A 130,284-nucleotide genomic window follows, 5' to 3' on the forward strand; every position below is an offset into this window, starting at 1 on the left:
ACCGTGTGGTGGCTTGCGGAATATGTATGTAAATATACCGGGTGATCAAAAAGTCAGTATAAATTTGAAAACTGAATAAATCACGGAATAATGTAGATAGAGAGGTACAAATTGACACACATGCCTGGAATGACATGGGGTTTTATTAGAACCAAAAAATACAAAAGTTCAAAAAATGTCCGACAGATGGCGCTTCATCTGATCAGAATAGCAATAATTAACATAACAATGTAAGACAAAGCAAAGATGATGTTCTTTACAGGAAATGCTCAATATGTCCACCATCATTCCTCAACAATAGCTGTAGTCGAGGAATAATGTTGTGAACAGCACTGTAAAGCATGTCCGGGGTTATGGTGAGGCATTGGCGTCGGATGTTGTCTATTAGCATACCTAGAGGTGTCGGTCAATCACGATACACTTGCGACTTCAGGTGACGCCAAAGCCAATAATCGCACGGACTGAGGTTTGGGGACGTGGGAGGCCAAGCATGACGAAAGTGGCGGCTGGGCACACGACCATCACCAAATGACGCGCTCAAGAGAGCTTTCACGCGCCTAGCCATCCTGCATTTTGGTTCTAATAAAACCCCATGTCATTCCAAGCAAGTGTGCAGTTTTTACCTCTCTATCTACATTATTCCGTGGTTTATTAGGTTTCAAATTTATACTGACTTTTTGATCACCCGGTAGATTTAGATACCACTGCTCACATGTAACACATGACCTCAAATAAAATATAGTAACTGAAATTAATACTTGTACATGGTGTGGCAAAAAGAAATCCACGATTTTGAGACCTCACAGTTTAGGGAGGGAACTATGTTGTGTGGTGGGAGTAATGTCATTCGGCTGCTGTGTATGTGTTATTGACAGTATCAGCCATGGCTTGGTCCCGTGAGAGCCGTGCGTACGTAGTCGAGGGGTTTACTAAAACTGACGAATCGCCGATAGCGACATAGCGATCTTTCCTTGTACACTTTGCGCTTCGTCGACGTGCCCCTGCTCTGACTAAGAAAACCATTTACAAATGGACTCAGAACTTTAGAGAAACAAGTTCTGCTTTACAAAAGAAATCTCCTGATTACCCTCATACTGTAACAGGTTCGCAATTGGCATTCAATTCAGCAGTCTTAGTAGTGCTAAGTATGAAAGCATGCAACGGCCCAACGCTTATAAAACTGAAGTGTTCGGAGAAATCTTCACAAATATCTAAAGATGTATCGTTTTAAGGCTGTGATGATTCAAGAATTGAGTGGCAGAGCCTGTGCAACCTGTATAAGACAGTCTTCGAAACGTGCACTGCGCGGATGTCACTCTCTTTATGGAGGAAGCCAGGTTTCATCTTTTGGGTGCAGTAAATAAATAAAATTTCAGGTACTGGTCTGCAAACAACACCCGAGAACTTCGCCAATGCTCGCTTCACTGCCCAAAAGTAACACTTTGGTATGCAGTTTTTGAGTTTGGCGTGTAGGGTCGCTACTTTTTTGAAGAATACTTGTGGCAGTTCGAGTCAGGAACGGCCCTGTATCATGTGCTGACGTGCTACGGCACTCTGTTAATATTCCGCTAAAATTACGCCATTTCTCTTCGAGTCCGAGCTTGTATGCAAATAAGATGGACGAAAACGTGTTTCTTATGGCTTTCTCCTCAATAAATAGAAACCAGGCTCGCGTGCTGAAATGATTATCAGCCGCCGCGCAGGATTAGCCGAGCGGTCTAGGGTGCTGCAGTCATGGACTGTGCGGCTGGTCCCGGCGGAGGTTCGAGTCCTCCCTCGGGCATGGGTGTGTGTGTTTGTCCTTAGGATAATTTAGGTTAAGTCGTGTGTAAGCTTAGGGGCTGGTGACCTTAGCAGTTAAGTCGCATAAGATTTCACACACATTTGAACATTTGATCATCAGCCGCTTTACGTTGAACTGAAAGAAGGAATGCAGCTGTCTGTTTTCGGCTGCGTGTGTTCTGATGTGACGTCATCCCTTCCGGTACTGTGAATGCTATGTTGCCCACAGTACCAGGTCAGTATTTTTCATCGGAAGTGCGTCTGATGTATTGTGCTAGCGTAGAGTATGACGCATTTTTGAGAAGCGGTTGATGTATCAGCGTCGTGGCCGAAATGTCTGGTGCACTGCCTGGCAATTCATTGGCTCAGATTTGATTTTCATTTTTTTATTCCTTAAAATATTAAACGCTTAACTACAAAAGTTAAATACATTTAAGCAGTTAAATTTATATATATAAAGTTAATATATTCAATTTAGGCACAATTTCTATCCTTATGAGTCAAAAGGTGGTGGTAAAAAAAGTGAGTATATGAAGAAATTCAGTATGACCTGTTAATGAGGCCTTTTTCCAGCAGATTTATGGAGGAGATAGTGAGACTTAGAGAGTTAGGTAGATCTACCTCAAACGTAAATCTAGCAACAGGAGGCGTGGGAGGAGGCTCATCGATTTGGTTCAAGCTATGTGAGTAGAAGCAGGCAGACGCCCCTTTCAAGTTACTAGAATGTTTCGCCTGGGTGGACCGTAGGAAAAAGTAAAGCGTATGAGGGGATTTTGAGCAGTGATTCATGTGTCGGCTTGGTAGCCGAAAACTGGATTCCTCGTGGAGAGGGGATGGGCTGTGTCACGTTCCCGACCCTAATCTCACCTGCAAGTCACACATGAAAAAAATCAGTAGTACAGCAGAATACAAGAATATGACGGCAAATATCTGGAAAAAAAAGTGGTCAAGCGAACCAACTGGCAATAAACTGGCTTGGGTTTGATTCCCACTGCTGCTACAACTTTTTTTTCCATTTTATTTTATTCCTCTAAATGTTAAATGATTAAGTGTAAAATTTAAATATATTAAAAGAGTTTGATTTGTATATGTATAATTAATATATTCCATTTAGTTACGACTACTACCTTTGTAAGTCAAAAGGCTGTAGGCCACCGCATTCTGGCACACTGGTAAAATCTTTCGCAACCTGCCACTGGTGACAGTAAAAAGCGACCGTTACTGTCAGATACTGCAAAACTTTCTCCGACCAAAAGTGGACGATATTCTAACGAACTTGGAGCAGAAAACGTTTGGTGTCAGCAAAATGGAGCAACGTCCCACACATCCCATCGTTCTCTTGAAATCCTGAGAGACACGTTTCCTGGGCACGTCGTTTCCTTATGAGGTGATATTGGCTAGTCTCCACACTCACCAGACTTGAGATCCTGCCACTTTCTCCTGTGGGGTACTAAAATCCAGGGTGTCTCAGTTTGTTTATTTCAACAAAAAGCATTTGTTGATATCTCATAAGGTTTTGTTCTTATTCATTCCGAAAATAGGGGAGTTCTTTTTGCCGCCCTTGTACAATATCGACCACTGTTTAAAATTTGCTTATAACCACAGAGTTATATGCATTCTCACTCAACGCTACATCACACATTTCCAGGAATGTATTAAAAATATTTGGACTGACATGATCACTGAATATATGCCTCGGATTATACTCATCTTGTTTGAAAAGAATAATTACGAAGGTGTGCTCAAAAGTGATGCTTCCGAAATTTTTATGTGAAAACTCTTAAATCTTTAAATTCTTCATTTGTGTGATCATGTTGTCCATAGGTGCTTTACAGTTCTTGAGGGTATTTTTGTTCTGTCGATGTAACTACAAAAATGCTTGTTTTTTCACCAGACGCGATTCGCTTTATTCAGGTAAAGCATCATCAGTGGTCTGTAATTACGTTATTTACATTTTGATTTGCTTTAAGATCGAAAAACAGTTCGTTAATAATGTGTTGGTTTCTACTTACGGAGATTTTCGCCTGCTTTGTCGCTTACATCGGGAAATGGCTTCTGCTGGCACATCGTTTCTGTTTTTCTTCTTTAGACTTTGGTAGTTGTGGTCTAATTGTTGGTTGTTCTGTAGCACTATGCATTACTTATGTTTTTCCCACCACAAACTTTCGCACACCACTCTTTACTGTTTGTTTTAACACTTCTCAGTAGGCGTTGTGGTTTGTGTTTTGTAGTGTTGCTAACCTAACTTTGCCACTAGTTTGTTCTTGACCTACATTTTTTTCTTCTTTTTGATTATTGTATGTGTGTAATTATACTCAATTATGCTGCTGTGTCTTTATCTAATGTGTAAGAGTAGGGAAGCAATACTGATGGAGTACTTTTTTTTAGGTGGGGAGGGAGAAACTATGATGAGTGGACATAAGTTTATAGTAGTGTGATGGAGTGTGAGTTGGAGGAGAAGGTGAGGAACAAGAAGTGAAATTTAATTTGGAGGGGGAGGGAGCTAGGGTGGGAGAGTGGGAGGGGGTGAAGGATGGAAAAAATTCTTTTCTTTCTCATGTAATTTTATGTCTCAATTATTTTATATAGAGTCTTGTTTCCAATATTTAATTCGTCATTGGGTAACTATTTATTTTGTGTTAATGCTTTGTGAGTGTGGAAATTTTCTTGGAAGGGGAGGAAGTGTCTGCCTTTACTGATTTTTATGATATTCATATATTTTTTCAATATTGCTTGGCCTATGGTGCTTTGTTTTAGATGATCTGCAAATGTTGAATGGCTTCTACAGTATTCAGATGCTCTCATATGTTCTTTATATCTTGTGTCGAATGTCCTGTCAGCTATTCCAATGTATATCTTTTCACTCTCTCTGCAACTGAGCTGATAGATAACAGAATATGGTATCTGGTTTTGATTTCAGTTTTGGGATGTGCTTTTGTATTGAATTGTTTGTTTTGTAAGCAGTGTTTATGCCTTGTTTTTTGAATATGTTACCAATTTTATGTGTGAAATTGTTGTGGTAAGTCATTGAATGTAATTTTTTATAGTAGTGCAGATTGTATGTACTGCTGTGGTTTGGTTACTTTTTTAATTATTTCGTTTCTTCCTAACCCATCTAAAAAAATACTTCATCACTGTTCCTTCCCTACTCTTACCCATTACATAAATACACAGCAACATAATTGAATAGAATTACACACATACAATAATCCAAAAGACAAAAAAAATTGTAGATCAAACTAGTGGCACAATTAGCTTGACAACACTACAAAACACAAACCACAACACATACTTAGAAGGATAAAAACAAACAGTAAACAATGGTGGGCAAAACGTAAGAACTGCATAGTGCTGCAGATCAACCAAAAATTAGACCATAACTACCAGTGGCTAAAGAAGAAAAGCAGAAACGATGTGCTCCCGATGCAAGTGAAAAATCATGCGAGAATCTCCGGAAGTAAAAACCAACATATTGTTAACGAACTGTTCTTCGATCTTAAAGCAAACCAAATGGAAAATAACGTGTTTACAGACCACTTATGATTCTTTACCTCAATAGAACGAAACGCGTCTGGTGACACGCACTTTTGTAGTTGCAACGACAGAACAAAAATACCTCAAGAATCTTAAATACACTACTGGAAATGGAAAAAAGAACACATTGACACCGGTGTGTCAGACCCACCATACTTGCTCCGGACACTGCGAGAGGGCTGTACAAACAATGATCACACGCACGGCACAGCGGACACACTAGGAACCGCGGTGTTGGCCGTCGAATGGCGCTAGCTGCGCAGCATTTGTGCACCGCCGCCGTCAGTGTCAGCCAGTTTGCCGTGGCATACGGAGCTCCATCGCAGTCTTTAACACTGGTAGCATGCCGCGACAGCGTGGACGTGAACCGTATGTGCAGTTGACGGACTTTGAGCGAGGGCGTACAGTGGGCATGCGGGAGGCCGGATGGACGTACCGCCGAATTGCTCAACACGTGGGGCGTGAGGTCTCCACAGTACATCGATGTTGTCGCCAGTGGTCGGCGGAAGGTGCACGTGCCCGTCGACCTGGGACCGGACGGCAGCGACGCACGGATGCAGGCCAAGACCGTAGGATCCTACGCAGTGCCGTAGGGGACCGCACCGCCACTTCCCAGCAAATTAGGGACACTGTTGCTCCTGGGGTATCGGCGAGGACCATTCGCAACCGTCTCCATGAAGCTGGGCTACGGTCCCACACACCGTTAGGCCGTCTTCCGCTCACGCCCCAACATCGTGCAGCCCGCCTCCAGTGGTGTCGCGACAGGCGTGAATGGAGGGACGAATGGAGACGTGTCGTCTTCAGCGATGAGAGTCGCTTCTGCCTTGGTGCCAATGATGGTCGTATGCGTGTTTGGCGCCGTGCAGGTGAGCGCCACAATCAGGACTGCATACGACCGAGGCACACAGGGCCAACACCCGGCATCATGGTGTGGGGAGCGATCTCCTACACTGGCCGTACACCACTGGTGATCGTCGAGGGGACACTGAATAGTGCACGGTACATCCAAACCGTCATCGAACCCATCGTTCTACCATTCCTAGACCGGCAAGGGAACTTGCTGTTCCAACAGGACAATGCACGTCCGCATGTATCCCGTGCCACCCAACGTGCTCTAGAAGGTGTAAGTCAACTACCCTGGCCAGCAAGATCTCCGGATCTGTCCCCCATTGAGCATGTTTGGGACTGGATGAAGCGTCATCTCACGCGGTCTGCACGTCCAGCACGAACGCTGGTCCAACTGAGGCGCCAGGTGGAAATGGCATGGCAAGCCGTTCCACAGGACTACATCCAGCATCTCTACGATCGTCTCCATGGGAGAATAGCAGCCTGCATTGCTGCTTATGGTGGATATACACAGTACTAGTGCCGACATTGTGCATGCTCTGTTGCCTGTGTCTATGTGCCTGTGGTTCTGTCAGTGTGATCATGTGATGTATCTGACCCCAGGAATGTGTCAATAAAGTTTCCCCTTCCTGGGACAATGAATTCACGGTGTTCTTATTTCAATTTCCAGGAGTGTATTTTAAGTAAAACAAATTAACATTCTACATCTTTATTCTTCTTTATTCTTCCCGTTTAGTTATTTGCAGCCCTCTGCCTCTAGAGGGCTCCAAATTGTAATATGTAACCTGACAGTATGTAATGTAACTATTTCGAAGCGTTAGAAACAGTGTGATGTAAGCGAGTTTTGTATCCGAATAGTCTATCCACAAATGGAGCATCCTCTCCTTAAGTAAGACAATGCCTGGCCACACACGAGTGCTGCGACATGTGCCACAATCCATGCCTTGGGTTCACTGCCACCGACCACCCTCGATACACTCACGGCTTGGTTCCATCCGATTTTCATCTGTTTCCGAAACTGAAATAACACCTTCGAGAACTTCAATGTGATGATGATAAGGCGATGGAAGCTGAGGTGAGGCTGTGGCTCCGTCAGGGATGTCAGACATCATACAGTGACTGTGTCAACAAACTGGCCTCTCACTAATTTGTTCGTCGCCAGGGTGACTATGTTAAGAAATAAATATGTAGCCATGATGAATAAAGATGTACAATGTTAATAACCTTTGTTTTATTTAAATATCTTTCATTGTTTTCACATAAGAACATCGGAGAAACTAATTTTCAGCACGTCTTCGTACATTAGGATTGTCTCTAATTGTTTCATAATTTTCCTATACGTTTAGCATATATAAAAGTTATCTGTTCCATAGTGACGATTCGTAGGTAAGTATTTCTTCGTATTATCATGCTTATCACAAGCAATACCGTCGAAAATAAAAACATAAAGTGGTAGTGCTACGTCAGACAATATTAAATCCACTTAAAGTGAAAATATGAAATTCTGATATCATTCAAGTTTTCAAACTCTTGTGCTGTAAATTTACGCTTTTATTGCTGAAGCGATTTGGAACATACACACATATTCACATATTCTTAAATCTGAGCTCATTTTTATGAAAGAGAAGATACATTCTTTTTCCAGAGTTGGAAGGGCACAATTAATGTATCTAATTGTTTTTGGAAATAGATCACTATGTTTGCGTTCTATGACTGCAACCCACTTTCATCATTAATAGAACTGAGAGCTGAAGTGCATGCTTCTTGAATCGCATCTTGAAACACAATAAGGATGCTACTGCCATCCGGCATCTACACTCCTGGAAATTGAAATAAGAACACCGTGAATTCATTGTCCCAGGAAGGGGAAACTTTATTGACACATTCCTGGGGTCAGATACATCACATGATCATACTGACAGAACCACAGGCACATAGACACAGGCAACAGAGCATGCACAATGTCGGCACTAGTACAGTGTATATCCACCTTTCGCAGCAATGCAGGCTGCTATTCTCCCAAGGAGACGATCGTAGAGATGCTGGATGTAGTCCTGTGGAACGGCTTGCCATGCCATTTCCACCTGGCGCCTCAGTTGGACCAGCGTTCGTGCTGGACGTGCAGACCGCGTGAGACGACGCTTCATCCAGTCCCAAACATGCTCAATGGGGGACAGATCCGGAGATCTTGCTGGCCAGGGTAGTTGGCTTACACCTTCTAGAGCACGTTGGGTGGCACGGGATACATGCGGACGTGCATTGTCCTGTTGGAACAGCAAGTTCCCTTGCCGGTCTAGGAATAGTGGAACGATGGGTTCGATGACGGTTTGGATGTACCATGCACTATTCAGTGTCCCCTCGACGATCACCAGTGGTGTATGGCCAGTGTAGGAGATCGCTCCCCACACCATGATGCCGGGTGTTGGCCCTGTGTGCCTCGGTCGTATGCAGTCCTGATTGTGGCGCTCACCTGCACGGCGCCAAACACGCATACGACCATCATTGGCACCAAGGCAGAAGCGACTCTCATCGCTGAAGACGACACGTCTCCATTCGTCCCTCCAATCACGCCTGTCGCGACACCACTGGAGGCGGGCTGCACGATGTTGGGGCGTGAGCGGAAGACGGCCTAACGGTGTGCGGGACCGTAGCCCAGCTTCATGGAGACGGTTGCGAATGGTCCTCGCCGATACCCCAGGAGCAACAGTGTCCCTAATTTGTTGGGAAGTGGCGGTGCGGTCCCCTACGGCACTGCGTAGGATCCTACGGTCTTGGCGTGCATCCGTGCGTCGCTGCGGTCCGGTCCCAGGTCGACGGGCACGTGCACTTTCCGCCGACCACTGGCGGCAACATCGATGTACTGTGGAGACCTCACGCCCCACGTGTTGAGCAATTCGGCGGTACGTCCACCCGGCCTCCCGCATGCCCACTATACGCCCTCGCTCAAAGTCCGTCAGCTGCACATACGGTTCACGTCCACGCTGTCACGGCATGCTACCAGTGTTAAAGACTGCGATGGAGCTCCGTATGCCACGGCAAACTGGCTGACACTGACGGCGGCGGTGCACAAATGCTGCGCAGCTAGCGCCATTCGACGCCCAACACCGCGGTTCCTGGTGTGTCCGCTGTGCCGTGCGTGTGATCATTGCTTGTACAGCCCTCTCGCAGTGTCCGGAGCAAGTATGGTGGGTCTGACACACCGGTGTCAATGTGTTCTTTTTTACATTTCCAGGAGTGTATATATAGAAGAGCCTTGTAGAAAGAATCTTCTGCCTTGCGGCAACTATCTGCTTAAGAGAACTGCATAGAGTATACCATGTCATCCATGAGATGCAAACTGAGCAATGAAGAAGGAGAAGGAAGCTTGATCTCTCCTTAATAGTTTTATTAAGAACATAAACACAGAACTCCACATATCTGAATACTCATACTGTGGGTCGCAAACAAAGCAGATGGCACGCCTTGTAACTGTACAGATATCGATCCTACAAGTGACAGATAAAATCTAGATCTCGATCCTACACTTGACAGATAAAATCTACTCTTACGCTCCTTCGCTACAGCATAGCAGCATTGCCGATGGGGATGCTCCGTAGTTCTATGAGGGACATATTGTCCCCTGGAGATAGTTTGGCACGAAGGGGGAGAGAGTCGCACCAAAGCAGTCACGCGATTAGCACGCGTATGTGTTGAGAGAAGCGATCGTGGTCAAAATAATAATTTTAAAGCTCGGGATTAATTTCGTATCAAGGAAGTTATACAATGAAAAGGCTTTCGTACGGTAAGAAAACGCCGAAGGTAAATTCATATAATCAGTGTATAGATGAGTGACTGTAATTGTAGTGTGAATATGAACAGAAGACATAGGAGCATGACACTTGAATTTAAAGTGAAATAAACTGACTGTGTCATGCAAAAGTGTTCACATATTGTAACCCCTTCGATATTATTAGAATATTCCGGAAGGGAACGAATAATAGAAATATGTGGGAGAATAGACAGGCCATGTGCCGTAGGCAAACGGTCAGAACTACAGATTTTGGCACATGTTACTTGGAAGTTAGTTCTGCCTCCAACAATGACTAATTATGAATGTTCGATGCCTAATTTTCCAATCAATCAGACTATATCAAGTAAAAATCAAGTATAAATCAACAAATATTACGGGGTGGCAGCTTACAGGCTGAACAGAGGGAATGGTAGAATCTGTTCACAAGATGTGGCATGCAAGAAACATGACATTACTTATACAGCGTATCCAGACAACTTGTCAGACGTTGAGCAGACTGGATTCTGGCAGAAAGGGCATGGTGAAGACTGAAAGCAAAAGATGCTTTGCTCAGTAGGAAATTAGCTGCCTCAGCAGTTCCCGGTGCAATGAAAGTTGATGTGAATATGGATATGAAAAAGAAGAATGCCCAGAACGTTAGCTATGTACAGAATAATTAAAACAGTCTGAAGTACTATAAAGTGTCTGATTCCAGGCAGTAATCTCACAACAGCTGTGAAAATAGCTCGTGAAATTCATTCGCAAGTTGCTCCAAAAGCAAATTTGCACTCCAGAAAGTATATAATACCGATTCTCAAAACAGGTGGAATAGTTTCTCTCATTCCATTATTCGCTGCGTTATCATCTCTGGAAGATTAGCTGGTGGAGCGGCAGGCATTGCTAAAGCAGCTGATGAGGCAAAGGTGGCTTGCAAACAATTGGCAGAGATTCAAGGACATAATCAAACAATGGAAGAAATAGCACTTCGTGAAGGGAAGCCCTTGTATTTAGGACCACATAAGACAAATGAAGAAGGTCTGAACCTGAATAAAATTTTTCCCCTTTAAGTCCTCCAACGAGAGCGCTTCATAATATTGACTTAGAATATCACGCTAAGAAACTGGGCGTGTTTATGAGTGGGTCTTTATCCAAAACACCTAGAAGATACGAGAGCAAGATTGTTAGCTTCCACACTCGATGTGTACCAGGTTCACATTTAGTGTGTTACAAGAACAAGGCTAATTTGTATACATACTACTTTGATAGCCTCTGCAATTTACCATCTCCTCCCGAAATAGTGAGGTATTTCAGAACGTATACAACTAATATAACTACAATATGCTTCAATCATCTAAAAGCAAGACGTGTGGTCATATTCGTATTAAATTATCAAATGCCTTAGCATATCCTGACATTATCACCATGTGTGTCCTCGATCATGGTCTAATGTTTAACCTACTTGTTAAAAGCTCAGTTATAACTGCTGTCCTACACTAAATTTATCTCATCATGCGCACGAAATTGCTTTACTCAACTTACACTGTGCGATCAAAAGCATCCAGACTACCCGAAAAACATATGTTTTTGCATATTAGGTGCATTGTGCTGCCCCCTACTGCCGGGTACTCCATATCAGCGACCTCAGTAGTCATTAAACATCGTGAGAAAGCAGAATGAGGAGCTCCGTGGAAGTCTCAGACTTCGAACGTGTTCAGGTGATTGGGTTTCACTTGTGTCATACGTCTGTACGCGAAATTTCCACACTCCTAAACATCCCTAGGTCCACTGTTTCCAGTGTGATAGTGAAGTGAAAACATGAAGGGACATGTACAGCCGGCCAGACTGGCTGTGCGGTTCTAGGCGCTACAGTCTGGAGCTTAGCGACCGCTCCGGTTGCAGGTTCGAATCCTGCCTCGGGCATGGATGTGTGTGCTGTCCTTAGGTTAGTTAGGTTTAATTAGTTCTAAGTTCTAGGCGACTGATGACCTCAGAAGTTAAGTCGCATAGTGCTCAGAACCATTTGAACCATTTTTTTTGGACATGTACAGCAAGAAAAGCGTATAGGCCGACCTCGTCTGTTGACTGGCAGAAACCGCCGCCGACAGTTGAAGAGGGTCGTAACGTGTGATAGGCAGACATCTATCCAGACCATCACACAGGAATTCCACACTGCATCAGGATCCACTGCAAGTACTATGACAGTTAGGCGGGAGCTGAGAAAACTTGGATTTCATGGTCGAGCGGCTGCTCAGAAGCCACACATCACGCCGGTAAATGCCAAATGACTTTCGCTTTATGTAAGGAGCATAAACATTGGACGATTGAACAGTGGGAAAACGTTGTGTGGAGTGACGAATAACGGTACACAATGTGGCGATCCGATTGCAGAGTGTGGGTATGGTTAATGCCAGGTGAACATCATCTACCAGCGTGTGTAGTGCCAACAGTAAAATTCGGAGGCGGTAATGTTATGGTGTGGTGGTGTTTTTCATGGAGGGGGCTTGCACCCCTTGTTGTTTTGCGTGGCACTATCGCAGCGCAGGCCTACATTGATGATGTTTTAAGTACCTTCTTGCTTCCCACTGTTGAAGAGCAATTTGGGGATGGCGGTTCCATCTTTCAACACCATCGAACACCTATTCATAATGCACGGCCTGTGGCGTAGTGGTTACACGACAATAACATCCCTGTGATGGACTGGCCTGCACAACGCCTGACCTGAATCCTAAAGAACACCTCTGGGATGTTTTGGAACGCCGACTTCGTGTCAGGCCTCACCGACCGACATCGATACCTCTCCTCAGAGCAGCACTCCACGAAGAATGGGCTGCCATTCCCCAAGACACCTTCCAGCTCCTGATTGAACGTATGCCTGCGAGGGTGGAAGCTATCATCAAGACTAAGGGTGGGCCAACACCATGTTGAATTCCAGCATTACCGATGGAGGGCGCCACGAACTTGTAAGTCATTTTCAGCCAGGTGTCCGGATACTTTTGATCACATAGTGTATTTATGTGCAATTCTATACTGAATATTACGCAGAGGAACAATAACTTTTGCTTTTATAATCAGACAGGAGACGTGAAAATTCTGGTCAGTTATTTTAAAACGTGGAGCTTATGAACTCGGCGACATATAGCCCTGTTGAGAGAGATAGAGTCATACAACATCAAACTGTGAACTTCGCAACTAGGGTATATAAATGGTCTGAGTCTGCTGTTGATAATATCTTCGCAGACAAATCTAGGGAAAAAAGAGTTACCACAAAACCAATAGTAAATGGGCTATCTGATCATGACATGCACCATCTTATGTTAAATGTTTACTTTGCCAGGATAGAAAATCTATTAAATCAGAGTACAGGAGGATAAAAATCAGCCGAAACAGAGAATTTTAGGAGATTGTTGAAAGACATGAAGTGGATAAATGTTTACAATATTTCTGACTCAATTGCAAAACACAAAGCATACATTAATAAAGTTACTTTCTCATTTGAAAATTGCTTTCCCCTAATGATACCTCAAATCAAACAGAAGTCTAAAGAAAGAAATTTGGAATACACAAGGAATAAAGGTATCATGTGGAACAAAAAGGAAACTATATCTATTCTCTAGGAACGGATCTGATGTTAACATTGTAATGCATTACAAAGAATGCTGTATAATATTGAAGCAACTGATCCAGAAATCTAAGCAGCTTTATTATGAAAAAAGATAATTACATCAGGCAACAAAATTAAAGCTGTACAGGTTGTAGTGAAGACAGTGACAGCTGGAGCCAGAAAGGAAGAGGAACAGATAGCTCTTTAAATATGTGAGACATTGGTAACAAGTGCATGTAGTGTTGCAAACCTCTTAAACAAGCACTTTATTTCTGTTACTGATAGCTTGGGGTTATCAGGCTCAGCAAACAGTGCAATCGAATATCTGAGACCAGTGTCTACAAATAACTTCAGTAAAATGAAAACGACACTCACTTCTCCCAAAGAAACAGCATCCATCATAAACTCCTTAAAATCAAAGTATTCTAATGATTGTGATGACGTATCAGTGAAATTAATCAAGTGAGTTGAGTTCCATCTTAAGTTATTTCTCTAATCAATCTCTTATCAGCATAACGTTTCCAGACTGGGTAAAATGTGCTGAAGATAAGCCTCTTTACAAGAAGAGGAGGGGGTAAAGGGATACCATGAAATTATCGACCAGTTTCACTTTTGCCAGTTTTTTCAAAAATATTTGAGGGGGTTGTGTTCAAGCATCTTCTTAAGCATCTGACTGCAAATAATATATTGTCCAAGTCACAGTTTGGTTCCTTAAGGGTTCCGATATAGAGAAGGCTATTTACACATGCAGTGAGAATGTACTTTATTCATTAGGTAACAAATTAGAGGCCACTAGCATTTTCTGTGCACTATCAAAAACCTTTGACTGTGTGAAGCACAGCTTTCTCTTAAGTAAATTAGAATATTATGGTGTCACTGGCAGTGCTGAATAATGATTCAAGTCTTACCTAACTAACAGGGAACAACGAGTGTTGTTGCAAAATATCTGTGCAGTCGGCAGTCAGTCTTCATCTGATTGGGAATTAATTGTAAAGTTCCATCTCAGATATGTTACTTTTCCTTGTGTACATTAATGACCTCTTGTCTGTTACATTGCCAGATGCAAAGTTTATATTGTTTGCAGACGATACAAACATTGCAATAAATAGGTGCAGAGCTAACCTTCTCCGTTCTGAGCTTGCCTGCTACTACTTTTAAAAACTTTAAAACATGTACAACAGCATTATTCTACTCCACAGCAATAGTTTACCTAGAAAGTTTTACTTATAGTATCGTGGTACTGAATCCTACAGCTCAGATCTAATTCACACTTATGAACCACATATTACATTATGAAGTAAAACTAGTGTAAGACTCTTTTGGCCCTGAAGGCACTGCGGCAAGCTCTTACATTATCAGCTTAAAACAATTTTCTGACTGTATTTTTCTTTAGAAAGATAGACCCTATTTCTTTTTGCTACACTGTCGCATGAGATTATGGCATAGAACAGTATTGATTGAAAGTACGCTAGGAATGTCTTTTGCAGGCCATCATAATGAGAGAGATTTCTATGTGCAAAGCAAGCAGGATTGAGAATTTAGGTTAAGTTATACACAAGCTGGAGCCACCTCAATTGGATGAAATAATTTCTGTCAATACCATCTAAAACAGGAACTGGGTAAAGCTCTGTACTAATATTTGCAGTAATCTCTCTCAGGTGTTGCTTATGCGTTTTTTATCTTATAGATAAGTGAAAAGAGCTGCAAAAGGTAAGTAATAGTCACTGTTACCTACAAGATAAACCTTATACTGTGTTTTACATGATCTATCTTCATGGAATCGCTTAAAAAGCAGAGGAAGTCACAATACCAAAATCTTGACATTATTTTTTTCTTTTAACCATGTGGTCACATCTACTGCTGCCATCGATGGTGACCATCAGTCTCGATATAAAGAAATGAAGACGTGCGATTCTTTGGAAATATTTGTCTTTGTTGTCCTGTCCACTATCGTTCTGGTGTCTCATATGATGGTGTAAAGCGTACTCTAATTGTATTGCTTGCATAAGAGTTAATAAAGTGCTAAACTGTATAATAAATGGCTTTAGGACCTGGATATCATTCGTACTCACCGCCACACAAATTCCTACATTGGTGATCTGCTAGAATAGTTTGTTCTGTGCAAACTATGTGAACATGCCACACGCCTTATCGCCGAGACAATGGATATCGAAGTGTATCAAAAGCTACTAGGGATTTTCGCCAGTTTGAACGAGCTGTCCTAAGGACTGCACAGTTGGCCGAGCTGTATGCAACCACTTTAGTCCGAAAGTGCGAGTGTAAGTGACCATCAGCCACTTCCAGTGTGTATTCTCGCTTGGGCTGATGCCATGTTGCCACATGGCAACCCAACGCAGCCGTCCATTTACCTGATGGACTTTTCTTAGATGAATGAACATCAAAAAATTACACCTACTTGGGCTACAGAACCTGCGCTTGATACCAGCATACAAGCGCTGCTGCAGTGCGTTATTCCTCCCATCGTGACGTGTGCTACTGCGCCAGACATTCAGGTTAAAAAAATCCGTTTTTAGCCGGAGGCTCAGTTCGACAGGCCGAGCCACACCACAAGGTCTTTGGGGTAGCTAACACGTCACAACCAGTCAGTGGCATTCCGCAACCCATTCGTTAAGTTTAGTACCTCTTGGACACTTTCCCACCAGCTACCCTGTACAACAGATTCCTCCAAAGCTACCACAGTTCCCATCAGACCAACCACATATTTAGTTTGAGATCGTCGTATAACTGCTCATTTGAAGCAGCCAAGTCTGTTACATCCAACAGGCTGTATACTCTGAATAATTGAATAGTAAAACACCTTCACCGTTTTGGCATCTGTGGGTAATGTAGTGAATCAAACTGCCTCATGAAATTCAAACATTTTTTTATATTCAGCAAATGACTCCTACGGAAGTTACGTTACAGCTCCCAGACACTGTTCTCGTGTTACAAGATGGCTGCACTCAATACCCAGCATCCACCAACAGTACTTACACTCAGCAGCCATCTTGTGCGTTGACATTTCTGACGACTAGTGAGGACACCCGATATCTTCTCATGCATGCCAACATGCTATACAAGGGACAGTGTCAGCTACTTTGTCCTTCCATGCAAAGGTGCCACCTGAACAGCACGGGACATGCCTGAAAATGCCTGACTCTACAAGTAACAGTCATCGCCCTGTGGTGGCAGAGATGCACCATGCCCGTATGACAACAGACTGTTGGGCACCGCCCACCTCTTGAAGTACAGACATTGGTCAACAAATTGCGCACAACAGTTGGTTCCACACACACATTGGCAGTGCTGTGCACAAGTGCATTCCTCCTCATGAATACCCAAAAGTCGCCCAAGCACTTATTACCCCTTTTAGGTTCTTTTAATTTTACACGTACTGTCCGTGCTGAAAAATGTGTCACAAATGCAGCAGAAATTCAAAAGCTCCACACTGCGCAATTTCCTATTTTGCTTTTCAAGCCTGGACAAAGTACTCATTTTTTCTTCTTCACTACACAAGCATGAAGATCACTTTAAACTGATTTACAACACCCTGGAACGGTTAGGCATAACAATGAACACGGAAAAACGCCAATGCCACTACAACAGGAAGCGACATTTCTAGGTCACTCCGTTTCGACAGAGCAGATCAAACCGACGGAGGAAAGGAGTGAATTGATTCAGCTAAAATCCAGGCACTCAACTTACAAAGAACTTGTGGTTCTGATCAATTTATATTGGCTTCAGATTTCACAGGCAGCAAGTATACAAGCACCTCTCACCAGTGCCATTTCCGGTATGAACGCTAAGGGAAACCAAACTGTCCCACGGTTGGAGGCTGTGTTATTTTCGAGTCTATCAAACAGACACTGCTGAAAGCAGTGACGTTGGCTTACTCCTCGCCCTCAGCCCAGCAGCATATCACTGCTGACGCTAGTGATACCACCACTGCCGCATTTTTACAACACACAGTGAATGGTATCCACCAGCCACTACAATATACCTCCTGCAGGTTAAAAGGATATCAATGATTGTGGTCAGCATATGACCACGAATTACTAGTGCTTTATGAGCCAGTGAAATACTACAGGGAAAACATCGAGGGCCAGCCGGAGTGGCCGAGCGGTTCTAGGCGCTTCAGTCTGGAACCGCGAGACCGCTACAGTCGCAGGTTCGTATCCTGCCTTGGGCATAGATGTGTGTGATGTCCTTAGGTTAGTTAGGTTTAAGTAGTTCTAAGTTCTAGGGGACTGATGACCACAGCAGTTAAGTTCCATAGTGCTCAGAGGCATTTGAACCATTTTTGAAAACATCGAGGGCCAACCCCCCACACTTTCCACAAGTCATTGTCCATTGCTTCATGCCATCTCCAACGATAGTAGGGACATTTCCTCCTGCTACTTCGAACATCTCAATTTTTTTGCTCAATTTTCAATAGACATCCGACACATTGGTGGACTATAGCGTATGTCCTACTTTAATGACCTCAGCATGCTCATTGATTTCAGTGATTTAGCTGCAGCACAGGAACAAGAAGAAAGGTTATAGTTCCTCCTACAGGACCCCCAATACGAGCTTGCAGCTCCAACACATGTAGATACCTGGCTCTATAGTACATTTAAGATGTTACTGTCACAGGGTAGACCATGTCATTCAGGACAACGATCTTTGACAGCTTACACAATCACCAAATGTATTCACAGCTGCAAATACAGACAACCATCAACTGTATAAAGGAATGATGACAATGGAAATTTGTGCTGGTCTGGGACACGAATGTGGATTTCCCACTTCGCGTGAATGATCACCTTAGCCACTTTCACTATCCGTGCACGACTCATGGCCAGACCCAAACTTACATATGTTGTCATTCAAGCATCACAACTTACATTCATACACACATTACGTAATTCCCGTGCAGGGGAGAACTTTTTAATTGAATGCGCTGTCTGGTATAGGCGGATAAATATGACATTAAATGAAACAACAAGTTCACTGTTACCAGTCAAACGGTGACTGGTAACAGTGAACTTGTTGTTTCATTTAATGTCAGTAACAGTCACAGTAATGCCTAACCTAAAAATGTTCGCATTTAAGGGATAAATATGATATTGCAGTGCAAATGTTGTTAAGAAAAACAATACAATGTTCCTTCAGACATGCATGCACAATATTGTGCTTACATTATCTGTGTTATCCAGCAGTTTGCCCTACCATGAGAAATGATGGAACTCTTTGTCTGGCCAGGAATTAAGGCAGACTGCAGGAAATGGTCACACACCTGCATTCCATGGCAGTGCAGCAAAATTGGACGCCATACATTTCCATCACAAGGCACATTTATATAGTACCAAAATGGCGTTTCCAGCATGTTCACATGGATTTAATCAGACATTTGCCAGAATCCTGCAGCTATAAACAAATCCTATTGGCTGTCGACCGTACAGCAAGTTGTAAAGAGCCTTGTCCACTGCAAGATATTATGGCTGAATCAATGCCACAGTCATTCATAGACTTGTGGATCTCTCGATTTGGATGCCTGTTGTCCATTTCGACTAACCAAGGACAACAATTTGAGTCACTCCTCTTTGCAAATCTTCCATGTAAGTGCGTACCAACTGCAGAACAGTGAGTTAGTGGAAACATGGCATCACACTCTCAAGGTCACTTCGATGTTCCATGATGCACAATGGACCAAAGCCTTGATGTGGATGTTACTGGGTGTCCACACTGCACACAAGAATGACCTTAAGTCCTCCCTTGCAGAGGTTTTAAGGTTTTGCCTGGTGAATACCTCACACTGCTGGCAGACCTCCTCTTACATTCACTGCCAGTACCCACATTAGACTTATCATCCTCGATGCACCAACCTAAATGGCTCATCACTACTTATCACACTGCCCCCTCCCCCATGCACATAATGTAAGGCCTTTTTTCGTGGACATGGCATTATGTTACTGCATTCACATCAAACTGTGTAGTGACACAGTTATTGCAGCATAAAAACAGTCATACGATTGATCAAAAACGTTCTCCAACACAGGGAACAGGCATTTTCAACACTAGTGAAACGCAAACTATCGACAGTATTGCTCCAGTTGCTCAAATCCGCTTGGCTGCTGGACGACAACATCTGATTCCAACACCACCGCTGAGGAGTTTCACGCCGATACCGCTGCTTCACCAGCAATGTTCGACATGTGCCAGGCAGCCCCAGGCAACACCACCACCAACCACTCTCGCTCCCACTCCCACAGACCTCCCCAACGCCCGCATTTCCACAAAACTACATGTCAGAAAGAGATAAGAGATACTTCCTACTCACTCAGCAGTGCTCCGCACTGGGAGAAGGTAGAGGACGGTGTGGCAGCATCAACTGCTGACATCAACAGCGACCGCCGGTATCAACACAAAAACCAATGAACAAGGGTGCCTCTTTGGAAGTTATTGTCTTTGTTGTCCTGTCCGTATTGCTCTACACTCTCATCTGATGGTTTAAATTGTACTCTGATTGCATTGGTTGTACACGATTTAATAAAGTGGGGAAGTGTACAATTCATGGCTTTAGTTCTTGGATATCATTCGCACTCACTGCCACACAAATTCCTACAAATGTTCCTCTGGTTCCCATAGGGTCAACCACTCATAACCTCTCTATTAAAGAATTATAAGCAGCTGCCTTCTTATCTCGATTGCTGTAGACCTCGTTCTTAATTTTCCACAGACATATGTGCCACCTACACATTCCAGTAAATTCACCAATGGAATTTTCTACTGACGAGTATCTGCCATTTTAAAATTCACTGTGAAAACGCAGACAAGAAATTCTATAGTGAACAAACAGCTTAATCAAACACGCTTCGCGCGCCAGGTTTGCGGCGATTTTGTTCACACGCTATGATTTGTCTGCACAGACGTGGTAGCTATCCACAGTTTTCAGCAATGTTGCTCAAATCTCCAACTCCAGCTTCCATGTTTGCGCACCGCGTGTGCAAATTCCCTGTTCACATACAACCATCTGTATACTCACACGAAATATGGGCAGGTATTTGCGCAGACAGGTCGTTGCGTGTGCACGTGCTTTCCAAATAAAACCTCGAACACACCAAATCAACAAAGGTTTCATCTTGTTTCATACATCTCTTTGTAGTTTCACATCTTTGGCGAATATTCTCGTAGCAAAGATGAGTGTGTTGTAGCCGAAGAGCTTTCTGTTTGTAAATAATGGGTGGAAAAGAAGAAGCTGCAAAACAGGAGCGAGCTCCGGGTGATGGCATAAAATCATTAAGAACATCTGCCATTTTTCGTGTGACGAACTTCGAATTATATACCAAACCTGTAAGATACACGTAATAACCGTGCCCCCTTATGTAACTTCGCTGTGTCAAATATAAAAATAGCAACTTGAAAAATAGGATTATTGCATCTTGACACCATAATATCTATAAAAAGTGGTGTGTTAAAATTAAAAATTCGTTCTTATCTTTCAAAGTCAAAACCAGCCACGAAATAATTTCTACATAAACATTTACTACCCATAGTTCTGGCGTTTGCAGTTACTTTATTTGCCATAAGTAGATATGTGCTGGAACATGTATGAAATGAAACTTTTTGTTACAGAACAAAGTCGTAATGGGCATAGGATTAATGTGTATGGGAATATGCGTCGGATACATCGCTTACATGAGATCAAAATACGAAGGCATGGGTTATTACACCGCCGTTGATAAAGAAGGTTCAGAAGTTTTCCTGAAGAAAAAGTCTAAATGGGATATTTGATGAACAGAAGAAAAGTAGCGACACCTAAGGTTGTGGTTCCAGCCAGTGTATGTAGTAACCACGTTTAATCAGATCTCTTCTGTACTCAGTTGTTTTGTGGAGACGATTCTATTTGTGAAATGGTTTAGGGCCTATACGGCTTCTCCATTGCCGTGATTTTATGTCATTTTCGTTATTTTTCAATATTATGATATTGTTTAGAGAGAGTTATGTTGTCCTTTCAAGAGCCTCAGATGGCCGACGTTGGGATCTTTGATAAAGCGGTGGTAGAAACAGAATGCTTATTTAGATTTGTTTAATCAGAATTCTCTTTATGAAAGTCATTTAGATTTCTCCATCTGAGATAGACGAATTTGCCACTTTTTTTTAATTTTAGAAACAGATTTGTTGTTCTAGCATATTTACTGCTGGTACACAGAAACCATAGCAAATTTTGATAGATGTAAAGGTAATACTTTAGTAAAATGTCAACAGTGACAGAGTCACTCTGAGAAGTGAAAAGGGCTGTGATAATCACAAGTTTTTGTTTGTAACGTATTCTCATGAATTTCTTTGCATCAATAAAGCTGTTTTCTGTAAATTCTGTGTAGCTATTTTTTTTAATTGAGTGTCACTGCCTTCAGTTCTAGCACAGTTTCCTGTCATCATCATAGGTTCATTTTATAAATGGGTTCATTTTAGCACAACCATGCTAGTACTGTGTTAACAGTATTTAAAGATGCAACAACCCATATAGCTCATCAGTAAGAAAACTTTCAGGAATGTGGAACAGTCAAAAGAGAAATATTGGTCATGAACCTAATCTGCACACTGATTGTAGTGGTGAGATGACTTTTGTCCAGTGCTGTAACTGGATATCTAATATTGTGAATATAGAATGCTGCAGAAAAGTATACTATTTTTGTATAATTTGTGATCTGTATTTTTTACCTGTCTGTCTCCATTTTCTGTGTGATAACTAATGGAATATATCAACATGCAGCAGTTGCCGTGTGCAAAGAAATATCCACGGCAAGGGTGGATACTGCATGTAGTACAAAACACTACTGCACTGTGTGAGGAAATTGGGATTTACTCCTTCTGCATATTTGTCACCCTGTGCCAACCGAAATTTAGATACGATTTGCAGTAACTGTGTTATTCTGATTACAATGCAAAGTTTCATTGGACGTGTATTCGTGATTGCAAATAAGGACAACCATCAGCTGTAGAATGGAGTGATGACAATGAAAATTTGTGCCAGACTGGGACTCGAACCCGGATTTCCCTCTTATCGTAAGGGGCCGCCTTACCATTTGGCTATCTGTGCACGACTCCCGGCCAGACCCAGCACATGTTGATGACATACGGAAGTTTGGATCTGGCCATGAGTCGTGCACAGATAGCCAAATAGTAAGGCAACCTCTCATGATAAGCGGCAAATCTGGGTTGGAGTCCCAGTCTGGCACAAATTTTCACTGTCGTTATTCAATTCTACAGCTGATGGTTGTCCTTATTCACGATTGTGAATACACAAAATGGGAATCTTGATAGCACAGAAGATAAATACACAGTCAAATGACAGGTTATTCTTAAAAAATATGTGTAAGTTGGGTGGGCAGCGGAATTACCACTATGGGAGGAGTGGAGAGAGTATTCCTCATTTCTGGGCAGAATGAGAGATAGTTGAAACCCTGACATGTGATTCAGTTGCTCCAGTCCTATTTAGTATTGGGTAATGATAGGAGTGGTCCTTTGTGGCCAGACTGGGAATAGCCTATGGGTGTGGTAGATGGCCAGTGTGACAAGGCTCGGAACATATCATTTTGCTAATGTTCAAAGGACTCTGTGTGTTACCTACTGCTCCTCCATGTAGTTATTCCCGAATGAAATTTCTCATAGGTTTTTCTTTTTTCAAATTTTTGGTTGTATAAGTGGAAGAGCATTTGGAGCTACCTGACAGAGATTGTCCTTGGCATAGTATTCAGAGCACAGCCAGTAGTAGTGAAAGTCCTCCACAGTTTGCACTTCTGTTGTCACAGCTCTTAGTGCTGACTGGAAATCCACCCCCCCCCCCCCCTCCCTCCCCTGCTTTTTAGATTATGTTTGAGTCTTCCAACTTCATAGCGTAGACAGTTAAGAACATACTAAATACTCCACTTCCCTTGGTGGACAGAAGAGAGATTTTTTTATGTGTTTGAGTTCCACGGGGACTGCTGCATTTCCACCCTTGCTGTGAATCCAGTAATGGTGTTCCCACGTGTCACCCCCCCCCCCCCCCCCCCCGCCACCACCATCCCCTCACCCCCGCCCCCAAGGTTTTCTTGGACCACAATCTGTGGATGATTATTGCACAGTAAGTCATATATGTCTGTTTCAAACCATTAGCTCAGTTTATGAAGTCAATACCAGAAATGAGAAAAATTGTCACAATAACTTTGTCACTCATTTTCACACAAAAAAGGTGGCCATTGTTCATGCACAATTTTTGATGCCTTACCAGAAACCATAAAGGGTTGAACCTACAGGATTTATTGGCAGCCAACTCCTACTTCACTTATTAATTCCTTAGCAGAGCCAATTTGTGTACATATTATTACCTGTATCTCATTATGTAAATGCTATGCAACACCTGACTCTAGCACAACTTCAGTGAATTAATGTGAACTACTTGTAGGCTGTTTCCTTTTTTGATGATATGTAGCTATAATAACTTCTTTTTCGTTTCATGGGGAGGGCATATAGCCTGTTTTGTCGTAAGTGAAGCCATCTGTTCCTTGTTCATAGTACATTTCCCTTTCGTATTGGTTTATAGTTAATTAGGTATTTGACTAATCTCTCTATCCCATTCTGTTGATATATTGTTTCCATTTTATGCATCTTTGCTGTGTTTGTTTCCCTTTTTTGGTATAATATATGTTAAGTTCTTCTCTTATGAGACTGTTTTGTGTTTCATCTTGGAAGGTACACAATTTAACTTCCCTTAAAAATTTCATTTCATCCAACTGTATTCTTCTGTGGTACTGCTCAAATACATCTTTATTCCACATACAGTACATATATTAATTACAAGATGTGTGCTATTCATCACACTAGTTACATTATTAGTGAAAAAGAAGCAATGAGTAATCAGTGGAAAAAGTAACTTCGAGGAATACATTATAGAAGAATACACACACAGAATATTTATGTACTTTGCATCACTGTCTCTGTGCATTCACAAATGTAGGACGACTCACTACAGTGTCAATCATATTTCGTGCTGAATCTAACATGGCACCAGATCAAGTTGTCACAGCACTCTTGAATCCAGTGAAATCTGGTTGAGGGGTGGGTAAGCTTCGTTGTCTTCCCCACAGTAATTTCGGCAAGGTAACACACAGAAGGGTCTTCCATTGTGGCATCTTCACTTTTTGTAACTGGTGGTGCTGGCTCTTCAGTGGCATCTTGTGCATTAAGAAATCCAGGCTTGATCCGGTCAGGGGCAGCTGTAGTCGGTGCACCATGAGGTCAACTCTGAATGTGTTGCTGCTTCTAATTAATATTGCATATGATTCCTCAGATGGTGGTTGAAGTGGTTTGCAAACAGAGTCATTGCACAAAAATACGTGTATACAGCTGTCTAAATCTGTGAAAATGAACAGACGTCACCCAGTTTGCTCTCTGGGGACGATGACCTGAAACTGGCGTACATGCACTCTCCGTTTAACAGCGAGCTCTGTCAATGCTGTGTTGTCATCTGTCCCATCATGCATGAATGCTGCCAGCAATTGTGACTCTTGACTGCTCTTGAGTTTGGTTGCCTAGGTCATAAGACCACCCTTGAAAGATGTTCGCAGCCCAAGAAGCAGAGTAAGCAGTGCCTCAGGCCACTGTCTCTGCCATGGCATTTGTCATTGGGAACACTTATCGCCACTTGGTGGATCGGTCCTCCATTGTGAGGCTGTAACTGTAGCCTTTGGAAATGGTGGGAGGACCTATAATGTTAATGTGGATATGTTCAAATCGTTGGTTAGGGGTACAAATGCACCCAATAGTGTCTTAACATGTCACGAGATTTGATTCCTTTGACATATGATGCAGCTCTTGACAAATGATTTACAATCCATATGCAGTTTGGGCCATATGAAACTTTGCTTGATTAACTTAGTGATGCCTCGAAACTCCCGGACGTACTAGGCTGTTTTGTGGTACAAACAGTCATGGTCATGTTCTGGAAATGTCACAATACAGTCTAGCTTCATTTCAGGTGTCAGTAGCTGACATAGTTTCAGACCTGATTGTTGCACGAGCGACATGTGTAATTCCTCGGCATGCTGTTGTGCCTGCACAAGATCATCAAGATTGATGGCTGTAGCTACAATTTTGATCTGTGCTGTTGTATGCCCTGATGCGTTCAAGGTTTCAGCACAGGACAGTGCATCTGCGAGCTAATTGAGGTTGCCTTGTACATAAACAAAACAAGTTGAAAATTGACCAATGTTGTCTAATTGCCTCAACCGTCTTGGAGATGGCTTGCTCACTTTCACTTTAAAAGCTTAAGTAAAAGGCTTGTCATGTGTATAAATACTAAAGTGTCAACCTTCTGTAATGTTTGAATTTTTCAATTAGAGCATATAATTCACGATTGTATGTTGCCCACCATTGTTGGGAGGGTGACAGCTAGTGGTTGTAAAATGCAAGTGGTTGCCAACAATGGTCTACTTATCATTGCAGTACTCCTCCAATATTGGTAAAAGAGTCATCAACCATACCGGTGGAGCTTGCACTGTAGGATGTGCCAATCATGTAACGTCTGCTGTTGCCATTTTTATGGCCTGGAAAGCAGAGTCTCTTTCACTCGTCCACTGTAATGTGTCATTTGGTTTTGGTGCTCCCTTAAAAAGTTCATTTAATGAAGCTGTGATCAGAGCATGTTTGGAAATGCAGCTTTGGTAGCGGTTTGCAATGGCGAGAAACCAACGAAGCTCTCTAATTGTGACTGGATGACGGTATGCGATTATGGCTGTACTTTATCTCGAGGAGGACATATGCCATTTTCGTCTGTAGTGTATCCCAGGAAATGAACATCTGTTGCCCCAAAAATATTTTGAAGGGCTTATTACTGGACCTGCGTGAGCAAACAGTCAAACAACAGAGTTAAATGCTGTAAACATTCCTCTTCAGATGTCGACATCACGAGAACATCAACTGTTTGATGTAGCAGAAATTGAAGTCTCAAATTGTCTCAACCATGAAACACTGTGACATTTACTCTGCTCAAATACAGATTTATTCCAAATATGTATTAATTACAATGTGCATGCTACTCATAGTGCTAGGTATGTTAGTGAATAAGCAGCAAGGAATAAGTAGAGAAAACATAATGTCAAAGAATACATTGCTGTGTCTGCTCATTCGCACAAGTAATGCGAGTCACTTCACTGCTTTTGTCTTTTTTTAATTAGGCCTAATGTCCAAGATTTGCTTTCATGTATTAGGAGGAGCCTTTACTTCATAAAATTTTAACTTTGTATCCTTTCAGTCTTACCACCTGTTGTTCTTTGTATTGTGCCATATATCATTTGAAATTTATTTAGTTTCTTAGTGACATCATTTTTATATATAACCTTGGAATTATTTTGTACACTTCTGTATGTATACCTTTAAATATTTGTGGTAAGACTGTAAGTCTAGGATACAAACCATTTATTTTATCTAAAGTTGTGCCTGAATACTGCTTACGTTGGTTGTTTAATTGTATAAAACAGCCACAGCATTGCACAAGTCAGGTATTGCAATGTTTAGATATTGAATTTGTTTCCATGGCTTTAGTAAATTTCTTTAGGCAGATTTAAGATGGTGCCTTTGAATAAAGCATGATGACTTTTCTCTCGCACCCTCCGCAATGAGAACTACTTCTGAAGCTCCTATGATGTGATTATCAGTCAGATAATAAGTCCTAATCTTTTTCCTCCTTTCAGTTACTGCATCTGTAGGTGGTAATGTCTCCTGCGGTCTTTAGACTTAAACCACGACTACCACTGGCCCACAGACTGTTCATCCATGTTTATTGTGAAATATCTTCTAATTTATGTAAATTGTAATTGACATAATACAAAAATCTAAAATGTTCAGCTTTTTTAGTTATTTTGAGGTTAACTGCAGTGCTTTTGTCGTATTTCGTGGGTCTCACAGAAATGAGTATCTGAGATCTGGGTAGATGACTTTTTAATTGATTAATTATTTCTGTCTAACCATAGTCATTTGGTCTAACACAAGCACCTATATGTAATTCCGGCATTACTGTTTATTGCTCAGCATATTGACACCAGTCACAGCCCATTTTAATAACTGCCATAATAAGCCAATGGGTCTATGAGATCTGGGAAGTTAAGGATGTACATTTTATGCAGGTTTAATGTTATTGTATTGGAGTGTTAATGTCAATTACATAATAACCGTTTCTGTCAGTATGAACTTCAGTGGACTAGAAGTTGCCCAACAATTGACTCAAAAGCTCATGTGGATTGCCACATGTAATAAGATGCTAATCACTTAAAAAGTTAAAAAAAGGACAAAAACCATTACAGGTCCATGAAATCATGAGAGTCCAGAGTTTGAATATATGTTGCCAATAACTAAAATGAATATTGGAATCTTACCTTTTTATTTTAAACACACTGCGTTGGTCTTCTACTACTCTCCATATACTACTTGTGAAACATGCCATTGATTCAGTAAAACCTTTATAAGGTAGACAGTCAACAGCATTTCAGTGGTCAATGTCAACATGTGCCCCTGGATCAGCTGACCAGGTGCAATTCTGAGATAGTGTGTAATGGGTTTGAACGCACCTCAAAGGATGCAATTGTGTTATTACAACTCTTTATGTCCGATCTGTTGTGTTCATTATTGCTGCAGTGTTCACTGATGACTTGTTAATTGATTAATTATTCTTGTCTAACCACAGTCATTTGGTCTAACACAAGCACCCATATATAATTCCAGCATTTACTGTTTCTCGCGCAGCATATCGACACCAGTCACAGCTCATTTTAATAACTACCACAATAAGCCAATCTAGAAATTTCATAATTTCTGAGAGTAATGCTCCAGATGTTATTGCACTTGTTAACTAAGCTTGACATTACATGCCTTGTGACATGTCATTGTATGCCATCTTTCTTCTGAGTCATTGATATATTTTGTTGCATGTGTAAAAGTGTCCAATCAACACATATGGGCCATTTTGCTACCTGACCTGGAGCATTGCCTTAGTGAGCTGTTTAAGAAATATCCTGGAGCGAATGGTTAACCGTCGTGTGGTCTGGTTGTTAAAGACCGGGCAACTACTTACCCGCTCCCAGAGTGCACTCCAGAGATTTCAGTCCCCTATTGACAATTTGACCCTCCTAGAGACAGTTATTCAGCAGGATTTCCTGCATAAACATCACTGTATCGTCATACTCTTCGATATCAGTAAGGTATACAACACTAGTTGCAGACATAATATTCTCATGCAATTCCATCAATGGGGCTTTCGTGGCTACCTCCCCACGATCATATAGTCTTTCCGGTCTAAGCAATTTGGTAGGTCTCAAGTTTGTGACATGCTGTTGGATCATTTGGAGCAGCAGAATGATGTTCCTCAGGACAATGTTTTATGTTTTATCTTCTTTGTCATAGCCGTAAACAGTATCACGAACATGGTACAGAGCCCTGTACAGTGTTCCTTACTTGTGAACGATTTTGTTGTTTCCTGTTTCTTCTCCAGTGTTGTAACAGAGTCAGTCAGCAGTATCTTACAGTTCAAAGGTTAGAAGATTGGCTGCAAAGATGGGTTTTCAGTTCTCTGCAGATAAGTGTGTGTGTGTGTGTGTGTGTGTGTGTGTGTGTGTGTGTGTGTGTTTGTTTGTTATAATCATTCTTCTCGTATTTTTGATTTACTGCCTTGCATATGAGGGACATCATTCTACATTTTAAAGACTCAGTGAGGTTTCTGGGCTTCATTTTTTACTCTAAACTACCATGCTTACAACACTTGAGAGACCTGAGAGCAAGAACCCAGAAGGCACTGAATGTTGTAAACTGCCATAGTCACAGGTCTTGAGGAGCAGACAGGGCATGTCTGTTCTAGTTTTATAGGACTTTCATGCATTCACAGTTAGACTGCAGATTCACAGTGTACGAGTCGGCAAGGCCTTTTGTTTCCAAACATTTTAGGGAGATGTACTTAATGTGTTAACAGGGTGACCGTCTCACCCATGTTTCTGGTAAGTGGTCTGCCAATCATATTTCCATGTACTTTTCTTTCACATCTACTGTGGTTTTACTTTTATTTTAATCCCAGGAATAGCACCTTCCACTTTCTTATCACCATAAGAAAGTGTTGAAGGGATATTTCAAAGTCAATGTTCAGAAAAACAAAACAAATATGTGTGTGTAACAGTTTACACCAATTTACAGACTCTTGAAGTGTCCAGCATATATGACAATGTTATTATACAAAACAATTAAATCTTTTATACAGATTTGTGCAGTTTGTAGGAGGGTAGCGAGTTGCATATCTAGGTTTCTGTCTGCTTCTATAGTTTACTTCTTCAGTTAGTTTTGCTTAGGGTGCGTGTATGCTGTGTACAGAAACAAGAGAAGTTGCTCATAGTTTGCAAACAGCTGAATGTGTATTTGGCTATGGTCAGCTGCCTTCAGGCTGCTACCTCTGAATGTAGCGAGAGTTTGGGGCCTCACATGGGACACTTCAGGCATTGCTCCTTTCATCCACACGCTCTGCTGCTGAGGCATCTTCTAGTGTTCACAGCCTGATGGATCTACCCTTACAACTGGCTGATTGGTGGAGGGCTAATGTGGAGACTGATCATCTGGCCTTGCCTATTCACACTGTGAGTGAGCAGGTGCCCATTCCTTCAGCAGGGTCCAAGCAGGCACTCAGGGGCATGTGTTTGTTAGTTATTGGGTGTTACAACATTAGGCATGTTATAGAGTGACTTAGTGAGATAGCATTCCAGGCCAGAAAGCAAGTCTATATGCACTCAGTATGTCTGCCAGGGGGCCTCATCTGAGATGTGGAGGTGGTTTGCCTGCAGATATCAAGTGAGCAGAATGCAGTCGTGTGCAAGGTGTGGCACATGTTGATGCAAACAACACCTGCTGCATGGGTTCTGAGGCTGTCCTCAATTCTTACAGATGGCTAGCAGAAGTGCTCAATGCAGATGACCTAATGCGCATGGTGCAAGCGGAGCTGACAGTTTGTAGCATTGTTCCCAGAGTTTATTGAGGTCCTTCAGTTTGGAGCTGAGTGGAGGATCTCAACCAAAGGCTTCATAGAGTCTGTGATGGTCTTGGATGCAGATTTGTGGACATGCATTATTGGGTGGGGAGGTGCAGGCCTCCCCTTGACAGATCATGGGTGTGCTACACAAAGGAGGGAGCTACATGGGTAGTGGAGTACTTCTAGACTTGGTGGTAGTTCGAGGTACTCTGATGAACACTCGCCAGGTGATATCCAGGTAGCAAATCCAGACCACTTTTAGAGTACAGACACTTTAATTGTCAAAATTTTATCAGTAAATTGTTGAAATATTTGTAATGAGAGTTCCCAAATTTATTGCCCTGTAGGAAAGTTCTTCATGCTCAAAGTACTTTTGGGCTGAGAGCGGGCTGAAATCCGAAGCAGGAAGCTCTGACATATTTAGCAAATCATGGACTGTATATTGGAAAGACGAATTAGATGTCATAGGAGGAGAGTGTTCATTGCAGTTTACAAAAATATTCTCTCTGTTGAGGTCGAATTTGATTGTGAAATTATCTGGTCATGTATAACAAGTCTAGGTGAAATCAAGTTAATTATACAACACGATCATGCAATACTAGTTGGAGGTTACTTCAACCTTCCAAGGATAGACTGGAACATCTATGGATTCATTGTAGAAGGCACAGTCAGTCAGTCTAGCGAATTACTTTTGAATCCATCGTCCAAAAACCGTCTTGAGCAGATACTTCAACAGCTCACATGCAATACAAATATTTTAGACCTTGTAGCTACCAACAAGCCTGATCTTATCAACAGAATCAGTATAGATACATGGATAAGTGACCATGATGCCATCATAGTGACTATGCTTTATAAAGTTCATAAATTGATAAAGAAGCCTAGAAGAGTATTTCTGCTAGAAAGAATAGAAACCAGTTGTTAGCAGTCCACTTAAACAATTAATTGGCATCATTTAGTTCCTGTATGATGGATATAGAGGAATTACGGGTAAAGTTGAAAACAGATTGTAAATCGTGCTCTGGAGAAGTATGTGCTTAGTAAGTGGATTAACGATGGAAAAGACCCACCATTGTCTAACAAGGAAACTTTGAAAATGCTTAGAAAGCAAAGGCTGTTGTACTCTTGGTACAAAATAGAACACACAAATAATGACAGGCAAAGTTTGGCAGAGATTTGTGCCTCTTCAAAAAGATCTATGCATAATGCATACAACTACCACTGTCAAATCATAGAAAAAGATCTACATGAAAAAATTCTGGTCCCATGTAAAATCGCTAATCATGTCTAAGGCTTCTATCCAGTCACTCACTGACCAGTCTGGTGTAGCAGTAGAAGATAGCAAAACGAACAATGAAGTTTTAAATTTCACGTTTAAGAAATCATTCCTGCAAGAGAACCTCACAAACATACCATAGTTTGACAATTACCCTGACTCCCATATGGACGATGTGGTAATAGGCATCCCTTACATAGAGAAACAACTGAAAGATTTGAAAATAAATAAGTCATCAGTCCAGATGGTATTCCAGTCCAATTTTACAAGGCATGCTCTATGACACTGGCCACTTACTTAGCTTGAATTTATCACGAATCTCTCACCAAGAGCGAAGTCCCAAGTGACTGGAAGAAAAGGCAGGTGACTCCTATATATAAGAAGGGTAAAAGAGTGGATCCACAGATTTACAGACCAATATCCTTAACGTAGAAGTGTTGAACATACTCTCAGTTCGAAAATAACAAATTTTCTTGAGACGGAAAGGCTTCTGTCCACAAATCAGCACGGTTTTAGAAGGATTGTGTGTGCAAAACTCAGCTTGCCCTTTTCTCACACAACATACTGCAAACTTTGGATCAAGTGCAACAGGTAGACTCCACATTTCTAAATTTCCCAAAAGCATTGACACAGTGCCTGGCTTGCACCTCCAATAGGTATGGGAAGGGGAGGCTGACAAAGCTCATAGGTGACAGTTTAATGGGTGGTGGTGGTGCTGGTATCACCGAAGGAAAAATTCCTGTAGTAGTTGGTGTTAGAGCTGTACCTTTTTTAGATTGCAGTCAACTGATAGGTATACCTACTTAAAGGAAGTCCCTCTAACAAGGGGCTTACCTTCAGAGGATGTAATGTTTCCAAGTAGAGAAGGAATTAGCGTATTTCATCAAAATATAAGAGGTATTAGAGATAGATGTTGACTCTGAAATTATTGGTATGGCAGAACACCACTTAAATAATTTACAATTCAGAGGCTTCCTTTACCAGGATACAGATTAGCTGGCTGTATTTCAAGGAGTTCATTGTCGGGTGGGGGAGTAGCTATGTATGTAAAAAACAGTGTTCCATTTGAGTCCATAGACATATCATGGCACTGCACTGAACAGATATTTGAATGTTGTGCAGGGGCAGTTGAATTTAGCGAAACTAAACTTCTAATTGTTGTTGTTTATAGGTGCCCTAACTCTGACTTCAGAGCATTTCTGTTCAAGCTAGAGAGGGTTCTTAATTCACTTTGTAGGAAGTACCAGAAATTAGTTACATGTGGTGACTTCAATATAAATTTTGTATATGATGGTGCATGAGAAAGGATGTTGATAGATCTCATAAATTCATACGATCTGATTCAACTAGGTGCAGGGGAACAGTAGCACAGCCATAGACAATATTTTTATTCATTCTTCATTACTAGATGGTCATTCTGTTAGTAAAAAGGTGAATGGCCTTTCAGACCATGATGCACAAATTTTAACACTAAAACGCTTTAGTACTCAAACAAATGTCACATTTAATTACAAACTATGCATGAAAGTTAATCCAACAGCTATACAGAGTTTTTTTAAACCTTGTCAAGGAACAAGAGTGGCAGGATGTTTATAGTGCTGATATATAGATTATAAATATAATGCTTTCCTTAACACATTTCTCATGCTCTTTGCGAGTTGCTTTCCATTATAACGTTGGAAACGTGGTACTAGCAGTAATAGACAACTTGGGTGGTTGACTAGTGGGATAAGGATATCATGTAGAACAAAGCGGGAATTATATCAAAATGTTAGAAGTAGTCACAGTCAAGCTGCAGTAGCCCATTACAGACAGTATTGTAAGGTGCTTAAAAGTGTTTTCAGGAAGCCAACGAGTATGTGGTATGCAAATAGAATAGCTAATTCACAGGATAAAATTAAAACCATCTGGTCAGTTGTGTAGGAAGTGTTTGGTCAGCAGCACAAGGTCGATGATATAAAGTCAGTTCGCAGTAAAATATTCCCGTTACTGATTTATCAGATATATGTACAGTATTTAACAATCATTTTATGAGCATTGCTGGTGAATTAAATAAGAATTTAGTTTCTACTGGGAATCATATAACTTTCTTGGCAAATGCCTTTCCAACATTGATCTCTACCCCCTGCGGGTCCGGGAGTTGGCATAGGCCCGCAGTATTCCTGCCTGTTATAAGAGGCGACTAAAAGGAGTCTCACACATTTTGGCCTTTATGTGATGGTCCCATCTTGTGTTTGACCCCCATATTTCAAAATTATTTCAAAGAGCGAGCCAATTAGGGAAGGGCGCCTTACTTGATGCATTGTGTCCATCGGCATTGAGATCTTTAGCCCCTTTCTCGTCGTCACATTGCATTTCTGCCCATTCTCCATCTCTTGGGTGAGGATAAGCCATGCACTATGCAGTTTCGCTTTCTGTGCCGACGGCCATGGCCTTCTTTGCACCTGATATCCAGCAGGGTATCAGTCCGTTGTGGTGGGGCTGCCATGTACCCTGTTGGTTGTAGCCCCCTGACAACACAGGGATTGTTCTGCTGATGTCTGTGCCATTAACTCCCCACATACGCCAAGTAGTAGACGCCTATCTCCCTGGGGCATCAGGACTCCCAGCAATGGCCCTTGCTGCGGCTGGGTGGCGCCCGTGGGGAGGGCCCTTGGTCGGAGTGGGTGGCATCAGGGTGGATGACACGCAATGAAGCGTGGCACTTCTTCTCTTGCTGGTGGCCAACCACCAGTGGTCTCTAAGCATTCGGCTGCTCACTTTAATGCAAACACGTATGACCCTGAATCGTTCCCCTCCCTGGCCACACCATGAGATGAATGAAAGGCTAAGGGTGGCAGTGAAGCTTATTTTTGCCCTGGTATTTAGTATGTACGAGAGCTGATGGGCAGTCTTTCATGATGATGAAGCCTCAGTTCTTTGTAGAGCATTTAGAGGACAAGTTTGGGGAGTTGGAGGGCTTGTCGAAATTGCACTCTGGGGCAGTTTTGATTAAAAACAGCATCCTTTGACCAGTCACAGGTATTACTCGCTTGTGACAAGTTGGGGGATGTTTATGTTACCATCACACGCCATAAGAGTTTAAATATGGTCCAGGGTATCATATTCCACAGGGACCTTCTTTTGCAGTCCGATGCAGAGCTGCGCGCCATTTTAGAGTGTCGAGGAGTTCATTTCATCCGCCATGTCCATCAGCGTCCGAGGGACAGTCAGGTTGCCACCGGTGCCTTCATCTTGGCCTTCGAGGGTGATACACTGCCTGAGAGGGTCAAGGTGATGGTCTACCACTGCAATGTCAAGCCCTGTATCCCTCCCCCAATGTGGCGCTTCAAGTGCTGAAAGTTTGTCCATATGTCTTCCCGCTGTACTTCCAGCCTCACATGTCGAGATTGCAGATGCCCATCACATCCCAATACTCTGTGTACCCTGCCTCCCATCTGCATCAACTGCGGAGAGCATCATTCACCTTGCTCACCAGACTGCAAGATTTTCCAGAAAGAGAGGAAAATCATGGAATATAAGACCCTGGACCGACTGACCTATACTGGGGGTAAGCAGAAGTTTGAACGCCTCCATCTTGTTTGTATGACCACCTCTTATGCTGCCGCTACTACTGTTATAGCCCCATGAGCTCCACCTCCAACAGTCACCTCTCAGAGACGGAAGACTACACCTGCCCCCTTGATAGTGGGGGGTGCTTCCCTCCCTGTTGCTCCTGCACCACCTACTTCAGGAGCAACACTCCCCCAACCATCGGGGGAGTCCATCCCCCCTTCTAAGCGCGAGAAATGTACCCCCTCTTGGGTTCCTCTCGCTCAGAAGGGGTCCCTTGGGTCCCTTCCTTCCCAGGTTTCTCCTCGTGGGAAGGCTGATGTCCGCCAATGGCTGAAGTGTCCAGAAGAAGCTGGTCATAGGGCTTCACAATCCTCCTCAATCCCGGAGACTGAATCCGTGAAGCCCTCCCAGCCAGAGAAACCAAAGGAACAGCGAGACAAGTCAAAAAAGAAAACCCGTAAGACCAAGGAACTTGTGGTGGCAACCCCACCATCACCGCTACCTACCAGTTCTGCGTCTGAGGATGAGGTGGAGATTCTGGTGTCCGCTCAGGACCTAGCTCTCACCGGACCCTCAGGCACCATGGAAGTCAATCTCACATGTACTGTCAGTGGCAGCAGGTGACCCTGAGGTGTAACCTGCCTCCTTGAGTGCTTCATGTCTTTCCAGCCTAATACTGACGTCATCCTCCACTGGAATTGTGGCGGTTTTTTCCACCACCTTGCTGAGCTCCGACAGCTACTCAGCCTCCACCCTTTCTTCTGCATTGCTCTCCAGGAAACTTGGTTTCCAGCGAAGCAAACCCCTGCTCTCCATGGCTATCAGGGTTATTATAAGAATCGGGCAGCTTATGTGAGGGTATCTGGTGGAGTCTATGTCTATGTCCTTAACTCTCTTTACAAGTAGTATGTACCTCTTCAAACACCTTTACAGGCTGTCACTGTAAGGGTGTGGATGCCTCAGGCTGTTACTGTCTGCAGTCTCTATCTTCCACCGGATGGTGATGTCCCACATCATGTCTTGGCTGCACTGATCGCCCAGCTGCCGCCATCTTGTCTGTTACTGGGCGACTTCAACGCCCATAACTCTCTGTGGGGTGAATTGGTGGCAACAGGCCGAGGCACTGTCATTGAGCAAGTGTTGGCACAGCTCGACCTCTCTCTTTTAAATAATGGTGCCCCCACACATTTCACACTGCCACAGCATCACTCTCCTGGGCGCCCCTCCAGATGGGCTATGAATAAGGCTGACTGGGACTTGTTCACCTCAATTGCCACTATTGAGCCTCTTCCCAATGATGCCATTGATGTGGTGGTTCACTCTATCACCACCGGCATTGTTTCTGCCACAGAATCTGTAATTCCCTGTTCTTCCGGGTCCACTCGGCAGAGGTGATTAGAGATCGCAGGTGGGCCCTCCAACGACATAATTGCCACCCCTCCCTGGAGAACCTTATTGCCTTCAAACGGCTCCGAGTGCAGGCTCGCCGCCTCATCAAACAAAAGAAGCAGGAGTGTTGGGAACGCTATGTCTCCACCATTTGAACCTCCCCCTCTCAGGTTTGGACCAAGCTCCGCTGACTTTATGGCTACCAGAACCCAGAAGGTGTACCTGGCATTTCCAAAAATGGAGCTGTATCACCCGATCCTGATGTAATTGCAGAACATCTTGCCGAGCATTATGCTCGCATCTCTGCATCGGCGAATTACCACCCCACCTTTCGTCTCCTCAAATAGAGGGTGGAGCAACACCACCTCTCTTTTGCTCCACGCCATCCTGAGCCTTACAACGCCCCTTTTAGTGAGTGGGAGTTCCTTAGTGCCCTTGCCGACTATCCTGACACATCCCCTGGCCCTGACCACATCCATTCACAAGTGCTGAAACATCTGTCGCTGGATTCCCAACGCCGCCTCCTGGCTGTCTTCAACCACATTGGAACTATGGCAAATTCCCATCACAGTGATGGGAAAGTGTCATCATTCTGGTGCTAAAGCCTGGGAAGAACCCACTAGATGATGACAGTTATCGCCCCGTCAGCCTTACCAATGTCCTGTACAAGCTTCTTGAACATATGGTGAGGCAGCAGTTGTGTTGGCTCCTTGAGTCTCGGGACCTTCTGGCTCCGTCCCAGGGCGGTTTCCACCAAGGACGCTCCACCATCGACAACTTGGTGTACCTGGAGTCTGCCATTCAGTCAGCCTTTTCCCGGCAACACCACCTCATCACCATCTTTTTCGATCTCACGAAGGCCTACGATACCACTTGGCGGCACCACATTCTCGCTACTCCACGTGAGTGGGGTCTTCGGAGCCCACTCCCAATTTTTATACAGAACTTTTTATCAAACCACACTTTCAGAGTTTTTGTCAATGATTCCCATAGTGCACCTCATGCACAAGAGAAAGGGGTCCCGCAGGGCTCTGTCCTGAGTGTCCCGCTCTCTGTAATTGCCGTCAATGGTCTTGTACTAGCTGTAGGATCGTTGGTCTCTCCCCTCCTATACGCTGACAATTTTTGTATTTAGTTCTGCTCCTCTTCTACTGTTGCAGCTGAACACCATTTGCAGGGAGCTATTTGGAAGGCGCAGTCATGGGCCTTCAATGATGGCTTTCAGTTTTCGGCCGCCAAAACTTGTGTGATGCACTTCTGTTGTCGTCATACCATCTCCCCCATCCAGAACTTTACCTTGATGACCAACTACTAGATGTAGTGCAGACTTACCGTTTCCTAAAACTGGTGTTCGATGCCCGCTTAAGTTGGCTTCCCTATATTTGTCAGCTTAAGCACAAGTGCTGGTGGCACCTTAATCTTATTCGATGCCTGAGCCACACCGACTGGGGTGCTGATTGTCGTACACTACTGCGGCTGTACCAAGCCGTTGTACAGTCCTGTGTTGATTAGGGAAGTGTGGTGTACGGTTCAGCCACCGCTTCTGCACAGAGACTACTAGACCCTGTACACCACTGTGAAGTTTGCCTCGCTACGAGAGCCTTTCGATATAGCCCCGTGAACAGCCTACTTATAGAAGCTGGTGGTCCTCCATTGTGGCTCCGGCAGTAAATATTACTCGCAAATTATACCGCCCACATACATAGTTCACCTCGCCACCCAAATTACCATCTTCTTTTCCCCAACACGGGGGTCCATATCCCGCAACGGCGGCCCAGAACTTCTTCATGACCTTCACACTTCCCCCTTACCACCTTTCCTGCAGGCTCACTTCCATACATCTCCATGTTCCATACCTCAGCCACAGCTTCGACTATACCTATTGCTTGGCCCCAAAGGCTCAGTCCTACCTGAGGTCCTCTGTCAGCATTTTCTCTCTCTGTTCCTGGTGAGTTTGAGGGCTCAGAAATAATCTACACAGACAGATCACTGGTCAACGGTCTTGTAGGCTTCGCTTATGCTCACGTTGGCCATATGGAACGACACTCCCTGCTGGATGGCTGCAGCTTATTCACTGCAGAGCTGGTTGCCAACTATCGTGCTCTTGAACATCTCCGCTCCTTCTCTGATGAGTCCTTCGTTATTTGTAGTGGCTTCTTAAGCAGCCTACAAGCTCTCGACCAGTGCTTCCATAGGCATCCTTTGGTACTGTATACCAGGAGTCTCTTTATGCCCTCTGCACTAATGGCCGCTCAGTGACCTTTATTTGGACCCCAGCCCATGTCGGGATACCGGGCAATGAATATGTTGACCGCCTTGGCCAAACAGGCCACCAGTAAACCATCTCTGGAGATTGGCGTCCCGGAGACCGATTTGCGAGCAGTCTTCCACCGCAAAGTTTCCGCGATTTGGGACACTGAATGGCACACCCTGAGCACACCAAATAAACTCTGTGCTATCGAGGAGATGACGAATGTGTGGCAGTCATCCATGCGAGCCACTTGCAGGGAATCAGTTGTTCTTTGCCGGCTCTGCATTGGCCATACGTGGCTACCTTCTCCATCGCGAGGACCCACCTTGGGGCCGCTGTGGCTCCCTTCTGACTGTCGTCCACATCTTGCTGGACTACCCAATTTTAGCCACTCTGCAGCAGACCTTTAACCTTCCCAGCACTCTACCTTCAGTGTTGGGCAATGATGCCTCAACAGCAGATTTAGTTTTATGTTTTATTCATGAGGGGGGGGGGGGGGTTATCATACCACCTAAGGGTAGGCATTTGGCCTTCTTTTTGGGACCTCCACCCTCCCTCCCTTTTAACTCTGTCAACCTTTGTTTGCATTCGTTCCTCTTTGTGTTCGTCTCTTCCCTACGTGTGTGTTCATCTCGCCTTGCCTTTTTGTGCTGGACATTTCAATGTGTTGCAGTGGGGCTGGCTCATCCACTTTTATTCTTGTGATCAGTCAGCCCAGACCATCCGCACTATGGTTTTAATGCCTTTTTCTACTTTTCCTTATGGCGTATCATCTCCCTGTTTTTTGTTCATGCCATTCGTTTTCTTTTTAGGTGTGGTTCCACATTCCTTTTCCCCCCTTTTATTTCCCAACTGTACTTTGGGAGATGTTTTACCCTGAGCCTTGTTTGCATCCGGAACAAGGGCCCGATGACTCTGTAGTTTGGTCCTTTTATCCCTCAAGCCAACCAACCAACCATTGATATCTGAAATACTCCTCTGTGATACAGACAAGAAGGAGAGTGAATTAATAATTAAATCACTGAAGACTAAGGACTCTTGAGGTTATGATGGAGTGCCTAGCAGAATATTAAAATACTGTGCTGCACATGTTAGCCCTGTATTTAGCCATATTTTTAATTTTTCCTTTAGAAATGGTAAGTTTCCTGAGTGGTTAAAGTACTCAGTAGTAAAGCCACTTTATAAAAAGGGATAATTTAGATAATTTTAGACCTATTTCTATGCCATCAGTGTTTGCTAAAGTTATTAAAAAGGTTGTGTATGTAAGGATAATTGCTCATTTTATACCACACAATTTGCTATCACATTTACAGTTCAGCTTTAGAAGTCATTTAACAACTGAAAATGCTATATTCTCTTTTCTCTGTGATTTACTGGATGGTTTAAACAAAAAGTTTCGAATGCTAGGCATATTTTTTTTGATTTAACTAAGGTATTTGATAGTGTTGATCACAAAATATTGCTCCAGAAGTTGGACAATTACAAAATATGGGAAGTAGCTCACAATTGGTTTGCCTCTTACTTTAGTAGTAGACAGCAAAAGGTCATTATTCGCAATGTTGAGAATGGCTGTGATGTGGGGTCAGAGTGGGGTACAGTCAAGTGGGGGTGCCCCACGGATCACTGTTGGGGCCACTCATGTTCCTTATTTATATAAATGATATGCCCTCTAGTACTACAGGATATTTCTGTTTGCTGATGACACTAGTATGGTAGTAAAGTATGTTGTGTGCAACATTGGCCTGGTTTCAAATAGTGCAGTTCATGACCTAAGTTCATGGCTTGTAGAAAATAAACTAATGTTAAATCACAGTAAGACTCAGTTTTTACAATTTCTAACAAACAATTCTACAAAACCTGATGTTTTAATTTCACAGGATGGCCATATGATTAGTGAAACTGAACAGTTCAAATTTCTAGGTGTTCAGATAGATAGTAAACTGTCATGGAAAGCCCACGTTCAGGATCTTGTTCAAAGACTTAATGCTGCCATGTTTACTACTTGAATGGTATCTGAAGTGAGTGATCGCTTGACATGAAAATTAGTCTACTTTGCTTATTTTAATTCACTTATGTCACATGGTATTATATTTTGAGGTAACTCTTCCCATTCTAAAAGGATACTTTTGGCTCAGAAATGGGTGGTTTGGGCAATAAGCGGTGTAAGTTCACGAACCTCATGTCGACCCCTATTCAAGAGTCTGATTATTTTGACATTGGCCTCTCAGTATGTATATATATTCCTCACTGTCATTTCTTGTTAACAATATTAGCTTATTCCCAAGAATAAGCAGCTTTCACTCACTTAATACTCGGCAGAAATCAAACCTGCATTTGGATCGGACTTCCTTAACTCTTGTGCAGAAAGGTGTGCAGTATACTGCTGCATCCATTTTCAATAAGCTATCACTCAAATTCAAAAATCTTAGTTGTAATCCATGCACTTCCAAATCGAAACTGAAGACTTTCCTCATGGGTCATTTTTTCTATTCTGTCAAGGAGGTTCTTGAAAAATTAAGCTGTTTCTTGTTTTATTGTTGATTGCATTTACTTAAACTTATGGACTGACTTTTTTGGGTTCATAAACATTTATTTTTATCTATTGTTACTTTTATGTTGTAATTTCATGTACTCACATGTTCCATGGCCATGGAGATTTGGTCCTATGGAACTTGACGTGTAAATAAATAATTAAAAAAGTGCCCCCTGCAGGCTGTGAACAAAGGTTCAGACATATGGAATAGATTCCCAGATATGTTAATAGCTCAAAAACTTGACATCTAAATCGACATCTATACTCTGCAAACCACTGTGATATGCATGGCAGTGGGTAAATCCCATTGTACAAGTTATTAAGATTTTTTCCCATTCCATTCATGTATGGAGCATGGGAAGAACAATTGTTTGAATGCCTCTCTGTGTACAGTAAGTATTCTAATCTCATCCCTATGTGAGTGATACGTAGGGGGTTGAAGTATACTCCAAAGTCATCATTTAAAGCCGGTTCTTGAAACTTTGTTTCTCGGACTAGTTTATGGGGTCTGTTCAAAAAATTGTAGAACACTTGTAATTTTGCGCTGAAGGTGTGTTGGAGCAAAATGCAGTTGGCATCCTTGCACACACCTATGTTTAATGTGCAACAGGTGGAAGTTTCGTTGTTGTATGTCTGTTAGTTATTGTTCAGTGCTGTTTTGAGTACAACATTGTATCACACAGTTCGCAAATTTCAAGATGTCAGAGTTAGAGGAGCAACACATCTGCATTAAATTTTGCATGAAACTCAAGAAAACCTTTACAGAGATACACCAAATGATGCAGGAAGCCTACAGTGATCAGTGCTTAAGGTGTACTCAGTGTTATGAATGGTTCACATGGTTGAAAATTGACCAGACGGAAGTTACAGAAGACCCTCTCTCAGGACACCCTTCAACGTCTACCGATGACACTCATGTCAGGACCGTCAACAAAATTGTGCATGCCGATCAAAGATAAACTGTCAAAGAGACTGCAGAAGATGTAGCACTTCAATTGGACCATGTTGTGAAATCCTGAGACAGCATCTTGAAATGTGTCATCTTGCCACCAAGTTTGTCCATGGCTCATGAGTCAAAACCTGAAAAACCTCACCTCACAATCTGTGAAGAGCTTTTGGATTGCACAGATGAGAACGAGATGTTCCTTAAAAGAATCAAAACTGGTGATGAGACATGGGTCAATATTTATGATGTAAGACCAAGGTTCAATCTTCATAATGGGTCAGGAAAGGTTCTACAAGGCCAAAAAAAGCTCATCAGGTCAGGTCAAATGTCGAAGTCATACTGGTTGACTTTGAAGGATTAGTTAATCATGAACTCATGCCACAGGGACAAACTGTTAATCGATGGTACTATTGGGATGTGTTGCGATGCCTGCAAGAAAATGTGAGAGGGAAATGGCCTGAAATGTGGCTCTTGCATCACGAAAATGCTACTGGTGTGTAACAGTTGCACAAAAAACAAAATCACTGTGCTGCCTCATCCTCTGTACTCTCCACACCTGGCACCTGTGGATTTTTTCTATTTCCAAAATAAAAACCCAGTTGAAAGGATGAAGATTTGCAATGACAGATGAGATAAAAGAAAATTTGCAGATGGCACTTTGCACATTCCAGCAAGAGGTGTGTGGGAGCAGTGTATCAATTGTGGAGGAAAGCATTTCAAAGGAGACCATGCACAATAAGTAAAAGCTAAGTCTAGAACAATTTTGTGGACAAAGATCCAGAATTTTTTGAACAGACCTCGAACATCTATCTTCGAGAGTCTTCCAGTTCACTTCCTTCAGGATTTCTGTGACACTCTGCCAAAAATCAAACAAACCTATGACCATCAGTGCTGCACTTCTCTGTATACATTCAACACCTGTTTAGTCCTATTTGGTATGAGTCCCCTACACTTGAGCAATATTGTACAGCCGGTCATGTGAGTGATTTGTAAGCAATCTCCTTTGTAGACTGTTTGCTCTTCCCTAGTATTCTACCAATAAACCAAAGTCTAGCACCTGCTTTATCCACAAATGTGCCTCTGTGATCATTCCATTTCATATTCTTACGAAGTATTACACCCAGCTATTTGTATGAGTTGGCCGATTCCAACAGTGACTCACTGATATTATAGTCATAGGATAGAACATTTTTTCATTTTGTGAAGTGCACAATTTTACATTTCTAAACATTTGGAGCAAGTTGCCAATTTCTTCACCATGTTGAAATCTTACCAAGATCTGACTGAATATTTGTGTGGCTTCTTTCAGATGGTACTTCATTATAGATCACTGCATCATCTGCAAAAAGGCTGATTGTACTATTAACATTGTCTGCAAGGTAATTAATATACAACATGAATAGCACGGGTCCCAACACACTTCCCTGGGGCACACCTGAAGTAACTTCTACATCTGATGATCCGTCCAAGATAACATGCTGTGTCCCCCCTACTAAAAAGACCTCAGTCCACTCACAAATGCCACTTGATACCTCACGTGATCGTACTTTTGACAATAAGCATAGGTGTGGTGCCGAGTCAAATGCTTTTTGGAAATTAAGAAATACAGCATCTACCTGAGTGCCTTGATCCAAAGCTTTCAGTACGTCATGTGAGAAAAGTACAAGTTTCACATGTTCAATGTTTTCAAAATCCATGCTGGTTGGCACTGAGGAGGTCATTCTGTTCAAGATGCCTCATAATGTTTGAGCTCAGAATATGTTCTAAGAGAAACCTGTTGTATTCGGTTAAGGATGATCTTGGCGTGAGGAAATGTGTTGTGTACAAGATTCCTTGTCAGTGTGGAGCAGCATATATATGTCGCACTGTGCAAGAATGCTGCAATGAACATCAGCAGCATACATATCTTCGTCAACTGGAAAAGTCGGCAATTGCAGAACACTGTCTGAATACAGCACATAGCATGATTTATGAAAGGCACTTGTTTCAGTTGTCTTTTGTACTTTGGTAATCATTGTTGCCCAGGATGTCTTATCATGCCCACCACTAACAAAACTGTATTTTTCCTAATTAATTGTTGGATGATTAGAGCCTTCACTGTTTATTACAGTGTGACTGAATTTACAAGCGAACTGAGGTTTTCTCTCAAGTTTTTAGTTACATCAGAAGATGAGTCTGGTGGGTCCAATTATCATTTTATGTCCACCGCTGGTACTGAATCTTGCCCAAACAGTCTTACATGCAGCTTCAATTTCCATCTGGGTTAATTTTAGTTTCTTGTTTACTGCGAAAGATACACTACTTCCATTTCCCATTTGCCTATCCTTTCGATATAAACTTAAATTTTCCCCCAAAAGTTTCTCTGCTATCAATTTCAGGTTTCAACCAGCACCTTAACTAACAGAATCCAGTATATTGCCATTGATGGCAAGTGTTAATCAGGGACAACATTATTGTCAGGAGTGCCTCAGTGAAGTGTGAAGTCACTGCTGCCATTTTTTAAGTACATAAATGACCTGGCGGAGGCAGCACTCTGCAGCTGTTTGCTGTTGATGCTGTAGTGTTTGGGAAGACATCATTGGGGAGTGACTGTAGTTGGATACAAGATGACTTGAACAATATTTCTAGTTGGTGTGGTGAATGACAACTAGGTCTAAATGCAGAAAATTGTAAGTCAATGCAGATGAGTAGGAAAAACAAACTCATAATGTTTGGATACAACATGAGTAATGTCCTGCTTGACACACCGATGTTGTTGACGTATCTGTGCATAATGCTACAAAACATTATGAAATGGAGCTATCATGTAATGATTGTTGTAGAGAAGGTGATTGGTTGACATCATTTTATTAAGAGAATTTTAGGAAAGTGTGGTTAATCTGTAAAGGAGACTGCATTTAGGACACCAGTGTGACCTGTTCTTGAGTTCTGCAGAACCATTTGGGATATGTACCATGTCAGATTAAAGGAAGACACCGAAGCAATTCAGAGGCTGGCTGCTAGATCTGTTAGTGATAGGTTTGAACAACATGCAACTATTGTGGAGATTCTTCAGGAATTTAAATGGGAATCCCAGGAGGGAAGGTGAAGTTCTTTTTGAGGAAGATTAATGAGAAAATTTAGAGAACTTTCATTTGAAGCAAACTGCAGAATGATTTTACTGCTACCAACATATACTTCGCATGAGGACCTCAAAGACAATGTAAGGGAAAGTAGGTCTCATATGGGCGTATATACACAGTCTTTTTTTTCCTCGCTCTATTTGCGAGTGGAACTAGAATGAAAATAACTAGCAGTGGTACAGGGTACCCTCCGCCACTCACCTTATGGTGGGTTGCGGAGTATGTATGTAGATGTAGATGTAAAAGACACAAATATATAAGAAAAAAGCAAGCAAACTGTCTAAATGTAGCTGTTGTCTCAAGTGATCTGCAACATCCTTTGTGATTGTGATACCCATCTCTTTCATTCTCTCCCTCCCCCCCCCCTCTCTCTCTCTCCCCCTCCCCCCTCCCCTACCCCTTCCCCTGCCCCTCTCCCCCCCCCCCCTCTCTCTCTCTCTCTCTCTCTCTCTCTCTCTCTCTCTCTCTCTCTCTCTCTCTCTCTCTGCCCCCCCCCCCCCCCAACACACAGAGGAAGACAGCAGCAGAGGTAGTATTTGGAGGTTGATGAACATCACTTGACAATTCATGTAATTAAAAATAATGGTACTTTATGTACTGTAAGTATTCCAATATACTATGAATATTACTGAATACATCCAGCATACTTAATAACTTTTTTGTGCTTCTTGTGTCATTTCTATACTTTGTGTAATGGTATGCAATGTTAAATGTGAGTGTAAATAAAACTGTAATAGGTCATTAAGTTAGTGTGTCCTTGTTGATGAAAATCACTTGACAATTCATGTAATTAAAAATAATGGTACTTTATGTACTGTAAGTATTCCAATATACTGTGAATATTACTGAATACATCCAGCATACTTAATAACTTTTTTGTGCTTCTTGTGTCATTTCTATACTTTGTGTAATGGTATGCAATGTTAAATGTGAGTGTGAATAAAACTGTAATAGGTCATTAAGTTAGTGTGTCCTTGTTGAGTGTTTTGGGGATTATTTTTTTCTTTTCCAAGAGAAATGTGTTTCTCGGTTTTAGCCAATTCCTATGTTTTATGTATGAGTTTCCTATACATAAGAGTCTATATTCAAACTAAGGAATTGGCTTCAGAGATCCTCAAAAACTGTATTTCTAAAGTTAATATTGATCTCTTCAGTATTGCTTGCTCGATTCTCATGTGTGTTTTTTTACTTCAGTTATGAATAGATTTTCCCCTCAAAAGTATTTTCTTGCTGTTTCCATGTCTGCATACATCGCCACTTGCAAGTCCATTACTAATTAGTACTAAAGATTGATACCAGCATACATAGTTCAATTTTCATTTTCAGCTCCTAAAATTTCTTTTTGATATGAGTTTAAAAAAGTTGCCCAAGTATAAAACTTTTTGGAATAGTGTATGCATCATACACAGTTTGTGATTTTATTCTAAATAGTGGTTACTGATTTTATAATACTAACTGATTCAGCTGTTTTACCAAAATTGTGAAATTACTCTTAACAAAAATATGTGACACAGTTAGTCAATCAAAGGCCTTTGGCAGATCAGTGAATACACTACAAAGTTTTCCTTGTTCTTTCAGTACTTTGATTATGTGTGTTGTAAAACCTGATATTGCTTTTTTGTGACTCTATCCACTTTGAGGCTGTGCTATGCACTGTTCAGTATATTATATGCCAGTATGGTTCTGCAAATGGTGATGTATGAGATGCCCATAGAAAGGCTAGAATAAGAAGTATTGTATAGATCAGTGGGAGAGGTTTTGTACCTTGTCTACCAGGAGGCAAAATCAACAGGGAAAGGAGTGGGGAACTAGAGTGTGTGCTACGGGTGTGTATCACATAAAATTGCAGAGTTTGTATTTATGATTGAAATTTTATTCAAATTTCACTTTATTTTCATATCTTCATGGTGAAGTATGGTATTAAAGCCATTCATGTAATTTATAGCTCTTGAGAGCTGTTAATGAGCCACATTTCTGATAGCATCATTGAATGCTTTTGCCACATAATTTACGTTTTTGGTGTTTAAACCACACATATTTGCTCTTCCACTGCTGTAAAGATAAATGTGCCATGTATCCCTCAAATACTCAACTTGCTGGGCTGCAACAAAACAACAGTAGTTATTTTATGTGTACAAGCAAAATATGTACTATACATAATTTAAGGATGAAAGGAAATAACTCACCAGATAGGACACTGAGTCACTGATTGGCACATAACTGAGACTGAGAATACTACTAGCTTCTAGGTGAACCCTTCTTCAGGGATATAGAGTACACACATGCCTGTATAGCTACAGGGTCATGGCTGACTATATTGTGTCTGCACTGCAGCTTGACAGGGATGAGTAGTCATGTCATATGAAGTGGATAGGGGCAAAATGTTGGCATGGGAGGGAGGGAGGGAGGGTAGGGTAGGGTAGGGTAGGGTAGGGTAGGGTAGGGTAGGGTAGGGAAACTGTGGCTGACAGCCGCAGGGTATTGGAATGTGACACTTATGAGCTCATTCTCACTGCAGGCAATGGGAGTTTCACACCACATAGTGAGGTGGTGGAGTGAACTGAGAAGGGGGAGAGAGAGCAGGAGATGAGGTAGACTTTGGAGAAGAGAGTGAGAGTGCAGGAAACCAGAGCCTGGGGCAGTGATGGAGGTAGGAGTGGAGTGTGGGCTGGGTACGAGTGCACGAGCGTGCGCCCACACACACACACACACACACACACACACACACACACACGCACACACATGGCTATGTTCTCAGTCTCATTATAGTGCCTATCCCATCAGCAATTCATTGAGTTATTATAAAGTATACAATCTGACATTCTAATGGCTGATTAATGTACACTAATGAATCAGATAGAGGAATACTTCAGGAGAGAAATGAAGATATTTTTATATTCATTTTTCACTGAGTTACATCACATTGGTTGGGAGGTAGTTACATTATCCATTGATAATTTCCTCTCTAACATAATATGAAATGTGCAATTACAATAAAAATATGATGGCATATGATACAGTTAGATCTTGCATTTGCTGAGAGATATGCAGGTGAATATTGTCATGAAGCAAAGACACCCCTTTACTGACCTTGCCAAGCTTTTTGTTTGCAGTTGCTTGACAGAGTTGAGTTAATATGTCACAAAAGTATCAGATTTAAGTGTGTTATCCTGGAGTGAAAAATCCACAAGCAATGCTCCTTGCCTATCTCAAGCACAGTGCATGTGATTAATTGGGCTGGAGTTGTGTGCTTGGACTTCACTTCCTTTGGTGATGTTAAATGCTTCCAAAGCATTGATTGTAATTTTCACTCTGGTCTAGTAGAAGGCGTCCATTTTTCATCTTCAGTGACAGTTTGTCTAAAAAATTCATTACCTTAATTACTTACTGCAGCACTCAAACGACTTCAAAGTACTCATTGCTTGACTGGTTGTGTGCACGTAGTCAGCAGTTTAAGTGAACATTAGGATGGGGATTCTTTAATGCTGTAACCACTTTTTTACCATTCCACCACTCAGTGTTCTCACCACAGACTTCACTAATTTGCCAATGAATTTTGCATGTTTTATACTATTTTCCACATAGAAAGTGAATCACTGCACATATTTCACACACTGGGATTTTAAGTTAACTGAAGCATTGTAAATAAGCATGAACATACACAAACACTCATTCTTCTATTATATTGTCTGCAGGTAACCAATAGATACGTATACTCAACAGATGTATCCAGATTGCTGACAATAGTTATGCATTGGACATAAAAGACATGCCTCATAACACTTCTGTTAACACAAATATTTTTCATCTTCCCTCTCAACACTGTTTTTTTGTATGATACCTGAGAAATTACATTGTGCAACAGAATTAAAGGATCACTTCTTTTAACACTGTAATTCCCACCCTCTGCAACACCTAAGTTTTAAATTAGGCTTGAAAGTGCATACAACTTTCCTCTCTAATGGTACAAATATGTGGCACCCTGCAGTCACCCTTGGGCTCAGCTGTGCTTAAAATAGCAAGGTGTTGACATATGTGAAAAAAAGAGCCACAGCTCAGAAGTTCATGTGATGTGTACAGTGGGTTAACGATGTCACATTGGCACCAAAATTCACCACAATTGTACCCAATGCCATTGTTGACATGTCGTGTGACAGCCCCTCTTACCCACATTTCACCCCTTCTTTTGATGCCTGTGTCATGAGATGTTAGAACCACGACACACAGTGTTGAAATCACGTGGTTTACTTATGAGTTGAGAAAAACATTCCAAACACCGCTCAGAATCAGCATGAAAAGACCTCAGGGAGTGCTGTAAAGGGCATCAATGGAACTAACCCTTTCCCTGAGGTGTTGATTCCCATACATTTCATGATTGAAAATGACAGCAGTGCAATGAACAACAGGAATACATTCTTAACAAACTTTGACATTGCTGAATCATCATGTTTCCACCTTTCTCTTAGGATATTGTGAAGCTGCATCCCCATTAAACCTGATTTGACCCCTTTGGAGGACGGTTCAATCACATTTTTACTCTTGTGTACAAGTTGGAACAACTGTTCAAAACCATTCTACAAAATCTGAACATGATCTGTATCAGGAAAGAGTACTAAATGCATTTTTATCCCTCCTATTTCGAGTCCCCCTGTGGTGTTTTATGCAAGGGGGGGGGGGGGGGATGAAATGTTGACACACACATGAATAAAATGACCAACCTCCCAGTTTGGCAAAAACCCTCAATGACACTTGCCCACCTTTTTTGAGAATTGAGAAACATACGATCCTGTTGTACTAAAACAACCTGTAAAGTAATCTGTGGTACCTGCATGTAGGCAACTCACTGACACCACTGTAAATCAAGTTACCTGCCTGCATGCGCCTCAGACTACTTTATGTGCTGTTTCTGTACACATTCATTTTTAAAATTGTCAGTAAAAGTCAATGGGTGCCACTGAAGGTTTTGCCATACTGGGGCCTCTCTTTTGTTGACAATTACAAGGTTCCATAAACATGATCCTTTAATTCTGTTGCACAGTGTATTTAGTGCAAGGTGTTTCTTTCTTGAATAGTATATGTAATTGTCATGGTAGGGAGGCAGTATGCTTGAGTACTTATTGCTACAAGTCAGGCCAATATGTGGGATATCAGTTCCTGTGTGAACATGTTCCCTTCTGCTGTTAAATAATCTTGCTTAAAATTAGCATTTGTACATGAAATATTTTTGCTACTTTTCTGTTATTCCTTTATTAACTCATAATGGTCCACAAGTGTGAATGACTGGTAAACTCTTTGAGTGTGTCACATTTATTGTCTAGCATTTCCAAATGAATGTGAATAACTTAAACAGCTAAACAGAGAGAAAGTTGTAGGAAGATTATTACGATAGTATGCATCATGAAACTAGTTGCTCACATCCGAAGCAATCACAGTCGTCTCCAACAGCCAAAGACAGTAGCATTGTGCGAATGTGTGAGAGTTCTACTTCTGAGGAAGGAGTTTGTCCAAAAGCTTTTATATTTCTAGCAATGTTCTGCAAACTTTCTGTGTCTTAACATAAGTAATGAGCACAAAAAGAAGACTACTTAAGGCTCATGTTGGTCCTCATGTGTCCGTAAACGAGATATGACTCATTGGAATAGTTCCCCTTGTCTACATTTAGCTATTCACTCTGCAAGCCACTGTACGGTGCATGGTAAATGGTGGTCCTTACCAGCACTAGCAATTTTTTGTGCTATTCTATTTTCAAATTGAGTGAGAGAAAAACTGACTGCCTGTACACATCTTATGTGACCTGATCTCTCTCACCATACTCTAAAGATACCTATGTGAGATATGTGGTGATTGCAGTGGTAGTGTCACATAGTTTTCCTCAAATATTAGCCCTCTAAATTTCCTCAGTCTAGTTTTGAGAGTGCAATGTCCATCTTCCACCCAAAGTTCCCCAAGAATCTCTTTAACTTTAGTGTATGCACTGTACTAATCTGCTCCACCTCTAGCTGCACATCTCTGAATGTGTTCAGCTTCTGCTAGTATACTTTCTTGGTAAGGATTCCAAATGGTGGAACAGTATTACAGAATTTCCTAGGATGTTCTGGTAAATCTTTCACCGGGATATAACAGTGAAAACTATTGTAGGCTTTGCATGTAGCACTTATTATAGGTGCATGTAATTAAGCTACTTCTGTCAATTTCCCCGCATTCTCTTTTGTAGCATACTCTGCTTTCACAATTTTCTCCAAGTTGTATCACTAAACAAAGTTGGGTGTTTGGCATCTTTCATTACCATACATGGTATATATTTCTTTAGATTGCAGTTGGTGGTGTCTTTCAACTAAAGCACAGTTGTACTCTGTTGGATTTGAAATAAATGTTCTCTGTTCACCTTTATGTAGGTTGTTTTGGCTGTCTTTCTTTTTGACTAAACACAAATACCATATCAGCTTTCTTGATGACTTGGCTCTTGGAAAAAATCGAGTTTGTTTCCAGCCAAGAGCCTAAAACATTTCTTTTGTGTTTTGTCAGAAAATGCATTCACAATTTCTTAACAATGCAGTGTGTCCTTACCATTGATAACATATCAGTCTCAATTGCTGTGTGCCAAAAGCCCATGACCATAAGCATGGCCATGGGGATGATTTCAGTTGGTGGGAAACAAGGATTATATTTTCACAGTTAGGCCATTGTGAAAATCAATCATCAAGATGACCATTGTGGCAATATACTGTTACAAAGTGTGTCATTTATTCCCATCATTCCTTTCAGTTTTATTTCCTTTAATCTTTAAGAACAGATTAAAACAGAGTTATGTACCTGCGTATAGTTGCATAAGTCAATTGTATGCATTGGCATGGTTGAGTGGTGTAACTGAGATTATCATTTTAGCAATTTTCTGTTATCCATTTTAACCTCTCTCATCTGAATGATTGCTCTAATCCAACAGCCATGTGTGTATTGTCAAATTCTTGTCATCATCCTTTAATGTAATTTTTATTGCTTTCTCATGCATTGAGAGGCATGCTTTTGAAATGCATGAAAGTTTTTCTGATGAGGAAATAATGAACGATCAGAATTATCATATTCAGTCAAGGTGATGGCATTTGTATTGCTGACTATCCAAATTTCCATTATTGTCATAATAATTTGTCCATTGTTCAGTGTCCATTTGGTGCTATTTCTGCACTCCAAGAAAATTCCTGGCACAGTGGCCCATGGGAGTAGCTGAATCAATAGAAATCGAGTAACATAAACTAGTGTAAATCACTTTCTGTTTAGCTACCAAACAACACTGTATGTATTACAGCTATGTTGAAACTAGACATGACATGTGGAATTAAGCATCATTGAAATGTTGTGTGTAATTGAGTTTGAAAACCTCTTATTTTTGACGCATTAAACTTATTAAACACAGATTCCTCTTCTAGCTAAAGACTGAATTAACAGTTCTTTATTATGATCCTGTAGGCTTACACTTGTATGAAGCATATATACTTGTAATAAAGGAAACATCCTGAACAGAAAACATTCACTATCATGTATTTCCTAAAGACAAACTATTTTATCGGACTTTCTAACACTAATTATTTCAAAGAAAAATTTAAAAATATAATTTAGTATGTAATTATTAACATTGAAATTTATTTTCTGCTAGGTGGCATTGTATGCTTTTTCAGAAAGTTGCTGTCATGTAAATCATGCTATAGAATTTTGGGCAGACTTCTTTTAACTTGATACCTGAATACCAAGGTCCTTTTTCAAGGATGGTCAGTTGGTGAGATATGTTGTGGGTGTATATATTTCTATTTTACCTGCTTTGAATTACTTTTGTACTGTATATTATTATTTTATTTGCACTACCTTACAAAAAACGTGAAACATTCAGAAAATGTGATTGGATGTAAGTCTAACTTTGTACACATACACATCATCAGCACATATGCAAGTGATGAGAGTTGCAATTTTCCATGACGGCTAGACTGGCTACCCTTGAGCATTAATGTTCATGTTTAGTGTTGTTACCAGGCCCCGTAGGGTATATAAGGGACATGAACACCATCAGATGTTGCATGATCTCTGTGAAGGACACAAAATGCCACATACTTGTATCAGACAGCATTATCAGAGGCTGGCACAGTTCGAAAGAGGCCTCATTGTGGATCTCCATTTGTCCAGCTGGTCAAGTCGTGCAATAACTAGATCTGTGTGGAATTCTAATGTGACAGTGGCCAATGTTGGACAGTTGGGGAATGTGAGGGCAGACCTACTTCTTGTCAAGGTTACAATCAACCACATCTTACCACCAGGATTGATGATCACCATGTAGTAGGCCACACACATTGTATCCCTTCACATCTGTGCCTGCCATCCAAGAACAAGACTCCCTGCAATATTCTGTCAGTCCACACCATTTGTCGAAGATTAGCAGCAGCTGGACTAGGGAGTATCATTTAGTGTGTGGGCTGCTGTTAACACCACAGCAGAATGGCTGTGTCTGGAGTGGTGTCATTCCTGAGCATCGTGGACTGCTGATGATTTGTATTTGGCGATGAATCACCATTCTGCACTACACCAGGTGGCCACCCTCAGAGAGTGTGGTAGCAACCTGGAGAGTGCTCCCATTCTTCCAGGGTTTGGAGAGCCACAGTGGTGTTACTCCTGGTGTTACGATGTGGAGAGCCATCGGGTATGGCTTCGGATCACACACAACTGGTAGTGATTGAGGGAACTCTGACAGCACAACATTTCGTCACAGACATCCCGCATCCTAATGTGTTACTTTGTGTGTGACAGCATTGTGGTGCCATTTTTCAACAACACAATGCCACCCACACGTGGCATGCATCTTTGGAAATTGTCTACCTGATGTTGAGGTATCCATGTGGCCAGCAAGATACGCAGATCTGTCTACGATAGGATGTGTGGGGCCAGCTGGGGCATCAGCTCTGCCCCAGTTCTGGTGTCTGGGATCTTGAGGACCAGTTGCAACTTTTGTGGGGAGTTTGCCCCAGAAGAGGGTACGACGACTTTATGACATTCTTCTCCACCAATTAAGTGCACACATTCAGGCTAGAGGAGCTGCAGTGTCGTACTGATACGTGAGTTCGTACAGCCAAGTTCTCTGTTAGTTTTTCCCGATTTTGTAGCAACTGCAATAATATCGCATACCCTCTCAACCTGTGAACTTTCATTTTATTTCATTTCATTTCCTCCTCGCCCTCTGGGTACTTCACTTTTTTTGTTAAGTAGCAGTGTATGTACAGAGATGTAAAGGTTCAGATGCATAGACTTTTAAAATGATTTCTGTTCTCCATACTGTTGATACAGTTTATAAAGTCCATAGTGTACTATCTGAGCAGTGGGTCTGGAAATATATACTGTCTATCTGTATAAAGTTCAGAAAAGTGTGGAATCTTACTTATTATTGTGCAAAATATGAACTTATTCATAAACAGTCAACAGTGCCATAAAACTGTCATGGCATAAAGTCAATCGTCAGCACACCAGTCGGGAATGAGAGAGAAGGGATGGCTGTGAAAAGATGTCAGCCAATAGCACACTCACAAACCCCTCTACAGGATGAAAATGCAACAGCAGTCGCCCTTAGGTGAAGAGGACATAACAGCTGCACCCGACTGGTCGCGGCCCAGTTGAAGAGCAGCTTCAAGATTAGGGACTTGTATAGCAGCGACTACTGTATTCAAATCTGTGTAACATGGATGTGGGAATTCTTATATTGAAGAACATTTTGCATGTCACCCTTTGCTTGCGACACATTTCTGTAATCCAAGTTAAGTATCTGTAAATTCCATTTTGTAATAAAACTCATTAATACAATTTGTTTGAATGTCGTCTAGCAATCCGAGAAAGTAGGTTTCCTAGACACCCTGAATTTGACAACTGGGCAGGATTTAACAAAAATGATGGAGGCTTTTTGATAACATCACCCCTCCACGAAACTTTTGCTACAGTCAGAAACAGCCAGCATCCCTTGTTCAGCATGAGTTAAATGAAATTATAAACATGAACGCCAGTCTGTTGATGAACCATTCAGTTTGAAACCAGTAACAGAACTATTTATTTTTAATAAATAGCATATTACTAGTGGCTGATTGCTATTTTTTTAGTTTTTTGTAAGAATTAACCTGTACTGCCACACTGTCACAGTCTCACTGTGTCAGATTTCAACAAAATAGCAAAAAGTCATAAATCTCACTTCTCTACTTTTAGTGCCATAATCACATAACACTAAAATTATAGAAGTTCAGACCCATACTGCAACCCATTCATGTTCTAAATAGAAATTAAGAAAAGATTCTGGTACATGTTAACTGATTATTCCTTTGCTGCTTGACAGACCAACCTCATATTTATATAGAAGATACGCACAAAGTTGTGGATGTTATACAGCATTAATTTAGTTAGGTAATGAGTTTCCAGCTAATGAGGCCATGGTCAAACTATAATAATAGTCAATATATCTAAAAACAAAGATGATGTGACTTACCGAACGAAAGCGCTGGCAGGTCGATAGACACAAACAAACACAAACATACACACAAAATTCTAGCTTTCGCAACAAACGGTTGCTTCGTCAGGAAAGAGGGAAAGACGAAAGGAAGTGGGTATTAAGGGAGAGGGTAAGGAGTCATTCCAATCCCGGGAGTGGAAAGACTTACCTTAGGGGGAAAAAAGGACGGGTATACACTCGCACACACACACACATATCCATCCACACATATACAGACACAAGCAGACATATTTAAAGACAGAGAGTTTGGGCAGAGATGTCAGTCGAGGCAGAAGTGCAGAGGCAAAGATGATGTTGAATGACAGGTGAGGTATGAGTGGCGGCAACTTGAAATTAGCGGAGATTGAGGCCTGGTGGGTAACGGGAAGAGTGGATATATTGAAGAGCAAATTCCCATCTCCGGAGCTCGGATAGGTTGGTGTTGGTGGGAAGTATCCAGATAACCCGAACAGTGTAACACTGTGCCAAGATGTGCTGGCCGTGCACCAAGGCATGTTTAGCCACAGGGTGATCCTCATTACCAACAAACACTGTCTGCCTGTGTCCATTCATGTGAATGGACAGTTTGTTGCTGGTCATTTCCACATAGAATGCATCGCAGTGTAGGCAGGTCAGTTGGTAAATCGTGTGGGTGCTTTCACACGTGGCTCTGCCTTTGATCGTGTACACCTTCCGGGTTACAGGACTGGAGTAGGTGGTGGTGGGAGGGTGCACGGGACAGGTTTTACACTGGGGGCAGTTACAAGGATAGGAGCCAGAGGGTAGGGAAGGTGGTTTGGGGATTTCATAGGGATGAACTAACAGGTTACGAAGGTTAGGTGGACGGCAGAAAGACACTCTTGGTGGAGTGGGGAGGATTTCATGAAGGATGGATCTCATTTCAGGGCAGGATTTGAGGAAGTCGTATCCCTGCTGGAGAGCCACATTCAGAGTCTGGTCCAGTCCCGGAAAGTATCCTGTCACAAGTGGGGCACTTTTGTGGTTCTTCTGTGGGGGATTCTGGGTTTGAGGGGATGAGGAAGTGGCTCTGGTTATTTGCTTCTGTACCAGGTTGGGAGGGTAGTTGCGGGATGCGAAAGCTGTTGTCAGGTTGTTGGTGTAATGGTTCAGGGATTCCGGACTGGAGCAGATTCGTTTGTCACGAAGACCCAGGCTGTAGGGAAGGGACCGTTTGATGTGGAATGGGTGGCAGCTGTCATAATGGAGGTACTGTTGCTTGTTGGTGGGTTTGATGTGGACGGACGTGTGAAGCTGGCCAATGGACAGGTGGAGGTCAACGTCAAGGAAAGTGGGTTGGGATATGGAGTAGGACCAGGTGAATCTGATGGAACCAAAGGAGTTGAGGTTGGAGAGGAAATTCTGGAGTTCTTCTTCACTGTGAGTCCAGATCATGAAGATGTCATCAATAAATCTGTACCAAATTTTGGGTTGGCAGGCCTGGGTAACCAAGAAGGCTTCCTCTAAGTGACCCATGAATAGGTACGAGGGGGTCATCCTGGTACCCATGGCTGTTCCCTTTAATTGTTGGTATGTCTGGCCTTCAAAAGTGAAGAAGTTGTGGGTCAGGATGAAGCTGGCTAAGGTGATGAAGAAAGAGGTTTTAGGTAGGGTGGCAGGTGATCGGCGTGAAAGGAAATGCTCCATCGCAGCGAGGCCCTGGACGTGCGGAATATTTGTGTATAAGGAAGTGGCATCAATGGTTACAAGGATGGTTTCCGGGGGTAACAGATTGGGTAAGGATTCCAGGCGTTCGAGAAAGTGGTTGGTGTCTTTGATGAAGGATGGGAGACTGCATGTAATGGGTTGATGGTGTTAATCTACGTAGGCAGAGATACGTTCTGTGGGGGCTTGGTAACCAGCCACAATGGGGCGGCCGGGATGATTGGGTTTGTGGATTTTAGGAAGAAGGTAGGGGTGCGGTGTGTCGGTGGGGTCAGGAGATTGATGGAGTCAGGTGAAAGGTTTTGCAGGGGGCCTAAGTTTCTGAGGATTCCTTGAAGTTCTGCCTGGACATCGGGAATGGGGTTACCTTGGCAAACTTTGTATGTGGTGTTGTCTGAAACCTGATGCAGTCCCTCAGCCACATACTCCCGACGATCAAGTACCACGGTCGTGGAACCCTTGTCCGCCGGAAGAATGACGATGGATCGGTCAGCCTTCAGATCACGGATAGCCTGAGCTTCAGCAGTGGTGATGTTGGGAGTAGGATTAAGGTTTTTTAAGAAGGATTGAGATGCAAGGCTGGAAGTCAGAAATTCCTGGAAGGTTTGGAGAGGGTGATTTTGAGGAAGAGGAGGTGGGTCCCACTGCGACGGAGGACGGAACTGTTCCAGGCAGGGTTCAATTTGGATGGTGTCTTGGGGAGTTGGATCATTAGGAGTAGGATTAGGATCATTTTTCTTCGTGGCAAAGTGATATTTCCAGCAGAGAGTACGAGTGTAGGACAGTAAGTCTTTGACGAGGGCTGTTTGGTTGAATCTGGGAGTGGGGCTGAAGGTGAGGCCTTTGGATAGGACAGAGGTTTCGGATTGGGAGAGAGGTTTGGAGGAAAGGTTAACTACTGAATTAGGGTGTTGTGGTTCCAGATTGTGTTGATCGGAATTTCAAGGTTTTGGAGGGAGTGGAGCTGGAAGTGGGAGATTGAGTAGATGGGAGAGACTGGGTTTGTGTGCAATGAGAGGAGGTTGAGGTTTGCTGGAAAGATTGTGAAGGGTGAGTGAGTTGCCTTTCCGGAGGTGGGAAACCAGGAGATTGGATAGTTTTTTGAGGTGGAGGGTGGCATCCTGTTCCACCCCCAGAAACCATCCTTGTAACCATTGATGCCACTTCCTTATACACAAATATTCCGCACGTCCAGGGCCTCGCTGCGATGGAGCATTTCCTTTCACGCCAATCACCTGTCACCCTACCTAAAACCTCTTTCCTCATCACCTTAGCCAGCTTCATCCTGACCCACAACTTCTTCACTTTTGAAGGCCAGACATACCAACAATTAAAGGGAACAGCCATGGGTACCAGGATGGCCCCCTCGTACGCCAATCTATTCATGGGCTGCTTAGAGGAAGCCTTCTTGGTTACCCAGGCCTGCCAACCCAAAATTTGGTACAGATTTATTGATGACATCTTCATGATCTGGACTCACAGTGAAGAAGAACTCCAGAATTTCCTCTAAAAACCTCAACTCCTTTGGTTCCATCAGATTCACCTGGTCCTACTCCAAATCCCAACCCACTTTCCTTGACGTTGACCTCCACCTGTCCAATGGCCAGCTTCAAATGTCCGTCCACATCAAACCCACCAACAAGCAACAGTACCTCCATTATGACAGCTGCCACCCATTCCACATCAAACGGTCCCTTCCCTACAGCCTGGGTCTTCGTGACAAACGAATCTGCTCCAGTCCGGAATCCCTGAACCATTACACCAACAACCTGACAACAGCTTTCGCATCCCGCAACTACCCTCCCAACCTGGTACAGAAGCAAATAACCAGAGCCACTTCCTCATCCCCTCAAACCCAGAATCCCCCACAGAAGAACCACAAAAGTGCCCCACTTGTGACAGGATACTTTCCGGGACTGGACCAGACTCTGAATGTGGCTCTCCAGCAGGGATACGACTTCCTCAAATCCTGCCCTGAAATGAGATCCATCCTTCATGAAATCCTCCCCACTCCACCAAGAGTGTCTTTCCGCCGTCCACCTAACCTTCGTAACCTGTTAGTTCATCCCTATGAAATCCCCAAACCACCTTCCCTACCCTCTGGCTCCTATCCTTGTAACTGCCCCCAGTGTAAAACCTGTCCCGTGCACCCTCCCACCACCACCTACTCCAGTCCTGTAACCCGGAAGGTGTACACGATCAAAGGCAGAGCCACATGTGAAAGCACCCACGCGATTTACCAACTGACCTGCCTACACTGTGATGCATTCTATGTGGAAATGACCAGCAACAAACTGTCCATTCACATGAATGGACACAGGCAGACAGTGTTTGTTGGTAATGAGGATCACCCTGTGGCTAAACATGCCTTGGTGCACGGCCAGCACATCTTGGCACAGTGTTACACCGTCCGGGTTATCTGGATACTTCCCACCAACACCAACCTATCCGAACTCCGGAGATGGGAACTTGCTCTTCAATATATCCTCTCTTCCCGTTACCCACCAGGCCTCAATCTCCGCTAATTTCAAGTTGCCGCCACTCATATCTCACCTGTCATTCAACAACATCTTTGCCTCTGCACTTCTGCCTCGACTGACATCTCTGCCCAAACTCTTTGTCTTTAAATACGTCTGCTTGTGTCTGTATATGTGTGGATGGATATGTGTGTGTGTGCGAGTGTATACCCGTCCTTTTTTCCCCCTAAGGTAAGTCTTTCCGCTCCCGGGATTGGAATGACTCCTTACACCTCTCCCTTAAAACCCACTTCCTTTCGTCTTTCCCTCTCCTTCCCTCTTTCCTGACGAAGCAACCGTTTGTTGCGAAAGCTAGAATTTTGTGTGTATGTTTGTGTTTGTTTGTGTCTATCGACCTGCCAGCACTTTCGTTCGGTAAGTCACATCATCTTTGTTTTTAGATATATTTTTCCCACGTGGAATGTTTCCCTCTATTATATTGATATAATAATAGTCACCTTGAAAACTGAAAACTGGTTAATTAAATAAATTAGTACTAATGTCTAATATCCATGAAGAGTATGCAGGGCTGGGTGGCATCAATATGTGGCATGCAGGTCATGGTAAACACCACTGCAGCCACAGGCATCTACCTATTGGTGTCCAAGTGTCAGGTACTTAGGTCACCACTTAGCTCCTCTGTGGCTAGCTCAGCTCTATGCCAACTACCAGCTTCCCTCAAGCCAATGTTTCAGACCACAACACCTGCTGTTGCTGCTACCCATCTGACAGTGCTGTCTCGTGCCTTTGCAGGATCACATCTGCTTTGAATGGCCTGCTTCCTCAGCTCGTCGCCACTACCATTGATCACAGACTTCTTCATAGTGTCCCCCATAATGCATCATCACAGGAGGACATTTTAGTTGTGTTCACTGTGGGCTTTTGTCCTCTGACACAGTACTGAGTTCAGTTACCGTAACACATGTATATTGGTCACATCCTTGGTACATGACTCAGCCAAGGGTCACAGTAATCCACATTTTTGTGCTATTCTTTTAGTTAAATAAATGTTTCTATTAACTACAATGCACAGAGGAGCAGAAAAAACACATACAAATTTGATGGCATACCTGTGAGGCCAGTGTATGAGAACATTCCTTTCTGTTCTGTTATATGGTTCCAGTTACCTGGTGTCTGTAGCTTTTCTAGAGACAACTTCAGTGCTGACCTCATTTCCTGTATCCGTTTCGTCATGATCTTCACACAGTCTTTCCTGAAATGTAGAAATAAAATTAAATGTGATCAGAATGAATCATATTGTAATTGTAGACAAACAGAGGCATAAAAGTTGAGGCAGTAGTTACGAAGGGAATGAGACAGGGTTGTAACCTATCCACGTTATTCGATCTGTACATAGAGCAAGTAGTAAGGGAAACAGAAAACATATACAGAAGGTATAAAAGTTCAGGGAGAAAATATAAGGTCTCGAAGTTTTGCCACTAACAGTGTAACCTGCTCAGAGATTGCAGAGGACTTGAAAGATAGGTTGAACAGAATGGATTATCTCCTGGGAAGATGTTCTAAGATGAATATTAATCAAACTAAAATTAGGCTAATGGAGTCAAGTCAAGTCAGATGATTCTCATGGGATTAGATTATAAAATAAGACACTAAAAATAACAGAAAAGATTTGCTCCTTGAGCAGGCAACTAATTGATTGTGGAAGACATAAACTAGAAATAAAACACAGTTTTGCTGAAAAAGAGAAATATATTAACGCTGTATTTAAATTTAATTTCTAGGATGTATTTTCTGGAAGAAATACTGCAGTGCTATACACCGTGGATTCAGATATAATTCTGTATGAAGTAGGTCCCCCAGAGTGAAATATGTATGAATGGTTTTTGCACTCTCAGTATACTGTATAAAATTGAAAAAACTTTATTACAGTCTCCATGTAGCCCAGCCCTTTTGCTATATAATTTACTGCTGAAACATCCAACCTCTGTAAACAGTAACCAAAATAGATGGTCATAATTAAACTCAACCTTTTGTTCATCTTATCAACATATCAGGATTGTTGCTGGACAGGAGGTTTGAAATCACATCACACAGTTGTGATGCATTCAACAAAGTGACTATGCAAGAGTGCCTGGCAATAATTTAAATGAGCCTAACTATCATGTGGATCATGAATTATTCATTCATGCAGGGAAAGATAGATTGCTACTTAAAATAATGATGACTTGATAAGTTGAAGACAGCGACAATTAAGAGACTGTTAAGTTTGCCAGTTTGTACTTAGCGAGTCATCTTTAAGGTAAGTAGCAATCTGTCTTTTCCTACTAATGTACCTTCACTCCAAGGTTCCTACATGGAAAGTTGGGGCAATGCTGCTGAACACAGTGAACACTTCCACATGACATCACTGTTGAGAAGCATCAGTAGCACGAGACATATTCACTCATTTGCATGTTGTATTATTCCACTCATACTTACGTTAATTCACTAAAACTGAATGGCAATGTAACCAGTCAGTGGTTCGATAGAAGTTAATCTATACGGGGACTGAATGTTGCTACTTTTTATGGCTATAAAACTCTTATATATCTTCCTAGTAATGACAAAACTGTGGCTCCCTTAACATGTATATTCTATTATTCATTATTTTCTATTGGATAACTCACAACCTGGCATCCTTCCGTTCCTTTTCAAATATTATACAAATTTCAGTCATATGTAAATGCAACACTCACAAGAGCTTTCAGTCTGCTAAATATATTTTTTGCATCACAGTCAAAAATAGTTTATAACACTTTTCTCATGCAGATATTAAACAATAAGAAAACACTATAAGACCAATTATTTGACCCATTACTACATATGATGATACAGAAGCTAGAAAATTAATCATCTCATTTTCATCAATTTGAAGAAGAATTTAAATATCTTAATCTGATCTGAAATGAACTGCCAAAACTCTCCACCTGTGCGCTGTTTTCTGCTGCTGCTGTTTGGCCCTCTGTGTCTCTGTTGATGTGTTGAGGTGTCTTATTCAGATAAAGGTTCTGGTCTTTATCATGCACTGTGATGACCTCTTGAAAATTAGCTGGAAAATTCCCACTTAAAAGTCTCCACAGGTTGCTAACTGTATTGGCATCTTTACACAGACTGCTGCCATGAAAGGAAACTGTCAGATGATGAGCAGTAAGTTTAGGGCACAGTTTTAACTCACCATTATCTTTCTGCAACAGCTGTTGATTACACCTTTTATTATTGTTTTTCCATTTCTTAATGAAAAACCATCATCCAAAAAGTGATTTCTCAAAAGTTTCAACATATGTGGTCCATCAGCAAATACCCAAACATGTGTCATTTCATCGTTAGGTTTGATGAAGCATGTGTTTGTGTAGTCAATGTGGAAGTCCTTCCACACTTCCCAATTTTACCACCCAAATCAGATACAACACCAGCTACAAAAAATCCCACTTTCTGCGTCTCTTTGTTGATACTGATCAGCAACCCTTGATTCATTGTGATATCAAAATTGTAATACACAGGCTGCTTCCAGGTTCCACATAAACCACATGCCGTAACAACCTGCTCCTGGCTATGTGGCCCGTAAATAGTGTCAGTTTCTTGGCTGTAAGCATATGCAACTGTCCACATTCATTTAATCAAAACTCAACACGCACAGCCTTTCTGCTTCATGTAATCTTGTTGCTTGCTTACTCATTAAGTGCAACACATCCATCAAAATGCCAGGAAGACAGCAAAGACCATTAGAAATCCATCTTTTTAACATAGAAAATCCCAGTATTGGTATATCTATTATGTTCCTGTAATAAATGTAATTTTTTCTGAACAGAGAGTGCAGAAGAAAGCCTTTGCTATCTTCCTGACTCCAACATATACTCTTCTTGGTGTTCATGAGACATTTAGTTGTGTGTGTGTGTGTGTGTGTGTGTGTGTGTGTGTGTGTGTAAATGCTTTTTGCAAAATTTGCTGTACCTTACTTATCACTTCAGCACTTTGTCCACACTGAAGGCTTTGTCACTGCTTCCTCTGTCTGCATAATGCATGAGACAGTAATTTTTCCTCGGTAGTGATGATTCTTTTTCAAGTCCCTTCATGTCATCCTCAATATGTCCTTTTTCTGTTCCTGTGCTTAGGTCTACTTTCGTTTTCTTTGGTGACAAAGAAGCTAGCATGTTAAGTGCACATTGACGTGTTTCACGATTTTTTCTAGTGTCACTTCTTTGTCGGACAGAGGATGAAGAAGCAGCAGAACTGGCTTCAGTGAGGTGCAATGTACAAACTGCAGTGAGCTTTAAGGTCTTCTTTGGATGAAGTTTCAATAATTCAGCTTGGAGATCATGTAAATAATCATTTTCTTTAAAATGTATGCTACAGATAGTAGCATTCTTAATGTTAATACTATCACACTTCAGGATTTTTGGAGAACATATGATAGGCAACACTACTGCCTTTAGTCTTCTGATAGCAGTTTTCACACACAGCCACAGTACAGTTCCATAGTCTTAACATAAAACAGCAGAAATAATAAACTCGATGTAACACTAAAATAAATGACGACGACACAAAACTTAGTCGCTTCAACACATAAGAGCACATGTGAACTGGGCAGAGTTTCTTGACGATGATGTATTGTGCAGAACAGTGAAAAATCTCTGTTCTGAACATGCAATATGGCCCCTCATGCCCCTGCCTTCACTCAGGACACACATTATTTCAGAGATCGTGTGTCCACATGCTTTACAGGCCCACTTACACCCGAGTCAGCCACTTACATGCTCTGATGAACTGCCAAAGAAACATTATTACTTAAGCGATCGCAAACAAGTTCTTTGCCAAATCTCTGCTTCATCCACTGCTTGAATATTCTGCAGTCGTATGGGGCAATGCCGCTGACACCCGCATACAACAATTACAGTGGGTGCAAGACCATGCATTGTGAGCTATACTCCATCTCCCCCAAGGGTATCATATGGACCTTCTCCATCAATTAGTGCATGTTCTTCCTCTCTGCAAACACTACTGTGGAACAGCACAGCAGTTCTGCGAATACTGTGCTGATTCTAAAAACACACACATTCATGCCCTTCGTCACAACCTGCACTGGGGGCACAGCATATGATAGCCTGATCTACATTGGCACTGAGTCGACCGTCCCCGCTGCCAGTGGTGTCCTAAGCTAGCCAACTCACAGCAACACTTGCTTTGCGAGGGAGTTCCTGTCTTGCTCACACCCATGGCACCAGCCAAGACACATTGACTGAAACAGCAATCTTGGTTAGTCTGACACACTACCAAATTCCAACCTCAAAGCAACAACAATATCAAGAAATCCACAACAACATCACCACCAAACACAGGCAGGAGAAGCATTTCAGTGCTGGAACTATCCATACCTCAGGGTCATGGCATCCTGTTGACAGACGATAGCAGAGTGCTCAGCCTATTCTGTAATCTGTATTCTGTTGTCCAGTCAATGTGTTCAGTGCTACGTGCAACCTATACTTCATTGTATCTTACATTGACTCTATATAGTTCAATGTTCCCTATCGCATTTTTTATTACTATAACTCCTTCATTGTTGACATTCCTACTGGGATTTTCCATTGTTTGATCAATTATGATTCATTGTCTACATTTCTGCATGCTTATTATGATGTCACAGAAATGAGAAGCGTATCCTGAGAGTGAGAAACTAAAAATTATCGGCCATGTGAAGAACAATGAAACTAAAGCTAGTGTACAAAATTGTTAAGGCTTTCATGGCCACTTGTTGACAAACTGCCTATTGGCTTCTGCCTTGGGTTCTTCGGCCGACGTTCATCTAATGATTTTTCTGACGTTTTGCCAGCACCGAGTGGCTGGCATTGTCAAAGCTTCACCCTCCATTGCCGGTGGTGAACTGGATCCGAGCTCGCGGCCGCAGGCTATATGTACCTGGCGCGCCAACACCTGAGGGCTTCTCCGCGGTCATTTCCGGTGCAGTTCTCCTCTTGCTACCTGTGACGGTTGTTTGCTGCAGTACGGGAAGCCAGGATCCGTTTACCTTAAGGCTTTCCTCTTTCTTGTTGAAACTGTTCGTGTGTTTTTGTATTTCTACAACTTCGCTGAACAAGCACGTGTGATAGTGCTTCTCTACAGCCAGAACTTCTGTGTCGGCGAATTTTATTACGTGGTTGGTCTCATTCAGTGCATGCTCTGCCACGGCAGATTTCTCCACCTGCCCCAACCTGCAATGTCGCTTATGCTCTTTAATCCTGGTGTTAATTGATCATCCAGTCATTCCGACATAAACTTTTCCGCATGTGCATGGTATACGGTATATTCCCGACATTGCAAGTGGGTCTCTTTTCTCCTTCAGTGATCTAAGACACTCTTTGATCTCCCTTGTTGGTTTGAAAATCGTCTTTACGCCATGTTTGCGCAATATACGGCCGATTCTGTCCGTCATTCTGGGAATGTATGGCAGAAAGGCTGTACCCGACATTTCTTTTTCTGGTCCCTTACTTTGCTGAGTGTTTGGCTCTGTTACACTTCTAATATAATTTGTGGAGTATCCAATGCTCCTCAGAACAGTTTCCAGGTGTTGCATTTCTCTTTTGAGGTGTTGCGGCTCACATATTCGTCCTGCTCTCGTTACGAGCGTACTAATCATGCCTCTTTTCTGGCTCGGGTGGTGGTTTGATAGTTTGTGCAGGGATCGGTACATGGGAGTCGGTTTTCGATACACGCTGTGTCCCAGGTTTTTGCCATCCCTTGTGACCAGCACATCAAGAAATGGCAGTTTCTTGTCCTTTTCTACTTCCATGGTAAATGTTATGTTGGCATGGAGGCTGTTCAAGTGTCTTAGGAAGTCACCTAGGTGTTCTTCACCATGGCTCCACGCCACAAAAGTATCATCGACGTACCTGTACCACACCTTAGGTTTGCAAGTCGCCAAGTCCAGTGCCTGTGCTTCGAATTGTTCCATGAAGAAGTTGTCCACCATTAGACTAAGAGGACTACCCATAGCGAATCCTCCCAGCTGTTCATAGAAATCGCCATTCCATGTGAAATAGCTCGTGGTGAGACATGCATGGAAGAGCTTTTTGATGTCTTGCGGGGAAAATGGAACCGATGTGCTCCAGAGCGTCACTGAGTGGCACTTTTGTAAATAACGAAACAACATCAAAGCTGACCAGGATGTCGTTTGGTGCACGTTTCAGTTTCAGCTTCTCAACGAAATGTCCTGAGTCCCTTATGTGTGTGTTGGTCTTCCCCATGTGTGTCTGGAGCCGAGAGGCCAAGTGTTTTGCCAGTTTATACGTTGGTGAGCCAGGAGCACTAACGATCAGTCTCAGTGGAACGTTGTTCTTATGGATCTTGGGTAATCCATACAGCCGAGGTGGTAGGGCTTCTGTATTGCGCAGGTTTCTCTGTATGTCCGCTGGCAGAGAAGACGCCTTGATTAATCGACTCGTATTCCATGTGATACACTGCATCGGATCTGCACTTAGTTTTCGGTACGTCGTCGGATCTAATAGGTCTCGGATCTTTTGCTCATAATCTTTGGTCTTCGTTACGACGGTCACATTCCCCTTATCGGCAGGCAGTACCAATATACTCTTGTTGGCGTTGAGATTCTTAATGGCTTGTACCTCTTCTTTCTTCAGGTTTCAAGCTGGTGGTTTTGCTCGGCGCAGTATCCTGGCTGTTTCAGTGCATATTTCCTCTGCCGTTTCACAAGGAAGGGTCCAAATGGCTGCTTCGGTTTTGGCAATGATGTCCTCCATAGGTATAGTTCTCGGGATGATAGCGTAATTCCCTCCTTTTTGAAGAACAGACACTTCCTCTTCGGTCAATTGTCGTTCAGTGAGGTTGACCACCGTGTGTGACATGTCGGGAATCACCTTGTCGGTCTGCTTCCGGCATCTTTCAGACTTTTTCATCTGTCACTCGGTGCAGCGCTTGAGTTCGCTTTGCATGCTACTGAGAGTGATGCTGTCGATCTTGTCCCAGTCGTCTCGATGCATTCTGCTGCTTAGTTGATAGAAAATGTCCAGAAGTTCCTGATCAGTTCATGCCAAGCCTCTCCGTGTTGTATGAATTCACTCACGAAGAAAATCTCGTTCCATTCTGTCGTAGATACGATGTGCTTGAGCTGTGGTGAGTAGGCGCTCACATCTCAAGAATGTCAGTGTAGCACATTCATCTCGGCACCGTGACAGAAAGGCGAGAGAGGACATCAGTCGCGCTTTCTTCTTGCGTCGTTGGTCAAGGCGTCGGTACAATCTGTAAATCTCCTCCCCGTAGAGGCGTAATTTGACCAACGACGGAAGAAGAAAACGCGACTGATGTCCTCTCTCGCCTTTCTGTCATGGTGCTGAGATGAATTTGCTACACCGAAGTTTTTGAGATGTAAGCACCTATTCACCACCACCCAAGCACATCGTATCTACGACAGAATGGAACGAGCTTTTCTTCGTGAGCGAATTCATACAACACGGAGAGACTTGGCAAGAACGGATCAGGAACTTCTGGACATTTTCTATCAACTAAGTAGCAGAATGCATCGAGACGACTGGGACAAGATCGACAGCATCACTCACAGGAGCATGCAGAATGAACTCGAGTGCTGCACCGAGCGACAGAAGAGAAGTTTGAAAGATGCCAGAAGCAGACCGACATGGCGATTCGTGACATGTCACACATGGTGGTCAACCTCACGGAACGACAATTGACCGAAGAGGAAATGTCTGTTCTTCAAAAAGGAGGGAATTTCGCTATAATCCCGAGAACTGTACCTATGGAGGACGTCATTGCCAACACCGAAGCAGCCATTCGGACCCTTCCTTGTGAAAGGGCAGAGGAAATACGCACTGAAACAGCCAGGATACTGCGCCGAGCAAAACCACCAGCTTGAAACCTGAAGAAAGAAGAGGTACAAGCCATTAAGGATCTCAATGTCGACAAGAGTATATTGGTACTGCCTGCCGATAAGGGGAATGTGACCGTCGTAATGAAGACCAAAGATTATGAGCAAAAGATCCGAGACCTATTAGATCCGACGACGTACCGAAAACTAAGTGCAGATCCGACGCAGCGTATCACACGGAATACGAATCGATTAATCAAGGCGTTTTCTCTGCCGGCGGACATACAGAGAAACTTGCGCAATACAGAAGCCCTACTACCTCGGCTGTATGGATTACCCAAGATCCATAAGAACAACATTCCACTGAGACTGATCGTTAGTGCTCCTGGCTCACCGACGTATAAACTGGCAAAACACTTGGCCTCTCTGCTTCAGCTACATGTGGGGAAGACCAACACACACATAAGAGACTCAGGACATTTCATTGAGAAGCTGAAGAAACTGAAACGTGCACCAAATGACATCCTGGTCAGCTTTGATGTTGTTTCGTTATTTACGAAAGTGCCACTCAGTGACGCTCTGGAGCACATCGGTTCCATTTTCCCCGCAAGACATCAAAAAGCTCTTCCATGCATGTCTCACCACGAGCTACTTCACGTGAAATGGCGATTTCTATGAACAGCTGGAAGGCGTCGCCATGGGTAGTCCTCTTAGTCCAGTGGTGGCCAACTTCTTCATGGAACAATTCGAAGCACAGGCACTGGACTTGGCGACTTGCAAACCTAAGGTGTGGTACAGGTACGTCGATGATACTTTTGTGGTGTGGAGCCATGGTGAAGAACAGCTCGGTGACTTCCTAAGACACTTGAACAGCCTCCATGCCAACATAACATTTACCATGGAAGTAGAAAAGGACAAGAAACTGCCATTTCTAGATGTGCTGGTCACAAGGGATGGCGAAAACCTGGGACACAGCATGTATCGAAAACTGACACACATGGACCGATACCTGCACAAACTCTCAAACCACCACCCGAGCCAGAAAAGAGGCATGATTAGTACGCTCATAACGAGAGCAGGATGAATATGTGAGCCGCAACACCTCAAAAGAGAAATGCAACACCTGGAAACTGTTCTGAGGAGTATTGGATACTCCACAAATTATATTAGAAGTGTAACAGAGCCAAACACTCAGTGAAGTAAGGGACCAGAAAAAGAAATGTTGGGTACAGCCTTTCTGCCATACATTCCCAGAGTGACAGACAGAATCGGCCGTATATTGCGCAAACATGGCGTAAAGACGATTTTCAAACCAACAAGGGAGATCAAAGAGTGTATTAGATCACTGAAGGAGAAAAGAGACCCACTTGCAATGTCGGGAATATACCGTATACCATGCACATGCGGAAAAGTTTATGTCGGAATGACTTGATGATCAATTAACACCAGGATCAAAGAGCATAAGCGACATTGCAGGTTGGGGCAGGTGGAGAAATCTGCTGTGGCAGAACATGCACTGAATGAGACCAGCCACGTAATAAAATTTGCCGACCCGGAAGTTCTGGCTGTAGAGAAGCACTATCACACGTGCTTGTTCAGAGAAGCTGTAGAATAGAAAAACACGCGAACAATTTCAACAAGAAAGAGGAAAGCCTTAAGGTAAACAGATCCTGGCTTCCCGTACTGCAGCAAACAACCGTCACAGGTAGCAAGAGGAGAACTGCACTGGAAATGGCCGCGGAGAAGCCCTCGGGCGTTGGCGCGCCAGGTACATATAGTCTGCAGCCGCGAGCTTGGCTCCAGTTCACCACCGGCAATGGAGGGTGAAGCTTTGACAATGCCAGCCACTCGTGCTGGCGAAACGTCAGAAAAATCATTAGGTGAACGTCGGCTGAAGAACCCAAGACAGAAGCCAATAGGCAGTTTGTAAAGCTAGTGTGGTGTACCTGAAGACACAATCAGGAGATGGGTGAAATAACAGAATAAACTTAGAAGTTTTTAAAACACTGTGAGTGATGTGGGAATGGACAGAACAAGGACTAAACTAGGAAAAGACAGTGAAGTAGACACCTTCATAGGAGGTTTTTAATAAATGGAAGTGAAAGTGTGCCACTTTGTGGGCCAATTATTAAATTCCAAGCTGAAAAATTTCACTATGATTTACATGGTAAAAAAGATTTTATACCTTCTGACAGATGGTTTTCAAGATGGAAATGTTGCCAAGGCATTTGTCAAAGACCATTGAAGGAAGGGCTTACGATAGTGAATCTGCTTCACAATTTCCTGAAATGAATGATTGTCAAGTGTGTAATTATAATAAAATGGTGCTTTATTATCAATCGCATCCAACCAGAACTCTTTATACAAAGTTGAGCAGCCATTAGCTGAAACCTGTTTGTATAAGTAAAAGTAAAAGCCTGAGATGTTTTAGGCATGTGAACATGTCATCACTACAATTCAAAGAATGCCTGGATGACATGTGACATTTTCACCAGTTGGTTCAATAAGAGCCCCTCTTCTAACTATAATGTACCATAGAACTCTTTAACTAAAGGCCATGCACAGTTCTTTGGAAAAAAACGCAGGTCACATCTGTCTACAAAAAGGGTAATAGAAGCAATCAACAAAACCACCGTCCAATGTCCTTCACATCAATTTGTTGTAGAATCTTAGAACATATTCTGAGCTCGAATGTAATGAGATATCTTGAACAGAATGACCTCCTCAAAAACACCAGTCATGTGAAACCCAACTTGCACTTTTCTCACATGACCTACTGAAAGCTTTGGATCAAAGCAATCAGGTAGATGTAACATTTCTTGATTTCTGAAAAGTATTTGACTCAGTACCACATATGTGCTTATTGACAAAAGCTCGATCATATGGAGTATCAAGTAAAATTTGTGATTGGTTTGAGAGGACTTTTTGGTAGAGAAGACACAGCATGTTATCGTGGATGGAGAGTCATCATCAGATGCAGAAATAATTTTTGATGTACTCCAGTGAAGTTTGTTGGGACACTTGCTGTTCATGTTGTATATTAATGACCTTGCAGACAATATTAATAGTAACATCAGGCTTTTTGTGGATGATGCAGTACTACTTGAAAGAAGGGGCATAAATATTCAGTCAGATCTTGATAAGATTACAAAGTGGTATAGGGATGGGCGACTTGCTTTAAATATTCAGAAATGTAAAATTGTGCACTTCACAAAACTAAAAAACAGTGTCCTGTGATTATAATGTTGATGAGTCACTGTGGGAATCGGCCAACTCATACAAATACTTGGGTGTAACACTTTGGAGGGATATAAAATATAATGATTAAACAGGCTCAGTTATGGACAAAGCAGGTGGTAGACTCTGGTTTATTGATAGAATAGTAGGGAAGTGCAGTTGGTCTGCAAAGGATATTGCTTACAAATCACTCGTGCGACTGATTCTGCAATATTGCTCAAGTGTGTGGGACCCATAAAAGATAGCATATCGGGGGGTACTGAACATACGCAGAGAAGGGCAGTGGGGATGGTCACAGGTTTGTTTGATATGTGGGAGAGTGTCACAGAGGTACTGAAGGAAGTGACTTGGAAGACTCTTGAAGATAATCTATGACAAGAAAGTCTGTTAACAAAGTTTCAAGAACCAGCTTGAAATGATTACTGTAGAAACGTACCTCAACCCCCTATGTATTGCTCACATAGAAGTTGTGAGAATAACATGAGAATAATTACTGCACACACAGAGGCATTCAAATAATCATTCTTACCATGCTCCATTCATTAATAGGGCAGGACGAAACCCTAATAACTGGTACAATGGGACATACCCCCTGCCATGCACCTCACAGTGGTTTGCAGAGTACAGATGTAGATATAGAAGGAGAGTAGTGAAGTAGTCAAGGATGAGGACGATGAATTGATGGAATTACAAAGTGAACCAAACCAAACTGAGTTGTTGCACCTGATGAACAAAAAGCAATACACATTAAAGAAACTATGTGGAATGAACTGTCAAAGGAAACTAATTGAATTCTGTAGCTTTTATGGAGTGTTGTAAATTATCATACTGTATTTGATAGTGTCAAACAATGCAAAATCCAGAGTGGAATGTAACAATAAGAGAAGGAAAGTTACTACTCACCATATAGCCGCGATAGGCACCATAAAAAGATTCACACAATCATAGCTTTCGTCCATTAAAGCCTTTGTCAGCAGCAGACGCACATACACACAAGCGCACACACACACACACACACACACTCATGCAAGCGCAACTTGCACACACATCTGCAGTCTCAGAGAGCTGAAACTACACTGCGAACAGCAGCACCAGTGCATGATGGGAGTGGCGACTGGGTGGGGGTAAGGAGCAAGCTGGGACAGGGAGGGGGACGGATAGTATGGTGGGAGTGGCAGACAGTGAAGTGTTGCACTTTAAACAGAGGGTAGAAGAGAAGGTGCAGAGAGGGGAGGGGGTAAGTAGTGGAAAGGAGAAAAATAAAAATAAAAGGAAAGGAATTAAAAGACTGGGTGTGGTGGTGAAATGATGGCTGTGTAGTGCTGGAATGGTAACAGGGAGGGGCCTGGATGGGTGAGAACAGTGACTAACGAAGGTTGAGGCCAGGAGGGTTACAGGAATGTAGGATGTATTGCAGGGAAAGTTCCCACCTGCGTAATTCAGAAAAACTGGTGTTGGTGGGAAGGATCCATATGGCACATGCTGTGAAGCAGTCATTGAGATGAGAGATATCATGTTTGGTAGCGTGTTCAGCTACAGGGTTGTCCACTTGGTATTTAACCACAGTTTGTCGGTTGCCGTTCATGCGGACAGACAGCTTGTTGGTTGTCATGCCTACATAGAATGCTGCACAGCGGTTGCAGCTTAGCTTATAGATCACATGACTGGTTTCACAAGTAGCCCTGCCTTTGATGTGATAGGTAATGTTAGTGACCGGACTGGAGTAGGTGGTGGTAGGAGGATGTATGGGTCAGGTCTTGCATCTAGGTCTATTACAGGGGTATGAGCCATGAAGTAAGAGATTGGGAGCAGGAGTTGTGTAAGGTTGGATGAGTATATTGTGTAGGTTCGGTGGACAGCGGAATACCAAAGTAGGAGGGGTGGGAAGGATTGTGGGTAGGACATTTCTCATTTCAGGGCACAACGAGAGGTAATCGAAACCCTGGCGGAGAATGTAATTGAGTTGCTCCAGTCCCAGATGGCACTGAGTTATGAGGGGAATCCTCCTCTGTGGCCGGGCTGTGGGACTTTGGGAGGTGGTGGGAGACTGGAAAGACAAGGCATGTGAGATTTCTTTTTGTACAAGGATGGGAGGATAATTACAATCAGTGAAGGCTTCAGTGAGACCCTCGGTATATTTAGAGAGGGACTGCTCATCACTGCAGATGCAACGACCACGGGTGGCTAGGCTGTATGGAAGAGACTTCTTGGTATGAAACGGGTGGCAGCTGTCAAAGTGGAGGTATTGCTGGTGGTTAGTAGGTTTGGTATGGACGGACGTACTGATGTAGCCATCTGTGAGGCGGAGATCAACATCTAGGAAGGTGGCTTGTTGGGTTGAGTAGGATCAGATGAAGCAAATGGGAGAGAAGTTGTTGAGGTTCTGGAGGAATGTGAATAAGGTGTCCTCACCTTCAATCCAGATAGCAAAGATGTAATCAATGAATGTGAACCAGGTGAGGAGTTTAGGATTCTGGGTTTTTAGGAAGGATTCCTCTAGATGGTCAATAAATAGGTTAGCATAGGATGGTGCCATGGGGGTGCCGATAGCCGTACCGCTGATTTGTTTGTAGGTAATGCCTTCAAAGGAGAAGTAATTGTGGGTGAGGATATAGTTGGTTATGGAGCATCTCCACTATATGGTGAGTAGCAACTTTCCTTCTGTCATTGTTGTATTTGAGAGTGTACTTTATATACTGTATTGAAACTCGGATTACTGTTTGAGCGATGTTTGAGTGAAGTTTTCCCAATTGCTGTACCCTATTTGGTAAGTTTCTGAAATGTTAACCATCAAATGTTCATTAAATTAAAATAGAATAGAGTACACCGAGGTGACAAAAGTCATAGGATATCAATAAACACATATACATATGGGCGTAATATCATGCACACAAGGTGTAAAAGAGCAATATCTTGGCAGAGCTGTCATTTACACTCAGGTGATTCATGTGAAAAGGTTTCCAGTGCAATTATTGCTGCACAACGGAAATTAACAGATGTTGAATGCAGAATGATAGTTGGAGCTCGATGCATTGAACATTTCATTTCAGAAATCATTAGGAAATTCAGTATTCTGAGAGCCACAGTGTCCAGAGTATGCCAAGAATTCTAAATATCAGGCATTACATTTCACCATGGACAACTCAGTGGCTGACAGCGTTCACTTAACGACCGAGAGCTGCAGGATGTGCATAGAGTTGTCAGTGCCAAAAGATAAACAACACTATGTGAAATAATTGCAGAAATTAATGTGGAACACAAGTCGAACATATCAATTAGGAGTGTGTAGTGAAATCTGTTGTTAATAATTTATGGCTGCAGACGACTGACACGAGTGATTTGCTAGCAGCACAACATCACCTGCAGTACCTCTCCTGGGCTCATGACTGTATCGATTGGGCTAGTCAGATGAGTCCTGATTTCAGTTGGTAAGAGCTGATGGTAGGGTTCGAGTGTGGTGCAGACCCCACAAAGCCATGAACCCAAGCTGTCAGCAAGGCACTATGCAAGCTGGTGGTGGCTCCATAATAGTGTGGGCTGTGTTTACATGGAATGGACTGAGTCCTCTGGCCCAACTGAACCGATCATTGACTGGAGATGGTTATGTTCAGCTACTTGGAGATCATTTTCAGCCATTCGTGCACTTCATGTTCGCAAATAACAATGGCAATTTTGTGGACAACAGTGCACCATGTCACCAGCCATAATTGGCCATGATTGGTTAGGAGAACATTCTGGACAATTTGCGTAAATGATTTGGCCACTCAGAGTGCCTGACATGAACTCATCAAACATTTATGGGACATAGTTGTGAGGTCAGTTCATGCACAAAACTCTACAGCAGAAACACTTTCGCAATTACGAATGGCTATAGAGGAGGCATCATGGCTCAATATGTCTGCATGGTACTTCCAAATAAATGTTGAGTCCATGCCATGTTGAGTTGCTGCACTATGCCAGGCAAAAAGAGGTCCATCACTATATTAGGAAGTATCCCATGACTTTTGTCACTTCATTGTATAATACTGCATTATTTGTTCTTCCTAACTTCCCATGCGTAGTTTGTCATTATACAGCTCATTCTTGATGATCTACGGATGTGCTATAAAGTGTGAGTAAACTGTGTTATATCAGGCTTCTACTGCGTTTTTATGGAGATTAGATGATAAACACTACAGACAATAAGAAAATAGAAGATTTTGAAATGCAGTATTACAGAAAATTGCTGAAGACTAGATGTTTAGATCAGGTGACAAGTGAAGAGGTATCAAATCAGGAAGAAAAAACTTTATAACACAAATTGACCAAACGAAAGGTTTGACTGACAGAAAATATCTTGAAACATTGAGTAATAGCTAATTTTGGATTTGGTGATCAAGCATAAAAATTGTGGGAGGTGGCCAAGGCTGAACACAGAAAATAAGAGTTAATGGATGTAGCTTGTAATAGTTCTACAGAGATCAAGAGACTTGCAGAAGATGAACTAGTGTGAAATGCTGCATCAAATTAGTCTTTAGACTGAGCACTACAGCTACAGACAAACAGTAAAATTATCAGTTAAATCTACTTACCACTCATTACTGAGGACTGGATCATTAAGAATGTGATTAACCACTCGAGCTCCATGAGCCGGAGGGCTCTGATATATAGGTCTTATGATAGCATTGAACTGAGATTGTATTTTAAATTTGTCTTGTGGTTTTTTGACTACAATTGCAATATTCCCAACCCTTTCACCTAAAACAATAGGGTAAAAGATGTTTACATTAAAAGGCCAAAATACAAACTGTATTCTTATGTAGTGATTGTGCTCATTACATACTGTATAGGCCAAAATTCTTTGCAAATGATTGTGCACAAAACAGTTCAAAACCTCGTTCTTCAAAGTATCTAACAGGCCAAGCGTCTTCTTCCAGGTCCCCAGATGCGAAACCAAGATAAGCTGCATCAAAGTAAGGGAAGAGCTTCCTCTCCTATACAAATAAAATTTTGTAATTGGTCACATTACAGAAAATACTTATTAAAATTAATCATTTCATCAATGTTGAAACATTTTGCATTCTGTGAGATGGCAAATTTTTGACAGTTACTTGCATGATATCAGCAATTCTGATCCACTGTTCCTTTGTTGGATCACAACCAGTTGGATTATGAGCACAAACATGTAATATAATGACAGAATGTTCTGGTGCAGTAGAAAGATCATTTATCAGTCCATCAATATCCAGGGATCTTGTTGCAGGGTCCCAGTATCGGTACTGCCGTATGTCGCTGAACCCAGAGTAGTGCAGAATTTTTTGATGGTTATCTGAAATTAAATTTTTGTACCCAGTTAAACTGGTTTTTAAAATACACTCCTGGAAATGGAAAAAAGAACACATTGACACCGGTGTGTCAGAACCACCATACTTGCTCCGGACACTGCGAGAGGGCTGTACAAGCAATGATCACACGCACGGCACAGCGGACACACCAGGAACCGCGGTGTTGGCCGTCGAATGGCGCTAGCTGCGCAGCATTTGTGCACCGCTGCCGTCAGTGTCAGCCAGTTTGCCGTGGCATACGGAGCTCCATCGCAGTCTTTAACACTGGTAGCATGCCGCGACAGCGTGGACGTGAACCGTATGTGCAGTTGACGGACTTTGAGCGAGGGAGTATAGTGGGCATGCGGGAGGCCGGGTGGACGTACCGCCGAATTGCTCAACACGTGGGGCGTGAGGTCTCCACAGTACATCGATGTTGTCGCCAGTGGTCGGCGGAAGGTGCACGTGCCCGTCGACCTGGGACCGGACCGCAGCGACGCACGGATGCACGCCAAGACCATAGGATCCTACACAGTGCCGTAGGGGACCGCACCGCCACTTCCCAGCAAATTAGGGACACTGTTGCTCCTAGGGTATCGGCGAGGACCATTCGCAACCGTCTCCATGAAACTGGGCTACGGTCCCGCACACCGTTAGGCCGTCTTCCGCTCATGCCCCAACATCGTACAGCCCGCCTCCAGTGGTGTCGCGACAGGCGTGAATGGAGGGACGAATGGAGACGTGTCGTCTTCAGCGATGAGAGTCGCTTCTGCCTTGGTGCCAATGATGGTCGTATGCGTGTTTGGCGCCATGCAGGTGAGCGTCACAATCAGGACTCCATACGACCGAGGCACACAGGGCCAACACCCGGCATCATGGTGTGGGGAGCGATCTCCTACACTGGCCGTACACCACTGGTGATCGTCGAGGGGACACTGAATAGTTCACGGTACATCCAAACCGTCATCAAACCCATCGTTCTACCATTCCTAGACCGGCAAGGGAACTTGCTGTTCCAACAGGACAATGCACGTCCGCATGTATCCCGTGCCACCCAACGTGCTCTAGAAGGTGTAAGTCAACTACCCTGGCCAGCAAGATCTCTGGATCTGTCCCCCATTGAGCATGTTTGGGACTGGATGAAGCGTTGTCTCACGCGGTCTGCACGTCCAGCACGAACGCTGGTCCAACTGAGGCGCCAGGTGGAAATGGCATGGCAAGCCGTTCCACAGGACTACATCCAGCATCTCTACGATCGTCTCCATGGGAGAATAGCAGCCTGCATTGCTGCGAAAGGTGGATATACACTGTACTAGTGCCGACATTGTGCATGCTCTGTTGCCTGTGTCTATGTCCTGTGGTTCTGTCAGTGTGATCATGTGATGTATCTGACCCCAGGAATGTGTCAATAAAGTTTCCCCTTCCTGGGACAATGAATTCACGGTGTTCTTATTTCAATTTCCAGGAGTGTATGTTTCTTACAGTTTTAATTATCATATATTAAATATTCATACATACATTGCTTTTCATTTCATTTCATTTTTAATGAAATAATTTACCTAGAACTGTTGTACAGGAATTGTCAATTGGTTTCATGATCTTCTTCTGATTTTAGTAATAAGCCTAAATGTATCACAAAATTTCTAGAAGAAAGTTGAATTCAACATACCCCATGATGGGTTGGAAACATAAGCAGTGTTGTAGTTTAGTATTTTTGATAGGAACTCTGTTCCAATTCTCAGTGATCCTGTCCCGCTGAGAGAATGCACACCAAATGCCTTGAAAAGAAAATTATTGGAGATGTATTTGAACATAAATGCAGTGCTAAATAAAGTGGCAACTATTGAAGCTGTCAGTTTTTTAAAAAGTAATACTAATAAAAAATACTGAAGTTCATTTGTAATACTAGTATTTCTCAGTAATGTCACAGTTAACAGCATCTGACTAACAACCAAAACAGAAACATTTGAAGTAGAATTGCTGCAGTTATACCTGTTGAGTTGGTTAGTAAGTAGAAAACATCCACGTATCAAGCAAAAACTAAAATGCCAATAGAAGTTATGTAGGAGACAATTAGTATAACAGAAGCTGTAAGTTTTTTTTTTACTAGTTGTGGCTTTCCTTCTAATATGAATTAGTGAATGACAAACCTCTTCTGTCATAATGAATGTATTTAATATTCATGTTTACATAAATATGAAAGCCACACATTTTATTATACTCTCAAAAATATGCATACTTGATTCATCTCTATTTGTGTTCATACAGTTCTATCGTAAAGGACATATACTGTAAAGTACCTCTCTTGAGCTTGTTAAGTGCAAGATCGTTGTTTGCATGTTTCTGTAAGTGTGCTGACTTCTCTAATTGAATCTTTGTGGTATGTGTGTGATATTTATTTTTATGTCAGTTTGTATTCAATAACACTGTTTACTGTGGATTTAGGCTCTAGTCATCAGCATCATTTCAGTTGTCAAAAGTTCCAATAGTATGATTATTTGAAGTGTTTTAGAATATAAATAAAGCAAATTCTTCTGATAAATATAACATACTCATACTATCAGTCATGGTAGTTGGTTAGCAGTACAGTGTTTCTCTGCACTAATCATTTCTTTGAGTCAGTACACATCATTGGAGGTTCTTTTCCATGTTGGGATTTATGGAAAACCAGCTAATTATCTGACATTACCCTGTTGCTTGTTTATCCTAGTCTTATCTTGTATCGGGACATTTAGCTAGGGATGTCTTAGCCAGTCATTATTTTTTCCTATATATGATGTCATGTGTGTGTTAAGTTTGGTTAAAATTACTGAAATACATTTTTGAGTTTCTAGCTGTGTTCAGTAACCAGCAACTGACCCAGCCAGCTTCTTCAAATGCTGCAAACATTGTTCTTATTGTGTGCTTAATGTCTATACTCCAGTCAGACTGCTGTGCGGTGTGGGATCCCCATCGGGTGGGACTGACAGATGACATCGAAAAAGTACAAAGAAGGGCAGCTCGTTTTGTATTATCACGAAATAGGGGAGATAGTGTCACAGACATGATATGTGAATTGGAGGATCAATCATTAAAACGAAGGCGTTTTTCGTTGCGACAGGATCTTCTCATGAAATTTCGATCACCAGTTTTCTCCTCCAATTGCGAAAACATTCTGTTGGCACCCACCTACATAGGGAGAAATGATCATCATGATAAAATAACAGAAATCAGGGCTCGCACGGAAAAAATTAAGTGCTCATTTTTCTCACGTGCCGTTCGTTCGAGAGTGGAACAGTAGAGAGACAGCATGAAGGTGGTTCATTGAGCCCTCTGCCAGGCACATTATTGTGAATAGCAGAGTAATCAGGTAGATGTAGATGTAGAACAGTGTATTTGCAGTGACAATAACTTCATTTCCCACTATTCTGAGGGTCTCACCAAGGCCTTCACTGACAGGCACTGCCTGCCCGACCTAGTACAAAAACATATTTCCTGTGCCATTCCATCTCACACCCACAATCCTCCCACCACCCCCAAGAACCATCAACAAAGGAGTGTCTCCTTTGCCACCCAGTAGCACCCTGGACTGGAATGACTGAACCACATCCTCCACCAGGGCTCTGATTGTCTATTATCATGCCCTGAAATGAGAGACATCCTACCCAAGATCCTTCCCACCTCTCCTAAAGTGGTGTTCTATTGCTCACCTGACTTCCACAGCATCCTAGTCCATCCCCATCCCACTCCCAATCCCAACCCCTCGCCACAGGGAAAATATCGCTGTGGAAGACCAAGGTGCAAGACCTGTCCAGTCCAGATAGCCCGCACTTTCTATATCAGTCCTATCACAGGTTTATCCAGCCCCATCAAAGGCCAGACTACTTGTGAAAGCATCCATGTCACATGCCAGTTCTGGTGCAGCTGCACAGATTTTTGTATTGTTGTGACTGCCAACCAGATGTTCATCAGGACGAATGGCCACTGCCAAACTGTGGCCAAGAGCAAAGTGTATACCAAATGGTGTCACAACATGCAGGTGAGCATAACAAAATTTAGTTCAATAGCTGCTTCAATATGCAAGCCATATGGATCCTCCCATCTTCCACCAGCTTTTCTGAACTGTGCAGATGGGAGTTATCCTTACAACGTGTTCTCCACTCCCAAAATTCTCCTGGCCTCAACCTACGGTAACCTACTGTCCCAATACCCTCAATGCAACAGTTTGCATCCCGTCTGCCATGACTTCCACCTGTCTTTCCTTTCCTGATACCTCTTCTTTATCACTCCCTGTTCCTCCCACCCTCTCTCCCTTCCCCCCTCTCCACCTTCCTGTTGTGGATACTAAGTAATAACATTAAATTTATTTAAATACTTAGAAGAACATCCACTAAAAATACATTTTAACCAGTCTAATATAATATTAACAATATAATCAAAAGGGTAGTTGCTACTCACCATATAGCTGAGCTGCAGAAAGGCACAATAAAAAGACTGTCACACATTTAGCTCTTGGCCAACAAGGCCTTTGTTGGAATTAGACAACATACAAACACGCACACACTCATGCAAATGCAACTCACACACACATGACCACAGTCTCCGGCAGCTGGCTGGCTCCAGATAATTGTGTGACAGTCTTTTTATTGTGCCTTTCTGCGACTCAGCATCTCCACTATATGGTGAGTAGCAGTCTATCCTTTTCATTATATTACAGTGAAAACAATCAATTATTAACAAAATTATTTAATTAGATGTATAAAAAAATCTACTCACCAAGCAGCGGCAGAACACAGATATAAAAGACTGTTGTAATTGGCAATTGTTTGGAGTCAGTGGCTTCTTCTTCAGGCAGAAGGGTTGAAGGGGAAGGAAGAAGGGTGAAGGAAAAGACTGAAGAGGTCTAGGAAAAAGGGTAGATTTTGGGAAAGTCACCCAGAACCGCAAGGCAGGGGAGACTTACCATTATGGGATGAGAAGGAAAGACTCCTGTAGGGTAAGTCTGCCTGACCCGCAGTTCTGGATGACTTTCCTGAAATCTCCTCTGAGCCATGCTCTCTTTCCTCTGGTGCATAGCCAGAGGGGGTCACAATGTATAGCAGGGGGTCACTGGTGGCTTTCAGAGAGAGAGGACATACTAGCATATGGGTATTTTGTGGTAGGTGGCCCATGTGGACGGCCGAGTTTCATGAGTGGGATTGTATCATATGGTGAACTGTTTTGAGGTAGGAAGCCATGCCTCATCGTGGTTTGTGTTGCATCTCATCCAGAAGGGCAGTGAGGCAATGTGCCTGGAGACATGATGTTCTGCAGTTTGTATTATCGAGTTCCTGGCTTCTTGTGGTAAGATTTCTCTTTCCTTATATATTGTACATTGTACAGCAGCAGGTTTACCTGGTAGCTTATGGCCATCAGCTGTAGTATTCTGGGCTTGTTGCTTGGTTGATTACATTTTTCTAGTTTTATACTGTTTAAATCTTTATTTTGGTATATCCTTTTATATACATTCTTCTGACTTAAGGTTTGGGAAGACAACAAATGTTTGTATTTATAATCATTGTAGCACTGACATTGGTTTCCGATGTTCCGCACCCAACCGTGATCCTGTACCCTGTACCTTGGGAGCGTATTTGGGTTGAGAGAGTTGCCTATTCTGAGGTGCACCACTCGCTATCTCTGTCGGAGCCTGCATTGCTCAATCCCCCGGAACTTGGCCTAGCCCTCCCACGCCTACTTAATCCAGACTTGACTAGGACCATATCATGCCCTTTTTCCTAGACCTCTCCAGTCCTTTTCCTTCATCCTTCTTCCTTCTACTTCAACCCTTCTTCCTGAAGAATAAGCCACTGGCTCTGAAAGCTTGCCAATTACAACAGTCTTTTATGAGTGTATTCTGGTGTCACTTGGTGAGTAGACTTTTTTATCTTTTGATTATTTTGTTACATTCCATTCTGTATTTTCCATTGTCTAATGTAATATTACGTGTTTCACACTACAAATATAAAATTTTACTGTAGATAATATTTCCATACCCGATTTTCAAGAACAGCCCTCGATTTTTCTCCCAGCAGGAGTTTAGTGGCAGCAGAGCCGAGTGAATCCATCCCAAGAATCATCAGATATTCGTGGTTCAGGTTTTCGTCAGTCACGACTTTTTGTTCAGTTCTTTTTACCACTGGTAACACCCATGGCTTGCCTTCATTGGTCCTGTAGGCTAAACATTAATAAATTCTGTTATATTTGGAAATAATGGAGTATGTAACTTGGTCTTATTTGCATGTATCTATTTACATGTGTTCATATTGGAATATCATTTAATACCATATGTAGCAGTATCCACAGTGAAGATTGAGAGTACATACCACACCCCACAAAGTTTTCATATATTCAAGGAATATAATGTAAGTGCACACTTATGATAGAACACGAAATATCCTTCCAGTTTTTTTTTTTTTTTTCTTTTTTTCTTTTTTTTTCATCAGTGGTCTCTACATTGTATATTTTAGTGTGTATTTTGGATCTGCTATGTGATATTAATGATACATTACATGAAAGACTTTGCATAAAAATCCAGCATATCAGCCATATAACAAACTACAACACAGATAAATTAATCAAGAAACTTGGTTTGGAATGTTTTTTTGGCATTGTGTTTATTTGATAATATGCTGATTTATTTTGCATATTTTTACAGCAGTATGAATTTATTTTGGATACTTTAACAGTCTTGTGTGGAAGATACATGAGGAAGGCAAAACACCCTCACATTTAAAGAATAATATAGTAATTCCAATTATAATGAAGCCAGGTGCTGACAAGTATGTATATTGGTATATTACCGAACTATGAGTTTAATAAATTATGAATGTGAAATATTGCCAAGAATTATTTACAGAATAGTGGAAAACTGGTAGAAGCCAGCCTTGAGGAAGCTCAGTTTAGGTTCCAGAGAAACATAGGAACACAGGAAGTAATACTGACCCTAAGATACATTTTAGGAGAGAGCTTAAAGAAAGGTAGCCCTGTGTGTAGGGCTTTTGTAGACTTAGAGAAACTTTCAGGTTTATCAGTGAAATTTTAATTCTGTCAGAGGGCAGTCAAGCATTGGAAGAGCAGGTTAAAGGAATGGATAGTGCCTTGAAAAGATGTTATAAGATGAACACCAACAACAGTAATGGGTGAGAAGACATTTACCTGGGCTTAAGATTCCATATCACACTTTTCATAAGTGCTGTAGAGCAGCCTTTACTGACTGAGTCATCTGAGAAGGATCATCACGGACACATCACATACTCAGTAGGGCGATAGTGTTCCAGGGATGGGAAAGGCTTGTATTTTTTTTGTCAGTGATTATATTGAGACAGTCATATAGCTACCATACATGGTAATACCACTGTGTCATCATGAACATTATGGTGATGTAGAAATAGGAAGCCCCCATTAACTTAAGCTTCAGTGGACCAGTTTTACTGTTTGAAACTTCCTGGCAGATTAAAACTGTGTGCCGGACTGAGACTCGAACTCGGGACCTTTGCCTTTCACGGGCAAGTGCTCTGCAGTTTTAATCTGCCAGGAAGTTTCATATCAGTGCACACTCCGCTGCACAGTGAATATCTCGTTCCAGTTTTACTGGTTGTTTGAAAAAACAAAAAGCATGCTGCTGAATAGCAACCCCATGTGGAGTGCTTACAAAATCATGTGGCCCCTAGCTGTGCAGCTGATGCAGAAGAGGAGGGAAATGGTAGGGGTGGGGGCTCCCTTGTGGAGGGGACAGAATGGTAGGAGAGTTGTAGCTCTACAGCTGAAGCCTTCACACAAATGCCTTTCTCACAGAACTTTTAAACTACAGCTTGCGAGTCTGCATATGATCGTATTAACAGATTATGCCAGTAAAATCAATAACTGGACAAGTCAATCATTTATTGTTAAAATCCACAATTAGTTACAGGATTATGCTGAAACTGCAACAGGAGAGATTTATTTTCATCTTACTTGCAAGCCTTTCTCCCTTTCTGTTGTTGTCGTGTTAAAATTAGCTTCTGTTGCCAAATACAATGGTATTTACACAATTTCACCTCACTAACATGCTAATGCTAGATATGGCAGGTTCCTGAAACAGTCTATTATTAAACAAACAACTGAGGACAAGTCAGGTCCATAACATATGAAAAGCTGAAGCTCAGTATAACAGATATTTGAGTCTTTAACTTACTTTTTTACAAACCCATACTAATTCTCACTTCACCAGTTACCAATGACTCTTAAAATAATTACAATATTTAATTGAAAAATCTGTTGTTGCCCATATATTGCAGTAGGTGACTTTTGTATGTTAACTACATGGCAAACTGCTCCCTGCTGTGTATGTTACTATTCGCAAAAAATTTGTTTCAGTATCTCAAACAGTTTATGAGTTATATCTAAAAACAAAGATGATGTGAATTACCAAACGAAAGTGCTAGCAGGTTGATAGACACACAAACATACACACAAAATTCAAGCTTTCACAACCAACAGTTTATGAGTTATGAGAGATATGAGTATTTCACTTTCTCTGTACAGTTTGCCATGCCATAAAAATAGATATAGACCCTGTCTCAAGTTTAAAAAAATTGAATGTGTTATGCTACATTTCATATGCAACAATGCCTGATGTAACATGCACCAAATACAAACTCATAGCAACCCATAGTTTTCATTGCAAACAATTTGAATTTCATGCAGTGCTATCCTTATTGCTAAAATTTCACAATAAGTATGACCACTGACAAGCTGATTGGCAGTTCATCATGAAGCTGGTGAATAGGGCTATTAGATGTGAGAGAATAACGGTTTTTCCCAAATAGTCTCTTTAAAATCGTTTGACAAAGATTGCCAAGCAGCCAATGTGTGCACGCCTCTGTATCCACAGTGCAGCCAGAGCAGGTAGAGAATGTTTCATTCAAAACAGGCAAAGCATACAGCCCAGTAAGGAGCAGGAAACTGAGGCAGGCACCCTTTTGGAAACCAGCACTGAGAATGAAAATGTTCTTTAAGAGCACCATTATCAGTACTATTACTAAATATGAAAATTAGCAGTTTTTTCCTGTGGCTGCAATATCATTTATGTTCTGTAAGTTAGTTTTGTTTTTCAGTAACAGTCAGGAAATCTCAGGTAGACTGTGCATGAGTCTGAGACACTGGAATGAGTCAGTCAGGGGCTAGTCATCAAGGGTGACGGTGAGGTGAGGTTGCAGCCCAAAAGTGCAGGCGGACAATTACTTTTGAAGTATAAATTTCTTAAAAGTGATAAAAAGGACCATTTAAGCCATGATGTGATTGAGTATGAGTGGAAAATCATTTTGTAAAGCTCATTGAGAAGACTAATGATCTATGAACAGTTTAAAGACTGAGTAGTGACCCATTAGTAGTGGGTAGGAGATTTTTCTATTTATAGGTGACCTTGTGTGAAGGTTGTATATCAGAAGTAGTCTTAAACACTCATTTGAATTATTCTTAATGTGAAATCGATGAAAGAAACTGACATGTGGCTAAGCAGGATGAGTGATGTTGAACTGAGAGACATTGATGGGGCCCCTTAAACTTGTTCACTATGAGCAACTTTTATCATTTCAAAGCAGTCATTAAATATCCATTCCTATACATAGAGGATAGATTGTGCATGTTAGTTTAGGATCTTTCACTTGTCTGTTTTGCTACAAACTTGGGTGAACCTTTATTATTCAAAAATAGATAAAAGGGGGATTTGCTCTGTGTACATACATTGACCAGATGTATTAGTAACAAGTCAATAAATAGCTGATCAAGAAAATGTGGGCAATCCTTCTTCTGTCCTGACCTCTAAGCAGAATGGCAATACTCCATGTCGCAGAACACAGTAGTGTTTACCATAGAGGCAGCGACCATTGTGCAGCCTCTACCGCCATCAAGATGGGATACACAATATTAAGAGTAGAATTGGCTTTCAGTGCCCCAGCAACAGGCAGGGACAACACCATGGTTCTTATGATTATTACGGAGAAGGTAGTTGAGCTGCAGCAATGTGGAACCTGGGTGAGCTTTCTCCGGAGTTTCATCACACTAAGGCATCAAACAAAATGGTCATATGGATGTCTTTGCAAAGGACACAACACACAATGGGTACTTACTTATCTATAATTTCTATATGTTCCAATACATTACAATATTTGAACTCCAAGGACAAGAACCCACAGGAATTTATTATTTTTATATTGTAAAAATGAAAATAACATTCAGTAGAACAATCTTAGACTTTACATAAATGAAATAATTTTATGGCTGGTGCGTAAGATTAATTTTTCCCAGAACAATTTATCAGTGACTTTTAAATAAGAATATTTATGACACCAGTGTTGTTATGGATAGAGGTTGTGGTGTGATATATTAATTATTTGCTGCATACATTTTAATCTCAAATAAAGAACTATTGAAACTCATTATAGTTGGGATCAGCAGCACATAAATAAGAATAGTGAGAGATTATTTATTTCTTGCTGCTACATTTTTATACATTTTACAATAACATGTAACACCACTACAACATTAAATAGAACCCAATTACCCATTAAAAACTGTATTTAAAAGATCATGCAGACTAATTTCCTACTAATATCATCAGCATCCTTGTATCAGGAAAAGCAGTAGCTTACAAAATAATCGTAAACTTTTAAAAGGGTGTACCTTCCTATATAATTGTTAGTTACAGTGTGCTAACATAGATTTGTTGTAAACATCAGATGTTCTAGTAAAGTAATGTGGTTCTGCTGCAAGACTTGTACAAAAAATGACAATAAATTAAGTAGTGAGTGAATAAAACTGCTTGACGTGCACTTGAAAACCATGCGCATTAGCAGTGTGTGTCACTGCTAGCAGTGTGTTAGTAGTGTGCCATGAAAGATCAATACTGTGAACTTTTGACAGAACCTGCCATGGGCGAAGGCCTATTTAAACCCTGCCGTGCTATCCGTGCACTTGTGTGTCATGTTATTGCTGCTTACATACATTGCCTTATCTTATTGTGTTCAGTGTATGTTATGCTGATTGGTGTACATACCACAGTCTAATAAAGTTGTACTAACATTCTTGGTTGTGTTTTGTGTCCAAGTACAACACAAGTGACAATGAGTGAGAGATTGTCCTCCACGCAGTTTTCAGTCTTTGGTTGGTCCCCCATTGAGTTATGATGTCTGATGGTGACACTGATGAGTTTTTACACCATCTGGTTGATCAGCAAGGGATTCTTATTGCAGCATCTCAGTCAACAGCAGGGGGTGTTCGCCACAGCACAACACAACCAAATCCAGGTACTGCAAATGCTTGCCTCTGTTTTGGCTTTTCCCGGTCCATTTCAATCTACATCACCTGCCGCACATCCTGTTTTGCCTGCTGCTACACTGCTATTTCCAGCTTACATTGAGTCCGTCAAAGAATGGAAAGCCTATGAAAAACATTTGTACCAGCATTGTCATGTGTTTGGATTGACTGAAGTTAGTTTATGCCATGCTTTCTTTTTTTCCTTGGTTATCACCTCCCATGTATCAACTCCATTGCCAACTGCCCCCCCCCCCCTCCCTCCCCCCTCCCTACAGGATCCATCTTCACTCTTTTTTGATAACATGTGTGACCTTCTTTTGAAATATTACTGTAAACGGACACACATCATTGCCCCTCGAGTTGAGTTCTGTGTGTTACAAGAAACCAGAACATTCCTATAAGACTTGGGTAGCTGGGCTTCATGGTTTAGGTCATTGTTGTTAGTTTGCCACTGACATACATAAGGAGTCATATTCCAACCAAGTTCATGTTGCAATCATTCGGTTGGCCCCCGACCGTGAGGTTCGTGAGTAGGCCCTTCAGTGTGAAAACCCCTCCCTCTATGATGTTCTGACTATTACACAATCGTTTGAGGTTTTGAGGGCTGCAGGTACTAAAATTGAATCATCGTGTGAGGTTGCAGAAGTTCAACTCCATCCACCTCCCCATTTGTGGGATGATTCACAGGGGGACAATATGGTGGCAGTGGTTCACATGCAAGCAAAATGTCATGGTGGCTGGCCCACCTCATTATGGCAGCCATGGCCACAGTGGCAGCACAGCAAGCCTGGTAATGAACAACACCACAAGCACTCCTCACTTCCCTCTTGCCCATCATGTTTTGCCACTCATGATAGGCCCCAGCGGTGGGCCATTTGCTGCAAGTACAACAAAATGGGCTAAATTGCTCCTGTTTGTAATGCAAAATTCCAACAGCTTCTTGCAGATGCTGACCATGGATGTCAGTTGCGTATCAGCAGTCAGTCTCCATTGCACTGAATAAGCTTTTTATTGATGTGAAGGTTTATCAGAAGGTTTTGCACATACAATTCATCACTGGTGCTGCTGTGTCATTACTCAACTTGCTAACGTACGTGGACTTGGGTTCTCCCCCTTTAGTGCCAGTGTCATGTACATTAGTCACTTAAAATAAACAAAATATTCTGATATTAGGTAGTTTCTTGGCCCCAGTCACCAACAAATCTGTGGTTCATCTGCTGCATGCACTTAAAATTTGTATGCTTTGGACACCTTTAGCCTTTTTGGGTTTACTATTTCTGATGAAGTTAATCTCATCTCTAATCAAGTGCCTTACACACAGCTCGATTCTTTATGCTCTGAATTTTCCATGGGTTTGGGTTGTGCTAATAATTTCAAAGGCCACATCACCATGAAGCCTTTGGCCAGACCCCATTTCTTTTGGACTCGCCCAGTGCCGTTGGCGCTCCATGACCAAGTCAACGCAGAGCTCAACTGCCTCATGGCCTCCAGGGTTGTCCAACCAATTGCATCCAGCGAATGGGCTACCCCCATCTTCTGACCAGTCTGGACATAGTTTTTGAACAGGAGGAGTTACTCTGTGTCCACATCAATGAGTGCGTTCAACAAACAGTTGATGGTTTTCCAATCACTAGCACTCCGGTCACACAAGTTAGTGCTATCAACCCAATTTTAAAGAAAGTGATGTATAGCGTACAACATGGCTTGCCTGAGGCATGTCCATGTGGACTTCTGACCCCCTCTGTAACTGCTATGAGTTTTGGCATCATTTCTCTGTCATTGATGATGTTCTGGATATGACCTATTCAGCTCCTTGAATAGTGGTTCCCTCAGCTCTTCATTCAGAGATCCTGCAATTGCTGCATATTCATCACTGAGGGGGTATCATGCACCAAGGCGTTAGCCCATCGTCATGTTTTTTGGCCTGGTTTGGATGGTGACATCACTTGTTTGGTTATGGCATGTTCTAAATGCACATCGAAGCAGGCTGCCCTGCAGGCAACATTGTGTCCGTGGCTACAACCTTCGCAGGCCTGGGACCATCTCCACATCGATTTCACTGACCATTTCCGTAATGCATACTGGCTAAGAGTAATTGATGCATTCTTTCTGTTCCCATATGTTTTTCATTGTCCATCAACTTTGGCCTCTGCCGCTGTGGCAGCCCTGTCAAAAATCTTTTTCATCAAAGGACTTCTGGCAACGTTGGTCTCCAATAACGGCCCTCAGTTTGTTTTGCAGGAGTTTGCCTCCTTTTGTAACGTCCATTGAATGCGCCACATTTTGCCCTGCCCTTCCACCTGGAGTCCAACAATGAGGCCGAAAGATTAGTTTCAACATTCAAACCACAAATGAAAAATTATGTGACTTGGTTCCCATCTGACATTGCCTTCAACCAATTTCGGCCTTCCTATTGGTTCACACCGTTCGGTGACAACAGCCCTGCTGAACTGCTCAAGAGGCACCAACACCGGATACTCCTGCATCTCCTGTGGCCTGGTCAGGGATGCCAACCTGTGCAGCCGTCGTCCCATTTCTGGCATGGGGTGGCTGTCTGAGCACGTGGGTTTGACCGTCATCCAAAATGGATTGCTGCTATCATCTCCTGATGCTGCAGCCACCATCTCTGTGACATCCGTATGGAGGGCCTCTGTGCATGTCATCATGACCAACTGCGCCTGTGTGTGGATGACCGAATAAAACTGTCTGGGACACATGTCACCACACCAGAGTGCATCGCTCGATGGATCACCTGATGCAGCTGGGTCTCTGCCATGACATATGAGGGTCCCCCGTCACTGGTGGGCAAACCTCGCATAGCTTCTCCAGTACTACTTCCACTAGCAACGCAACCATCATTCATACTGGAGCCATCTCCTCTGTCTCGGCCACCAGATGTGAGGGAACCACCACCAGGTCCTGGATCTGATATGGACATAGACCTTGTGCAGACACTATCCACCCTACTGTTGGGGTTGACACTATAAGGTGGACTGTGACACTGCCCGCACCCCAAGTACTTCGACCATATGCCCCAGTATCAGCATGTCATCTCAGTCAGAGCCTCACAGAGGAAGACACCATGGACATCTTGTGAATTTGAACGGTTCCGCAAGGGAAGAGGAATGAAGTAATTTGTGCATACTTGAAAGCCGTGTGCATAAGAAGTGTGTTGTCATATGCGAGAGTGCACTGTGAAGGAGCAATACTGTGAAATTCTGATATAGCCCACCACAGTCAAGTCCCCATTTCTACATCTACATCTACGTGATTACTCTGCTATTCACAATGAAGTGCCTGGCAGAGGGTTCAATGAACCACCTTCAAGCTGTCTCTGTACTGTTCCACTCTCAAACAGCACATGGGAAAGCACTTAAATTTTTCTGAGCGAGCCCTGATTTCTCTTATTTTATCTTGATGATCATTTCTCCCTATGTAGGTGGGTGGCAACAGAATGTTTTCACAGTCGGAGGAGAAAACTGGTGATTGAAATTTCATGAGAAGATCCCGTCATAATGAAAAATGCCTTTGTTTTAATGATTGCCACTCCAATTCACGCATCATGTCTGTGACATTATCTCCCCTATTTCACAATAATACAAAATGAGCTGCCCTTCTCTGTACTTTTTCGATGTCATCCGTCAGTCCCACCTGATGTGGATCCCACACTGCACAGCAATACTCCAGAATAGGGCGGACAAGCGTGGTGTAAGCAGTCTCTGTGGTAGAGCTGTTGCATCTTCTAAGTGTTCTGCCAATGAATCACAGTCTTTGGTTTGCTCTACCCACAATATTATCTATGTGAGCGTTGTAATTTAGGTTATTTGTAATTGTAATCCCTAAGTATGTGGTTGAATTTACAGCCATCAGATTTGTGTGACTTATCATGTAATCAAAATTTACCTGATTTCTTTTAGTACTCATGTGAATAACTCCACCCTTTTCCTTATTCAGGGTCAATTGCCACTTTTCGCACCATACAGATATCTTATCTAAATCATTTTGCAAACCCTGCTGCGCTATGCTCATGCCCAGTTATTATGCTATTACTGGTTACATACATTTGCCTTATCTTATTGTGTTCAGTGTATGTTATGGTGATTGACATGCATGTCACAGTCTAATAAAGTTGTACTAACATTCTTGTTTGTGTTGTGTGTCCAAGTACAACATCATCTTCTATACCCTCAAGCCTCATCGAAGGGACTCTACTCCCATACCGCTCGATCACTGCCATTGTACCCACAACATATGACACTTGAGGATCTGTCTTTTCTGGTAACATAAGAGAAATCATTTCCTATGAAAATATGGGCACCAAATCTACACCTACATCTATACTCCATAGGCTAACATAAGATGTGTGGCAGACAGTACGTAGTGTACCAGTACCATTTCATTTCTAATACTCCCTATTCCATTCGTAGATGATATGCAGGAAGGAAGACAGATGATAATGTTCTGTCTAACCTCCAAATTTATTTAATTTTTTGCATTTTGCTCATTATGCAAGATTTATGTTGGAGAAAATGTCTGATTCTTGACTTGTTTTGCAGCATCGGATCTTAAAATTTTTTGAGTGAAGCTTTTCATGATGCAAGAGGTTTATCTTGTAACTTTTTCCACTGCAGTTTGTTGAGCATTTCTTTGTCACTTTCACTGTGACCTTACAAACACATGATGAATGTTGTGGCTGTTCTTTCCTGAAAGATAAAGAAAGACATACACTGTGAAACACTAATCCAATATTTATCAATCTTTGTGAAGAGGCGCCGCACACAATTGGTATTAGATTATTGAACTTCCATTCCATATAGTACTGGTGACCATCACCAATATCAGTATGAGGTGTAACGCTCTTGAGAACAATTGCACTCTTGTATTTGTTGTGGTATAGGGGCAAATAGCATCCAAATGTCAGTGTGAGGTATCTCTTGCCATGCCTGAAACACGTGCTGTGTTGTTAAAGGAAGACTGCTTATAGAAGGCTTGCATTATACTGCAGGAATATGCCATTTGGCATCCTGGTCATTAAAGGTGTGACAACGCGGTTTACCATTCATGTCACAGACTTGCAGGCATTGTCTCTCCCTAAAACAATTACCAGATCAGTCCTTTTGTCATATCCAGTAGCTCCCCACACTGTGATTCCAATAATTGGAGAGGTATGGGTCTCGAGAATTGTTATTTCTTTTGAGGTTGAACCTGGTCATCTAAGGACACATTGATATCTATCTGATGGCCACAAACAGAAGTGAGACTCATCGCTGAATACCACAGAACATCACTCAATGTCCCAGCTGCCTCTGGCTCTACAGCATGAAAATCTCTATTGTCTGTGGTACAGTGTTCACAGTAAATAATGCATGGCAGCCTGATGTCTCATCACAGCTTTTAGTACTTTCTAACTGATTGTGACATTCTGATCTCAACTATTATCATCCATCTATTCGTCAAAGCCAGTCAATGAAGTGTACAATCCTGTCATGGTGTAGTCCTTCTGGAAGGACATGTGCCCACTCTTCTTGTCCTGAGCTCATCACTGAGCGGGATGGCACAGTGGTTAGCACACTGGACTCGCATTTGGGAGGATGACGGGTCAAACCAACTTCCAGCCATCCTGATTTAGGTTTTCTGTGATTTCTCTAAATCACTTCAGGCAAATGCTGGGATGGTTTCTTTGAAAGGCCATAGCCAACTTCCTTCCCTAATTTGATGGGACTGATGCCCTTGCTGTTTGGCCCCCTCCCCCATTGGGGGAGCCAACCTGAGCTCAACTCCCCATCACTCTTCACTTGTACAGACATTGTGCTAGAGTCTACTGTCTATGCAGGGTGTTGGTATGATGCTCCCATGCCCATCATGTCATTGATTCAGATTTTCTCAAACTTTGAAAGATGTTAATAAGCTGCATGTTAACACTCTCTTGGCATGCTCTTTTGTTATCTCCATCTGAAAAGTTCCAATGATGTTACACACGCCTAAGAGTCATCATGTAGTCTCAAATTTCTTTATTTAGAGGAAATGATTTCCCTGTAGAGAAAATAAGTTCACCAAAGTATGAAATTGGAATCAACATACCACACAAGCATGTAAATACTGCAGTACCAGTTTGGCAGCACTAGGTCAAGGGTTCATAGTGTAACACCTTCCATTTCCACCTGTGTATGTTATATGTAAATTCAACGTAGGAACAGTCATAATTAAAAGCAGAAGCATTGGGTCTCTTTACAAGTTGCATACTCCTGTTTTGTAACCATTGGTGGATAGAAACATCGTCTCATAGCGAAAGGTCGGTTGCTGTTAACATTTGGGTAACTGCAAGGGGATGTGTAGTTTCTTGCCTGTTCAAAACGTAAACAATACCAACATCATGTCAGAGACTGCTTGTTGACCTTGCCATGCGCATCACATTGGCCAATGGTCTGCCATCTGTCGTGAGCCTCTGCTGCTGCCCGAGTTTCCTCGATTTGCTGCCGGAGAGTGTCAAGTCTTGCTGGATCATGTCAGTCAGTACAATTTACACGTGCCCATTGAGTTATTTGTACTGAAAGACAAATAATAGAAAACATTCCCCTCTAATGTCCTATATCCCTGGAGTGGCCTTGCTACATACTCATCTGTCCCTGGGGTAGGCAGCCAACTTTTCTTAGCTCATGGCTAAATTCACCATCATCAAGTAAGATTAATCACATCTTAAAATGTTACATTGTGTCTTTGTAGTTATTTTTGTTTGTTACTCAGCAGAAAAACTACACTCTTAGAAAGCTCTTATCATTAGTTGATTTTTTGGATTCTTCTGTTAGTGCTGAATGGCTAATATCGTAAATTTTGTTCGAGAATTATGGGCCACATGAATACTTGATTTGTGCCACGTGCCGCAGTCTGACGATTACAGGTGAAGTCTAACGTTATCAGATCTTTTTAACATCCGCTATCAACGTTTACATCAGGCACTGATCATCAGAAAATATCTCTGCATTTATAGTCCAATTAAAATTACTTTGTGAGTGATGGATGTTTCACTGAGTTTAATGGCAGGGGCCAGCCACCATCAATCGTAGTTCTCTGTAAAAAGTCCATATCTACACAGGATGGCTGCAGGACTTCTGCTGTTCACTATAAATGTCAAATCAAAAACACCTTCAGCCGTTTATATTTTCAATTTTATTTTAGCGACTGGTTTTGGCGTTTCACTTCGCCATCTTCAGGCCGCCTTACCGATGGGTAGGAAGAAGCCAACCTCATGTACAATCAAAATAGGGCCCAGCATGCAGTCACTGGTATACATTAGTCTTCTTTTTTTAGCAACGCAAGCCCTTCGTGCGTCAGTTGCGGAGTCTGCCCTTAAACACTTATGCATTCGCCAATGTCAGCTGTCAGTCTCAGAACACCTGAATGCAATTATGATAAACAGGCTGCAATGCATTCATTTTGCTCCAGTAGGCGTTGTACCATATTAAACATACCGTACAATCGGACTTACGATTCCTGAATTAATTTACCTACGGGTTTTTTCATTAGATACTGGAACTCATGAAGTTTTTCACTAGCATTGTAGCTTGTTTTGAAATAACTGACCATTTTTCTGGCTTTTTACCGCATAATAGAGAGTTCACCGTAGTTGTACAAAGAACTTTTCACAACTAAATAACACTGCGTGTGCAAAACAAACAACCTGTTTTATGTTTATGTTGCCACTGTGGATAAGCTGTGTGGCCGCAGTTACTGTTAATTAAATGACGAGTTTCAGCCATGTATGCCTCAGAGTTCAGCGAGGTCCAAATATCAGCTGTTGAAGAAACACAGGTGGAATCTTTCACTTCCTAGGTTGCAGTCTCTTTCACTTTCTGGTAATTTTATTAAGTCATGTGGCGCAATTTTTTTCGATTTGGTATCGAATATTTGGGTGTACCGGTAACAGTGCAACAATACGTCGAAAACGAGTGTCCTCAACGACTGACAGTGGTTGAAAATCGTCTGTTATGATGGCCACTAGTTCTTGTTGGCGTTTACTTCCCTCTATGGAGCGAGACGTTAGATTTAGATCAGTGTTCCTGCAGGAAGATCTATTTTGCTCGAATATTAGTCCAGGAAAATTATATATCGTACTGTGCAAAAGCTTGGATCATTTTGATTTTGAGATGTGTTTAGTGATATCGGAGTCCGATTTAAAAATCCGACTTTAGAGGACTGCCTCTGGCACTGTCCGACCTGTTGCGCGGAATTCACTTTTTGTGCGATTTGAACGGATAACATACTCGCAACACTCCGCCTCGTTTTCGTTATCCCCAGTGATAACAGCGCCCCAAGCGGTCTGCAACCGACACTTCTGAATACGATGTAAGATGAGTGCGAATATTAACGTTTATATTGACATGTAACATAACTCTTACAACAGGAAGTACCGTATATGCAGTGCCATATAAATCGACAATAAGTAAAAAATTACACCACTTTCGTGATTCTTTAGTGTCCTGAGGGTTCTGGGAGATACGAAACCGCGCATTACCGGACAGTTTTTTATAATTCTCTTGTAACATACAAACATTTACTGAATAACAACGTTTTCCTTTAATAACAAAACACTATTAGCGAACTCCAGAAGACCCGACATTTGACAGAAAGACGTCTTATTTCTACCCGACAAAGCAGAGGTTTGTTCACTACTCTTTCAGCCATATCAGCGAACGTGGAATGTAGGAAACCTATGTGCAATTTAATACCTACATTATTTAACGTATCAAATAAGCCACTACAACTGTAGCTTAAGGCAAAACCACACAAACGTGATAGTAAATCGTCAAAAGCAATAAAACTGTTTCCCAACACAGGAGAAACCATTTCTACAATTGCTGCTAAATCTGAGCCACAAACGGCAAGAATCTTCAACACATTCGGTTTTGAAGCACAAGTAATTACATTTACAAAAATATATGTGTACTAGAAAGTAGAATGAAGTGTAAGAAATGGTGAATCATTGGACTCCATTAAAATTTTTAAAGCGCCTATGATAACAACAGACAACAACAGAAATATATGCTTCTATTGTGTTATTAAAGTCGAAGACCCACCAATCATCAGCCAAGGTGATGCTGTGGGTTTTTGGGGCTATGGTGTGATGCTACGTCACTCAAGTAAACTACCGAAATCCTCTGGCGATGTTACAATAGCCTGTCTAAGCTGGAAATTGTTGAACGAGGTTCTTTTCGCGACAAGCTCGTTCTTTACAACATATACATTGTGCTTCTTTGGGTTATCAAATATTGCCTCACCTCATATTCTCCTGACACGGCATCCAGCAAATTCTTACTTTTCCCTTTGATGAAGAAACCATTGCGTGGCAGGCATTTCTAGAATGACTACGTGGTAATTTTCGACGTGAAACATTTCCTGGACAACCAAAATGTAGACTTCTAAAGGGTGAGTCAGCATTACCCAATACCTTTGACTTGAGCAGTAGCGCTCGAGTCAGAGAAGTGGAAGAGCTTGCTTGGACTCATTGTCTTCCCGACAGCAGCAGTTTAGTGACAATGGAGAGGTGGACCGCACGACACCATGCGTGCATCGTAGAGACATTCTTTAAACATGCAGAATGTATGGCCACCACTCAGAGGAAGTTCTATCTCCAATTAGACGTTCTACATAATCGTGCAATTCCACCCTGCAATCGCACTCTGCTATAGGTTAAGAACTTTCATGAAACAGTTTCTGAGGTGCAAACGCAGCCACGTCAGCCTGAAAACATTGAAGTTGTGCATCGTGCAATTTGGCAGAGCACTGGCGGATCTGCGAAACGACATGCACAGTCTCTTGGCTTATCAAACTCATCCGTTTGACGCATTTTACACCGTCTAAATTTTCATCCCTACAAAACTGCGATTGTTTAGGAGTTGAAGCCTCAAGATTTTGTGAGAATGAGGAGTTTTGCTGAAGTAATGAGAAAGATGTTGGTAGAAGAACCTGGAATTGTAATTTTAATATCAGGTAAGGCTCATTTTTACCTAAACAGCATTACTAATAAACAAAACTGCCGTTACTGGTCTCCAAACAACCCTCCGCAGCTGCACCAGCCCCCACCATATTGTGACAGGGCAACATTGCGGGAAGGATTATGGAAATTTGGTTTCTTAGGGCCTCATTTCTTCAAAGAAAATGGGAGAGCCATCCCTGTGAACACAGAACGTTATTTCTCGTCCTGGAACTTCATCGCCGTGGCATAAGTCGTCGAAGTGCTTGGTTTCAGGAAGACAGTACGATAGCTCACACTTCCCGTGTGTGTATGTCTCAAATAAAGAAGCTGTTTCTGGGGAAGGTGACATCTAACAGGTGAGATGTTGACTGGCCATCTCGTTCTCCAGACCTTACTCTGTGTGACCTCTTCTTGTGGAGCTTCCTCAAGAAAAGTGTACACCAGTATGCCATGTACTGTGCTTCAGTTAAAGCATACCACTGAGTGAGAGATTCATCATACACCCCAAACATGTTGGAGACTGTGATGACAAGCTTCGCACAAACAGTTGACAAGTGTGGCAAAAACAGGGACAGTACTTAAAGGACATTATCTTACACAAGTAATTAATTTCTTTCAAAATTAACACACACTGAAGAGCCAAAGAAACTGGTACACCTGCCTAATATTGTGTATGAGCATGCAGAAGTGTCACAATATGATGCGGCATGTACACAACTAATGTCTGAAGTGCTGGAGGGAACTGACACCATGAATCCTGAAGAGTAGGAGGAGGTGGAGATCTCTTCTGAACAGCACGTTGCAAGGCATCCCAGATATAATCAATAATGTTCATGTCTGAGGAGTTTGGTGCCCAACACAAGTGTTTAAACACAGAAGAGTGTTCCTGGAGCCACTCTGTAGCAATTGTCCTGCTGGAATTAGCCAAGTCTGTTAGAATGCACAATGGACATGAATGGATGCAGGTGATCAGACAGGGTGCTTAAGTACATGTCACCTGTTAGAGTCGTATCTCGACGTATCAGGGGTTCCATATCGCTCCAACTGCACACGCCCCACACCATTACAGAGCATCCACCAGCTTGAACAGTCTCCTGCTGACATGCATAGTCCATGGATTCCTGAGGTTGTCTCCATACCCGTACAAGTCCATCTGCTCGATACAATTTGAAACAAGACTTGTCCGACCATGCAACATGTTTCCAGTCATCAACAGTCAGTGTTGGTGTTGATGGGCCCAGGCAAGGCGTAAAGCTTTGTGTCATGCAGTCAACAAAAGTACACGAGTGGGTCTTCAGCTCCGAGAGCACATATTGATGATGTTTCGTTGAATGGTTCACATGCTGACACTTGTTGATGAGCTAGCATTGAAATCTGTAGCAATTTGTGAAAGGATTGCACTTCTGTCACGTTGAACGATTCTCTTCAGTTGTCGTTGGACCCATTCTTGCAGAATCTTTTCCCAGCTGCAGCGATGTCGGAGATTTGATGTTTTGTTGGATTCCTGATGTTCATAATACACTCGTGAAATGGCTGTATGGGAAAAATCCCCACTTCATCACTACCTCGGAGATGTTGTGTCCCATCGCTCATACGCCGACAATAAGACCTAGTTCAAACTCACTTAAATCTTTATAACGTGCCATTGTAGCAGCAGTAACCAGTCTAACAACTGCGCTTGACACTAAAGTGCGCGTCATTTACGACGGCGGCCGAGTTTAGGTTCATTCTGCGCATCTGACGTCACAAAATACAGTCAGCCAATGAACAGAGAACGACGTTGCCAGAGTTCGACTGCAGTGCAGAGCACGGACAAGAGTCTTGTTTTAGAAACGTTCAGTCATAAATAAAGTAACTGAACAAAAGCAATGTCTTGATAGCAGACTTTCTTTTATGGAAAGTTTGGAAAAAGCATTCTTTATACCAATTGCTTCATATTCTATTAATTAATTAAACCAAACAAGCAATAAGCCTCCTAATTCAGGCGATAGCAAGGAAAGGTGTTTGTATCATTCGTACTAACCTCTTTTTCGCAATAAAGAACAGCGGTAATTGTTTCTTTCCTATTGTACTTCGACGAAACGTGAGTAATTCATAGTCACACCAACAGTGTTTGTCGGTATTTTGCGTGCTATTTTAAAGTCCTTTGGAAGGTCTATTGAATGACGAGCTGCGTAAGGGTAATGGTTAAAGTGTTTGGCTGCTACGCGAAAGGTTCTGAGTACAAACCTTGTTAGGAGCTTAGTATTTTCTTTATTTAAAAACAACATCGAAGTGTCTTAGTTCATGAATTTTATTCGTTTGAATGTAATTTTTTGAAATTTGTAGTGGCAACTAAAATCGACCATACGGAAAGTTTACCTCTGCAAACTCTTCAAAATTTCGTGCAATGGTTTACTACATCTTATGCTGCACAGTAACTGCGTTGAACATCGAAACAAAATTAAGTCATTTACGGGTGGAAGGTATCAGTCAAGAAGATGTGTAAAAATCAAATTATTGGGCCAAATAGTTTTTGTGAAATCGAATGATAAAGTGTGTCAAAGCAGTCGAAACACCATGTGTCTGCACAGGCGAGCAGTGCAGTGGTGACAAAATCGCGCACAGCGCGGAATGCGGGGAACACGTCTCTGTAGCAGCGAAAGGGTTAATGCGGCCGTGGTGGCTTAACGTCATAAACTGCGCGCTCCCCCCTAAACGTAAGTTTGCGAGCTATACTATGGCGCTGCTTCTCTTGGCGCGTGCAACTGGCAACGCAGCGATCTCCCGCGTCTGGACGGGCATGCGCGAACCGCCAAGATAAAATAATTGATCTATAATTGTCTTATATATACCGCATCGGCGTATTCTGCCTGTTTACATATGTCTGTATACCAAATGTTCAAATGTGTGTGAAATCTTATGGGACTTAACTGCTAAGGTCGTTAGTCCCTAAGCTTAACACTACTTAACCTAAATTATCCCAAGGACAAACACACACACACCCATGCCCGAGGGAGGACTTGAACCTCCGCTGGGACCAGCCGCACAGTCCATGACTGCAGCGCCTGTATTTGAATAGTGTGCCTATACCTGTTTCTTTGGTGCTCAGTGTATAAGATGTAATCTGTCATTTATTGTATATCTTAAAATGTGACAGTGTGCTATAGATTCAAAACCATCAGACAACGCTGACCCACCCTGCACAACTAAGGTCTCCAACACACCATCCACCTTTGGTGAGGTGGCTGCGTGATCGCTATCTACCTCCATCATCTTACCGGAACTTGCCACTATTTTGCTGGAAGAATGTTATGAGATTTCCTTGAAAACCATAATTACATGGCCTGTGTTTTTTATCCATTCCTATAGGACTGGAAGCTGTTTTGAATGCCAGCTGTTTTCCTACACCGTCTGTGGCATGGTAACGTGTCGTGCTTTTGGTTTTTTCATATTTTTGTCCACCCCCTGTGTAAGGATGGAAGATGCAGGAACTATAGAGTAAGGATGGAAGGTGGAGGATCTATAGTGTAAGGAAAAGAAGATGACATGAACTTTGTCTTTTCCTGTAGCATATGACTGGTATCTCGTTTTTTTTATTTTTGTTTACAGTACCGAGTGCTTTTCCCCAGTATATTATTCCATACTTGACTGTAAATGAGCTTTCAGTATCTGTAGCACGTAGCAGATTTATGATAGTTCAAAATAAATTCCCTGACTGCTAATATCTAGGCGTAACCTGTGTAAGTATAGATGTACTACCTATTAGTGACACATGAAAATTTGTCCCGGACCAATACATATATACCTAAGACAGCTGATGCCTAGATATTCGGATTCAGCGAATTCATGTCTAATTAGTTTCAGATGGCTTTTAATTGTCATTAATGTTTTCATACAGACATGCAATTAGATGATAGTTTAGCTGTAGGAACAAGAATATGTGTTCCATTTTAGACTACTCTGTAAATATAAACCTAAGAATTTCACATCATCAACCAGTTTTTAACTCTATCTTCGAGGAGCTGCCATTTTGTTGCTCTGGACACTTGTGGCTAAAGTATTTTCAGTGTTTATTATACGCTTATTGTAATTTTCATAGCAGTGTGCTAGCTTCATCAGTGATGTGTTTGTTGATGATTGAAGGGCTTTTCTGGCTAAGACTGTAATCAGTTTGGTAGTGCCATTTGTGAACAAATCACATGAGTACAGGCAATGAGACATTATTTCCATGTTTTTCATTGTCGAATAACCGAAATTTTGACAGGCTGTCACCGGGGGTACTGTCATGAAGAAGAATGGTACAGTTTTTTTACTGGATTGTTATCTGATGTCTGATGTATTATTAGTTGAGATGGGCATTGAATACCATCAACCATCTAGAAAAAAATAACACATTAATGGGCTTATTTACAATATGACGCTTAATAATTCAGATGTACGTAACTTTGTATAGGTATAGGCTCTTCTGTGGTACTGCGTTATAAATTTAGAAGTGCTGTCTCTCTTCCGAGTAGCTGTGAACGACGCGTGGTACGGCGCGTGCGATTGACAAAGGTGCAGTCGGTAGCGCAGTCTGATTGATGATTTGTTGCGAATAAATTGTTGAATACTTCAGAATTAACTGTTCTTCGAATGCCTCAAGTAATGGTCGCGGAATGTCCGGTGTAACTAAAGAAACAGATGAACATTATTTCGGAAGTGCTTCACGAACAAACCACTTCTGTTGGTTTTTCTTTCTTTCCAGACATAATTTTTGTAAAAGCTTATTGCACAAAAACTACTCGTCCAATTTCTGTGCTGCCATTATTTTAATAATAACAAATTATAAATTTTGAAACTATAGTAATGTCACATCACAACAGTGCCGTTCGGTAAAAACTCTGAAGGTGACATCTGGATAATACAGTACTGGCCATTAAAACTGCTACACTAAGAAGAAATGCAGATGATAAACAGGTATTCATTGGACAAATATTTTATACTAGAACTGATATGTGATTACATTTTCACGCAATTTGGGTGCATAGATCCTGAGAAATCAGTACCCAGAACAACCACCTCTGGCCGTAATAACGGCTTTTATACGCCCGGGCATTGAGTCAAACAGAGCTTGGATGGCGTGTACAGGAACAGCTGCCCATGCAGCTTCAACACGATACCACAGTTCATCAAGAGTACTGACAGGCGTATTGTGACGAGCCAGTTTCTCGGCCACCATTGACCAGACGTTTTCAATTGGAGAGAGATCTGGAGAATGTACTGGCCAGAGCAGCAGTCGAACATTTTCTGTATCCAGAGAGGCCCGTACAGGACCTGCAACATGCGGTCGTGCTTTATCCTGCTGAAATGTAGGGTTTCGCAGGGATCGAATGAAGGGTAGAGCCACGGATCGTAACACATCTGAAATGTAATGTCCACTGTTCAAAGTGCCGTCAATGTGAGCAAGAGGTGACCGAGACATGTAACCAATGACACCCCTTACCAACACGCTGGGTGATTTATGAAAGGTTTGAAATTACGTTTAATATGTGTTGGAAGTCTTTTTAAGTGGTCTCAGCATGAAACACTGGATGAATATATTCTGGGTAATACGCACTCTATTTCAAGCAAAAGCTGTTTTTCATGTATCTCCTGAATTACATGTTGTACAACTACATTATTTTGCAAGGACATTCAGTGCTGTCTGCAAACATCTTGTAGAAGCCCTTCAAGGATCTTTGAATTCTTACAATCACTTCTCAGTATATTTACTCCTTACAGCTCTTTTTACTGATAACAATAATCTGTTTCCGCTAAACTTTGATTTTCGCAATTGTGATAAAAACCAGAGAAATAAGTTCAATGTACACTTCGCTATCTTTTCTTGGTATCAGAGTGCATTTAAGTACCCAAGTACACAGGTCGTCATCAAGCTCCCGTGTAATATAAAGCAATAAATTGGTAATCTCTACTACATCACTAGGTGCTCTTGCACATTATATGACTATGTAGATACAAGGATTGAAACTCTCTGTTAGCTACATGCCAGTGGCAGTGCTCATTGTAAATGTGTTTGACAAGCAGTAGTGTATTGTAAACAGGCACGGGTAACTATTTTGTTTCAAAAGTACCAATGTAATCAAGTAAACGTTGGACTACCAGTAGGAGGCCAACAGCAGTTTTATTATTATTATTTTTTTTTTTTTTAAAGTAGCCACCTTCCTCCTAAGTTGCGAGGCTAAACTTAGCACAAATAGAGTTAATCAGTACTGTGACAGGTTATTTGTAACACAGTGTTAACATTAGGTTTATAAGAGTTGCTGCTTCTCTTTTGTTAATACATACGTTCATTTGTTCTACATACCAGGAGGATTTTGTTTCTAAAGGGCTTTACATAGCACGACGCGTGAATGAATAAATGAACTCAGTTTAGTAATGCTTTCCATAGATTTGTCATCCATACATAACGCTGTTGCTTGGGGACATGATGTGGGGGGGGGGGGGCTGTTTTTGTGTGCATGTCTGTCTATGCGCGTGTGAGCGTGGGGGGGAGGGGGGGGGCGCTCAAGCATGACCCGGGTAACAAGACACTGCATCGTTAGTTTGGACGTCTCACTTTACTCCACCGCCTCGCCAAATTAGAAGGAATACAGCACCGCTGCGCTAGAATATGTATCGGAGCGAGGCCCTCAATACAGATCACTGTTTTGCTCTTGAAAGCAGCAGAGATGCATCTTTATATTTGTCGCCAGTTGCTGGCAGAGAGATTTACGTTGCGAAAATTCTTAACTTGGGAATCCGTCAGTTGTTCAGAAATTAACTGAACTAATGGAGCTTCTCCAGGCCAATTTCCGTTTCTGAGTTGAAACAAAAAGCGCGCTGCTGAATATCAACCACTGTTGGACGGTGACATTTCGTTCCTAGCATGTTCACCAGAGGTACTAGCACTTCGAAATTCTTTTTTCTCAGATACTCGTTCCGTGCAACACACATCTGGTCCAGGAAAGTAAAACGCCTGACATTGGCAGCATATTCAAGACAACTCGGCAAATGCAGCAGCAGGTCGAAAATAAGTTATGAATCGTATGTGGGTTGCGCCTTCTTTTGTCCTGATCTCCAAGTAGGACGGTCACACCCCGCCATCGCCGACTCCAGAGGCAGTGGTCAACGTGCAGGCTCTCCACTTTGCAGGCTGCTACAGTTGTAAGAAGGGGGGCGTGAGACACAGACGCAACGCTGTGCTAAATGTCACACTGGGCTATGTTTCTGCTTTTGACTCTCACTACAGCAATTTAAATGCTCAGGGACCTATCACTGTGACTTGTTAACAAAATACTTGGCGTGCTTTCTTCATAGCACCCCTAATGAACACTACAGGGGATAAGTTCTCTCACCACACTTCAAATTACATCACGCGGTACAGAACATGGCGTCTGAGGTTTGCATTCGACACTGGTCCTTCTGTCAACAGGTGCAAAAGTATTGCAGGATGTAGTGGGTGTATATATGGAATGAAAATCAGTACAAAGTAAACTAAAGTAATGGTACTGGGAGGGAATAAAAGGGCGAAAATAATGCTGAAGGGAGAAATATTAGAACATGGGCAAAGCTTTCAATTCCTAGGAAACAGGAGAGAAACTGGCTGGGAAGAGCGGCATAGAATTGAAAGCTGGATAGCAATGGCGGAAGAAGCACTTTGTAAGAAAAGAAGAATTCTCTGTAGCAATATGGACAAAGATTTGAGGAAAACACTAATGTAATGTTACGTTTAGAGTGTTCTCCTATATGGTGCTGAAACATGGGCACTGAGGAAGGAAGGTACACAAAGGCTGGAGGCTTTTGAAATGTGGACTTCTTGGAGTGTGGAAAGAATAAGTTTGACGTATGGAGTGAAAAATGAAGTACTGAGCAGAGTGGAAGGGTAGAGAAGGTGAAGGAAGAAGAGACTTCAGATCCGCGGCGGTGTGATGGATGGCAGCAGATGCAGCGATATTTAAGTAGGAAGCAGTGGATCGCGGGAAATAGAGACGCAAAGGACCTACTTGTATGTATTAGAAAACTTATGATGATGTACACAAGCTTGTTACTGCGTATCATCCCACCACCCCCATTTCTTAGGTACATACACTACAGGACTGAACAAGATCTCGATCACATCTGGGCCGTTAAGTGGAGTGTCGCCTGTCTACATTCCAGCAATACGGAGGGACTGAACTGATGTACTACGGAAAGTTGGTGGAGTTTCTCTGGAATCCATCGCAGTAAGGTATCCAACGAAAAGACAGCGTGGATTCCCTCACAAAGGAAAGGGGAGACTCGCTTATCCCCGACTTGAAAGTTTCCAACAACGTCAGTGAACTCAAAGCGAAGACCCAAGAACGCCTGGAAATAAAGTCTGGGAACAAACACACAGCACCAGAGAGGCGGCTAGTGGATCCTACTCCCTCAACCCCCGTTCCACCACTCTCCCCTCTCCAACTCCCAGCCCAGAAGACCATGATTTACTCCTTGTACCTGCGACAGGGTGTATGTAACGACAACGATACAAGTTAGCTTTCAATGTGGATGTATCCCCAATCACCACCTATATTATTCGTGACACTCAACATCCGAAGATGATTTAAATCACCTATTCTTCTCATGTGAGTGGTACAAGACTACTTCAAATAGTAAGTTGCACATTATTATGGCAGACCAAGTAAGTTTTATTGATCGCTGCACTGTACATCAAAGTTGCACAGGTACATGGCACTATGTTTCAACATAGCCATCGAGTCTCAGTAAACAACAGCCGAGAAGTTCAACCAATCGTTCAACTCCTAGACGATAGAAATACGCTCCTCGGTCACAAGGCCGTTCGAGAACAGCTGTGTGAACGTCCTCATCGTTCGGATTGCTGCGAATCAGTTCCCCAACTGCCTGGAGATTGTCTTCTGTGGCCTTTATCGACGGCCTTCCTTCCCGATCAGTCTGACACACGTCTCTGCGGCCTTGGCAGAATTGAAGACATGCGCGGAAAAACGGGTTAACTCTCAAATGTAAAAGCTTAGAGATAAGTGTTGCAGTCTGTTTCTGGCTACGGGAACTATCAAAATTGACATTGGTCGTACCGCTAAGTGATATTTAAGGGCGAGACCAATATCAGTTTTGATACTTCCCTTAGCCAGAAACAGATGGCAACACTTATCTCTAAGCTTCTACATTTGATGGCTACTCTATTTTTCCGCGCTTGTCTTCAATTGTTGGCACCATTTCACTACGGCTGCACGCGATACTGCATGCAGTCCATATACTGCCTAAATTTCACGGTGAATCTGTGTGCAATTTAGCGTTTTGCCCACAAGTATCGTACTGTCCAACGCAGTTCATATTTGGAGTATGTTTCCAGTTTTGGGGCCATTTCAGTCCTGCACTGTGATGCACCTGTTATCTGAACCTGAGCAGATTTGTCTCTACAGGAAACTGGCAACGTGTACTATTTGTGACAATGCGCCTCCTTTCTTACGCAACAGACTTAGCGTGGGACAAGAAGTGCAACTTGTTTTCTGCAGTTCCCTCTCATCTCAGCCAGAAAGTTACTTTTTTCACATGATTAAAAAGCTGAAACACCGATTCCTTATTACTACCACAGTTACCCTCTCGTCAGAAAATTCAAAAACTGACATCTGCAGGGTGACAATTATTGAACTATAAGAAATAAAATCGTCATAACTTCTGAGGGTTTGCGTTAGGACGTTCAAACTGCAGGGTTGGCCGCGGGGCTATGATGGGAATTACTAAGCACTGTATGGTTTGGTTTAGTGACGAAGCCGACTTTCATTTCAATCGGTTCGCCAATAATCAAAGTTGGCGACATTTGGGGGACTGAGAAATCGCATTGCGCGATCGAGAAGTCTCTTCACCGTCGACGGGTGACTGTGTGGTGTGCAATGTCCATTCCCGCCATATTCTCCGGATCTGAGCACATGTGACTCCTTTTCGTGAGGCTGTATTAAAGACAAGGTGTACAGCAATAACCCCAAAACCATTGCTGAGCTGAAAACAGCTATTTAGGAGGTCATCGACAACATCGATGTTCCGACACTCCAGTGGGTGACGCAGAATTTTGCTATTCGTCTGCTCAACATCATCCCCAACGATGGCAGGCATATCGAACATGTGATAACCTAAATGCGAAAATCTGTAGTGAAGTTTACATGTTGAATAAAGTGTGTGCACGTAGTAGTTTGTAGCTAATTTACGTATTTTTCATGTAGTTCAATAATTGTCACCCTGTACATACAAACTCTGCAGGCCAGTTTCAGGCATTTTTGCTACGACTTTCATATCCTCCCTTGCCTGTTCCATTCACAGTTGTTCTGCATAGAGAACGCTGTCCGTATGCCGCCTTATAAATTCTTACTACTCCGATTTTACCGTCACGAACGTTTCCTTAAATACACTCCTGGAAATTGAAAGAAGAACACCGTGAATTCATTGTCCCAGGAAGGGGAAACTTTATTGACACATTCCTGGGGTCAGATACATCACATGATCACACTGACAGAACCACAGGCACATAGACACAGGCAACAGAGCATGCACAATGTCGGCACTAGTACAGTGTATATCCACCTTTCGCAGCAATGCAGGCTGCTATTCTCCCATGGAGACGATCGTAGAGATGCTGGATGTAGTCCTGTGGAACGGCTTGCCATGCCATTTCCACCTGGCGCCTCAGTTGGACCAGCGTTCGTGCTGGACGTGCAGACCGCGTGAGACGACGCTTCATCCAGTCCCAAACATGCTCAATGGGGGACAGATCCGGAGATCTTGCTGGCCAGGGTACTTGACTTACACCTTCTAGAGCACGTTGGGTGGCACGGGATACATGCGGACGTGCATTGTCCTGTTGGAACAGCAAGTTCCCTTGCCGGTCTAGCAATGGTAGAACAATGGGTTCGATGACGGTTTGGATGCACCGTGCACTATTCAGTGTCCCCTCGACGATCACCAGTGGTGTACGGCCAGTGTAGGAGATCGCTCCCCACACCATGATGCCGGGTGTTGGCCCTGTGTGCCTCGGTCGTATGCAGTCCTGATTGTGGCGCTCACCTGCACGGCGCCAAACACGCATACGACCATCATTGGCACCAAGGCAGAAGCGACTCTCATCGCTGAAGACGACACGTCTCCATTCGTCCCTCCATTCACGCCTGTCGCGACACCACTGGAGGCGGGCTGCACGGTGTTGAGGCGTGAGCGGAAGACGGCCTAACGGTGTGCGGGACCGTAGCCCAGCTTCATGGAGACGGTTGCGAATGGTCCTCGCCGATACCCCAGGAGCAACAGTGTCCCTAATTTGCTGGGAAGTGGCGGTGCGGTCCCCTACGGCACTGCGTAGGATCCTACGGTCTTGGCGTGCATCCGTGCGTCGCTGCGGTCCGGTCCCAGGTCGACGGGCACGTGCACCTTCCGCCGACCACTGGCGACAACATCGATGTACTGTGGAGACCTCACGCCCCACGTGTTGAGCAATTCGGCGGTACGTCCACCCGGCCTCCCGCATGCCCACTATACGCCCTCGCTCAAAGTCCGTCAACTGCACATACGGTGCACGTCCACGCTGTCGCGGCATGCTACCAGTGTTAAAGACTGCGGTGGAGCTCCGTATGCCACGGCAAACTGGCTGACACTGACGGCGGCGGTGCACAAATGCTGCGCAGCTAGCGCCATTCGACGGCCAACACCGCGGTTCCTGGTGTGTCCGCTGTGCCGTGCGTGTGATCATTGCTTGTACAGCCCTCTCGCAGTGTCCGGAGCAAGTATGGTGGGTCTGACACACCGGTGTCAATGTGTTCTTTTTTCCATTTCCAGGAGTGTATGTGTAAGAGGAACTAATGATATCGTCAGGCAGATCTTGAAACTCTCGCTCTGGAAGATACTAGTGATGCTCGATCGACCTCTCACGTAGAGTCTGCCACTATAATTTGATGAACACTTCCAGAAAGCTATCTTGCGTTTACTGAACGATTCTGTAACGAAACGAGCCGCTCTCCTCTAGATCTTCTCTGCCTCTTCTACTAATCCTACCTGATAACGGTCCCAGACCGGCAAGCAACACTCAAGAATCGATCGAACGATGCATTCGTAAGCTACTTCTTTGGTGGATTAATTCCATTTCCTTAAGATTCTACCAACAAATCTGAGCGTGGCGTCTGCTTCGTTTTAGACCGCGCCGAACGCTCACTCCCAGGTATCCTGCAATTGTTACTCTCTCCAGTTATTTATCGCCGATGGAACAGCAGTCGATCTCTTCGGCTGCTTACACGCAGTGTGAAACATTTTTTTACCTTTAGGGTCAACTACCAGTCCCTGTGCCAGACCTGTGTACGTCTTCCTGCATTTCGTCAAAGCCTTCTGGCGGTGAAACCTGGCTGTAGAAACAGCATCGTCCGCGACCAACAGCACAGACCTACCAACACTATCCACTATGTGAGTAGGCTATATGTAAGGGGCGATCAAAAAGTTTCCGTTCGAAGGCCCTACAGTCCAGACTCGATACGCCAATCAGGCAAAATCGCCGAGAGCATTGAGGCAATGATCTCGCCGGCGCACCAGGTTGAAGATACCGTTTGGTAAAACACCGTGTCCTGCTGCGTGAAGAAGTCCGTAATTGCCTGCTGTACATCCTCGTCCGACAGAAATCGTTGACCCTTCAAAGCCTTTTTTAAGGAACCGAAGGCGTTATAATCGCATGGGGAGAGATCAGGACTATAGGGAGGGTGCTCGAGTGTCTCTCACTGCGTTACGACATTTGCGAGATAGGGACGTGCGTTATCACGAATCAGGAACATTCCTTTTTGACAGACATGCTGCCACATACACATTCCTCCCGCTGGTACTCTTTGGACGCATTTGGTAATAACGTCGCCATAATTCTCGTTTCAGCATTTACCGCACACATGCCAGAAAGACACGAACACTACACTAATCCCCGCCTGCATGTCAGTGCTTATATACTTGCTTTGTAGACGCGCTACGTTGCATATACGCTGCAGCAACGCCCTCAAAAGGAACCTTTTTGATGATATGTTGTAAACTCTAACGACTCTACGGGGTGTTTCAGGAGCAATGGTAAATATTTTACGAGGTGGTAGTGCAGACGAACTGCAATAAAAAAGCCATATAACTATGTGTCCGCTTTTATCGAGTACACGGATACGGTTGAGTTCAATGCATTTTCGTTTCGCGTGTTGCTACGCCGGTTGCTATAGACTGCTATGGGTGTATTTATCGAATGTGTAAATGAACAGACTGTGGATGAAGCAGAAGACATCATTCAGTAGGTAGAACGTAGTCCTTCAAAAAGAGCACGTAGAATTTCTGCATCTATCGGTGTTCCACATACACTATGTGATCACAAGTATCCGGAAACCCTCAAAAACATACGTTTTTCATATTAGGTGCATTGTACTGCCACCTATTGCCAGGTACTCCATATCAGCGACCTCAGTAGTCATTAGACATCGTGAGACAACAGAATGGGGCGGTCTGCTGAACTCACGGACTTCGAACGTGGTCAGGTGATTGGGTGTCACTTGTGTCATATGTCTGTATGCGAGATTTCCATACTCCTAAACATTCCCAGGTCCACTATTTCCGATGCGATAGTGAAGTGGAAACGTGAAGGGACGCGTGCAACACGAAAACGTACAGGCCGACCTCGTCTGTTGACTGACAGAGACTGCCGACAGTTGAAGAGGGTCATAATATGTAATAGGCAAACATCTATCCAGACCATCACACAGGAATTCCAAACTGCACCAGGATCCACTGCACGAACTATGACAGTTAGGTGGGAGGTGAGAAAACTTGGATTTCATGGTCGAGCGGCTGCTCTTAAGCCACACATCACACCGGCAAATGACAAACGACGCCTCGTTTGGTGTAAGGAGCGTAAACATTGGACGATTGAACTGTGGAAAAACGTTGTGTGGAGTGACGAATCACAGTACACAATGTGGCGATCCGATGGCAGGGTGTGGGTATGGCGAATGCCCGGTGAACGTCATCTGCCAGCGTTTATAGTGCCAACAGTAAAATTCGGAGGCGGTGGTGTTAAGGTGTGGTCATATTTTTCAAGGAGGGGCTTGCACCCCTTGTTGTTTTGCGTTGCACTATCACTGCACAGTCCTACTTGATGTTTTAGGTACCTTCTTTCTTTCCACTGTCGAAGAGGCATTTGGGGATGGCGATTGCATCTTTCAACACGATCGAGCACCTGTTCATAATGCACGGCCTGTGGCGGAGTGGTTACACGGCAATAACATCCCTGTAATGCACTGGCCAGCGCAGAGTCCTGACCTGAACCCTATAGAACACCTCTGGGATGTTTGGGAACGCCGACTTCGTGCCAGGCCTCACCTACCGACATCGATACCTCTCCTCAGTGCAGCACTCCGCGAAGAATGGGCTGCTGCCATTCCCCAAGAAACCTTCCAGCACCTGATTGGACGTATGCCTGCGAGAGTGGAAGCTGTCATCAAGGCTAAGGGTGGGCCAACACCATATTGAATTCCAGCATTACCGATGGAGGGTGTCACGAACTTGTAAGTCGTTTTCAGCCAGATGTCCGGATACTTTTGATCACATAGTGTACAGAAGTATGGCGGACATTACTTATGCACGTGTTCCATCAGTATCAACTACAACTCATCCGACAGCTTCGAGCAGGAGACGATTCGAATTTTGTCATTGGAGACTTGAAAATCGCCAGGTAATCCCATTTTTCCTCTTAACTGATGAAGCCACTTTCACACAGGACGACATCAATGAATCTCGTATTCACATTAGTAGCCTGAAGAAAACTCACATGCCACTGTGGACACACATTTTCAAGAACGCTTTTAATCACATAGTGTACAGAAGTATGGCGGACATTACTTATGCACGTGTTCCATCAGTATCAATTACAACTCATCCGACAGCTTCGAGCAGGAGACGTGTGGTGTGGCTTGATACGCAATGAGTTGGCTGGGCCTGATGTGTTACCGCATCGTCTTACAGGCCCCGTTATCTACACTTGCTTGAAAATGAGCTTCCAGCATTATTGGAACAGATTCCTTTGGCAACAAGAATACGTAAGTTCATTCAGCATGACGCGGCTCCTGCACATTGCAGTCGCCGGGAGACACTTCGTCTAAACCTGATATTCCCCGGAAGAAAATTAAGTGTGAACGTCCTCATTTGCCTTTGTTTGGGTCACATACTAACAGCCTTATCTCTGTACTCAATAAAAATTGGACACATGTTACATGGCATATGTACTAATTCTCCTGAAACACACTGTATAACACGAACTTGTGGTGCTCCCGAACTCACTTTTACAAGCTAATTGTGGACTACAGCTACTTTGTTAGTAGATGACATGTTTATGATTCCAAAATTGTATTATAAAACGTTTTATAGCAGCTACCATCCACAAACCAACTCATCAAACATTTCCAAACTATTTTCTCGTCTCTTGCCATACTTATTACCGATTTCGAACATTTTGTTCATCGTCAGACAGCTACACCGTGTTGAATGATCAATTGTTGAATGTAAAACGCCGTGATTTACCAATTATTGCCGAAAACTTGCATGCTAAAAATACTGAACAAAATATTTGACACCAGTAACGGCAAGGTACATCTGTATCTACGTGATTGATCTGCAATTCACACTTAAGTATCTGGCAGAAGCTCCATTGAACCACCTTCAAACTATTTCTCTACCGTTCCGATCTCGAATAGGGCCCGGAAAAAAACGAGCAGGAAAGATCTTCGGTATGAGCGCTGATTTCTCTTATTGTATTACGTTAAGCATTTCTGTCTGTGTAGGTGGGCGTCAACGAAATATTCTCGTATCCGTAAGAGAAAGTTGGCGACTGAAATTTCGTGGGAAGATCGCGCCGCAACAAAAAACGCCTTTGTTTTAATGATGTCCACCGCAAATTCTGTATCATTTCAGTGACACTCTCCCCCCTATTTCACGATAATACAAAACGTGCAGCACTTCTTTGAACTTTTTCGATATCCTCCGTCCATCCTACCTGGTAAGGATCGCATACAGCCTAGTTTACACGACGACACTAGGTTGCAGGCAACTGCACTACCGGCCACTGCGCACTTGCGCGCGCTGCGCGTTTGCACAACTCGTTGGTGAAACAACACTTTCGGCTTGTTCCAACTTTGGCGACACTAGTTGCATGAGTTTTGAGGTTATGTGTGTTCGTAGATTGTAGAAAAACTGAAATATGAAGTGGAGAACGGAGAATGATGTTCAATTTTTGGATATCTATGATTTGCATAAGTGTTTGTGGGATTTCAGTGAGCCGGCCGGTGTGGCCGAGCTGTTCTAGGCGCTTCAGTCTGGAACCGCGCGACCGCTACGGTCGTAGGTTCGAATCCTGCTTCGGGCATGGATGTGTGTGATGTCCTTAGGTTAGTTAGGTTTAAGTAGTTCTAGGTTCTAGGGGACTGATAACCCCAGATATTAAGTCCCATAGTGCTCAGAGCCATTTGAACCATTTGATTTCAGTGATGCTGGTTACAAAAATAAACAACATATTGCTGCCGCTGAGACCATCATGTGTGATCAGAACATAGTTTGACAATATCTTAGCTGCAGGGCAAAATTTATTGAATTAGGAGCACATTTACAACTTGAAGTAAGAAAAATACAAGCAAATGTAATTCTAGCTGTAGAAGTGCTCTTGTCTACAAGATTAAATCCTATCGTTCGAGTTAGCCCACTTTTTTTTTTAAGGAACATTGTTAACAGGATGGAAGGCTACACAAATCAAGAAGCTAAATTCTTTATTCAATATTCATCTATTTAAAATTTCGCAGCATTGCTCCCCATTCACAAATGTTGGAATTTTGAAATATTGCCACTTCAAGGGATTCGTTTGCAAACCGTCCTCTTCTTAATGCGGCCTGCTTCTAATAATTACTGCCGTTAATGTTGACAATTATTACTGTTAATAATTATTCGTATTAATGAAAAAGCGTCATCCCCAACTAAAACAGCATCTTATAGCATGCTCAGTGCATGCAATGTGATATGTAATTTCAGTTCTGGCGACAGTGCTTCATGCATTACAATATCTTTATTACTTATCGCATAATTAACTCTATTTAGAAGAAACGGTAACAGTTCTGGTGACATTCTAAGATAGTTAAAAGAACTTCTTGGGTCTTCCATTACAAATTATTTCAGCAAGGATGCTAAGCAATCGCGCTGACGTCTTTTCTTCATCCAGTCACGAATCGAAACACATTTCTTATTTTTTCTTATGCAGTGATTCCACGCAACAAGCTTTAACTCAATCACAACTCGTGCGACGTGCAGCTGCCAAAACTTTCATTTCAGACACAACTCAGGAACACACAAAACGACGAAACTGAAGTGTATACTGGTTTCGCCGTGTCTACAGTGGAATATGAAACCATTTGCGTGCAACACATCACACGCAACGAGTGGCGCAACCCAATGTCGTCGTGTAAACTAGGCTTACTGCACAGCAGTATTCTAGTAGAGGAGGAGCTGGCATAATGCACACAGTCTCTTTAGTAGACGTGTTGCATATTCAAGTGCTCTGCCAATAAAACGCAGTCGTTGGTTCGCCTTCTCCGTAACATTTGCTATGTGATCGTTCCGATTTAAGTTGCTCGTTATTCTGATCCCCAGGTATTTAGTTGAATTGACAGCGTTCAGATTTGTATGATTTATTGTGTAATGGAAATTTATCGAATGCTTTTTAAAACTCACGTGAATGACCTCACATTTCTTATTATTCGGAAGCAATTGACTTTTTCAATGATAAGACACAAAAAAATGTTTTCAAAATATTTCAGAAATTGATTTGCGCTTGAGGGCTGTTGTATAACAATTTAAAACTGATTTTTTTAAGAGACTGCAACATGTAGGGATCTACACAATTCTCAGGTGCTGTGTATTCTGTATATGCTGACATAAATTTGTTGTAATCATCAGATGTACTGAAAAAATGAAATGATCGTACGGCATTGTTGGTCGGGAGGCCCCATGCGGGGAAGTTCGGCCACCGTATTGCAAGTCCTTTTTAGTTGACGCCACTTCGGCGACTTGCGAGTCAATGATGATGAAGAACACACAACACCCAGTCATCACGAGGCAGAGAAAATCCCTGACCCCGGCGTGAATCGAACCCGGAACCCCGTGCACGGGAAGCGAGAACGCTACCGCACAGATGTTTTATTAATGTTATATGAAGCTATGGCTGCGTGGTACGCACAGCAGACACGAGTGAAATTAAAGTTAAAAAAGAAATACCTCCGATGCCGAGATCGACTTTGTTCTCGCTTGTGTCCTGCGCGAACCCCGTCCTCACTTTCCACAGTTCCAGAGGGGGCGCAGCTTGCACGGTGTCGAACACGGACCCCTCGGCGTTCGTGGCCATGGCGCGAGACAGCTGCGTCCGCAGGCTCCGGGGAATGAGCGAAGCTGCCCGCCGCATGGCTTTACCACGACTCCCGGCGCTGACCCGTGCACATTACGTCATACGTAAACAAGAGAGGATTCGTTACTATTCGGGAGCGCTCGTACGTCGTCACCGCCCAAGCTTAGAGGAGCAGACGCAGACAAGCCGGAGAGATTACACTGCTGCAAAACAACGACCTTTGAATGCGTTACGCAACAAGGGAGACACTCGTCACATTGCCGTCACATCTACAGCACTTAACACCAACCCTGTTTATCGTTGCACTGGACTCCTACATCTACATCTATACACCGCTGTTAAGTGTGTGGCAGAGGGTACTTCCTACTGTATCGTATATTGAGGTTTCTCCTTGTTCCAGTCACAGGTGGATGTACTGTGAGACGAACAACTGCTTGTATGCCTCTGTATGCGAGCAGCCATATGCCTAATTTTGTCTGAGACATGTGGGCGGGGTCGATAGCAAAGGATTGAAGAATATTATCAGTTTCTGCCCTAAGAACAGTTCTTGGAGTTTTCCAAGCACGTTCTGATGAGGTACACTGTGTCTTTCTTTGAGTGTCAGACACTTACGATTTTTTCATTATTTCGCTAGTCAAACAAGCTAGTGATCATTCACACCGCCTTTTATAGTATATATACACACCAGTACATTCGATGTACCCTCTCGGTGCAACCTGATGCTGGCCTCAATCCCTTCAGCAGCATTCAGGTATGATCTGTGCAACCGATCTGCAATATCTTTACCTAAGATCCCAGCAGCGAACCGTAGCCTGTTATTACCATTATCTTCAACGGTGTCCATGTGTCATTCGAATTCATATTTTTACATACGCGACATGTGTTCCAAAAGCAATGGGAATCATTCCTTTTTTTGGAAAAAGTTTGGTTTATTCCTCGATATAAATGCTATCTCTTGTAAACTGGTCCCCATTAGATATCATACACTTTTGCCAGCGCTTTTTCCTTGCTCCGCAACACTTCTGGAACCGAAACTTGCTCTTTGGGACCCGTCAGCAATGCGTTTTCAATCTCGTCAGCGCTTATAAAACCTCGACCCCTTACGGCTTCGGCCGACCTCGGTGGCCGAGTGGTTCTAGGCGCTTCAGTCCGGAACCGCGCGACTGCTACGGTTGCAGGTTCGAATCCTGCCTCGGGCGTGGATGTGTGTGATGTCCTTAGGTTAGTTAGGTTTAAGTAGTTCTAAGTTATGTTAAGTCCCATAGTGCTCAGAGCCATTTGAACCATTTTACGGCTTCCTTTATTTTTTGGAATAGGAGAAAGTCACATAGCGTCGTGTCTGGCGAATATGGAGACTGGGCATGACAACGACATTGTTTTTGACCAAACATTCACAAACAAGCAAAGAAGTGCAAGCAGGTGCATCATCGTGGTGCTAAAAGCCATGAAATATTTCCCCACAAATTCGAGCTTGTATTCGGATTGCTTCGGGCAGTGACGTTCAACATGAAAGTACTATTCCTTATTAATCATTCGATCTTGTGACAAGAATTCTTGGTACACTGTACCCTCACGGAGTGGCCGCTCGGTTTAAGGCGCCATGTGACGGATTGCGCGGCCCCTCCCGTCGGAGGTCCGAGTCCTCCCTCGGGCATGGGTGTGTGTGTTGTTCTTAGCATTAGTTAGTTTAAGTAGTGTGTAAGTCTAGGGACCGATGATTTCAGCAGTTTGGTCCCTTAGGAATTCACACACTATACTGCTAAAAATCGAAGAACACAGTGAGCATAACTTTCACGTTTGATCGCATATCGCGAGCTTTATCGCGATCCAGAATGTTTTCACTGCTACGATGGAGGTTTAGTTTCGACATATCTGCAAACACATGTCTCATTACCTGTTATGACACGTTTTAATGGTTTTGCATCGTTGTTGACTTGAACTAACGACTGCTGAACTACTTGCAGTAGTCACTACTTTTGTTCGAAATTCAACAATTTTCGGAAAGATTTTGCAATCACTTATTCCATACACAAAACATCCGAAAAATTCCATGGCATAAACTAATTGATAGGCCAACATCGTCATCGACTTCCCTGATTGTGATCAGGCTAAAACGGGTCCCTATGCTTGTTATTTTGTTATTTGAACTCCTGATTCTTGTTAGTATTTAGATATTATTCTCTGGGGCATCCCTTTCGCCATATATCAAAGAATTTTGAAGAGTATTATGACCCTTGCAAATTGGGGTAACTGGCATTTCTTTGCTTCAGTTCCACCAAGTGCAGTGTCGTGCGAATTCCGGCTGAAATTTGTTTTATGACCATGTAGATTAATCAAAAGCGGAACGGAATTAAGGCCTGGACTTCGACACAACAATGTACGGAGGCTGTTTCGTTACACGTTTGCCACAGATTTCCTAATTAGAGTATTCTTTCTATTAACGATCTCAAAAAGGAAACAGAAATACTCAGACTCATGACTGGGGCTGAGAGAAGAAGTGACTCGTATTCTATAAAATGGGCATTTACTGCTAGAAAAGCCCTTCAGTCTCACACCAAATACCATGCATGCAGAAACAACACTTCATCATCCTGGTTCCTTAAGATGTAGGGGAGGTTTCTACTGACAATCTTTATCTGTAACAACAACACGTGAATCTGCGGAAAGAAATAAGGAGTCTAGACATTAGGAACCGACATAAAACCACCGGAGAAATTCCACCATGTACTGATATCAACATGTGTTACAGTCGCAGGAGGGGATCTAATGAGATAGGAATCCAAGTCCGCTACACTTGGTAAACGTCAGTTATATCAATAAACCAAAGTCTACTGAGTCATTCCCAGCCACACAGGTATTAGTTCTGCTCACGTGGTTGGGTGTAACGCAGTTAGGTGTGTCTAGAGTGAATGGGCAACAGATCGAAAGCCAAGCCGAAACGTACAAGAAAATCGATGAAGTTCAGTACCCATAAACCTGAGCATGTGTGTGGATATTTGTTCTACTCAGTGAGTTAAAAATTGTTCATTTAACCTGTCTTCTAGCGAAACTCCCCTGCTCGGATTCGTGTGGTACTCGGTTGCCCACAGATGTACAAGTTTAGCCCGAATTATCACACACAAACGTGAAACACAATTAGAATAATTAAATGGTTCAAATGGTTCTGAGCACTATGGGACTTAACATCTGAAGTCGTCAGTCCCCTAGAACTTAGAACTACTTAAACCTAACTAACCTAAGGACATCACACACATCCATGCCCGAGGCAGGATTCTAACCTGCGACCGTAGCGGTCGCGCGGTTCCAGACTGAAGCGCCTAGAACCGCTCGGCCACTAGAATAATTAAAATTGAAAACTGAAGTTACAGACAATTCGCTGAAGATGATCAGTAAATAGAAAGAATTGAGAAATTCACACAAAGATAAGTCAGTATGAAGGTCGCACTCATGGTTCATAAAAAAAAAAAAATAGTCAGTAATCACTCCGCACAACACAAGTGTGCACCAATTTACAAACGGAAACGTGTTCAGCATCAGATAGAAGAGAATGGCAACACAAAATGTTCAAATGTGTGTGAAATCTTATGGGACTTAACTGCTATGGTCATCAGTCCCTAAGCTTACACACTACTTAACCTAAAGTATCCTAAGGACACCATGCCCGAGGGAGGACTCGAACCTCCGCCGGGACCAATGGTAACACGAAATTCCACATTATACTACTGAAAAACTTTTAGAATAGAAATGTGGTTCTTCTCGAATACAGTTCTTGGTTATCAGCTCGAGTAAAGCGCGATAGTTACATAGATCGCAGACGAATATTTAAGTAATTCCGAACATGAGTGTCCGGAAAACTTTCTAACCGCTGGCCTGTAGTCGCCGAGGTGTGCCATTTTTTTTTCCTTTTTTACCACGGCGAGTGCGTGTTGTGTGAATGGAAAAACTGATAATAGAGATGGTGAGTGCTTGCCCGGTCCGAAGACGCTAAAATAAAAGCATGTTCGTTGCACTACGTCATGCCATGTTACAGGGCGTGTCTGAACAGGACTCAGTGGAAAATTTCCATGACTTTGTCAGAGGGAAAGGAACTACTCTAATTTCTACCGGTACATATGCGCACTCAATTTTCCAATTATTCGTGATGTGAATTAGGAAGAGGAAAAAGGTTGATGATGCGAGACACAAATAAAACAAACTTGTCTGTACGAATTCTTTCCTCAAGCACAGGACAGAAGTATGGTAAAAGGTAGCGGAAGACTAAGCTGTCAGACTGGTTCCAAGTTAAATAAAGTATAATAAATAACATGTATATGAAAAGAGAGTTGAACAAGCCTCTTTCAAGGCGATCGTTCATGATGATTCCTTACGGTTTCTGCGTGATTTCATCAGTTGATGCTGTGTAGTGGCGGCCAGGACGCTCGTTCAAAAATGGTTCAAATGGCTCTGAGCACTATGGGACTCAACATCTGAGGTCATAAGTCCCCTAGAACTTAGAACTACTTAAACCTAACTAACCTAAGGACATCACACACACACACCCATGCCCGAGGCAGGATTCGAACCTGCGATCGTAGCAGTCCCGCGGTTCCGGACTGCAGCGCCAGAACCGCTAGACCACCGCGGCCGGCTCAGGATGCTCGTCTTTCATCTTCGACGTATTCATGGCCTGATTCAAAATGCTTACACCACTCGTAATCCTACGCTTTCCTCATAGAAAAAAGGAAGGATGATTAGTGTTTAATGTCCCAACGACATCTAGGTCATGAGTGATGGATCACAGGCTCGGATTGTTTCAAGAATGGAGAAGGATATCGGCTGTGTCCTTTCAAAAAATCATCCCAGCATTTACCTGAGTCGGTTTCGGGAAATCACTGAAAACCTAAATCTGGATGGCCGGACGCGTATTTGAACCGTCGTCCTTCCTAATGCGAGCCTAGTGTGACAATCACTCCACCACCTCGCTCGGTTCCTCCTAGCGGAGTCACCAAACGCAATATTTAATATTTTCTAAAACTTTACTGCAATTTATTCCGTTCTTATAACAAAATTTAATACAAATTCCCTGATCCACCTTTATACACAAAAATATTTGCAGATACTACCAAAACTCATGCAACCTTTTTCACAGGTGACAATAGACTAAATATCCGACATGCAAAATACATTTCATACATGTTTACTGACAATAAGAACAACAAAATTACGCGAATCGAACTGATACAACATGCATGATTTCAAAATTCCCGTTACTTTTTGGAAACACCTCATACCTGTACATCTAAACTGCGTAGGCTACCTTAAGGAGTGTGGCGGAGCGTACTTCTAGCACCATTATAACTGACCACTCCATCGCGAATGGCGCATGGTAAGAATGCTTGGAGATAAACCTCCGTAAGAGTTCCAATCTCTGATCTTCTCATCGCGAAGAGTACGTCATAAACCTGGACGACGTTGTCTATGGAGGTCTGGATCTCATGGACGAAGGGAGCGAGCTTGTCATGGAGTGGTCCAATACGACATGTCGAAACTTTCCCTGAAATATTTTATTGATAAAGAACACACTGAAAGAAACACAGTTTCAAAATTTTAGCTGCTAAGACACATTACAAGCATTTTTTAATGTTGGCAACAGCCAAATTCGTAGCTCACTAGGCGGCTGGAGAAATGTACATCCCTACCGTAACTGTAGCAGACAACACACGTGCAACCCGGCCGGCCCATAGCCTCGGTTGACGGTGCATCGGTATACAGACAACACGCCACAACGCAGTCGTAATTTGTTAAGCGAATTTCAGTTTCCGTTAATACTGTCTCTGACGCAACTGTTCACAGTCACTATTCGCTCGAATTTGCAACTCATTTAATATCCATAATAATTAGCAGTTGCCTTTGTTAACAATGGAGATGAAACTGAATTAATTTTCTTTGTGGTTCCTTCGTCTATGATTGCTAATAGCATCTGATTTGCGCAGGTTTCGGAGTTCCACAGTAAAGTGGAACCCAATTAATGTTTAGTAGCTTGCAAAGATGAAATATGAAGAGTGTGGTACCAATCAAAATCACCTACTTCTCCTGAAGACCTGCATATCCTTTATTTAGTTGTTCATTTCTCGGACATTCATTTCGGTGACGTCGGCATTTCTTTAGAAATTGAGGAAACATTAGAAGAAATGGGAAATAATTCTGACGACTTCGTGACTACTGGTTCGAACGATGATTGTTTTGCTAATTAAAGTCTAGAACAAAAACAGTATCTTCCTAGCCCAAAGATTCCGTTACAATAATAGCTCTCAGTGATAAAAAGAAGGCTGTAAATTTTCTGGTTAAATGAAGCAGGGGAAAAATGCTTGTAGCTGAACAGTGTGCAAAACCAGTTTCGTTTCACATAATCTGAACGTGAATTGTATAAACGGGAGAAAGATTCATATGAGCTACGAAATATGTGCCAAAATGAAACTCGCAAAAGTATGAAAGCAAAAAATGTTCGAAAGACTTAGCACTGCTCGTAAGAGTCATTGCACCAGTTAGCAAGGGAAATCTACAAGACTGGGCCCTCCGACTTGAAAGTGAGGTGAACATTACTGATTTCCAGGTGTCTTCGATCTAGTTAAACAGGTTCAGGAAACAGTATGGTCAAGGAAGTCGCAAAATTACGAAGTTTACTTCAAGTAAATGTGTGGGAGAGATGTCATTCATAGGTAATACTATAGAGAAATTAGTACGTGATTTAATACCAAATTTCTTGTTATCCCTTAAAATGCTGTGCATTAAGCCAACAGTCAGGTTTGGTGCAAGAACTGCATGCAAACCACACTTTACAATTTCGAGCGAAAAAACACGGAATCGTTTTGCGGTCGATAAATGCCATGACACATTCGTAGACAACAGTTCCAGTGGTAAATATCAGTGGATTACTGTTTCCACAGCTTTATATCTTTCTTCAGAATCCTTGAGGAAAAATGGGATCAAAATTTTAAAAAAGCAATCTGGAAATACTGGAGAGGATAAGTTTAAGTATTACATCTGAAACATCTTCTTACCAGATGCAGAAAACAATGCATTACTTTTGTTAGACTCTTGGCCTCCACCCAAAACTAATAGTGTGATTCAGACTCTCAATAAACAAATTTTTCGACAGTGCAAAGTATTTATTCAGTAAACTGTCGGACAATGTAATTTCCGAGAGCTCTTTGTCATTTCATGTTTATCAGCGAAAAGTATTGTTATACCTCAGTCATTTCTGCATTGCCAGCATGCATTTCCATGTTTTACAAATGTCATCAACAAAGCAAATGGTACACATCACAATATGCAGAACAACGACCACCACCATTTCTTCCTCCATCCCTATTCTACATCTACATCTTCATGGATACTCTGTACATCACATTTAAGTGCCTGGCAGAGGGTTCATCGAACCACCTTCACAATTCTCTATTATTCCCATCTCGTATAGCGCGCGGAAAGAATGAACACCTGTGTCTTTCCGTACGAGCTCTGATTTCCCTTATTATCTTGGTGATCGTTCCTCCCTATGTAGGTCGGTGTTAACAAAATATTTTCGCATTCGGAGGATAAAGTTGGTGATTGGAATTTCGTGAGAAGATTCCGTCGCAACGAAATATGATGTCCATCCCAAACCCTGAATCATTTCTGTGACACTCTCTCCCAAATTTCGAAAACGTACTGACTTTCTTTGAACTTTTGCGATGTATTCCGTCAGTCCTATCTGGTAAGGATCCCACACTGCGCAGCAGTATTCTCAAAGAGGACGGACAAGCGTAGTGTAGGCAGTCTCCTTAGTAGATCTGTTACATTTTCGAAGTGTCCTGCCAGTAAAATGCAGTCCTGGGTTAGCCTTCCCCACAACATTTTCTATGTGTTCCTTCCTATTTAAGTTGGTCGTAATTGTAATACCCAGGTATTTAGTTGAATTTACTGCTTTTAGATTAGACTGATTCATCGTGTAACCGAAGTTTAACGAGTTCCTTTTAGCACTCGTGTGGATGACCTCACACTTTTCGTTATTTAGGGTCAACTGCCAATCTTCGCACCATTCAGATATCTTTTCTAAATCGTTTTGCAGTTTGTTTTGGTCTTCTGATCACTTTAATAGTCGATAAACGTCAGCGTCATCTACAAATAACCGAAGACGGCTGCTCAGATTGTCTCCAGAATCGTTAATATAGATAAGCAACAGAAATGGGCCTAAAACACTACCATGGGGGACGCAGAAATCGCTTCTGTTTTACTCGATGACTTTCCGTCAGTTACTACGAACTGTGACCTCTCTGACAGTAAATCACAAATCCAGTCACATAACTGAGACGATATTCCATAAGCATGCAATTTCACTACGAGCCGCTTGTGTGGTACAGAGTCAAAAGCCTTCCGGAAACCCAGAAATACCGAATCGATGTGAAATCCCTTGTCAATAGCACTCAACACTTCATGTGATTAAAGAGCTAGTTGTGTTTCACAGGAACGAGGTTTTCTAAACCCATGTTTACTGTGTCTCAATAGACCGATTTCTTCGAGGTAATTCATAATGTTCGAACAGAATATATGTTCTAAAATCCTGCTGCATACCGATGTTAACGATATGGGCCTGTAATTTAGTGGATTACTCCTACTACCTTTCTTGAATATTGGTGTGACCGGTGGAACTTTGCAGTCTTTGCGTACGGATCTTTCGTCGAGCGAACGGTTGTATGTGATTGTTAAGTATGGAGCTAATGCATCAGCATACTCCGAAAGGAACCTAATTGGTGTACAGTCTGGACCAGAAGACTTGCTTTTATTAAGTGATTTATGTTGCTTCACTACTCCGAGGATATTTATTTCTACGTTACTCACGTTGGCAGCTGTTCTCGATTCGAATTCTGAAATATTTACTTCGTCTTCTTTTGTGAGGGCATTTCGGAAGGCTGTGTTTAGTAACTCTGCTTTGGCAGCACTGTTTTCGATAGTATCTCCATTGACTAAAGACAACTTGTAATTGCTGTGAAGTGCCTGAATGCATTAATTTTTTTTTCATCAGGTGTGCAGGGTCTAAGGAAAATGCTTGTTTTCGTCACCCAACACACACTTCACATTTTTGTTACGACTGCAGGGAATAATTAAGGAACTGTTTCATTGTTAGCAAAATATACATTACTGAAAAATTATTAATAACAACTGTGGTACAAGAATTATTATAAAATATTTCATGTCAACAGATTAAAGAACCAGTTGACGAAAGTCGTCTCTAGTGTAACATCATACACTGCCTAGATTTTCTTTCCACTACTAAGTCTGTTGGGTAACAAATAAGTCCGTGACCGTTTAGCCGTTGATATGAACTGCCAGTTATTCAAAAAAATTAATGATCTGAGGCATTTTTGGTACTGTTTAAGTGCTTAAATTCTGCGCCTGTGCAATTTGGACTTGGGGCTACGTGGCGTTATGTTCTCTTGTCCTCGCTGCGTCTGTGCATTGACCGATCCGCCTGTTAGGCAGGAATGGCTGTACAATTAGTTCAAAACACTGTTATAAGCGGCTCTTCGTGCGGCAAAAACGAGTAAATTTGACATTTTTTACCTGCAGTGTACCTTAACAGCTAAAAATTTGGTGGTGCATTTCTTTCTGCGTATTCTTCCCAGTGTGAAAAACGAGTGAATTTGACGTTTTTTACCTGCAGTGTGCCTTAACAGCTAAAAATTTGACGGTGCATTTCATTCTGCGTATTCTTCTAGTGTGAAAAATTTTAGGGTAGGTTTCGGTACGTCGGGTTGGAACATTCTGCTGTGTTTCGCACGGTCTCTCATTGCGGAATCTGTGTTAGTTTCATCGAGGGGAGTTTCGTTCTTAAAAAACGTTGTAATACATGTGGGTAAAATATGTCGTGTAATTCTACAACAAATTGATGTCAGTGATATAGGCCTTTCAGTATGTGCATCTTGCCCAGTGACTCTTCTGATAAACAGGAATGACGCGATTTTTTCCCAATCGTTTGGTACCCTTCGTTGCTCCAGCGAACTACGATAGACTATTGCTAGAAGGGGAGCGCCTTCTTTCTCACAATCTCTGCAGAATTTTTTAAGTGTCTCATCCACTCGAGATTTCTTTCCAATATTGATCAGTTGTAGTTGATTTCCTGCTCCTCGGTCACTTGGGATCTTAGTATCTGCCATTTAAGCTTTCCTGCAATGTTTGAAAGGAAGAATAGTTTTACGATCTTTCGTAGGGTAACAATTTCGGAAGATCGGATTCAGAATTAGTCTTCTCTCTCTTTCAGAGCCAATATGGTCATTGAGAAACTGAAGAGATAATTTCGATTCGCTTACCGACTTTACATAAGACGAAACCTTCTTAGGATTATTAGTCAGATCGGGTACAAATTTTACTTTTGAATGCACTGATGGCTTCTCACATTGCTCTTCTGATGTGGGTGTTGACTTCGTTCAGCTTTTGTTTGGACAACTAGGCTTTGACTTCGGTTAAGTCTAGCAACTTTCTGTCACAGCTATTGAACCACGATGGATCTTTCCTACCACTCACAACCTTGCTCAGAGCACTTTGGTCTAATGTGCACTGCGCAATGACTTTCCATTTTATCCACTTGTGCCTCACCATTTCGTCCTCAGAGCTGAATATTTGATGCAGAGTACTCATATACTCTGGAATTAATATCCTGACTCTCTTGGTAACCGAAAATGCATTCCTACATTTCTTAACATTTCTAGTCATTATTCCTCCCAAACATTTGAATCACATAGACTGCCTCTAGCTGAGACATAAGACGTGGCAGTGGTATGTTTGTCCAGTGTAAATTCTCACTGTGCCCCTCATCCATAGCTGGATAAATGAAAATAATAAAAGAAATAACAGAGGACGTATAATCGTTTCTAGACGTATAGAGAATTTTATTATAATAATTGTGGAAAAAACATCAGAGTGATCCGAGTTGCAAATCACGAGACATTCTGAAACATCCCCTTAGAAAAATTAATGAATTGCAGTGCTGAAAAACCTCTTACGTTATTTGATTTTCAAACAGCTGAGCAGAACTGAACGTACTCAGACATTTCTCTCTTTACTTATTCTGATTAACACTAAACTGACACACAATATTTTTAGCGCAACGCAAGCTGACTTTCAATAATCCCCACAAAAGAATGGCCCCGACTGACAATAACCTATACCTTTCATGAACACTTACCTCACAAAAATCTTCGTTACTCGAACTACTGCAGTACAGCGAGCGCCAATACTGCCAGCTAAATAAAAGATTGTAACTAATGAAGGCACTAACTACTGATAGCCATAGTTAGCAAATGAAAGATTTTGATAGAGAACAAACAATGTATTTACCTTAATAATATTCAAAAGTCATCATATATATATAATCAGTTCATGATATACAGTATTACACATTTACTCTTTCTGATGGACACACGTCCAAGATCGTCCGCTCTCAAAATTCTGCGATCTCTCTCCCCACGTCTACCATTAGTGGCGACTCACCTCCAATTGCCCGGTCCACACGCAACGATCTGTCTGCGCAGACATCGGCGCAGATGTCTGTACATGCAAAAGATCGCTGCAAATGTGGTGTGTTCACACGACACAAACCCCAATCTACTACTCGCCCGCCATCTGTCGGTGTAGAAAAGAAATATCAGTGGCAAGCGACTACGCTCCCCGTAAACGTCAAACACTTAATTCAGTTATTTTCAGATATAGAAATGGAGGAAGTCCTGTTGTGGTCTGTGTTCGTAACTTGTGTTGCAAAAAACATTCAGACCAACCGCAGGAAACAGAGAAAGCGGGCAAAATGGTGTAGACAGTGGCTGCTAAAACGAAAGCAGTTTTTCCACGTAAATTTACTGAGAGAGTTGCAGGACGAACCTAACGACTGGCGAAATTATTTGCGGATGGATGTCGAAACTTATAATTATTTCTTAAAGCTTGTAACCCTTCATATTATGAGAAAAAATACTTGTATGAGAAGGGCAATTTCTCCTCACGAACGGCTGGCGGTAACATTGGCACTCCAATTTCATCTTCAGTTGTACTCCTGCTTGGTCTTGGCGTTTCTTGATCACTAAGAAAGCCAAGCAGATCAAAATACCATAACGTTGGCTGGTATACTTGATCTACTCCTACACCAGATCTAGATTTCTGAACTTTGGATAACTCAATTAGAGCATTGTATGCTGAAGTCTTTTTGTCTCGGTCACTATATTCTTTACTTTTAATCTTCCACAAACATGGGTGGTTTCTACATATTTCAATGAATTCACTAACAAACTCCCGAGAAGACTGACGAGTATCAGCCATTTTAACGCCCTGTGCGCACAAATACAAACACTAGACTGAGCAAACAGCTGTTTCGCGCCAGATTTGCGGCGATCTCCTGTCCACACGCTCCAACTTGTCTGCGCAGATGTCGTTTGAACCCACAGATTTGAGAGGTTTCGCTCAAACCTCCAACTCCAACTTCCAGGTTTGCACACACCTGAGGTTGGTGCAAATCTTCTGTCCACACGCAACGATCTGTCTGCGCAGATGTGATGTGCGCAGACATTTGCGCAGACAGATCGTAACGTGTGGACGGGCCTTTACGCAACGCTACGCGCTGTTCACATCCAACTGCCCAGCAGTACAATAGCAAATATTCCAACAATGCAAACCAGCCAGAGACTGCACACAGCACAGTCAGTGATTTTCATAGAGAGCGCTACGTGGCGTTACCAACATAAAAACCTAAAGAGCCTACTTACAATTCAAGTTTTAATTGAGCTGATTGATCTAAATTCGTGAGTGACAGATGCGAGCAGACTCTGACATTACCGCAGAATTGGGTGCTGTTGGCCGCGATAAC

At 42.5% G+C, this 130,284-nt stretch overlaps 1 protein-coding gene across 1 annotated transcript; it reads right to left on the reverse strand.

Annotated features, from left to right (window-relative positions):
- Positions 1 to 47,481: 47,481 nt before the first annotated feature.
- On the reverse strand, positions 47,482 to 117,501 carry LOC126473908 (aspartate aminotransferase, cytoplasmic-like). Its single transcript, XM_050101254.1, has 8 exons — positions 117,293 to 117,501; positions 83,718 to 83,899; positions 79,376 to 79,484; positions 77,494 to 77,711; positions 77,226 to 77,376; positions 76,975 to 77,140; positions 61,407 to 61,549; positions 47,482 to 47,731 (listed from the first exon to the last, which is right to left on the reverse strand). Exons 1-8 carry the CDS (start codon positions 117,474 to 117,476, stop codon positions 47,589 to 47,591), a joined length of 1,296 nt encoding a protein of 431 aa, XP_049957211.1. The 5' UTR covers positions 117,477 to 117,501; the 3' UTR covers positions 47,482 to 47,588.
- Positions 117,502 to 130,284: the final 12,783 nt, after the last annotated feature.

The sequence above is a fragment of the Schistocerca serialis genome, chromosome 4 (genome assembly GCF_023864345.2).
Source record: "Schistocerca serialis cubense isolate TAMUIC-IGC-003099 chromosome 4, iqSchSeri2.2, whole genome shotgun sequence".
Classification (NCBI taxonomy): domain Eukaryota; kingdom Metazoa; phylum Arthropoda; class Insecta; order Orthoptera; family Acrididae; genus Schistocerca; species Schistocerca serialis.

Bases quoted from the DNA above. Each gene is read 5' to 3' on its own strand.
- LOC126473908 (XM_050101254.1), bottom strand. From the start codon at position 117,476: ATGCGGCGGGCAGCTTCGCTCATTCCCCGGAGCCTGCGGACGCAGCTG. The intron at 77,712-79,375 runs GTATGTTGAATT...ATTTAATTTCAG, and splicing joins TGTTTCCAACCCATCATGGG to ATAACCATCAAAAAATTCTG. The intron at 61,550-76,974 runs GTAAGTAGATTT...TCTACATTTCAG, and splicing joins CCAGTCCTCAGTAATGAGTG to GAAAGACTGTGTGAAGATCA.